General features: G+C 47.2%; 1 protein-coding gene and 2 pseudogenes across 1 annotated transcript; all 3 read left to right on the top strand.

Moving 5' to 3' along the window:
- Positions 1-22,577: 22,577 nt before the first annotated feature.
- LOC139256457 (zinc finger protein 850-like) lies at positions 22,578-103,350 on the top strand (annotated as a pseudogene).
- LOC139260508 (U2 spliceosomal RNA) lies at positions 84,026-84,226 on the top strand (annotated as a pseudogene).
- A 31,309-nt stretch (positions 103,351-134,659) lies between the features above and the next one.
- On the top strand, positions 134,660-135,329 carry LOC139256446 (zinc finger protein 239-like). Its single transcript, XM_070874229.1, has 2 exons — positions 134,660-134,980; positions 135,126-135,329. The coding sequence occupies exons 1-2, from the start codon at positions 134,660-134,662 to the stop codon at positions 135,327-135,329; spliced, it is 525 nt and encodes a 174-aa protein (XP_070730330.1).
- The last annotated feature ends 8,727 nt before the right edge of the window (positions 135,330-144,056 follow it).

The following is a 144,056-nucleotide window of genomic DNA, read 5'->3' as shown; positions in this document are numbered from 1 at the left end:
AAAAGGACAGCACAAGAAAAGGGAGAAAAGAAAAGCAGATAAAAAACGGGAAAAGAAAAGAAGATACAAAAAGGAAACAGAAAAGAAGGAGAAAAAAAAGCAAGCGCAGAACAGAAAAGAAGAAAAAAGGAAAAAGAAAGAAGATAAAAAAAAGGAAAAGAAAAGAAGATAAAAAAGGAAAGAAAAAAAAGACAGAAGATAAAAAAGGACCAGACAGAAGCTAAAAGAAAAGAAAGAAGATAAACAGGCACAAGCAGCAGCTACAAGACCGCACACCCCGGCCACCCCCCTCCCCCCCTCCCCCCCCTTCCCCTCCTCCCCTCCCCTCCCCCTTCCCCCCCCTTCCCCCCCTTCCCCCTCCCTCCCCCTTCCCTCCCCTCCCTCCCCTCCCCTCCCCCTCCTTCCCCTCCCCTCCCCTCCCTCCCCTCCCTCTCCCCTCCCTCCCCTCCCTCCCCCTCCCTCCCCTTCCCCTCCCCTCCCTCCCCTCTCCCTCCCCTTCCCCCTCCCCTCCTCACCCCCCCTTCCCCCTCCCCTCCTCACCTCCCCTTCCCCCTCCCCTCCTCACCTCCCCTTCCCCCTCCCCTCCTCACCTCCCCTTCCCCCTCACCTCCCCTTCCCCCTCCCCTCCCTCCTCACCCCCCCTTCCCCCTCCCCTCCTCACCCCCCCCTTCCCCTCCCCTCCTCACCCCCCCTTCCCCCTCCCCTCCTCACCCCCCCTTCCCTCCTCACCCCCCCTTCCCTCCTCACCCCCCCTTCCCTCCTCACCCCCCCTTCCCTCCTCACCCCCCTTCCCTCCTCACCCCCCCTTCCCTCCTCACCCCCCCTTCCCTCCTCACCCCCCCTTCCCCCTCCCCTCCTCATCCCCCCTTCCCCCCCCTCCTCACCCCCCCCTTCCCCTCCCCTCCTCACCCCCCCCTTCCCCCTCCCCTCCTCACCCCCCCCTTCTCCCTCCCCTCCTCCCTCCTCACCCCCCTTCCCTCCTCACCCCCCCTTCCCCCTCCCCTCCTCACCCCCCCTTCTCCCTCCCCTCCTTCCTCCCCTCCTCCCTCCCCTCCTCACCCCCCCTTCCCCCTCCCCTCCTCACCCCCCCCTTCCCCCTCCCCTCCTCACCCCCCCCTTCCCCCTCCCCTCCTCACCCCCCCTTCCCCCCCCACCCCCCCACCCCCCCTTCGAGTTAGGACATGGGCAGTTGAGTTTTGGATCACCTCTGATTTACGGAGGGTAGAATGTGGGTGGCCAGCCAGGAGTGCTTTATAAGAACATAAGAAATAGGAGCAGGAGTCGGCCATTTGACCCCTCGAGCCTGCTCCGCCATTCAATAACATCATGGCTGGTCTGATCATGGACTCAACTCCACTTCCTTGCCCACTCCTTAACCCTTGACTCTCTTATCGTTCAAAATTCTGTCCATCTCCACCATAAATATATTCAATGACCCAGCCTCCACAGCTCTCGGAGGCAGAGAATTGACAGGTTTACGAAACTCAAAAGAAATTCCTCCCCATCTCAGTTGTAAATGTGTGACCCCTTATTCTTAAACTCTGCCCCCTAGTTCTAGATTCCCCCAGGAATGGAACCATCTGCATCTACCCTGTCGAGCCCCCTCATTATCTAATATATTTCAATAAGATCATCTCTCATTCTTCTGAACTCCATTGAGTATAGGCCCAACCTGCTTAACCTTTCTTCATGTGACAACCCCCTCATCTCAGGAATCAACCTAGTAAACCTTCTCTGAACTGCCTCCAATGCAAGTATATCCTTCCTTAAATATGAAGAGCAGTCTGAATTTCCACGTTTTGGTCAAAATGGGCGATAGCAGGCCATTTTGGGCAATATATGGGCGATGTGAAGTGGAATGTCTAGCCCTCTGTGTGAAGAAGTTTCTTTTGATCACAGTTTTAAAATCAATCACTTAGATTTAATCTGGTATCTGTGGCTCCTTGTCTTGACACCTCAACCACTGGAAACAATCTGCTTCTATCTATCATATTCCCATCTTTCATCATTTTAAACATTTGTCATATGAATATGTCTGGAATATGTGTTGAATATGAGAAGGATGAGACAGAAAAGACACAGTCAGAATGGGCCGGAGACTGTGCCACCTACCATTCTGGTCAGGAATGCACCTGTCTTGTTTGACGTCTTGTGCTCCTGATTTGTTTACAATTATTTTAAAGTTTGAAAACAATAATCAAGTGCCCCCTTATTAAAAGGGGCACTAAAACTGACACATTAATCAAATTAAACTTTGGACGTAGAACAAATCAAATTAAAATTTGGTTGCCGGGGGTGATGATGCACTCCAGTCCCTCCGGTGCCCACCTCTCGCGGAAGGCCGCGAGCGTACCGGTGGACACCGCGTGCTCCATCTCCAGGGACATCCTGACTCGGATGTAACCACAGAAGAGAGGCAGGCAGTTGGGCTGAACGACCCCCTTGACTGCCCACTGCCTGAACCAGTTAATGGCCACCTTGGCCATGCCCAGGAGCAGTCCTACGAGGGGCCTTCCAACCTGCCCGCTCCCCTCCGCACAGGGTGTTGATGACATCACAATGACTATAGACACTGAACGATTTAGAGTTTGTGGTTTGGGTCTTGGGGTTCAGGACAGGTGTTACAATTAGGGGTCAGGACTAGGGGTTAGTAGTTACGATTAGAAGTTAGAGGTTATGCTTATGGGTTAGAATTAGGGGTTACTGGTTTAGGGTCAGGACTCAGGGTTATCATCATCATCATCATAGGCAGTCCCTCGGAAATGAAGAAGACTTGCTTCCACTCTTGAAGTGAGTTTTTTAATGGCTGAACAATATAATACGAGAGCCACAGACTCTGTCACAAGTGGGGCAGATATTTGCCAAGGGAAGGGGTGTGTGGGACTGGTTTGCCACACGCTTCTTCCGCTGCCTGTGCTTGACCTATTCACGCTCTCGGTGTTGAGATTCGAAGAGCTCAATGCCCTCCCGGATTTTTTTTTTTTATTTCAAAATATACTTTATTCATAAAAAGAATCTGTACAGTACATTCAATGGCATTTCATTACATTTCGCTGCGGTCAGCAATCCCATACAATACATCTGGGTGCTGACGGCAGTTCCGTTCGTTACATTTCTCGTTTTTCTGTTCAACTGCGATTCAGTACAATAAACAGGGTACATTGTGGTACATTTACACAAATTACATTTCATGTGTTACAATACAGAGCCCGGAATGGGTGATGGTACATTTACATTTTTTCTTTTCAAACATGCATTTCATAACACACCTTGCATTGTACATGGCACGATATTGGTGTTTACAGGTTTGGTGCTCTATGTACACAAAGTGTAAATTACAAATACAGCCCGAGGGAGTTTGGTGCTGATTTCTGCCCCCGGGTTTTCCGTGGCGGAAGGACTTTAAACTGTGGCCCTTCCCCACCGTGCCTTTGCGGCGACTGCACCAATTTTCAGTGCGTCCCTCAGCACGTATTCCTGGATCTTGGATTGCGCCAGTCTGCAACATGAGGACGTGGACATCTCCTTGTTCTGGAAGACCAGCAAGTTTCGGCAAGACCAAAGAGCGTCTTTGACCGAGTTGATGGCCCTCCAGCAGCAGGTGATGTCTGTCTCGGTGTGTGTCCCTGGGAACAGCCCGTAGAGCACAGAGTCCTGTGTTACGGAGCTGCTTGGGATGAACCTCGACAGCAACCACTGCATCTCATTCCAGACCTGCCTTGCGAAGGCGCAATCCTGAAGGAGATGGGTGACAGTCTCGTCCGCCCCGCAGCCGGCCCGGGGGCACCGTGCCGTGCTGCTGAGGCGTCGGCTGTGCATGAACGCTCTGACGGGTAGGGCCCTCCTCACCGCCAACCAAGCTACGTCTTGGTGCTTGTGTGACAGCTCTGGCGATGAGACGTTCTGCCAAACAAGTTCGACAGTCCGCTCAGGGAACCACCGACAGGGTCCACCATCTCTTTCTTTCGTAGGGCGTCCAGGACCTTACGTGCTGACCACTGTTTGATGGCCTTGTGGTCAAAGGGGTTTCTTTTGAAGAACTTTTCCACGAAGGACAGGTGGACAGGCATGGTCCAACTGGTGGGGGCGTTTCGCGGCAGCGTGGCCAGACCCATCCTTCTCAACAATGGAGAAAGGTAAAACCTCAGCACGTAGTGACACTTGGTGTTTGCGTACTGGGGGGGCTGTGCATAGCTTGATGCAGCCGCACACAAAGGTGGCCATCGGGATGAGGGCCACGTTCGGAACGTCCTTTCCTCCACTGTCCAGAGATTTGTACATCGTGTCTCTGCGGACACGGTCCATTTTGGATCTCCAGACAAAGTGGAAGACGGCCCGGGTGACTGCCGCGGCGCAGGAGCGTGAGATGGGCCAGACCTGCGCCACATACAACAACACCGAGAGCACCTCACTCCTGATGACCAGGTTCTTGCCTGTGATGGAAAGGGAGCGCTGCTCCCAAAATGCCAGTTTCTGTCTGACCTTGGCAATGCGCTCGTCCCAGTTTTTGGCGCACGCCCCGTCCGCTCCGAACCATATTCCCAGCACCTTCAGGAAATCTGGCTTGATGGTGAAGGGAATGGAGGCTCGGTCGGTCCAGTGACCAAAGAGCATGGCCTCGCTTTTGGTGCGGTTGACCTTTGCTCCCGAGGCCAGTTCAAACTGGTCGCAGATTGCAAGCAATCTGCGGACCGACTGCGGGTCCGAGCAAAAGACGGCGACGTCGTCCATGTACAGGGAGGTCTTGACCTGGGTGCCTCCGCTGCCTGGGATCGTCACCCCTCTGATGCCCGCATCCTTCCTGATGGACTCGGCAAAGGGCTCGATACAACACACAAACAAGACAGACGAGAGAGGACAGCCTTGCCTGACTCCAGATCTGATTGGAAAGCTTTGAGTTTCCCACCCATTGATTAGAACTGTGCTACTGATGTCTGTGTAGAGCAGTTTGACCCAATTTCGGATGCCCTCCCCGAACCCCATTTTGGAGAGCACGTCCATCAGGTACGTGTGCGATATCCTGTCAAAGGCTTTCTCCTGGTCTAAGCTGATTAAACAGGTGTTCACCCTCCTGTCCCGCACGTAGGCGATCGTATCTCTGAGTAGCGCGAGGCTATCAGAGATCTTCCTGCCGGGGACAGCGCAGGTCTGGTCCGGGTGAATCACCAGCTCAAGAGCAGACTTGACCCTGTTGGCGATGACCTTTGACAGGATCTTGTAGTCCACATTGAGCGGGGAAATAGGCCGCCAGTTTTTGATTTTCTCCCTCTCCCCCTTCTGCTTGTAGATGAGGGTGATGATGCCTTTCCTCATTGATTCTGACATGCTGCCGGCCAGAAGCATACCTCCGTACACTTCCAGCAGGTCCGGGCCTATCCAGTCCCACAGAGCCGAGTACAACTCGACCGGTAAGCCGTCGCTTCCGGGAGTTTTATTCGTCTCGAAGGACCGGACGGCCTTTGTCAGCTCGTCCAGAGTTAGCGGGTGGTCCAGACTCTCCCGCTCGCTGTCGTCTAAGACCTCCGAGATAGACGACAGGAAAGACTGGGAGGCCGCGCGGTCTGTGGGCTTGACGTCGTACAGCCCGGCATAGAAGGATTCGCTGATCCTCAGCATGTCAGGCTGCGAAGATGTCACAGAACCGTCTTCTTCCTTTAGGCTGGTGATCACAGAGCTCCCCCTGTGTACCTTTTGGAAGAAGAAACGCGAACACGTCTCATCCTGCTCGACGGAGCGGACTCTGGAGCGGAAGATGATCTTAGAGGACTCTGAGGCAAAGAGCGAGGCTTGCTGGCCCTTCACCTCTTCGAGTTCCTCCGCGACATCGACCCCCATCGACTGCAGCAGGAGCAGGTTTTGCATGCTCTTCTGGAGTTGGGACAATTCCCTCTGTCTCCCTCTCGCCTCCTGAACACCTTTGAGGATGAAGAACCTCTTGATGTTTGTCTTGATTGTTTCCCACCAGTGCATCGGGGAATCACAGAGGGGCTTTACGGTTCTCCAACCTTTGTAATCCCTCTTGAGCTCCTCAATGTTTTCCGGAGTCAACAGTTTCACGTTCAGCTTCCATATCCCTCTGCCAACTTTCTGGTTTTCCTGTGGGCGACAGTCAGCCAGTAGGAGGCAGTGGTCAGAGAAGACCATCAGCGTGACGTCGGTGGATCTGACCTTGAGCGTGTGGGACACAAACAGGAAGTCTATTCTGGAACGGACGGACCCGTCTGGTCTTGACCAGGTGTATCTGAGCGGTGCTCCGTCTGCAGGGTTGCTGAAGACGTCGCACAGCTTGGCATCTTTTACCGCATCCATCAGGAGTCTGGACGTGGCGTCCAGCTTGCTGTCGGCTCTGCTGGATCATCCAGCCACATCGACGATGCAGTTGAAGTCACCACCCAGAATGACCGGCCTGGACGTTGCCAGTAACAGTGGGAGCTGCTGGAAGAGGGCCAGCCTCTCGTTCTTCACAGCTGGAGCGTAAACATTAATTAACCTGAGAGGGGAGTTTTTGTACATTACGTCTGCTACGAGGAGGCGGCCGCCCACCACCTCCTTAACTTCGGTGATGGTGAAGTGGCCTCCCCGCAGCAGAATGCCCAGGCCGGAAGCTCGGCTGTCGTTGCCCCCTGACCAAATGGATGGTCCATGGGCCTACCATCGTGACCACTGCCGGTAACTGCTGGAGTGCGGCAGACCGCACTCCTGCAAGAACAGCAGGTCCGCTTTGACCTTGGCGAGGTTCCCCAAGGTGGAAACACATCGCGTCGTCGATTTCACGCTACGCACGTTAATACTAGCAATTTTTAAATCCATTTTTAAGCTATGTTTTACATTTACATACATTGCAGTTCAGATACATCGTTTTCAATTTCAGGTAAACCGTTTTCCATCACCCCATATTCCACAATGGCGATTTCCAGCATGTGTAAGTTATTACTATTTACATCAAATTCAACATTTACTGCACCTGGGGTGGCGTGGTCATCGTCGTCCTCTGCTGTGGGGATGTTTTGACCAGGGGACTGCGGCGGTTCTGTGATTAAGTCCTCAATGTTCTCTGCACAGTCCTCGCCTGGTGTTGGTGGTTCCCCCTTTCCCTCAGTCGCGGCGGTGTCGAGCTGGTGTGCGTCGACCGCTGCGTCGCTCCCGGTGTTCCGGAGGTGGGGTGTGCTGGGTATTTCGCTGCTCCTGTTATCCCGGGGCTGGTCTGCGTTGGTTACTCCTTCGCTCCCGGTGTCCCGGAGCTCGTGTGCGCTGGGCCCTTTGTTGCTCTCAGGTTCCTGGGGCAGGGCTGTGTTGGTCGCTTCCCTGCTCCCGGTTTTCCGTGGCCGTGGGATGGCGCATTGCCTCTTCTTCAGGCGGTGGCACTTTTCCTCATCAGACAAGCTGCCGTCGCTGGTTTCTGCTGAGCTTGGTGGTCGCCTCTTGGCCTTGCGCCTTTTCCCGACTGTCTGCCATTCCACTTCCTCGTCTGATGTCAGCTCGTCTCTGGGTTCGGTGCTTTGGGGGCGAGGTTCGCTGCTGGCTGCTGGTGGCTCGCAGCTCGCGGTAACAGTGTTCTCTTCCTCGCCGTCTTGTCCCGAGTTCATGGTCGGGGGGAGGGTGTGGCTCTCCTGGAGCGTTGTGTTTGTCAGCTTCCTCCTCCTCTGGTGCAATGTTCTTTGCTGCCTGCGCATAGCTGCGATTGCGTTTGGGGCAGTTTTTGTAAAGGTGCCCAGCCAGACCACAGAGGTTGCAGCACTTGGTCTCCTTGCAGTCTTTTGTCTGGTGGCCCTCGTTCTTGCAGTTTCGGCAGATGACCGTCTTGCAGCTTGCCGCCACATGGCCTGCCTTCCCGCAGGTGCGGCACACGTTGGGTTGGCCAGCATACACCATGTAGCCCCGGCTTCCTCCGATGGAAAAGCTGGAGGGTGGGTGCAGGATGGTTCCGCTGGCGTCCACCTTCAAGGTGGCCTGGATCTGGCGCTTGCTGGTCCATATTCCGTGCCCGTCTTTCAAGTCACTGCTGCTTCCTGCCCCATCGACAAACCTGTTGAGGAAAGTCAGCACATCGATGACGGGGATGTGGGGGTCGTACATTTGCACTGTGATAGTGCGTCTTCTCTGCGACGGGAGGGTGCACTTTCTCCACTTAGGGCGGTCTTCGGCCAAGGACTGCTAGGTGTCATTGTCGCACTTGATCAGGGGTTAGTAGTTACACTTACGGGTTAGAATTAGGGGTCACTGGTTTGGGGTTAGGATTAGGGGTTGGGGATAGAATCCACTTTTGACAATGTCAGCATCACTAGACGCATCCTTTTTCATTTCATGTTTTTTAACTTCACACAGACAATTCACAAAACAGCCTCATGAATTGTTCATTCAAGGAACCTTATTTCTGACCTGAGCCTGATTTCATCCCTTCTTTCACATCTCGACATTTCCCACAGAAAACGACATCAAGGACATTAGACTTTGGGATTTTGGGACAAGAGCAGGTGGATCCAGGTGTCACACTGGTTACATCCAATCATCAGCCTGTCTGTAAAGGGCTTCTGATTATAACCTGTCACCAGGCCCCACCAGTCACCATCTTATGCCACCGTCATATCTTCATCCATTACCCGCCTTTCTCCCTCACTTGAGCTGGTTTCACCAACATGACCATTCCCCATACTGAGGCTCTCTGATTCCCTTTTATAGTCTCAGTGCAAGTGGTCCCTGGGCATGGTGCCACAGTGTAAGTGGTCCCTGGATTTGGTGTCTCAGTGTAAGTGGTCCCTGGATTTGGTGGCTCAGTGCAAGTGGTCCCTGGAATTGGTGTAACACTGTAAGTGGTCCCTGGATTTGGTGGACCAATGTAAGTTGTCCCTGGATTTGGTGTCTCAGTGTAAGTGGTCCCTGGATTTGGTGGACCAATGTAAGTTGTCCCTGGATTTGGTGTCTCAGTGTTATTGATGCCTGGATTTGGTGGGCCAGTGTAAGTTGTCCCCACATAGAGTGGGTTCCCAAGATCATAAGGTTCCCGATGTCCCACTCCCACATAGAGCAGGTTCTCATGCGTGGTCCACAGGGTCAGGATATAAAGAGACCAAGCACTGTTCCTCCTCCCACTGCCAGGGGGAATGGGGCAGATATTTAAAAGGACAGTGACACCCCTTTTTCTGCACATTTATATTTAAATGATAGTCTCATTTATCTTGGAATGTGGAGGTGTTGATTTCTGGATTCTTTTCCTTCAATCTGTTTCAGTGAATACACTGAGGCGAACACCAAAGGAGCTTGTAACAAAGCAGTCTTTATTAATTTATCTTACCGGCCGAGACTTATCAGACAGAAGGAATACTCTCTTAATAGAGCATACCCACTTCCTACGGACAAGTGTTGTTACAACATAGAGGCGCAATATTTATACAATTTCAGTACAGAATACAATTGAAAGACATTTAGTTCACCCTATCCTTTGTGACCCCTCCTTCCCTTTGTCCACTCATTAGCCGATACCTGGCCTTCTTTGCCCAATTAAATACGGGCAAGTGATTACAGCATCTGTTTCTTACAAGTAGCTTTCTTACACATTGCTTGTAAATGTTACAATTATGTTACAATTATACTGGCATGATTAGTAACAAAAACCTTGAGAAAGTCTGTTAATTGTGCTGATGTTGTATTATTTGCAATCTGACATTCTCTTAGTTATTTTTCCATGGCTTATACATTTTCATATATCCAGTTCACTTCACTGTCTTTATTTTCATATATCCAGTTCACATATCCACATTCCCCCCTTTTATCATTCCATGATAACATTTAGGAGTATTGCATTCATCCGTTCACACTCTATTTCCTGAATCATATTGTTGTTATTGTCGAGTAGTTCTTTAGTTCGTTGGATCATAACCCGGGAGCCCTTGACCACAAGAGGGTTTGCTAACCTTGCCATCATTACTTTACAGCAGAGGTTAAGGCAACCAACAATCAGACAACAGGTAATTATTACTACAATTTGAATAATTGCCCCATGCATTAGATAGGATCTCCAAGATCCACCTAACAGCCAATCAGACCTGCTAGATCCTCTTGCTGATGTGGATAACTTCTTTACCTCTCTTCTTATGTGATCAGCGAGATTGGTTATGTTTTCTGAACTATCAGGAATGTAAGTGCAACATTCAGATCCTATCAGGGCACACGTTCCCCTTTCTCAGCTAACAGGTAATCGAGGGCCATTCGGTTTTGTAATGCTACGGTCCTTATTGCTACCATTTCAGCTGTGATGTCCTCCTGAGCTTCAGCAGTATTGTTAGCTATCTGTTCCAATATCGTCTCTAGGTTCTGTACTTCATCCATGAGACGTCCTATCCTGATTGGGAACATCATGACCCCAAAGAACTTGTCGACGGGGGTGATGGCTCGCTTGTATCAGCTGGAGGCATGTGCTTCCGCCAGGGTACGTACTTGCCGCACAAATGGCACCACATATCCCAGATAGCAGGACCCTGTCCATCGCCTAGGCAACCAAGGATATGCCTTATGACCGCACACGAAATATGTTAAAAGCTGCTTTCTGATATATTGTCTCCAGGTCCCAGGACTGGGCCCACAAACTTCCACCTGTGTTATTCGGATCGTGAGAGAGGATGGTGACTCATGCACCTGTGGTGATGTTGAGACTGTGGGCAATTGCTGTACCCTATGATATGTCCTTTGTTACTGGTGTCATTTCGGGTTAGACATATGTCCCCGGTTGGCCTCCCAATCCCTGAGGTATTGGTCAGGGCTAAGAATGGGGGTTCCTTTTCACGGTTGTAGGTTGGTTGGTACCATCCCTGGGACATCTGACTAATGGGGTCTCCAGCACTCCCCCACTTGGTGACCTCCCCGTGGTCATTCACGTGGTAACGGTATAATACTCCTCCTGATCTCCGTGATCCCTCTTTTGACCTGCCTTTCATCACTCGTACTTGTATTGGCCCCCCTCCTCTCATGATAGTCTGGCTCTGAATCCATCTGACAGTCTCAGTTAGGGTCAGTGGAACAGGGCGCAAAGGAATTCCCCCTTTGGAATGTATAGGGATATGTGAACACACCCAGCATCTAGAAAAGTGCCCATTTTGTGCATAAACATAAGGCATATACAAAAAGGTGTTTACATTGAGCTCTCGCCTCTGTCTCCCCTCCCATGTGCCGAAACTGTCATATATCAACACTATTATACAGACTGTGGCAAACAGACATGGTTTCATCTTACGGCTCAAAATTCAATTAAATAGTCCAATTTTGCTGATTAATAGAGTTCAGTTTTCTCGTCTCTCTTCTCAGATCACTGTGGTGTAGCTGTCGGTGTAGCTGGCTGTCTATTAGGATGTCGATGGCCTTGTTCAGCTATGGAGAAGAGGAAATCTGGAACAGAAACAGGAGTTAGAATAACCAGTAAAAGAGGTTTGTTAGGGGGTGGTGAGCTTGCAGTGGTGCAGGTGAACCCAGGCACTTCTCCCCTCAACCTTGGCTGCGGTGGGGGTAGTGAGTAACACCTGAAAAGGCCCCTCCCATTGTGGCTCTAATCCCTTTCGAATCCATTTCTTAATCAGGACATACTTCCCTGGTGCCACGAGGGATGATTTGGGTAAAACTGGGAGGTCGAGGTGAGCATCTCGAACCTGGTTGTGGGCTATTCGCAGAGCCTGAGTCAGGGAAAGAACATAGGTGGTCATTTCCTCAGTCATGTGGTGGAACTGGACAGTGGAGGGGACATTCTGATTCCAGGGGGTCCTAAGGGGTCTACCATAAATGACCTCAGCGGGGGTCAGTCTAGCCTTACCAGTTGGAGTAGTGCGAATCTGGAATAGGGCTATGGGAAGGAGTTTAAGCCAATTGAGTCCGGTTGATGCTACCAGTTTTGCAAGCTTGGTTTTAAGAGTTTGATTAGCACGTTCAACTAATCCCACAGCTTGGGGTCGGTAGGCGCGATGCAGCTGCTGGTTAATGCGCATCTGGGAACAGAATTCTTTGTTAACTTGGCCAATAAAGTGAGGGTCATTATCGGAACTCAGTCGAGCTGGGATACCATATCTCGGAACAATTTCCCTCATTAACACCTTAACAACAGTTTGAGCCTTATTGTCCAGGGTAGGGTAAGCTTCGATCCATTTGCTGAACACATCCACTATTACTAACACATATTTGTAACACTGAACCCTTTGCAACTCAATGTAGTCCAACTGCAAGGTCTCAAAGGGACCTTCTGGTAGGAGCGTCTTACCCCAATCACAGGGGACTCCCTTCCCTGGATTATGCTGTTGGCAACCAAGGCAACGACTACTGATGTTCTGGGCCAACGCCTGGAGTCTAGGGTGCCACCAAGTGGCCAAAAGTGTGTCACTCGTGGTCCTTGCTCCACAATGAGTAGCAAAATGCATACATTCAATAACCCATAAGGCCAACTCGTCAGACATGCAAGTCTGTTCCGCGGGAGTGGTCCAGAGTTTAGAAACATTGTCATAAGTACATCCATAATCTTTCCACAACAGTTTATCTTTTTCAGGAGCGTCCTCCTGTGCTTTAATGACATCTTGGATGGTTGGCATTGGTTTTTCCGAGGCTAACTTATCCTTTGCAGGATTTTTAGTTTGACTCATCATTCTAGGCACCACCATTTGTTGTCCACAAGAGGCCTGTTTAGCCTCTCTGTCAGCACAGTGGTTCCCTATATCAACCGGAGACTTTCCGATGGTGTGGGCGGTACATTTGACAATGGCAATTCGCTTGGGGAGCATGAGGGCTTGCAACAAGTCAGATACTAGCTGCTTATGGGATATCTCATTCCCATTTGAAGTTAGGAATCCCCTATTTTTCCATAATTGTCCGAAATCATGGGCTACTCCAAAGGCATACCCAGAGTCGGTATAGATATTGACCTTGAGGTCTTTGGTCAAGATACAGGCTCGGGTGAGGGCGAATAGTTCAGCTTGTTGGGCAGAATAGGCGGTTTCAAAGGCGGCAGATTCCACGACCTGATTCTCCTGGTCTACTATGGCGTATCCCGAATTTTGTCCGCCTTCTAGGTCAATGGAAGAGCTTCCGTCAACATACATAATACAGCCAGGGTCCTCCATTGGTACATCAACTAAATCCTCCCTGACCGAGGTGGCCTCTTGAATTAAAGATAAACAATCATGACTGGGTTCTTCCTCATCTTGGGGTGGCTCAGTAAGAAAACAGGCCGGATTAATGGCAGTACAGTGCCGAAAGGTCAAGCTTGGATTATTTAGTCAGTAGATCTCATATCTACTTTGCCTGGCCATGGTAAAATGTTGAGTCTGCAGTTGACCCAGGAGGGCAGCTACGGAGTGAGAGGTATATACAACAATATCCTGCTGGAGGGTGAGGTTGGCGGCAGATTGAAGGCTATTGTAGATGGCGGTTAATATTTGAGTACATACAGGGTGCCCCAAGGCAACGGGGTCTATTTTAGAAGAGTAGTAAGCAACAGGCCTATGCTTATCCCCGTGTTTCTGAGTTAAGACAGCGGTAGCACAATCTTTCAAGATCGTACAATACAGTTGAAAGGGCCGGTCATAGAGGGGCCGGCCCAAAGCCAGAGCTTGCAGCAGGACTGTCTTTAGTTCCTTAAAGGCTTGGACATCTGCGGTTTCTATTTCAAAGCTGCCTTCCTTGGTAATGTATGGTGTGAGGTGCTTAGTCATCAGGGCAGCATTAGGGATCCAGGATCTACAGTAATTGATCATCCCCAACCACTGCCGCATTTGTCTAGCCGTGCTAGGGACTGGAAACTGGCAGATGGGTTCGGCTCGGTTAGCCTCCAAGGCTCGGTGGGTGCCTGATAAAATGATCCCAAGAAATTTGACTTGAGACTGGCCAATTTTGACCTTTGACGGGGTAACTATGTATCCCAGGGAGGTCAAGTAATTCAGTAACTGATTAGCATCCTCCTGATTACTTGGTTCATCTGCGCTGGCTACCAGTAAATCGTCCACATACTGAATCAAAGTGGATCCCTTAGTCAGCGTGAGGGACTGTTACTGTTTCTGCAGGCACCTTGAGAATAAGGTCAGGGAGTGGATGAACCCTTGGGGAAGTCTAGTCCAGGTATATTGCTGTCCCTGGTAAGTGAAGGCGAATAGGTACTGACTTGCCTGGGCTAGCGGCAAAGTGAAGAAGGCATGTTGAAGGTCTATTATAGCGAAGATCTTGGCGTTTGCTGGGATTATCTGTGCTGGGTTGGGAACCAGAGCGTGCAGGGGCTGGACGATAGCATTGATAGCTCGAAGGTCTTGAACTAAACGGTATTCGTTTGGTCTGCCTGGCTTAGGGACTGCCAGTATAGGAGTATTACATGGGGACTGGCATTGGACCAAAATCCTCTGTTCCACTAGCCCCTTAATCAGTCGGTGGATACTCGGTATTGCCTGTGATTTCAGTGGGTACTGTCGGATAGAGGGCCAGTCCACATTGCCCTGCACTGGGATCTCAATCGGATCAATGGGAGTATAACCCACTTGGAAGGGGTCCTCTGCCCACACGTGAGGATCCACATAGTCAGGTATGTCAGACCAGTATGATGCTGCAGAGTCGTTAAGACCTTCTCGGGGTCCCCGTGGAATTGGACTGTTCGGCCATGTTTTACAATTTGCACATCCCGGCTGGTAGGGTCAGCCTCGTCTATAGCCTGGCGCACCATAACTCCCAAATCTTTAGCGTGGTGGGGAGGTAATACTTCACGAGTAATATGTGGTGCTACCTTCGGGGGCTGTCTCCACAGATTCTTATCCATTTCCACAAAATCTGCCTTCCCTTCCGGTCCAGTCACTCGAGCCCTTAATAGAATTTCCTTCTCTTCCCCTTCGTGATCCTGATAAAAGTTCTGCAGGTCCTGATTCTTCCCACTGAGATCGTATGCTAGGGTCACGTGATAGGGTGCCTGCGGCAGGTCCAGAGACCACCACTGAGGGGTTCTAGTGGTATAATACTGCCGCTTAAGGGTTTCCTGTTTTACAATAATCCCATCATCCCCGCACTCCAAATGCAACTGGAATTTGCAGAGAAGGTCTCTGGCAAACAAGTTACAGTCCAGATTGGTAGTGATAACAAATCGATGTTCCACCGATTCTTCCTGGTAACCCACTTTAACCGGTTCTGACACCGGGAATGTAGAGACTTGTCCCAGGAATCCTGACAGTTCCTGTGTTTCAGTGGAGGTGGGGAGTTTAAGCTTTGATTGTACAGAAGAAATGAAGGCTCCCGTATCTATCAAGAAGGGTTGCCACTCATTCAGAACTTTTAACAATATCATCGGTTCGTCATCCGGGGAGGGTCCCTGCACAATCAAGCTACGTAGACAATACGAATAATCGGGGGACGGTTGGCCAAAGGGGTTGTTCTGGGAGAAGTTAGTGTAAGATCCCCGTCCTCTCCCCCCTTGCCCCCCTCCTCTTCCTCCTCTTCCTTTTTCGTGCTGACGGTAGGGACACTCTCTACTCCAATGTCCTTCTTGCCCACAAATAAAGCATCCATCTCGTCTTTCCCAGCCCCGACCTCTTCCCATACCAGGCCGGGGACAGTAGGGCGGTCTGTAATTAGCAGGGCCCGGGCCGTTTGGGTGTTTGGTATAACTGTATCCCTGTTTATCCACCCAACCCTGCACGCAACACTGCGGTTCCATCTGGTATCCCCTTGGGTTGGGTTTTGGTCCTTCCACCCGAGACGGCTCTTCCTTTCTAGTCACGTATTCAGCCTTGACCCGGGTTGGGGGCGCACCTCCCCCCTCTCCTTTCTTTTCCTGCCAATAATATTTAACCGCCCTTTCCATCTGGGCTTTACTGTTATCTGCCCAATTCATATTATTTGTCCGGATAGCGTGAGCAATCGAATAGGGCAGGCACTGAAGTAGGATAGCGCAGAATTGAGGAGAATCCTCTCCTTCCCTGAAGGCATTATCTCCTGATTGACTCCCGTATATTTCAATAAATCTTTCCATGAATTTATCGGCAGTTTCTTCTCGTTTGGGTTTAGTTTCTAATACTGCTGCCATACTGATGGGCTTCTGAAGGGTCGAGGTGAGAGCATTAAAGATAGCGTCTAGGCGATCCTGGGCATTGTTAGGGTGTGCAACCAACAATGCATCATGAGTAGCACGTCCTAGGTGAGTTAGAAATCGGGTATGCTCAGTTGGGCTCAGGGTTTGTTTTACCAAGGCCCTCAGGTCCCTTGATTCTGCATTATAAACTGAAATAGTAATTCGAAGATGATCTATAAATTTGATAGGTTCTTTTTTCCGATCTGGTATGCTGGCCATAAGGGCCATAATTTCGTTCGGTTTCCAGGGCACATAGACATCTATAGAGGGGTGGTTTGCAGCTTGTTGTGCATCAGGGTTTGGCATTGGTCTGACAGGGAATTGGTGTCGGGGCTTTGGGATCTTGGAAATCATTTCTAGGTCGGAGGATGTTGACTGCTCGACACCTCCGCGTCTCAATCGGCGGGAGTGTTTGCTATGCTTTTCACAACTGGGACTGGTAGTTTGACTAGAGGATTTACGGGACTGTCTGTGATGTCGAGATATAGTTCTGCCCTTCCGAGTGTGAGATCTGGTCCTCTCAGCTATATTGCCTGTGAACTGGAGATCCGAATCACTATCAGAGGATGAGGAGTCCGTTTGGGCTTGTTGCTTCGTTGGTGTGGGGTTACATTTATCTTTAACTCCTCTCGCCGGAGTGTACGGTGGAGGGGGATGGGAAGAGGACTGGGACAAGGGGCTAGGGGCTGCGGGAAGCGCCTTTGGGCGCCGAGTCAGTGACCATTCATCAATTTCACCATCAGCCTCGGTCAACGCAAAGCCAGCCATTTGACTACGTAGTCGGTCAATACCTTTCTCAGAGGTCCCAGCGGATTTCTTAGTACGTTTTTCGTGCGCGCATTCTTTTTTTAAGACGTCTACGGTTTTAACATGTCCTCCTTCTGTCAATGAGAGTCCAAATTTAGTGCCGTTTATTTGCCAACTTGACAGAAGTGATGCATCTTTTAATTTTTGACAATAGTGTCGCCATGTTGCAATTAAATTTTTGTCCCTTTTCCCTCGTCCCCTTCTCCAAATCAATCCCTGTGCCTTTTTTGCTACCTCTACGCTTCTAGTGCCACCTAGGGGCCATTGGTCATCTCCTAATAATTTGTTCAGGGCTCCTGATAATTTTCTAAATTGTTCAGCTCTTTCAGGGAATTCCTTACATAACTTTTGTAGCGGACTACCCGCATCCGTGGTTTTATCCAACTGATTACCCATTTTCATGTTGCCCCTCGTATTTTAACTGTTTCTAATTAGTCCTGATGTCCCCCTGTGGTGGTTTTGGTTAACTTATCGAGAGCCTAGGCGGACCAAGTGATATACAAGATCGACACCACACCTGGCATAAGTACAATTTTAATTTTAATTTTACACAGTCCCGCGGTTTAATATTTCTCTAACCTCCACGTTGCTGCACGGTTTCTTTTTCTCCGTGTCGCCCCGCGGTTCGCATCGCCGCGCAATTTAAACTCACCCTATCTCCTGCGTCACCCCGCGGTTCAAGTCGCCGCACAAGTTAAACTAACCCTATCTCCCGCGTCGCCCTGCAGTTCGCGTCGCCGTGCGATTTAAACTAACCCTATCTCCCACGTTGCCCCGCGGTTCACGTCGCCACGCGATCCTGCGTTACCCCGCGGTTCGCGTCGCTGCGCGATCTTGCGTTACCCCGCGGTTCGCATCGCTGCGTGATCTTGCGTTACCCCACGGTTCGCGTCGCTGCGCGATCTTGCGTTACCCCATCTAGCCCTATCTAACCCTACCTTTCACGTCGCCACGCGGATCGCGTCGCCCCGCGGATCGCGTCGCCCCGCGATTGGATCTAACCTTATCCAGCCCTATCGAGTCCTACCTTCCGCGTTGCCGCGCAATTCGAATCCAATCAGTGCCTAGACGGGCTAAGTGATATACAAGGTCGATGTCACACCTGACTTGGACACTTATTTCCTAAGTTTAGAAGGTATTCGCCAGATTGACCTGGCTCTCGTTCAGACACTACCTGAGAACCAGCGAGTGGCCAAACTTTTCTTAGACTTTTGAAACTGAAGGAAACTGCAGTGGTATTTTAAAATATACTCACTCCAGTGGCCATTTTCCTCCCGTCCCGTCCAAGGCTAGTCATGTTCTTAATTTGCAAGTTTTCGTCAGTCGTCCATTGAGATCCCACTTCTGACACCAAATGTTGATTTCTGGATTCTTTTCCTTCAATCTGTTTCAGTGAATACACTGAGGCGAACACCAAAGGAGCTTGTAACAAAGCAGTCTTTATTAATTTATCTTACCGGCCGAGACTTATCAGACAGAAGAAATACTCTCTTAATAGAGCATACCCACTTCCTACGGACAAGTGTTGTTACAACATAGAGGCGCAATATTTATACAATTTCAGTACAGAATACAATTGAAAGACATTTAGTTCACCCTATCCTTTGTGACCCCTCCTTCCCTTTGTCCACTCATTAGCCGATACCTGGCCTTCTTTGCCCAATTAAATACGGGCAAGTGATTACAGCATCTGTTTCTTACAAGTAGCTTTCTTACACATTGCTTGTGAATGTTACAATTATGTTACAATTATACTGGCATGATTAGTAACAAAAACCTTGAGAAAGTCTGTTAATTGTGCTGATGTTGTATTATTTGCAATCTGACATTCTCTGTTATTTTTTCATGGCTTATACATTTTCATATATCCAGTTCACTTCACTGTCTTTATTTTCATATATCCAGTTCACTTCACTGTCTTTATTTTCATATATCCAGTTCACATATCCACAGAGGTATTTACTATTAACAGTCACTCTCTTCTGCACTGTGCTGTGATTGGAAACCTGTCTCTTTCGTTGACTTGCGCCTTTCTGAAATATCTCACTATTTTTGAAGATCCATTTGAATTTGATTGTACAATTTTCAAAGACTTAAGATGGGAAACTCAAACCAAACATCATGTCAAGATTTCACAGATTCACCAGAGTGATCAGGACCTGAATATCGTCGGGCTTTGGATATAGAAGATAAAAGCAGCAATCACAGCTGGGAGAAACAGGACACGTGTTCTGTATGTGGATCGACCTTCAACCAATCGTCTAGCCTATCAGACTCGTGCGCTGACCTGCATCAACAGTGTAAATGTGGGGACTGTGGGAATGGATTCAGTTGCTTGTCTGAGGTGAAAACTCGTGGATACAGTCACACCGGGAAGAGGCCATTCACCTGCTGAATGTGGAAAGAGATTCACTCGCTCATCTCACCTTCCACCACACTAGCATGTTATTAATGTGGAGAATCCATCCACTGTTCTGTATGTGGAAAGGGATTCAATCGATTATCCCATTTGCTAATACAAGAGCATAGTTGTAAGAACATAAGAAATAGGAGCAGGAGAAGGCCATACAGCCCCTCGAGCATGTTCTGCCATTTAATACGATCTTGGCTGATTCGATCATGGACTCAGGTCCACTTCCCTGCCCACTCTCCATAACCCCTTATTCCTTTATCGTTTAAGAAACTGTCTATTTCTGTTTTAAATGTATTCAATGTCCCAGCTGCCACAGCTCTCTGAGGCAGCGAATTCGACAGATTCACAACCCTCTGAGAGAAGATATTTCTCCTCATCTCAGTTTTAAATGGGCGGCCCCTTATTCTAAGATGATGTCCCCTAGTTCTAGTCTCCCCTATCAGTGGAAACATCCTCTCTGCATCCACTTTGTCAACCCCCCTCATAATTTTATATGTTTTAATAAGATCACCTCTTATTCTTTTGACTTCCAATGAGTAGAGGCCCAACCTACTCAACCTTTCCTCGTAAATCTCTGGAATCAGCCTTGTGAACCTTTTCTGAACTACCTCCAAAGCAAGTATATCCTTTTGTAAGTATGGAAACCAAAACTGCACGCAATATTCCAGGTGTGGCCTCACCAATATCCGTTTTTTTTTTATAACTGTAGCAAGACTTCCTGCTTTTATACTCCATCCCCTTTGCAATAAAAGCCAATATTCCATTGGCCTTCCTGATCACTTGCTGTACCTGCATATTAACCTTTTGTGTTTCATGCACAAGTACCCCCAGATCCCACTCTACTGCAGCCCTTTGCAATCTTTCTCCATTTAAATACTAACTTGCTCTTTTATTTTTTTTCTGCCAAAGTGCATGACCTCACACTTTCTAACTTTATACTCCATCTACCAAATTTTTGCCCACTCACTTAGCCTGTCTATATCCTTTTGCAGATTTTGTGTGTCCTCCTCACATATTGCTTTTCCTCCCATCTTTGTATCATCAGCAAACTTGGCTAAGTTACATTCAGTCCCTTCATCCAAGTCGTTAATATACATTGTAAATAGTTGGGGTCACAGCACTGATCCCTGCGGTATTCCACTGCTTACTGATTGGTTCATTCTCAGATTGGCATTTAAACCAAACTGGAGAGAGACTGTTTAGATACTTCATGTGTGGGGATTCACTCCATTGTCCCAACTGTTGACACAGATAAGGGAATAAAGGGTTATGGGGAGCGGGCAGGGAAGTGAACCCGAGTCCATGATTGGATCAGCCCCGATCGTATTAAATGGCAGAGCAGATTGGAAAACTGCAAATGTAACACCCCTATTTAAAAAAGGAGGCAGACAAAAAGCAGGAAACTATAGATGTTAGTCTAACATCTGTGGTTGGGAAAATGTTGGAGGCCATTATTAAAGAAGCAGTAGCAGGACATTTTGAAAAGCATAATTCGGTCAGACAGAGTCAGCATGGATTTATGAAGGGGAAGTCACATTTTACAAATTTGCTGGAATTCTTTGAGGATGTAACGAAGAGGGTTGATAAAGGGGAATCAGTGGATGTGGTGTATTTGGCATTTGACAAGGTGCCACATAAAAGGTTACTGCTCAAGATAAAAGTTCATGGGGTTGGGGGTAATATATTAGCATGGATAGAGGATTGGCTAAAGAACAGAAAACAGAGAATCGGGGTAAATGATTCATTGTCAGGTTGTCAATCAGTAACAAGTGGGGTGCTGCAGGGATCAGTACTGGAACCCCAACTATTTACAATCTATATTAACGACTTGGAAGAAGGGACCGAGTGTAATGTAGCCAAGTTTGCTGACGATACACAGATGGGAGGAAAAGCAATGAGTGAGGAGAACACAAAAAATCTGCAAAAGGACATAGACAGGCTAAGTGAGTGGGGAAAGATGGGGTATAATGTTGGAAAGTATGAGGTCATGCACTTTGGCAGAAAAAAAAATCAAAGAACAAGTTATTTAAATGGAGAAAGATTACAAAGTTCTGTCGTACAGCAGGAGCTGGGGGTACTTGTACATGAAACACAAAAGGTTAGTATGCAGGTACAGCAAGTGATCAGGAAGGCCAATGGAATCAGCCTCTATTACAAAGGGGATGGAGTATAAAAGCAGGGAAGCTGCTACAGTTATACAGGGTATTGGTGAGGCCACGGAATACTGCGTGCAGTTTTGATTTCCATATTTACGAAAGGATATACTTGCTTTGGAGGCAGTTCAGAGAAAGTTCACTAGATTGATTCCAGAGATGAGGGGATTGACTTATGAGGAAAGGTTGAGTAGGTTGGGCCTCTACTCTTTGGAATTCAGAAGATTGAGAAGTGATCTTAACGAAATGTATAAAATTATGAGGGAGCTTGACAAGGTGGATACAGAGAGAATGTTTCCGTTGATAGGGGAGACTAGAACTAGAGGGCATCATCTTAGAATAAGGGGCCGCCCATTTAAAACTGAGATGAGGAGAAATGTCTTCTCTCAGAGGGTTGTGGATCTGTGGAATTCGCTGCCTCAGAGAGCTGTGGAAGCTGGGACATCGAATAAATTTAAAACAGAAATAGACAGTTTCTTAAACGTTAAGGGGTTATGGGGAGCAGGCAGGAAAGTGGACCTGCGTCCATGATCCGATCAGCCAAGATCGTATTACATGCTGGTGCAGGCTCGAAGGGCTGTATGGCCTTCTTCTGCTCCTATTTCTTATGTTCTTATGGCCTACTCCTGCTACTATTTCTTATGTTCTTATAATTCAGAGTGCCCATATTGGGAACTGTTGCTTTAAATACTCTTGCTGTGAGTAAAGGTTTCACATTTCGAAGCGGCTGATGCATAATCAGCACATTCATACCAGAGAGGCAGTTTTAAGTATCCTGCGTGCGGGAAGAAATTCAACCCACCTGCTGAAACTCTACCGAATTCACATGTGACTGCTGGGCTTGGATTCTGCTGTTATCCAAGACCAAACCATATCAGAATGCCCGTCCACTTTGGTTTCTGTATGGACTATTGATTAATTTGATTTCAATCGGATCACAGAACATCATCCTCTATTCCCTAATTGCTAGTTTCAATGGCGGTAATTTTACCTAGCATGCTCCGCGGGCCATAGCGTGCCCTATTCAAAGTGGAGAAGCCCAGTGCGCGGCCGCAGTGCCGGGCGTTATTGGGAACATGCTCAGTATGACCATGGCCGGAGCGATGCGGTATTTGGAGCATGCGCAGTGTGATTGTGGCCGGAGCGCTGTGGGTCCGGAGGCAGAGGGCCGGAGACCGAGTGTTGCCGGATGAGAGGCGGCGGGACGCGGGGGAGGAACGGATCCGGCGGGTGGGCCTCATCAGCGCCCGGTGTAGGCCGGTGTAGGCCGCAAGCCCCGAACAGCAGCCGGTCAGTTCCGCGTTTACAAATCCCGGGCTTCTTCCCGGGAACAGGATCACGGCCGCCATTTTGTGAAGGAAAAATCTGGAAGTTTCGGTGAGAGGGAATTTACCGCGTGGCCGGAGCGTCCCTGGTCAGTGAGGGAGGGGGACTGTCCCTGGTCAGTGAGGGGGGGGGGGACTGTCCCTGGTCAGTGAGGGGGGGGGGACTGTCCCTGGTCAGTGAGGGGGGGGGGGGGACTGTCCCTGGTCAGTGAGGGGGGGGGACCGTCCCTGGTCAGTGAGGGAGGGGGACTGTCCCTGGTCAGTGAGGGGGGGGGGGACTGTCCCTGGTCAGTGAGGGGGGGGGGACTGTCCCTGGTCAGTGAGGGGGGGGGGGGACTGTCCCTGGTCAGTGAGGGGGGGGGGGGGACTGTCCCTGGTCAGTGAGGGGGGGGGGGACTGTCCCTGGTCAGTGAGGGGGGGGGGACTGTCCCTGGTCAGTGAGGGGGGGGGGGGACTGTCCCTGGTCAGTGAGGGGGGGGGGACTGTCCCTGGTCAGTGAGGGGGGGGGGGACTGTCCCTGGTCAGTGAGGGGGGGGGGGGACTGTCCCTGGTCAGTGAGGGGGGGGGACTGTCCCTGGTCAGTGAGGGGGGGGGGGGGGGGACTGTCCCTGGTCAGTGAGGGGGGGGGGGACTGTCCCTGGTCAGTGAGGGGGGGGGGACTGTCCCTGGTCAGTGAGGGGGGGGGGGGACTGTCCCTGGTCAGTGAGGGGGGGGGGACTGTCCCTGGTCAGTGAGGGGGGGGGGGGGGGGGACTGTCCCTGGTCAGTGAGGGGGGGGGGGGACTGTCCCTGGTCAGTGAGGGGGGGGGGGACTGTCCCTGGTCAGTGAGGGGGGGGGACTGTCCCTGGTCAGTGAGGGGGGGGGGGGACTGTCCCTGGTCAGTGAGGGGGGGGGGAACTGTCCCTGGTCAGTGAGGGGGGGGGGGGACTGTCCCTGGTCAGTGAGGGGGGGGGGGGACCGTCCCTGGTCAGTGAGGGGGGGGGGGACTGTCCCTGGTCAGTGAGGGGGGGGGGGGGACTGTCCCTGGTCAGTGAGGGGGGGGGGACCGTCCCTGGTCAGTGAGGGGGGGGGGGACTGTCCCTGGTCAGTGAGGGGGGGGGGACTGTCCCTGGTCAGTGAGGGGGGGGGACTGTCCCTGGTCAGTGAGGGGGGGGGGACTGTCCCTGGTCAGTGAGGGGGGGGGACTGTCCCTGGTCAGTGAGGGGGGGGGGGGGGACTGTCCCTGGTCAGTGAGGGGGGGGGGGGACTGTCCCTGGTCAGTGAGGGGGGGGGACTGTCCCTGGTCAGTGAGGGGGGGGGGACTGTCCCTGGTCAGTGAGGGGGGGGGGGACTGTCCCTGGTCAGTGAGGGGGGGGGGGGACTGTCCCTGGTCAGTGAGGGGGGGGGGGGACTGTCCCTGGTCAGTGAGGGGGGGGGGACTGTCCCTGGTCAGTGAGGGGGGGGGGACTGTCCCTGGTCAGTGAGGGGGGGGGGACTGTCCCTGGTCAGTGAGGGGGGGGGGACTGTCCCTGGTCAGTGAGAGGGGGGGGGACTGTCCCTGGTCAGTGAGGGGGGGGGGGGACTGTCCCTGGTCAGTGAGGGGGGGGGGGGGACCGTCCCTGGTCAGTGAGGGGGGGGGGGGACCGTCCCTGGTCAGTGAGGGGGGGGGGGACCGTCCCTGGTCAGTGAGGGGGGGGGACCGTCCCTGGTCAGTGAGGGGGGGGGGGACTGTCCCTGGTCAGTGAGGGGGGGGGGGGGGGGACTGTCCCTGGTCAGTGAGGGGGGGGGACTGTCCCTGGTCAGTGAGGGGGGGGGGGGGGACTGTCCCTGGTCAGTGAGGGGGGGGGGGACTGTCCCTGGTCAGTGAGGGGGGGGACCCGGACTGTCCCTGGTCAGTGAGGGGGGGGGGGGACTGTCCCTGGTCAGTGAGGGGGGGGGACCCGGACTGTCCCTGGTCAGTGAGGGGGGGGCGGACTGTCCCTGGTCAGTGAGGGGGGGGGGACCGTCCCTGGTCAGTGAGGGGGGGGGGACCGTCCCTGGTCAGTGAGGGGGGGGACTGTCCCTGGTCAGTGAGGGGGGGGGGGACTGTCCCTGGTCAGTGAGGGGGGGGGGGGACCGTCCCTGGTCAGTGAGGGGGGGGGGACCGTCCCTGGTCAGTGAGGGGGGGGGGGACCGTCCCTGGTCAGTGAGGGGGGGGGGACCGTCCCTGGTCAGTGAGGGGGGGGGGACTGTCCCTGGTCAGTGAGGGGGGGGGACTGTCCCTGGTCAGTGAGGGGGGGGACCCGGACTGTCCCTGTCCTGGGTCAGTGAGAGGGGCGGGGGACCCGGACCATCCCTGTCCTGGGTCAGTGAGGGGGGGGGACCGGACCGTCCCTGTCCTGGGTCAGTGAGGGGGGGGACCCGGACTGTCCCTGTCCTGGGTCAGTGAGGGGGGGGGACCCGGACCATCCCTGTCCTGGGTCAGTGAGGGGGGGGACCCGGACTGTCCCTGTCCTGGGTCAGTGAGGGGGGGGACCCGGACTGTCCCTGTCCTGGGTCAGTGAGGGGGGGGGACCCGGACTGTCCCTGTCCTGGGTCAGTGAGGGGGGGGGACCCGGACCGTCCCTGTCCTGGGTCAGTGAGGGGGGGACCCAGACTGTCCCTGTCCTGGGTCAGTGAGAGGGGCGGGGGACCCGGACTGTCCCTGTCCTGGGTCAGTGAGAGGGGCGGGGGACCCGGACTGTCCCTGGTCAGTGAGGGGGGGGTACCCGGACTGTCCCTGGTCAGTGAGGGGGGGGTACCCGGACTGTCCCTGGTCAGTGAGGGGGGCGGGGGACCCGGACTGTCCCTGTCCTGGGTCAGTGAGAGGGGCGGGGGACCCGGACTGTCCCTGGTCAGTGAGGGGGGGGTACCCGGACTGTCCCTGGTCAGTGAGGGGGGGGTACCCGGACTGTCCCTGGTCAGTGAGGGGGGCGGGAGACCCGGACTGTCCCTGTCCTGGGTCAGTGAGAGGGAATTTACTGTGTGACCGGACTGTACCTGTCCTGGGTCAGTGATAGGGAATTTACTGTGTGTGACCCGGGCTGTATCTGTCCTGGGTCATTGAGTGGGAATTTACTGTGTGACCGGACTGTACCTGTCCTGGGTCAGTGAGAGGGAATTTACTGTGTGACCGGACTGTACCTGTCCTGGGTCAGTGAGAGGGAATTTACTGTGTGACCGGACTGTCCCTGTCCTGGGTCAGTGAGAGGGAATTTACTGTGTGACCGGACTGTACCTGTCCTGGGTCAGTGACAGGGAATTTACTGTGTGACCGGACTGTCCCTGTCCTGGGTCAGTGACAGGGAATTTACTGTGTGTGACCCGGGCTGTATCTGTCCTGGGTCATTGAGTGGGAATTTACTGTGTGACCGGACTGTACCTGTCCTGGGTCAGTGAGAGGGAATTTACTGTGTGACCGGACTGTACCTGTCCTGGGTCAGTGAGAGGGAATTTACTGTGTGACCGGACTGTCCCTGTCCTGGGTCAGTGAGAGGGGCGGGGGACCCGGGCTGTCCCTGTCCTGGGTCAGTGAGAGGGGCGGGGGACCCGGACTGTACCTGTCCTGGGTCAGTGAGAGGGAATTTACTGTGTGACCGGACTGTCCCTGTCCTGGGTCAGTGAGAGGGAATTTACTGTGTGACCGGGCTGTATCTGTCCTGGGTCAGTGAGAGGGGCGGGGGACCCGGACTGTACCTGTCCTGGGTCAGTGAGAGGGAATTTACTGTGTGACCGGGCTGTATCTGTCTTGGGTCAGTGAGGGGGGCGGGGGACCCGGGCTGTACCTGTCCTGGGTCAGTGAAAGGGAATTTACTGTGTGACTGGACTTTCCCTGTCCTGGGTCAGTGAGGGGTGGGGGACCCGGACTGTACCTGTCCTGGGTCAGTGAGAGGGAATTTACTGTGTGACCGGACTGTATCTGTCCTGGGTCAGTGAGGGAATTTACTGTGTGACCAGACCGTACCTGTCCTGGGTCAGTGAGAGGGAATTTACTGTGTGACCCAGGCTGTACCTGTCCTGGGTCAGTGAGAGGAAATTTACTGTGTGTGACCGGACTGTACCTGTCCTGGGTCAGTGACATGGAATTTACTGTGTGACCCGGGCTGTATCTGTCCTGGGTCAGTGAGAGGGAATTTACTGTGTGTGACCCGGGCTGTATCTGTCCTGGGTCAGTGAGAGGGAATTTACTGTGTGACCGGACTGTACCTGTCCTGGGTCAGTGAGAGGGAATTTACTGTGTGACCCGGGCTGTACCTGTCCTGGGTCAGTGAGAGGTAATTTACTGTGTGTGACCGGACTGTACCTGTCCTGGGTCAGTGAGAGGGAATTTACTGGGTGACCAGACTGTACCTGTCCTGGGTCAGTGAGAGGGAATTTACTGTGTGACCCGGGCTGTATCTGTCCTGCGTCAGTGAGAGGGAATTTACTGTGTGTGACCCGGGCTGTTTCTGTCCTGGGTCAGTGAGAGGGAATTTACCGTGTGATCGGACTGTACCTGTCCTGGGTCAGTGAGAGGGAATTTACTGTGTGACCGGGCTGTTTCTGTCCTGGGTCAGTGAGAGGGAATTTACCGTGTGACCGGACTGTACCTGTCCTGGGTCAGTGACAGGGAATTTACTGTGTGACCGGACTGTACCTGTCCTGGGTCAGTGAGAGGGAATTTACTGTGTGACCCGGGCTGTATCTGTCCTGGGTCAGTTCGAGGTAATTTACTGTGTGACCCGGGCTGTACCTGTCCTGGGTCAGTGAGAGGGAATTTATTGTGTGTGACCTGGGCTGTATCTGTCCTGGGTGTGTTTGAAGGCTCAGTGTAGAGGAAGCTTTACTCTCTAGCTAACCTGTGCTGCACTACACATGTTATTTATAATATACATTCATGATTTTGGATGAAGAAATTGAATGTAATATTTCCAAGTTTGCAGATGACACTCAGCTGGGTGGCAGTGTGAGCTGTGAGGAGGATGCTAAGAGGCTGCAGGGGGACTTGGACACGTTAGGTGAATATACTGCATTTGCCATGCATTTGCCCAATGTGGATAAATGTGAGGTTATCCACTTTGGTGGTAAAAACAGGAAGGCAGATTGTTATCTGAATGCACCTCCCCATTTACTAATCTGTCACCAATGAGACCTGGGTGTCAAGGTACATCAGTCATTGAAGGTTGGCATGCAGGTACAGCAGGCAGTAAAGAAAGCAAATGGCATGCTGGCCTTCATAGCGAGAGGATTTGAGTACAGGGGCAGGGAGGTCTTGCTACAGTTGTACAGGGCCTTAGTGAGGCCACACCTGGAATATTGTGTGCAGTTTTGGTCTCCTAATCTGAGGAAGGATGTGCTTGCTATTGAGCGAGTGCAGCGAAGGTTCACCAGACTGATTCCCAGGATGGCAGGACTGACATGAGGAAAGACTGGATTGGCTAGGCTTACACTCACTGGAATTTAGAAGAATGAGAGGGGATCTCATAGAAACGTATAAGATTCTGATGGGACTGGACAGGTTAGATGCAGGAAGAATGTTCCCGATGTTGGGGAAGTCCAGAACCAGGGGTCACAGTCTAAAGATAAGGGGTAAGCCATTTAGGACTGAGACGAGAAACTTTTTCACTGAGAGTTGTGAACCTGTGGAATTCTCTGCCACAGAAAGTTGTTGAGTCCAGTTCGTTTGATATATTCAAAAGGGAGTTAGATGTAGCTCTTACGGCTAAAGGGATCCGAGGGTATGGAGAGAAAGCTGAGGTGGGGTACTGGGGTTGATGATCAGCCATGATATTGAATGGTGGTGTGGGCTCGAAGGGCTGAATGGCCTGCTCGTGAACCTATTTTCTATGTTTCTATTACATTAATATCTTAGGCAATCTCCCGGTGTCAAGGATGACTTGTTTCCACAGTAAAATGAGTTCTAAGGTGACGGAGACCAATGCGGGATCTTCAGTCTCTGTTATAGATGGGACAGGTGGTGGTTGAAGGGACGGGTGGGTGGGGTACTTGGTTTGTCGTATGCTCCTTCCGTTGTTTGTGCTTGGCTTCGGCGTGCTCCTGACGAAGAGACACGAGGTGTGCAGCTCCTTCTCGGATGATTCTCCTCCACTTTGAGCGGTCTTGGGTCAGGGATTTCCAAGAGTTGGTGGGGATGTACCATTTTTTCAAGGAGGCATTGAGGGTGTCCTTGAAGCGTTTTCTCTGCCCTCCTGGAACTCTCCTTTCATGTCGGAGTTCTGAGCCGAGCGCTTGTTTTGGGAGTCTATTATTGGCCATGTGGACAATGTGGCCTGTCCATCGGAGCTGATCGAGCGTGGTCAGTGCTTCGATGCTGGGGATGTTGGCCTGAGAGACTTGCAGAATGGACATATAATTGGCAAATTAATTTCAACACCAAAAAAAAGAGGTTTTACATTTTAGTAACAAATTAGGTCACATATATATTAGTTGGAAAACAATAATCTAAATGAGGCAGAAGAGCAAAGTGATATCTGAATACAAATCACTAAAAGTAGCGACAGGTTAATAAGGCTGTAAAACCAAGCACTAGGGTTTATTTCTCTGGGGATTGAATTGAAAAGTAGTGAAGTTATGCTGAACATGTATCGAACCTTGGTTAGACCATCCTTGGAGTACTGCATTACAGTTCTGGTCTCCATATTATAAAAGGGATATAGACGTACTGGTGAGGGTGGAAATTAGATTTACAATCATACCTGAAATGTGAGTTTATGCCTGAGGAAAGAATGAACAGGCTGGGTCTCGTTTCTCTTGAAAAGAGAAGGTGCAGGGGTAACCCAATGGAGGTCTTTAAAATTATGAAAGGTTTTGATAGAGTGGATACAGAGAGAATGTTTCCACTTGTGGGGAAGAGCATAACTAGAGGCCATCAACACCACCATCTCAGAATTCCTCTCCCAGTCACACACACACCATCCTGACTTGGGAGTTTATCACCGTTCCTTCATCGTCGCTGCGTCAAAATCCTCAAACTCCTTCCCTAACAGCACTGGGAGAACCTTCACCACATGGACTGCAGCGGTTCAAGAAGGAGGCTCACCACCACCTTCTCCAGGGCAGTTAGAGATGGGCAATAAATGCTGGCCTTGCCAGTGACGCCCACATCCTAGGAACAAATTTAACCCATTGTGTATATACCCTGGGAATGTGTGATGCGACAGTGTAGAGGGAGCTTTACTCTGTATCTACCCCCCTGTACCTGCCCCAGGAGTGTTTGATGGGACAGTGCAGAGGGAGCTTCTCTCTGTATCTAACCCGTGCTGTACCTCCCATCACAGGAGGTCCCTCGAACGAGGATGACTTGCTTCCACGAGAGTTCACAGATGTTTCAATGAAGGACCCGATGTTCCAGTCCTGAACTCCAGTTGAGGGGGTGGAAGATGCCTGTGCGTGAATTTTTTTAACGTATGGTGACCGTTGCACATCAGCCACCACACAGGCTTGACAGAGCTAGGCCTTTATCCAGTGTAAAGGATTAACCAGGACGACTGGAGACCTGCTCTGCTGCACGGACCCAGTGCGCGCACACATTGCAGTGTGCGCAGGTCCATGCTGCCCCTGGGCTTTGGGCTCTCTACCATCATTCGCCACACCTCCCGCCATGATGTTTCAGGGCCCGGCGCTCCAGCTCGATTTATAGCCCCGACCTGCAGTGGTCTCTCACAGGTCGGGGTGGCCCATGATGTGTCAAGTTACATGGATGTCATGACATCTGCACTTTTCCCTGTCCTGTGATTGTGTAGGGGGAGCTTTACGCTGAAAGGGCAGGGAAAAGTGCAGACGTCATGACGTCCATGTAATCAGTGTCCTGTTCTGCTGGTGTTCAGTGGGACACTGCAGAGGGAGCTTTTTGCTGTATCTAACCACTGTTCTACTTGCCCTGGGAGTGTTTGATTGGACAGTGTAGAGGAAGCTTAACTCTGTATTTAACCCATGCTGTACCTGCATTGGGAGTGTTTGGGATGGTATAGAAGGAGCTTTACTCTGTATCTAACCTGTGCTGTATTTGCCCTGGGAGTATTTGATGGGTCAGTATAGAGGGAGATTTATTCGGAATCTATGTCGTGCTGCACCTAACCTTGGATTGTTTTGTGTGATAGAATAGAGGGAGCTTTACTCTGAATCTAATCAGTGCTGTACCTGCCCTCGGACTGTTCAATAGGACGGTATAAAGGGAGCTTTTTGCTTTATCGAACCGTGCTGTACCGGCTCTGGGTGTGTTTGATGAGACAGTGTAGGGAGCTTTATTCTATATTTAACCCACGCTGTACCTGCCCTGGGATTATATGGGATGGTACAGAAGTAGATTTACTCTGTATTTTACCTACACTGTACCTGCCCTGGATGTATTCAGGTGGGACAGTGTAGTGGGAGCTTGATTCTGTTTGTAACCCATGCTGTACCTGCCCTGGGAGTTTTTGGAATAGTGTGGAGGAAGTTTTACTCTAAAATTTAACCCGTTGTGTACCTGCCCAGGGCCAGGCGTGCTTGAAGGAATAGTTTAGTGGCAGTTTTAATCTGTATCTAATCAGTGTTGTACCTGCCCTGGGAGTGTTTGGGACAGGGTAGAGGGAGCATAAGAACATAAGACGAAATAGGAGCAGGAGTAGGCCATTTGGCCCCTCGAGCCTGCTCGACCATTCAATAAGGTCATAGCTGATCTGATCCTGGGCTCAACTCCACTTCCCCGCCTGCTCCCCGTAACCCTTGACTCTCTTATCTGTCTATCGGCACCTTAAATATATTCAATGACCCAGCCTCCACAGTGCTCTGGGGGAGAGAATTCTACAGATTTACAACCCTCAGAAGAAATTCCTCCGCATCTCAGTTTTAAATGGTCAACTCCTTATTCTGAAACTATACCCCCAAGTTATAGATTCCCCCACGAAGGGAAACATCCTCTCAGCATCTACCCTGTAAGCCCCCTCAGAATCTTACACGTTTCAATAAGATCACACCTCATTCTTCTAAACTCCAATGAGTAGAGGCCCAACCTGCTCAACCTTTCTTCATATAACAACCCCTTCATCTCAGGAAGCAACCTCGTGAACGAACTTTGAACTGCCTCCAATGCAAGTATATCCTTCCTTAAATAAGGGAACCAAAACTGTGCGCAGTACTCTAGGTGTGGTCTTACCAATACCCTGTACAGTTATAGCAGAACGTCCCTACTTTTATACTCCATCCCCCTTTGCAATAAAGGTCAACATTCTATTTGCCTTTCGAATTACTGGCTGTACCTGCATGCTAACTTTTTGTGCTTCATATACAAGGGCACCCAGATCCCCCTATACTGCAGCATTTTATAATTTCTAAAGAGGCAAAGTGTGTGAAAAAGACAAGCCTGAAGGCTCTGTGCCTCAATGAGAGGAGTATTCGAAATAAGGTGGACAAATTAACTGCGCAGGCAACAATTAACGAATATGATATAATTGGCATCATGGAGACATGGCTCCAGGGTGACCAAAGCTGGGGGGGAACTCAACATCCAGGGGTATTCAACATTCAGGAAGGATAGACAGAAAGGAAAAGGAGGTGGGGTGGTATTGCTGGTTAAAGAGGAAATTAACGCAATAGTAAGGAAGGACATTAGCTTGGATGATGTGGAATCGGTATGGGTGGAGCTGCGGAATACCAAAGGGCAGAAAACGCTAGTGGGTGTTGTGTACAGACCACCAAAAAGTAGTAGTGAGGTTGGGGACAGCATCAAACAAGAAATTAGGGATGCGGCAATAAAGATACAGCAGTTATCATAAGCGACTTTAATCTACATATAGATTGGGCTAACCAAACAGGTAGCAATATGGTGGAGGAGGATTTCCTGGAGTGTATTAGGGATGGTTTTCTAGACCAATATGTCGAGGAACCAACTAGAGAGCTGGCCATCCTAGACTGGGTGATGTGTAATGAGAAAGGACTAATTAGCAATCTCGTTGTGCGAGGCCCCTTGGGGAAGAGTGACCATAATATGGTAAAATTCTTTATTAAGGTGGGGAATGACAGTTAATTCAGAGATTAGTATCCTTGACTTAAGGAAAGGTAACTTCGATGGTATGAGACGTGAATTGACTAGAATAGACTGGCAAATGATACTTAAAGGGTTGACGATGGATAGGCAATGGCAAACATTTAAAGATCACATGGATGAACTTCAACAATTGTACATCCCTGACTGGAGTGAAAATAAAACGGGGAAGGTGGCTCAACCGTGGCAAACAAGGGAAATTAAGGATAGTGTTAAATCCAAGGAAGAGACATATAAATTGGCCAGAAAAAGCAGCAAACCTGAGGACTGGGAGAAATTTAGAATCCAGCAGAGGAGGACAAAGGGTTTAATTATGAGGGGGAAAATAGAGTATGAGAGAAAGCTTGCTGGGACCATAAAAACTGACTGCAAAAGCTTCTATAGATATGTGAAGAGAAAAAGATTAGTGAAGACAAATGTAGGTGCCTTGCAGTCAGATTCAGGTGAATTTATAATGGGGAACAAAGAAATGGCAGACTGGTTGAACAAATACTTTGGTTCTGTCTTCACGAAGGAAGACACAAATAACCTTCTGGAAATACTAGGGGACCGAGGGTCTAGTGAGAAGGAGGAACTGAAGGAAATCCTTATTAGGCGGGAAACTGTGTTAGGGAAATTGATCGGATCGAAGGCCGATAAATCCCCAGGGCCTGATAGTCTGCATCCCAGAGTACTTAAGGAAGTGGCCCTAGAAATAGTGGATGCATTGGTGATCATTTTCCAACATTCTATTGACTCTGGATCAGTTCCTATGGACTGGAGGGTAGCTAATGTAACACTACTTTTTAAAAAAGGAGGGAGAGAGAAAATGGGTAACTATAGACCGTTTAGCCTGACATCAGTAGTGGGGGAAAATATTGAAATCAATTATTAAAGATGAAATAGCAGTGCATTTGGAAAGCAGTGACAGGATTGGTCCAAGTCAGCATGGATTTATTGAAGGGAAATCATGCTTGACAAATCTTCTAGAATTTTTTGAGGATGTAACTAGTAGAGTGGACAGGGGCGAACCAGTGGATGTGTGTATTTGGACTTTCAAAAGGCTTTTGACAAAGTCCCACACAAGAGATTAGTGTGCAAAATTAAAGCACATAGTATTGGGGGTAATGTACTGACGTGGATAGAGAACTGGTTGGCAGACAGGAAACAGAGAGTCGGGATTAACGGGTCCTTTTCAGAATGGCAGGCAGTGACTAGTGGGGTGCCGCACGGCTCAGTGCTGGGACCTATCAAAATCTCGACTCTCAATTTAACTATAAAAATGAAACTCAGACATAAACAGCCAGGTAGATGTCCCTTTAATAGATTTTACTTGCTACAAGGCAAAACCTTGCTGAGGCAAAGGCTCCGCGAATTTTTCTAACAGTAATACAAAAACACACTAGCTTTACACAGAAAACAGACAAAGAAGTTATGGTTCCATCACGTATCAGTTCTGCCCTTGCGGTCAGCAAATGCAGATAAGGAGTTCTTCAATCACTTAATTAACATGGTTCCTTGTTTCAGTTTCCTACTTATCTATACAGCCTTTATCTGGAACTTCTAAGATTCATCGTTGCGACAGTTACTATTTAGGCGTATAATCCTAAAACAAAAGGGGCGCTCTTTCTGTTAGGGAGGGTACGCTCAAGGTTCCCTTGCTCACAGATAGCTCCCAAGCTTCTAAATTAACTGGCTATCAATCAACGTTAATATGTTTATACAGAGACATGCTATCTGCTGCAGGGGTTTCTGGGAGAACTGAGACTCCATTTTGTTTTAATACAAAAGGATATATTTAACAGAAAATGTAACTTTAAAAGTAAATTTCCATATTCCCTCCTTTTGTCCTTTTTATAAGGACAACTTAATCCATTCTAATCTTGCACAGTCTTTCCATTTCCTTTTCCACACAGGAACCTTCAGTAGTTGTTGCTACCATAATCTTAGCAGTGGTTTTGGTTGGTAATATTGTTTCTCCCAACGTGGCGCAGCAGCACTTAACTTATACAAACAAAAGGTATAGGGCAAAGATTATCAGCAAGAACATGATCAAACCCGGTACCAAGGATTTTCCCAGGGATCCCAGCCATCCGGATACCCAATTCCACAAGGTGGTACCTCCCTGGCCAATAGTTTGTTTGTACTCTCTCACCCTCTTCCTAATATATTCAGCTAGATTGCTGATCTCTTCTGAATTATCTGGGATGTACGTACAGCATTCTTCACCAATTAACGCACATGTCCCTCCCTCCTTGGCTAGGAGATAATCTAGGGCCATACAATTTTGGAGAGCCACTGTTCGAATGGCTACCATTTCGTCATTTACCCTTTCGAAGGCCTGGGAAGTTGTGTTGGCTTCTGATTCTACTAAATTAGCCAGTTCCCGTAATTGCCATTCATCGATGCTACTCCGTAGGATGGTATCATTACCTCGACTATTTCATTTAACCATGTCAAATCCCGTTTAGGTCTATGACTTCCATAGGCATCCCTTAGAGTCTTTGTTGTTCTAATAAAGGGTATCACATATCCTAAATAACAGGACCCTGTCCAGTTGGCTGGTAACAATGGGTAGGCTTTATGGCCACAAATAAAGTAGGTGCAATTATAGGACGTCAGTCTTTGGTCCTTCCGTGCCATCCATACTCGAGTGGTCTCCCCGCCCCACCCTTTACCTGAGGTTTTATTAAGGACCATAGTCCAGTTAAAGGTTGCTACTTTTCTCCCGTCACTGTGATTTGTCGTGGCTTGCCATTTAGTCATTTGGGGACACTTGCTGCGTCCAACTTCTGGTCCTTTAGTCTCATTACTCACTAAGCATATTATACCTTCAGGATTTCTTATACCTTCAGGATTTCCTTTTCCGGGAGTAATACTTAGGAAGGGTGGCTGACGGCTATTACTATAGTTTGGCTGGTACCATCCCTGGAAGGCTGTAAGATTATATCCCGCTGACCTCCATTCTGTTAGATCCCTTGTTTCTGACACCTTAGTTAGGTTTGTCCTATTTTGCACTATTAACCATTCTGCCATTTCTGATTCATTAAAGGGGATTGATCTTAGGGGGATACCCCCTTCGGAGTGGACAGGTCTATGGGAACATATCCACCATTCAGACAAGTTCCTTTCTTGAGCATACTTGTGACTCAGTGCCATAAATACATTTCCCTGTAGTTCCCTTTGTTCGTGTTTCCGTACCCCTGGTACTATTGATGACACAAGGCACAACCCTGTTGAGCACAGCACTATCAGTCCCCATAGTCCATACAGTTCCTTATTCATTCCTCATCGGGTGCCCCCTTGCAATGGGACTCATGGATCCATGTTGGTCTTTTATCTTTATCGCAGTATTAGTTGTCAGCAAGGCCTGTATGGTCCTTCAAACCTTGCTTGTAGGCTGCTTTTTCTTTTCAAAGTTTTGATGTCAACGAAATGTCCAGGCTCCAGATTATAACACTTCCCTTCTGCTGGTCCGACCTGGACTTCTTTTACCTGTGAATGAAAGCTGGGAATACATTTGGTTAAGCAATACAATAATTCAACATATTTTCTTCCATTTTATGAATGTCCATTTGTTTTGCAGTAAACGGTGCAGTAAAAGGTAGTTGTTGGGGACGTCCCATAACTATCTCATTCGGTGATGGGCCTATTGTTCTGTTCGTTGCAGATCGCATTATCATCAAGGCTAAGGGCAGCAGTTCTATCCATTTCAGTCCAGTGTCATTACACAGTTTTGCCAGCTTATTTTTAAGCATTCCATTATATCTTTCAACAAGTCTGGCTGATTGTGGATGATTACTGCAATGAAAATGTTGGTCGATCTGTAAGGATTTACACATTTCCTTTATAACAGTTCCCGTGAAATGTGACCCATTGTCACTGGAAAGCTTAGCTGGAATTCCGAAGTGCAGTATGATTTCTTTTAACAAAAATTTAGCAACAGTAGTGGCATCGGCCTTTTTACAAGGAAAGGCTTCAATCCATCTAGAGAACACATCTACAATAACTAATACATACTTAAATCCCATACACATAGGTAATTCAATAAAATCCATTTGTAAATGTACAAAAGGCCCCATTGGACTTGGGTGGGAGGCAGATTCTACTTTTCCCGTTTTACCTGGATTCACAATTTCCACAGATTTGTTTTGCAATTGCCAAAATACCTGGTGCATACCAAGTTGCCAAAATATAATCTGCCATCCCCCTTCTGTAGTATTTGTATTTATGGTTGGATTACAAAATGTCAAATATGGTAATAGTTTTTTTTTTAAATCGGACTTCTCATTTATGCCTATAGTGATTCATAGATCACAGAATGCAAAGTACTTGTTTTATAATTGTGTGCCCAACTTCTGGTTTAGAAGCTAAACATCCAAAACGCCAATCTTTTGCTCTGTAACTTCAATTTATGATACTGTCTCATAAATTAAAAAATTTTAAGCTTCAGCTCCTGACTCAGTAGTTGCATAATTTTATTAAAAAGGCTTCCAAACCCAAGATTTTTCTAATACAACCAAAATGTTTATCAAGGAGAATCACTTGAAATACCTCAAATTCCAATTCAAATATTTTACTGCCAATTTTTTAAATTTAAAAATCTCTTTACTGAGCTTAGAAGCTTTCTCGTTAAGGTTTTCCACAAAGGGCAATGGGAGCGTACTCCCCCAGCCTGCAGCCTCGAGAGACCACGCAGGCTTTTTAAAAAAAAATGCATCACAACTTCCCTTCTCTGTTCTTTATCTCATTCCTAGACTAAATTTATGTCTTTCAACCCAATGTAACCAATGATTGCGTGTTTTCTTTTTTTTTTGACAAGTGAGCGTGTCGAAATTTGAAAAAAAAAAATATGTATTTTTAAACCAACAGGATCACACTTTAAAAAATCTTTTGCTCAACAAACCTATCCTTTGTGCATTTCCTTGCTCCGTAACTTATCATCCGAATAAATCCACACCTGCGTTTCTAACTTAAAATGTAATACAATAAGGTTCACATTCTTAAACTTCCCACATACAGGACAACACTACGAAGGGTTTTTAAAAAAAACTTTACTCTGTTTGAAAAAGTGGGTGGAGCTAAAACAAACAGACAACTCCACATTTTCCCATGCAGGCTTTCATTCATTCCGCAGTCAAAATCACACATATACTCTCATTCAAAAACAGACATTCACAAAAGTCTCTCTTCATTCAATAAAGCTTATGTCTGGCCAGCTCTATTTTTGGATCCATATACATGATTGATTTACTTTCTCTGTTATTTTTACGTGGGCTCGAAGAATCAGAACCCAGGCCCTTTTTATTACTTACCTTCCCCTGGGTCTCTGTTTATAAGACACCCCTCTACATGTTGTTCTCTCTAAATTAAATGAACCATCGGGTGGAAATGGCCCATTTTCACCCTTAGTCCACTTTACCCAATTTTTTAGATGATCAATTGAAGACTGACCACAATTAAGATTTTTCACAGTTTCTGATTTCTCAATCCTTTCGGTCAACGCGTTCAATACGCCCACTTCTCCTGGCCGTCACTTGGCCTGAAAAGGCTCTTAATTCGGGCTCAGTCTGGGTGTGTGAGATATTTTGACACGAACCAACCGTAGTTGATCAATCAGTTACTGTTTCTTTTCTCAATCAATTTTTGTTTTTCCGAATCACAATTTTCCCATTTTGTTAATTACAATATCGCACAAAAGTACTGAACACAACAGTATAACAAGGACAATTAAGACAAACAACATCCACGCGGGTATACAAATCATAACCTTAAACTCTATCTAAACATATCGTCAATTCTCAGTCTGCGTTTTACGCCACTACAGACTGAGTCCTTAACTTATCTAAAATGGTCCTATCGCACAAGGTCCCTCAGGGACCTGTATTATCCTATTGCACAAGGATAATTCCTTTCTAGTCCTATCACACAAGGACTCTGATCCTATCGCACAAGGGTCATCGATTGACAGCGCTCTTTTACCTTAAACTATTGGCGATCTCCCTGGGCTGTTTTCACATCGGATATTTCAGGATCAGATCCCTTCTGCTTTCAAGCTGAGAAGGAAATGATTAAAAAATAACTTTGGCTCTTAAATGTTGAGTCTCGTAGATCGCAGTACCTTCACTGTGGACGACAGATTACATATGTGGTTCAACAGTAAAGAGACCCTTTGCGAGCAAAAGGCTCACCTTATTCTGGCCAGTTAAGCCCTTCACTGAAGAGGCACTATGTCTGCATCTGTTTACTCACAGAATAGAGGGTAAGTGATCTCTGTGGAACCTTCACGAAACTGTCGAAATCGCGACTCTCAATTTAACTATAAAAATGAAACTCCGACATAAGCAGCCAGGTAGATGTCCCTTTAATAGATTTTACTTGCTACAAGGAAAAACCTTGCTGAGACAAAGGCTCCGCAAAGGTTTCTAACAGTAATACAGAAACACGCTAGCTTTATACAGAAAACAGACAAAGAAGTATGGTTCCATCACGTATCAGTTCTGCCCTTGCGGTCAGCAAATACAGATAAGGAGTTCTTCAATCACTTAATTAACATGGTTCCTTGTTTCAGTTTCCTACTTATCTATACAGCCTTTATCTGGAACTTCTAAGCTTCATCATTGCAACAGTTACTACTTGGGAGTATAATCCTAAAACAAAAGGGGCGCTCTTTCTGTTAGGGAGGGTACGCTCAAGGTTCCCTTGCTCACACAGATGGCTCCCAAGCTTCTAAATTAATTGGCTATCAATCAAGGTTAATCGCTTCTCGGCCCAAAACATGCGTAGCTGACCTGACAGGGGAGTAGCCACCATGACCTCCGGGTGGTTCTCCCTGGATCAGGAAGGTATATGCTTGCTTTTTTGGAAACAGGAGGTGGGTGGGGTGCCTTGACCCATCCACCTCCATGGCACGAACCTGGTATTGCAGTACTTCCAGGAACGGTGCAGTGGCTCTAGGCCTTTTGGCTAAGAGCATTGGTGCAGAGTGATCCTTGAATGGGCCCAAGGTGACCTCTGGCGTTTGTGATTTGACAAAGAATTGGAACGATTGGCTATGAATTTCAAAAAAAAAAATCAATCAAGGTTAACATGTTTATGCAGAAACAGGCTGTTCTGCAGGGGCTTCTGGGAGAACTAAGACTCCATTTTGTTTTATTGCAAAAGAGTACATTTAACAGAAAATGTAACTTTAAAAGTAAATTTCCACAGACCCCAGCTATTTACAATATACATCAATGAATTAGATGAAGGAATTGAGTGTAATATCTCCAAGTTTGCAGATGACACTAAGCTGGGTGGCGGTGTGAGCTGTGAGGAGGATGCTAAGAGGCTGCAGGGTGACTTGGACAGGTTAGGTGAGTGGGCAAATGCATAGCAGATGCAGTATAATGTGGATTAATGTGAGGTTATCCACTTTGGTGGCAAAAACACGAAGGCAGAATATTATCTGAATGGCAGCAGATTAGGAAAAGGGGAGGTGCCATGGTACATCAGTCATTGAAAGTTGGCATGCAGGTACAGCAGGTGGTGAAGAAGGCAAATGGTATGTTGGCCTTCATAGCTAGGGGATTTGAGTATAGGAGTAGGGAGGTCTTACTGCAGTTGTACAGGGCCTTGGTGAGGCCTCACCTGGAATATTGTGTACAGTTTTGGTCTCCTAATCTGAGAAAGGACGTTCTTGCTATTGAGGGAGTGCAGCGAAGGTTCACCAGACTGATTCCTGGGATGGCAGGACTGACATGAGGAGAGACTGGATCGACTGGCCCTGGATTCAATTGAGTTTAGAAGGATGAGAGGGCATCTCATAGAAACATATAAAATTCTGACGGGACTGGACAGGTTAGATGCAGGAAGAATGTTCCCGATGTTGGGGAAGTCCAGAACCAAGGGACTCAGTCTAAGGATAAGGGGTAGGCCATTTAGGACCGAGATGAGGAGAAACTTCTTCACTCAGAGTTGTTAACCTGTGGCATTCTCTACCGCAGAGAGTAGTTGATGCCAGTTCATTGGATATATTCAAGAGGGAGTTCGATATGGCCCTTGCAGCTGAAGGGATCAAGGGGTATGGAGAGAACGCAAGAAAGGGGTACTGAGGTGAATGATCAGCCATGATCTCATTGAATGGTGGTGCAGACTCGAAGGGCTGAATGGCCTACTCCAGCACCTATTTTCTATGTTTCCCCCCATCAAAATAATAATTTGCTTATTTATTTTTCATACCAAAGTGGATAACCTCACATTTTCCCACATTATACTCCATCTGCCAAATGTTTGCCCACTCACTTAGCCTGTCTATATCCCTTTGCAGATTCATTGCGTCCTCGTCACAATGCTTTTCCATTTATCTTTGTATCATCAGCAAATTTGGCTACATTCCACTCAGTCCCTTCATCTAAGTCATTAATATAAATTGTAAATTGTTGAGGCCCCAGCACTGATCCTTGTGGCAACCCCCTTGTTAGTTTGCTAACCTGAAAATGACCCATTTATCCCGACTCTGTTTTCTGTTAGTTAGCCAATCCTCTACCCATGCTCGTATATTATCCCCAGCCGGTGAGCTCTGATCTTGAGCAGTATCCTTTTATGTGGCACCTTATCGAATGCCTTCTGGCAATCCAAATATACGACTTCTATTGGTTCCCCTTTATCCACCCTGTTCATTACATCTTCAAACAACTCTAGCAAATTCGTCAAACGTGACTCATAAAACCATACTGACTCTGCCTGACTAATAAGATTTTCTAAATGTCCTGCTACTACTTCCTGAATAATGAACTCCAGCATTTTACAATGACAGATGTTAGGCTAACTGTCTCTAGTTTCCTGCTTTCTGTCTGCCTCATTTCCTAAATAGGGATGTTACATTTGCGGTTTTCTAATTCGCTGGGACCTCTCCAGAATCCAGGAAATTTTGGTAAATTACAACCAATGGATCCACTTTCTCTGCAGCCACTTCTTTTAAGACCCTAGGATGCATGTCATCAGGTCCCGGGGACTTGTCCGCCTTTAGTCCCATTAGTTTGCCAGTACTTTTTTTTTTCTTGTGATTGTTTTTCAGTTTCACACGCACGCACGCACGCACACACACACCCCTTGGTTATCAGTTTTTGGGATGCTTTTAGTGTCTTCTACTGAGAAGACCGATACAAAATATTTGTTCAAAGTCTGCCATTTCCAAGTCTCATCCTTTAAGGGACCAATGTTTACTTTAGTTACACTCTTTTTACATCCCTGTAGAAGCTCTTGCTATCTGTTTTTATATTTCTTGCTAGTTTACTCTCAAACTATTTTCTTTCTCTTTAGTGTTTATACACATGTTCTGTGTGTGGACTAACCTGAGAGACACAAGGACACCCACACCATGGAGAAACCATGGGGATTTGGGGACTGTGGGGAGGGATTCAATTAACCGTCCCGGCTGGAAACTGGGGAAAGGCTGTTCACCTGCTCCCTCTGTTGGAAGGGATTCACTCAATTGTCCAGCATGCTGACATGCCAGCGAGCTCGCAATAGGGAGAGGCTGTTCATCTGCTCTGTGTGTGGGAAGGGATTCACCTGTTCATCCCAACTCACTGCACACCAGTTAGATCATGCTGATGAGAGACCATTTAAATACTCTGACTGTGGGAACAGCTTTACAACCTCTGAGGAACTGATTACACACCGGTGAGCTCACACTGACAAGACACCGTTCTGTTGCTTTCACTGCGGGAAAAGGTTCCGGCAGTCATTCTGCCTGGCTGAACACCAACGAGTTCACACCAAAGGCGAGTCCATTCAGATGCTCTCGTTGTGGGGAGAGGATTACCCAGTCATTGCAACTCGCTGAATACCAGTGAGTTCACACCAAGGAGAGACCATTCAACTGCTCCATGTATGAGAAGGGATTCACTCGTTCAGTCCACCTTTTGGCGCACAAACAAGTTCACACCGGGAAGAGGCCGTTCACCTGTTCCAGCTGTGGGAAGGGATTATTCATTCTTATTCATCCAACCTCACTGCACTAAATCACTCTCACTGGGGAGAGGCCGTTCACCTGCTGTGTGTGTGGGAAGAGATTCGCTCGATCATCTGACCTGCTGATACACCAGCGAGTTCACACTGACGAGAGACTGTTTAAATGTTCTGACTGTGGGAAGATCTTTTAAAAGAAGTGATGAGCTGTGGACACACCAGCGCACTCACACTGGGGAGAAACTGTTCACCTGCTCCGCGTGTGAGAGAGGATTTTCTGCTACATCCCAGCTACTTGAGACACCAGCGCGTTCACACCGGGGAGAGGCTGTTCACCTGCTCAGTGTGGGAAGGGATTCACTCGTTCATCCAGCCTGCTGAGACACCAGCGAGTTCACACAGTACTACCGAAGTTAGATTCTGCTGTTATTGCTGCTGATAATCACATCCAGGACTGAACCATGTTCACTCTGTTGAAGCATGTTTTTGTTGATAACTCCTATAACTGGGCTGGAGTTTAATATTCTGGATCAATGGGAAATAAATCATTTTTGCTTTCAACACATTGCTGTGGATTTTTGTCTTTCCCACCTGAGTGTTTAGCCTCACCTGGCTGGAGCTCAGAGAGGACAATCTGGGGGGAGGATCGTACAGCAGGAACAGAACTTCAGCCTGGACATGGTCCTTCAGGGCCACACTGAGAGGGCCAAACGGCACTTTGGTTTTTCTCATCTCTCTGCACTGACAGCAAAGTCGCCGTGCGGGTTAATCTTGAGGTGTGTAAGAAATGTGTGTCCCAGCCGCTCTTTTCCATGGTTCAGATCATGGATGGGCAATAAATGCTGGCCTTGCCAGCGACGCCTATATCTCATGAACAAATTTTTAAAAGTCAGCTTTGTTTCAAATACCGTGGAATATTTGTTTGCTCCAAGTTAAGAGGAGACTAATTGATGTCCTGTTACTGACAGTTCCATTTTTGGACCATTTCTCTAACTCTAGATTATTTCAGTTCTCGGACTTTTGGTTACTCTCATGGACGAGTCCCAGCTCCCCATACCTTCCAGATTGCCTCTCCTAGCCTTGGGAAGGTCTCGGTAATACATCCGGGATCACTAAACACACAACCCAGTCTGTTAATCAATTTCAGCTACTGTACTTAGCATGTGTCCCACAACATCTCTCTCCCTTTCGATGTGTGAATAGAGCATCACGCCTGCAAACCTGGTTTCAATTTAAATGCACTCAGCAAATGTATTGAACAGAAGATGAATAAGTAGACACACCAGCGAGTTCACGCTGGGGAGGGGCTGTTCACCTGCTCAGAGTGTGGGAGGAGATTCACTGCTTCATCCAGCCTGCTGAGACACCGGCGAGTTCACACATTTCGACCAAAGTTGGCTTCTGCTGTTCTTGCTGCTGATAATCACATCCAGGACTGAACCATGTTCATTCTGACAGTTGAGGTTTGTTTCTCAATGTTAATGACCCCTATAACTGTCTGGAGATTCATATTCTGGATCAATGCCAAATAAATCGGCTTTGTTTCAGACACTGTGTTGAGTATTTGATGTCTCCAAGATAAGAGGCGAGTAATTGATGTCCTGTTACCGACTGCCCCATTTTTGGGTCTTTTCTCCTTTCTCATTCTAAAATTATTTCAGCTCTCATGGACAAGTCCCAGCTCCCAATATCTTCCAGAGTGCCTGTCCTAGTCTTGGGATCAGGAATGTGTTGGTAACTCGTTCGGGATCACAAAACACAAAACCCAGTCTGTTATTCCCTTTCAGATGCTGGACTTGGTGTGTGCCCCACAACATCTCTCTCCCCTTCGTTCTGTGAATAGAGCATCACGCCTGCAAACCTGGGTTTCAATTTAAATGCACTCAGCAAATGTACTCAATGAAAGCCTGTAGGCCGATGAGATGCTGTTAAGCTAATGGTGAGCTGCTGTTCTGCATTTTGCCTGAATGGGAAATAACTGAAGATTTATCCCAGTGTAACCTTTGCTGTTATGAAATGTGTGTCTTTGAATGAGCCTTGTGTCCCTGCTCATGTCTGCTGCAATTGTGTAGAAAGGGGATGTGTCAAGAGATGGTGTTGTATGGAGATGTGAAACAAGGAAACGCTATCTGTGTATGGCAGTGACACAGCCCTGTGGTCACAATCAGAACAATGCACAGATAACCTTGTGGTTATGGTTTGAGCAGGGTCAGACCAGGAATGTAGCAAACAAGTTCAGTATAAATATCGCCAGTGTAGTCACAGCTTGTTAGACACACCTGGGGAGAGGAGAGCTCTGAATCCACTGCATTATCCCTGTTCTCCGGATCCGGTAACTATACTGTCTGTATTTTTGCAGTGCTGTTCATAATGTCAGTAAAAGACAATCTTGTGAGCTTGATTATCTGATGTCTGAAACCATAAGACTCCAATTCAAAGTCAACAAGTAAACACATCATAACCCAACAGCCCAGCTCTATACTCTGTCCACTTGTGGGGTTAGACAACCGACATTCTCCTGTGAATAAAAGAAAGATCACAACTCTAGGAACCTATAAACTTCATTTGGAAATACCTTTCAAATCCTGACAGGTACCAATTGTCAGTTTTCATTGCAGAGGCCATTTGAAGATGAGAGAGGGGGTGAGGGGATTGGAAAGTAGGGGTTGATTTAGGGGTTGGGTTGAGGGGTTGATTAGGGGTGGGGTTGAGGGGTTGATTAGGGGCGAAGGAGGGTTTGATTAGGGGTGAAGGAGGGGTTGGGGTGAGGGGTTGATTAGGGGTGAAGGAGGGGTTGGGGTGAGGGGTTGATTAGGGGTGAAGGAGGGTTTGATTAGGGGTGAAGGAGGGGTTGGGGTGAGGGGTTGATTAGGGGTGAAGGAGGGGTTGGGGTGAGGGGTTGATTAGGGGGGAGGGGTTAGGGTGAGGGGGTATTGGAGAGCAACAACAACTTGCATTTAGATAGCGCCTTTAACATATAAAACATCCCAAGGTGCTTCACCGTAACCTTATCAAACAAATTTGACTGAGCCACGAGGAAATATTGGGGAAGATGACCAAAACCTTATTCCAAAAGGTAGGTTTTCAGGAACATCTTAGAGGCGGACCGAATGGTAGAGAGGCGGAGAGGTTTAGGGAGGGAATTCCAGAGCTCGACAGCTGAAGGCACGGCCACCAATGGTGGAGCAATTAAAATCGGGGATATGCAAGAGCAGAATTGGAGGAGTGCAGATATCTGAGGGTGTAAGGTTGGAGGAATTTAGAGATAAGGAGAGGGGAGGCCATGGAAGATTTCTCTGGTGGGGGAAATCACACGGGGCCAAAATTTTTAAATTAGAGCTGGTCCATTCAGGAGTGAAATCAGGCAGCACTTCTTCACACATGGGTTGTAGAAATGTGGAACTCTCCCTCCAAAAGGCTGGGGGTCAATTGGAGCTTTCAAGACTGAGATGATAGATTTTTGTTGGGTTGAGGGGTTGTGGAATAAAGGCGGGTAAATGGAGTTAAGATACAGATTTGTCCGGACCGAATTGAATGGTGGAGCAGTCTTGAGGGGCTGAATGGCCACCTGCTGTTCCGAATGTTCTTGTGACACCCTGAGAAATGTCCCGGAGCAGTGAAAGCCCACTGGGCCCCAGCACATGCTCAGTGGAAAGCCCAGGTCAGGGGCAAAGCCACTCTGAAGCCGGTTTACTGCACCCTCTGTGCCCCTGGCACACGGAGATGGGATTTCAGCCTTGGTGTTACCCGTTTTATCGCTTACAGGCTGGAGAGAGGAATAGTTCAAGCTGACACAGCTGTGTGATGGGTTCAGTCTCGACTAGTATTGATGGCCAGAAATGTGCAAGAAGCAGTTTTTGACTAATATCGGTTCCCACAGAGTTGAGGAATTCATAGTTATAGTCTTTTAAAATTTGTTTACCGGATGCAGGCGTCACCGGCAAGGCCGGCATTTATTGCCCATCCCTAATTGCACTCGAGAAGGTGGTGAGCTGCCGCCTTGAACCGCTGCAGTCTGTGTGGTGAGGATACTCCCACAGTTCTGACTGTGTCGCAGCGGTTTGTTACAACTGAGTGACTTGTTTGGCCATTTCAGAGGGCAGTTAAGGGTCAACCACATTGCTGTGGGTCTGGAGTCACATATGGGCTGGACCAGATAAGCAGGGTAGGTTTCCTTCCCTAAAGGACATTAGTGAACCAGTTGGGTTTTTACGACAATCTGGTAGTTTCGTGCTCACCATTATTGATACTAGCTTTTTATTCCAGATTTTTTTTCCATGAACTGAATTTACCTGAATTTTAATTATTGGCAAGTAAAATCAAGGAAAACCCAAGGCTGTTTTATAAAAACATTAAGAGCAAGAGGATAACTAAAGAAAGAGTAGGGCTAATGGGGGACCTTAAAGGTAACCTGTGTGTGGAGGCGGAAGATGTGGATATGCTCTTAATGAATACTTTGTGTCTGCTTTCACAAAAGAGAGGGGCAATGCAGACATTGCAATCGGGGAGGAGGAGTGTGAAATATAGATGGCATAAACATAGTGAGAGGATGTATTAAGGGGTTTAGCAGCTTTGAAAGTGCATGCAACCCCAGGCCCGGATTAAATGTATCCCAGGCTGTAAAGATAAGCAAGACGGGAAATAGCAGAAGCTTTGACCATCATTTTCCAATGCTCTCTGACCACAGGTGTGGTGTTGGAGGATTGCTAACGTTGTACTATTGTTTAAAAAGGGAGAAAAGGATAGACCGAGTAATTACAGGCCAGTCAGCCTAACCTCTGTGGCGGAAAAATTCTGAGGGACAGGATAAATCTTCATTTAGAAAGACACAGATTAATCAAGGACAGTCAGCATGGATTTGTTAAGGAAAGGTCGGGTCTGGCCAACTTGATTGCCCTTTTTGAGGAGGTAACAAGGAAGGTTGGTGAGAGACGTGCGTTTTGTAGTGTATATGGATTTTAGCAAGGCTTTTGATAAGGTTCCAGATGGCAGACTGGTCATGAAAATAAAAGCCTGTGGGATCCAGGGCAAAGGGGCAAGTTGGATCCAAAATTGGCTGAGGCTGGAAGCAAAGGGTAATAGTCGATGGGTGTTTTATGACTGGAAGGCTGTTTCCAGTGAGGTTCCGCAAGGCTCCGTACTAGGTCCCTTGCTTTTTGTGGAATATATCAATGGTTTAGATTTGAATGTAGGGGTATGATTAAAAAGATTGCAGATGATACAAAAATTGGCTGTGTCGTTGATAATGAAGAAAGCTGCAGACTGCAGGAAGATATCAACGGTCTGGTCAGGTGGCAGAACAGTGGCAAATGGAACTGAATCTGGAGAAATGTGAGGAAATGCATTTGGGGAGTGCTAACAAGGCAAAGGGAATGCACAATAAATGGTAGGACACTGAGAATTGTAGAGGGACCTTGGAGTGCATGTCCACAGATCCCTGAAGGTAGCAGAACAGTAAATAAGGTGGTTAAGAAGGCATATGGGATACTTGCCTTTATTAGCTGAGCCACAGAATACAAGAGCAGGGAGTGTTATGCTTGAACTATATAAAACACGAGTTAGGTCATAGCTAGAGTACTGCGTGCCGTTCTGGTCACCACATTACAGGAAAGATGTGATTGCACTAGACGGTACAGAGGAGATTTATGAAGATGCTGCATGGACTGGAGAATTTTAGCTATGAAGAAAGATTGGATAGGCTGGGATTGTTTTCTTTGGAACAGATGAGGCTGAGGAGAGACCTAATTGAAGTGAATAAAATTATGAGGGACCTAGATAGGTACTTCCTATCCACTCTATTTCCCTTGGCAGATGAGTCAATAAGCAGGGGGCATAGATTTAAAGTGATTGGTAGAAGGTTCAGAGGGGATTTGAAGAGAAATGTTTTCACCCAGAGGGTGGTGGGGCTCTGGAACCCACTACCTGAAAGGCTGTTAGAGGCAGAAACCCTCATAGCATTTAAAAAGTACTTGGACATGCACCTACAAGCTGCGGACCAAGAGCTGGAGAGCTCTGTCGGCCAGCACAGACACGATGGGCTGAATGGCATCCTCCTGTGCTGTAAATTTCTATGGTTTTGATGAAATCCCCAAGCTGAACTCGGGTCTCTAGATTATGACACCAGGCCTCTGAATTACTGTCCAGTAACATATGCACTGTGCTACCATACCTGTCTGCAGGTCATGCATCCCAACTGGTCCATACCAGCGTTTATACTCCTCCTGCTCCTCTTCATCCAAACAGATCAGCATATCCTCCTATTCCTTTTTCCCTTGTGTACTTATCGAGCTTCCCCTAAAATGCAGCTATTCTATTCGTCTGAACCACGCCCTGTGGTAGTGAATTCCACATTCGAACCAGTCTTTGGGAAAATAATTCCTATTGGATTTACTGCTGACTCTTATATTTATGGCCTCTAGTTTTGGACCCCCCACAAGTGGAAATATCTTCTCCATGTCCAACCTATCGAACGCTTTCATAATTTTAAAGACCTCTATCAGGTCCAGGGAAAAGAGACCCAGCCTGTTCAGTCTTTCCTGATAAGTATATCTACTCAGTTCTGGCATCATCCTTGTGTATCTTTTTTGCACCCTATCCAGTGCCTCAATATCCTTTGATAACCTGGAGACCAGAACTGTTCACAGTGCTCTGTGTGGTCTAACCAAGGTTCACTAGAAGTTTAACATAACGTCTCTGCTTTTCAATTCTATCCCTCTAGAAATGAACCCCAGTGCTTGGATTGCTTTTTTATGGCTTTATTCACCTGCTCATCGGAAGTCTGAGTACACCCGGTGTGCCCACTCTGAATCTGGTTTGCTGCACTCCCGACGTACAGAAGTGGACTTTCAAAAGAAGGCAGGAATTTCCTCGCATTTGAAAGGCATTTAGAAATAATACCAATGTTCTCAGAGTTGGGACCTTTCTCTGTTCTCGGGGAGTTCGATATCAGACTTTGTCCTTTGATTAGTGCTGGGACCACAACTGTTTACAATATACATAGATGACCTGGAAGAGGGGACAGAGTGTAGTGCAACAAAATTTGCAGATGACACTAAGATTAGTGGGAAAGCGGGTTGTGTAGAGGACACAGGCTGCAAAGAGATTTAGATAGGTTAAGCAAATGGGTTAAGGTTTGGCAGATGGAATACAATGTCGGAAAGTGTGAGGTCATCCACCTTGGGGGAAAAAACAGTAAAAGGGAATATTATTTGAATGGGGAGAAATTACAACATGCTGCGGTGCAGAGGGACCTGGGGGTCCTTGTGCATGAATCCCAAAAAGTTAGTTTTCAGGTGCAGCAGGTAATCAGGAAGGTGAATGGAATGTTGGCCTTCATTGCGAGAGGGATGGAGTACAAAAGCAGGGAGGTCCTGCTGCAACTGTACAGGGTATTGGTGAGGCCGCATCTGGAGTACTGCGTACAGTTTTGGTCACCTTACTTAAGGAAGGATATACTAGCTTTGGAGGGGGTACAGAGACGATTCACTGGGCTGATTCCGGAGATGAGGGGGTTACCTTATGATGATAGATTGAGTAGACTGGGTCTTTACTCGTTGGAGTTCAGAAGGATGAGGGGTGATCTTATAGAAACATTTAAAATAATGAAAGGGATAGACAAGATAGAGGCAGAGAGGTTGTTTCCACTGGTCGGGGAGACTAGAACTAGGGGGCACAGCCTCAAAATACGGAGGAGCCAATTTAAACCCGAGTTGAGAAGGAATTTCTTCTCCCAGAGGGTTGTGAATTTGTGGAATTCTCTGCCCAAGGAAGCAGTTGAGGCTAGCTCATTGAATGTATTCAAGTCACAGATAGATCGATTTTTAACCAATAAGGGAATTAAGGGTTATGGAGAGCGGGCGGGTAAGTGGAGCTGAGTCCACGGCCAGATCAGCCATGATCTTATTGAATGGCGGAGCAGGCTCGAGGGGCTCGATGGCCTACTCCTGTTCCTAATTCTTATGTTCTTATGTTGATTATTGGGCCGTGATCATCTTTGAAAGAGCTGTCCCGCGCATGCTCAGCTCTCCTGTTCAAGATCAGCTTTAAAACTTTCAGCCAATCAGGGCGATCCGGGCTCAGCCTCGCCCACGGGGAGGGCGCAAGCCCCACCCCTCGCGCACTCCGATTGGTTGAAGGGCCTCCTGCCCCGCTCCTGCTCTTCCTATTGGCCCGGAGCCGCCGTCAATCACCCGGGCAGTGGCGAACTGCGGCAGGCAGTCAAGCGGCGGAGGTTTCCGCATCGATCATTCTGGAAGTTCCGCTCCGTCCGTCCTGCCTGCCTGGGTGGGTGAGTGAGGGAGGGGGGCCTCACCCCCTCTCCAGCCGCCCCCCAGATCCCGGGCCTCACCCCCTCTCTAGCCGCCCCCCCAGACCCCGGGCCTCACCCCCTCTCCAGCCGCCCCCCTGACCCCGGGCCTCACCCCCGTCCCCCAGCCGCCCCCCAGACCCCGGGCCTCACCCCCGCCCCCAGCCGCCCCCCTGACCCCGGGCCTCACCCCCTCTCCAGCCGCCCCCCAGACCCCGGGCCTCACCCCCGGACCCCGGGCCTCACCCCTGCCCCCAGCCGCCCCCCAGACCCCGGGCCTCACCCCCTCTCCAGCCGCCCCCCCAGACCCCGGGCCTCACCCCCGGACCCCGGGCCTCACCCCCAGCCGCCCCCCAGACCCCGGGCCTCACCCCCGCCCCCAGCTGCCCCCCAGACCCCGGGCCTCACCCCCGCTCCCAGCTCTCCCATCCCGCCGGAAACAATTCCGCTCTGCACTCGGGCCGGGGGACGATTCAAACTGCGGCACTTCCGCCTCCCCCGACAGCAGCGCCCGAGGCCGGAGCTGGAACTGCAGCAAATCCCACTGAGCCGCCAATCAGATGGTGTCTGACCACCTTTGGCCGAGGGAGGGTCGGTGGACGGTGTCTGACCACCTTTGGCCGAGGGAGGGTCGGTGGACGGTGTCTGACCACCTTTGGCCGAGGGAGGGTCGGTGGACGGTGTCTGGGCACCTTTGGCCGAGGGAGGGTTGGTGGACAGTGTCTGACCACCTTTGGCCGAGGGAGGGTTGGTGGACGATGTCTGAGCACCTTTGGTTTAGTAATTAGCCGAGTGCCTACTGTTGGTGCTTCTAATAAACACAACCACAAATATTTTGAAAGATTTTAATAAATCAATGCAAAGTTTTGGATGAATCTGATAATCTAACTAGTGGCAAACAGTGATACCAGCTGCAATTACAGAGCATCCATCACCACAGCTCAAATCTGAGCAAAAGATCATTTGTGAACTGAGTGAGGTTTACAGACCCCGCTCTGTGTGGGACTAACTGCATTGCTCGCCGAAAGAGCTGGCGCAGACTCGATGGGCCGAATGGCCTCCTACTGAGCTGTAATATTCTCGGATTCTTTACAGACGCTCCCTGCTCATCAACATTTCTCCATTTACAGAAGCTCCCGGGTTAATGGCCGCCGTCTTGGGAGGCTCAGGGGGCAGCCTTTCCCTGGGCCAGGAACCAGGAGCAGAGAATGTGTTGAATTTCTATCCTGGACTCTCAGTGAGGGCTTTTGTAAACTGCTGTTCCAGGCTGAGAGAGAAGTGGGGCAGCATTTACACCCAGCAAGCTCTCGCCCAACATCAGCGAGTTCACAAGTGACTGCAGGGGTTGGATTCTGCTGATACTAATAACCCCTGTAACTGGGCTGGAGTTTACAATTCTGCATGTATCACTGATTGACTTACCGGGTTTGAGAACCGCTGTCTGATCTTCCCCCTAATTGAGGGTTGTCAAAGGACAATTAGGGAGCCAGAAGGAAATATTCTTGTGGAGGCAGAGGGCATGATTGAGGTTCTAAACGAGTACCTTGTTTCTGTCTTCACTGGAGGAGAAGATGCTGCCAATGTAGCAGTAAAGGAGGAGATTGTCTCGCTATTGCTTAGAATAAAAGTAGATAAAGAGGAGGCACTTAAAAGGTTGGCAGGCCTCAAAGTAAAAGAGACAGCCAGATGGATGGGATGCATCCTCGGTTACTGAGGGAAGTAAGGGTTGAAATAGCAGGGACTCTGGCCACAATCTTCCAATCCTCCTTGGATATGGGGGTGATGCCAGTGGACTGGAGGATTGCAAGAATTATACCCGTTTTATTTTTTTTAAATGGATACGGATAAACTGGGCAACCACAGGCCAGTCAGATCAACGAGAGGTGGGTCAGGAGGCAGGAGGAGATTATGGACGCAGGGGATAGTTGTACCCCCGTGGGTGGGTTTAAGAGCTTTATAAACACCTGGTGTAGGTCTGAGGTCCCGAATAAGTTTTATAAACACCTGCCCCGCGTTACGGGCCCAGTCAGTGGCCACCATCTTAGGCAGGGAGGGGCTCACGGTGCATGCGCAGTACTGTGGGCAGGAACAAAGAGTGGGCGGGGCCTCGGGGTCTCTGTCAGTCTGATTGGACCACATGCTTCTCCCCATATTAGTGGTCCCTGAAAGGGAGCCTTGTGCTGATTCTTGTCTGGTGACCCTGGGCCAGCCCGGTACCTCACCCTATTGGTCCATCAAAAAAGTCCTAGTGACCAGGAGGGAACATCATCAGCTCACTGATTTTATTCTCACTGCACAGCGGGTACAGAACTGAACCCAACCATAGTCGAGAGGGAGAAGACTGGGAGTGGATGATAAAATGATGGAGATGGTGCAATGAGTTTGGATTTCAACACAGGGAGGAGAGAGAATGTGTGGGATGGGGATTTACAGCTTTGGGGGAACAAGAGAATGTTCCATGGAAAGTGGAGTTGAGGTCGAAGGTCAGCCATGATCTGATAGAATGGTGGAACAGGCTCGAAGGGCCGTATGGCCGACTCCTCCTCCTAATTCTTATGTTCTTATAGAAATTAGAATTGTATGTTCTGAATTAGTGATTTTGTAAATTATTTTTACAGGATATTAGAAGGGGAAAATATGTAAATGGAAAACTCAAACCAAACATCACATCAAGATCTGACAGAGCCACTTGATTCATGAGGACCTGAATATCGTCGGCCTTTGACTGGAAGGAGAAATATTTCCGTTTCTGTCTGTGGGGAAAAGATTTCAAACATCAGTGTGACTGGAAAAGCACCGAGATACACACACACCCAAGTGAGAGTGTTCCAGTGCACTAACTGTGGAACGAGCTTTAACCAGTTACACAGCTTGAAAAACATCGCACCATTCACAGCGCGGAGAAACCGTAAACGTGTTGTGTGTGTGGACAAGACTTCAACTGATCATCCAACCTGGAGAGTCACAAGGACACCGGCACCACTGGGAAATGTGGAGACTGTGGGAAGGGATTCAGTTAACTGTCCTGGCTGGGAACTGGGGAGAGGCTGTTCACCTCCTTCTGTTGGAAGGGATTCACTCAATTGTCCAGCATGCTGACGCGCCAGCGAGCTCGCAATAGGGAGAGGCCATTCACCTGCTCCGTGTGTGGGAAGGGATTCACCTGTTCATCCCACCTCACTGCACACCAGTTAGATCATGCTGATGAGAGACCATTTAAATGCTCTGACTGTGGGAACAGCTTTACAACCTCTGAGGAACTGATTACACACCGGCGAGCTCACACGGACGAGACACCGTTCTGTTGCTCTCACTGCGGGAAGAGGTTCCGACAGTCATTCGGCCTGGCTGAACACCAACGAGTTCACACCAAGGAGAGACCATTCAACTGCTCCGTGTGTGGGAAGGGATTCACTCGTTCAGTTCATCTTTTGACACACAAGCGAATTCACACAGGGGAGAGGCCGTACCTATGTTCTGTGTGTGGGAAGCGATTCAGTCGTCCAAGTGAACTTTGGAGACACAAACGAGTTCACACTGGAGAGAAGCCGTTCCTCTGCTCCTTCTGTGGGAAGAGATTCATTTGTTCATCCAGCCTCACTAAGCACCAGCGAGTTCATACTGGGGAGAGGCCGTTCACCTGCTCCATCTGTGGGAAGGGATTCATTTCTTCATCCAGCCTCACTAAGCACCAGCGAGTTCATACTGGGGAGAGGCCGTTCATCTGCTCAGTGTGTGGGAAGGGATTCATTTCTTCTTCCAGCCACACTAAGCACCAGCGAGTTCACACTGGTGAGAGGCCGTTCACCTGCTCTGTGTGTGGGAAGGGATACACTCAGTTATCCCACCTGTTAGTGCACCAGCGAGTTCACACTGGTGAAAGGCCGTTCATCTGCTCTGTGTGTGAGAAGGGATTCACTTGTTTATCCCACCTTTTGAGACACGGGCCTGTTCACACCGGGGAGAGGCTGTTCATCTGCTATGAGTGTGGGAAGAGATTCATTTGTTCATCCACCCTACTGACACACCAACTCACTCACACCGGGGAGAGGCCGTTCACCTGCTCAGTGTGTGGGAAGAGATTCACTCAGTCATCAACCCTGCTAAAACACCAGCAAGTTCACTCTGACAAGAGACCGTTTAAATGTTCTGATTGTGAGAAGGCCTTTAAAAGAATTACTGATCTGCAGACACACCAGCGAGTTCACACTGGGGACAAACCGTTCTCTTGCTGCGTGTGTCTTAAGCGATTTGCTGCATCATCCCAGCTACAGAAACACCAGCGAGTTCACACTGGGGAGAAACCGTTCATCTGCCCTGTGTGTCAGAAGGGATTTGCTGCATCATGCAACCTGCTGAGACACCGGCGAGTTCACACAGGGGAGAAGCCATACACCTGCTCCGTGTGTGGGAAGGGATTCACTGTTTCATGCAACCTGCGGACACATCAGCGAGTTCATACTGGGGAGAGACCGTTCACCTGCACTGAGTGTGGGAAGGGATTCACTACGTCATCTGGCTTGCGGACACACCAGCGAGTTCACAGGTTACGGCCGAAGGTGGATTCTGTTGTTGCTGCTGATAATAGTACATGTACGCTGATGACACCCAGCTCTACCCCACCAACACTTCCCTCGGCCCCTCCATACTCTCCAACTTGTCAGATTGCTTGTCCGACATCCAGTTCTCGATCAGTAAATATTTTCTCCAATTGAATATTGGGGAGACCAAAGCCATTGTTTTCGGTCCTCTCCAGAAACACCATTCCCGAGCAACTGACTCCATCCCTCTCCCAACTCCTGTCTGAGGCTGAATCAGATGGTTCGCAACCTTGTTGTCATATTTGACCCTGAAGTGAGTTTTAGACCATATATCCACTGCATAACTAAGACCACCTATTTCCACCTCCATAACATCGCCCATCTCCAGCTCATCGCCCCTAGATAAGAGGAGGATAAGAGGAGGATAAGAGGAAACTAATTAATGTCCAGTTACCGACTGTTCCATTTTTGGGCCTTTTCTCCTTTCTAACTCTAGATTCTTTCAGCTGCTCTCATGGACAATTCCCAGCTCCCCAAACCTTCCAGAGTGCCTCTCCTACCCTTGGTATCCAGGGAAGGTATGGGTATCATAGAATCATAGAAATTTACACTACGGAAGGAGGCCATTTAGGCCGGCCGGCAAAGAGCTATCCACTTTGCAGCTCATGGTCTGTAGCCCTGCAGGTTAAGGCACTTCAAGTGCATTTCCAGGTACTTTTTAAATGTGGTGAGGGTTTGTGCCTCTACCACCATTCAGGCAGTAAGTTCCAGACCCCCACAAATTTCCCCTCAAATCCCCTTTAAACCTACCAATTACTTTAAATCTATTCCCTCTGGTTGTAGGGAAATGGGTCCTTCCTATCCACTCTATCTAGGCCCCTCATAATTTTATACACCTTAATAAGGTCTCCTCTCAGCTTCCTCTGTTCCAAAGAAAACAGCCCCAGCTTATCCAATCTATTCTCATAGCTAAAATTCTCCAGTCCAGGCAACATCCTCATAAATTTCTTCTGTACCGTCTCTAGTGCAATCACATCTTTCCTGTAATGTGGTGACCAGAACTGTGTTTTATACAGCACAAGCATAACCTCACTGCTCTTGCATTCTATGCCTCGGCTAATAAAGGCAAGTATCCTGTTTGCCTTCTTGACCACCTGATCTACCTCTCCTGCTACCTTCAGGGATCTGTGGACCTGCACTCCAAGGTCCCTCTGTTCCTCTACACTTCTCAGTATCCTACCATTTAATGTGTATTCCCTTGTCTTGTTAGCCCTCCCCAAATGCATTACCTCACACTTCTCAGGATTGAATTCCATTTGCCACAGTTCTACCCATCTGAATTGTTCATTGATATCTTCCTGCAGTCTACAGCTTTCTTCGATATCAACCACACAGCCAATTTTTGTATCATCTGCAAACCTTTTAATCATACTCACTACATTCAAGTCTATATCATTGATTATATACCACAAAAAGCAAGGGATCGAGTCCTGAGCCCTGCAGAACCCCACTGGAAACAGCCTTCCAGTCACAAAAACACCCATCAACCATTACATAGAAACATAGAAACATAGAAAATAGGTGCAGGAGTAGGCCATTCGGCCCTTCTAGCCTGCACCGCCATTCAATGAGTTCATGGCTGAACATTCAACTTCAGTACCCCATTCCTGCTTTCTCGCCATACCCCTTGATCCCCCTAGCAGTAAGGACCTCATCTAACTCCTTTTTGAATATATTTAGTGAATTGGCCTCAACAACTTTCTGTGGTAGAGAATTCCACAGGTTCACCACTCTCTGGGTGAAGAAGTTCCTCCGCATCTCGGTCCTAAATGGCTTACCCCTTATCCTTAGACTGTGACCCCTGGTTCTGGACTTCCCCAACATTGGGAACATTCTTCCTGCATCTAACCTGTCTAACCCCGTCAGAATTTTATATGTTTCTATGAGGTCTCCTCTCATTCTTCTGAACTCCAGTGAATACAAGCCCAGTTGATCCAGTCTTTCTTGATAGGTCAGTCCCGCCATCCCGGGAATCAGTCTGCTTCCTGCCTCTGAGCCAATTTTGGATCCAACTTGCTACTTTTCCTTGAATCGCACGGGCTTTTACTTTCGTGACCAGTCTACCATATGGGACTTTATCGAAAGCCTTGCTAAAATTCATATACACTACAACAAATGCACTCCCCTCATCGACCCTCCTCGTTACCTCCTCAAAAAATTCAATCAGGTTAGTCAGACACGACCTTCCCTTAACAAATCCGTGCTGACTGTCCTTGATTAATCTGTGTCTTTCTAAAAGATTTATTCTGTCCCTCAGAATTTTTTCCAATAGTTTTCGCACCACTGAGGTTACACTGACTGTCCTGTAATTACTCAGTCTATCTCTTTCTCCATTTTTAAACAATTGTACAATGTTAGCAGTCCTCCAGCACATTACCTGTAGCCAGAGAGGATTGGAAAATGATGGTCAGAGCCTCTGCTATTTCCTCTCTTGCTTCTCTTAAAAGCCTGGGATACATTTTATCCGGGCATAGGGATTTATCCACTTTCAAAGATGCTAAACCCCTTAATACTTCCTCTTTCACTATGTTTATTTCATCTAATATTTCACATTCCTCCTCCCTGATTGCAGTGTCTGCACTGCCCCTCTTTTGTCAAAACAGACATTTAGTGATCCCGTATAATACACCCAGATCATTAACAGTCTGGGTTTTAATCATTTGTAGCTTGTTCCCCACAGCATATATCTCACTTTTGATTTGTGAATGGAGCATCATGCCTACAAACCTTGTTTTAATTGTAAATGCACTCAGCAAATGTATTGAACAACAGATGAACAAGTAGCCAGATCATGACCCAATAATCCAGCTCTATATGTAGGCTGAGGGGACTCTGTTAAGGTGCCAGTGAGCTGCTCTGCATTTTCCCTGAATGAAAATTGACTGAACATTTCTCCCAGTGTAACCTTTGCTGTTATGAAATGTGTGTCTTTTAATGAGCCTCACATCATTGCTGATGTCTGCTGGAAGGAGATGTGTAAAGAGATGGTGTTTGTATAGAAAAGTAAAACAAGCAAACGGTATCTGCGTGATAGTGACACAGTCTTGTGGTCACAGTCAGAACAATGCACAGATATTCTTGTGATTATGGTATGAGCAGGGTAAGTTCACGAATGTAGTAAACAAGTTAAATATAAATATCGCCGGTGCAGCTTGTTAGAACTCCTGGGGAGAAGAGAGCTCGCAATTCACTATGTACAAAGGAAAAGATTCGTGAAAATAAATGTGGGTCCCTTACAGGCTGAGACAGGAGAAATTATAATGGGGAATAAGGAAATGGCAGAGAAATTAAACAATTAATTTGTGTCTGTTTTCATGGAAGAAGGCGCAAGAAACCTCCCAGAAATAGTGGAGTACCAAGGGTGTAGCGGGAATGGGGAACTAAAAAAATACTGCAGAAATTAATAGGACTGAAAGCCAATAAATCCCCTGGACCTGATAGCCTACACCCGAGGGTTTTGAAAGAGGTGGCTGTAGAGATATTGGATGCATTGGCTGTCATCTTCCAAAATTCCATAGATTCCAGAAAGGTTCCCATGGAATGGAAGGTAGCAAATGTAACCCTGCTATTTAAGAAAGGAGGGAGACACAAAAGGGGATCTACAGACCAGTTAGTTAGCCTGATATCAGTCGTCGGGAAAATGCTAGAATCTATTATTAAGGACGTGGCAACAGGTCACTTAGAAAGTATTAATAGGATTGGGCAGAGTCAACACGGATTTATAAAAGGGAAATCATGTTTGAAAAATCAGTTAAGAGTTTTCTGCGGTAGTAACAAGCAGAATAGATAAGGGAGAACCAATGGATGTGGTGTATTTGGATTTTCAGAAGACATTCGATAAGGTGCCACAAAAGAGGTTATTCAACAAAATTAAGGCTTTTGGGATTGGGAGTAATATTCTAGCATGGATTGAGGATTGGTTAACGGTCAAAAACAAAGAGTAGAAATAAACGGGTCATTTTAAGGGTGGCACACTAACTAGTGGGGTACCTCAAGGATCAGTACTTGGGCCTCAGCTATTCACAATCTATATCAAAGACAAAGTTCCTCTACCAACCTGACCCTGCCATACACCACTGCCCCCCACGACAAAATCCACGACAAGCCTTGGACAATGTGGACCATTTTCCATGCCTCAGGAGCCTATTGTCAACAAGGGCAGACATCTACGACGCGGTCCAACACCGTCTTCAGTGTTCTATTGTAGCCTCAGTCGCTTAAGGAAGAGTGCTTGTAGACCAGGACCTCAAACTCTGCACTAAGCTTATTGTCGACAGGGCATGAATGATAGCCGCCCTCCTATGTGGCTCAGAGATGTGGACTATGTACAGCAGACACCTCAAAATGCTGGCGAAGTACCACCAGCGCTGCCTCTTCAAGATCCTACAAATCCATTGGCAGGATCGGCGCACCAACATCGGTGTTCTCGCTCAGGCCAACATTCCCAGCATTGACCACAGTCGATCAACTCCGTTGGGCGGGCCACATCGTCCGCATGCCTGACACGAGACTCCCAAAGTAAGCGCTCTACTCGGAGCTCCGACACAGCAAGCGAGCCCTAGGAGGGCAGAGGAAACACTTTAAGGACACCCTCAAAGCCGTCTTGAAAAAATGCAACATCCCCACCGACACCTGGGAGTTCCTGGCCCAAGACCACCCAAATTGGAGGAAGAGCATCCGGGCAGGCGCTGAGCACCTCGAATCTCAACGCCGAGAGCATGCAGAAACCAAGAGTAGACAGCAGAAGGAGCGTGTGGCAACCCAGGCCCCCCCCACCCATCCGTTCCTTCAACCACCGTCTGCCCCACCTGTGACAGACTGTGGGTCCCGCATCGGACTCATCAGTCACCTGAGAACTCATTTTTAGTGTGGAAGCAACTCCGAGGGACTGCCTAAGAAGGAGATGATATCAATGATTTGGATGAGGGGACCAAATGTTATATCCAACTTACTGATGATACAAAGCTAGGTAGGGATGTAAGTTGTGAGGAGGATACAAAGAGACTTCAAGGGTATATAGACAGGCTAAGTGAGTGGGAAAGAACATGGCAAGTTGGAATATAATGTGAAGTTATGCACTTTAAACTGTGAGAGATTGGGAAATGTTGGTGTTCAGAGGGACCTGGGTGTCATTATACAAGAATCACTGAAAGTTAACATGCAGGTACAGCAAGCAATTAAGAAAGCAAATGGTATGTTGCCCTGTATTACAAGAGAATTTGAGTAAAGTAAAAGTAAAGATGTCTTACTGCAATTATATAGGGCCGTGGTGAGATCATACCTGGTGTACTGTGTACAGTTTTGGTCTTCTTACCTAAGGAAGGATATACTTACAATAGAGCGAGAGATTCCTGGGATGGGAGGATTGTCCTATGAGGTGAAATCGAGTAGACTAGGCCGATATTCTCTAGAGTTTAGAAGAATGAGATCTCATTAAAACATACAAAATTCTTGCAGGGCTTGACAGGGTAGATGCAGGAAGGATGTTTCCCCTGGCTGCGGAGTCCAGAACCAGGGGTCACAGTCTCAAAATGACGGGTCGGCCATTTAGGACTGAGATGAGGACAAATTTCTTCACTCAGAGGATGGTGAATCTTTGGAATTCTCTACCCGAGGGCTGTGGAGGCTCAGTCATTGAGTATATTTGAGACAGAGATTGATAGATTTTTGAATATTAATGGCAGAGCAGGTTCGAGAGACGAATGGCCTACTCTTGCTCCTATTTCTTATGTTCTTGTGTGTTTATAATTATAGAATCGTACAGCACAGGAGGCCAATCGGTCCATGAAAGAGCTATTCACTTAGCCCCACTTTGTGGCTTATATTCAAGACAGAGATCAATAGATTTTTTGATATTAAGGGAATCAAGGGATATGGGGATCGGGCGGGAAAGTGGAGTTGAGGTTGAAGATTAGCCATGAACTCATTGAATGGCGGTGCAGGCTAGAAGGGCTGAATGGCCTGCTCATGCACCTATTTTCTATGATATTGAGTCTGTTCTGCCATTCAGTGGGCTGAATGGCCTACTCCTGCTCCTAATTCTTATGTTCTTATGTTTTGTCTGTTTTCTCCCGATCAGGTAACTATACTCTGTATTTTTGCAGTGCTGTTAATAAAGTCAGTAAAAGACAATCTGTTGTTCTGAGCTTGATTATCACAAGACCCAATATTTAGTCAACAAGATCAACAAGTAAACACATCACGGCTCAATACTCCAGCTCTATATTCACAGGAGAAAGTCTGTTAGATAACACCTTGAGTGGGCAGAAGAAGGAATGATCCCAACTCTCTTTAAGAGCCCCTTGAAGCATTTGTAAATATCTTCCAAATCATGGTTGCAGGACAAATAATGGAATCCCTACTAAAGGAGAAAATAGAACATCTAGAAACTAAAAATGTAATAACGAATACTTAGCAGGGATTTCAAAAGGGAAAGTCTTGCTTGACCAACCGCATTGAATTTTTTGAGGAGTTAACAGAGAGTAGACAAGGGTAATGCAGTAGATGTCATTTATCTAGATTTTCAAAAGGCCTTCGATAAGGTACCTCCTAATAGACTGATGAACAGAGAATGTGGAGTCAGAGGACAAGTAGCAGAATGGATCGCTGGCTGGCTTCAGGACAGAAAGCAGAGAGTGGGGTAAAGGGAGCTATTCACAGGGGCAGAAGGTGGGTTGTGGTGTTCCACAAGGATCAGTGCTGGGACCACTGTTGTTCACAATTTACATTAACAATTTAAACTTTGGAACCAAAAACACAATTTCTGAATTTGCAGACGGTACCAAATGGGGGATAGTCAATACTGAGGAGGATTACAACAAATTACAGGAGAACATTAATAAACTTGCAGCATGTGCTTATAATGGGCTATACAGATAAATGGAAGGTATTACAGTTTGTAGGAAGAATAGGGAGGTCACTTATTACTGGAAGAGTGTGAGTCTGGGTGGGGCAGAGGAACAAAGGGATCTCGGATACAAATACACAAATCACTAAACGTGCCACAGATTAGCAAGGCCGTAAAAAGCAAACCAAGCACTAGGGTTTATTTCTAGAGGTATAAAATTGAAAAGTAGGGAAGTTATGCTAAACCTGTATCGAACCTTCGTTAGATCACACTTGGAGTTTTGCGTATAGTTCTGGTTGCCACATTATAAAAAGGACATAAAGGCACTGGAGAGGGTGCAAAGATTTACAAGGATGATACCAGAAATGCGAGGGTATGCACCTTAGGAAAGGCATTTGATAAGGTGCCACATAAAAGGATACTGCACAAGATAAATGCTCATGGGGTTGGGAGTAATATATTAGCATGGATAGCATAAGAAGTAGGAACAGGAGTAGGCCATATGGCCCCTCGAGCCTGCTCCGCCATTCAATAAGATCATGGCTGATCTGATCATGGACTCAGCTCCACTTCCCTGCCCACTCCCCATAACCCCTTATCCCCTTATCGTTTAAGAAACTGTCTATTTCTGTTTAAATTTATTCAATGTCCCAGTTACCACAGCTCTCTGAGGCAGCGAATTCCACAGATTTACAACCCTCAGAGGAAATTTCTCCTCATCTCTGTTTTAAATGGGCGGCCCCTTATTCTAAGATTATGTCCTCTAGTTCTAGTCTCCCCCATCAGTGGAAACATCCTCTCTGCATCCACTTTGTCAAGCCCCCTCATAATCTTATACGTTTCGATAAGATCACCTCTCATTCTTCTGAATTCCAATGAGTAGAGGCCCAACCTCCTCAACCTTTCCTCATAAGTCAACCCCCTCATCCCTGGAATCAACCGAGTGAATCTTCTCTGAACTGCCTCCAAAGCAAGTATATCCTTTTGTAAATATGGAAACCAAAACTGCATGCAGTATTCCAGGTGTGGCCTCACCATACCTTATATAGCTGTAGCAAGACTTCCTTGCTTTTATACTCCATCCCCTTTGCGATACCATTGGCCTTCCTGATCACTTGCTGTACCTGCATACTATCCTTTTGTGTTTCATGCACCAAGTACAGGTGTCAGTGGGGATGTTGCATTTTATCAGGGAGGCTTTGAGGGTGTCCTTGTAACGTTTCCGCTGCCCACCTTTGGCTCGTTTGCCGTGAAGGAGTTAGAAACTTAGAAAATAGGTGCAGGAGTCGGCCATTCGGCCTTTCGAGCCTGCACCACCATTCAATATGATCATGGCTGATCATGCAACTTCAGTACCCCATTCCTGCTTTCTCTCCATACCCCTTGATCCCTTTAGCCATAAGGGCCACATCTAACTCCCTTTTGAATATATCTAATGCACTGGCCTCAACAACGTTCTGTGGTAGAGAATTCCACAGGTTCACAATTCTCTGAGTGAAGAAGTTTCTTCTCATCTTGGTCCTAAATGGCCTACCCCTTATCCTTAGACTGTGACCCCTGGTTCTGGACTTCCCCAACATCGGGAACATTCTTCCTGCAGCTAACCTGTCTAAACCCGTCAGAATTTTATATGTTTCTATGAGATCCCCTCTCATTCTTCTAAATTCCAGTGAATATAAGCCGAGTCGATTCAGTCTTTCTTCATATGTCAGTCCTGCCATCCCGGGAATCAGTCTGGTGAACCTTCGCTGCACTCCCTCAATAGCAATAATGTCCTTCCTCAGATTAGGAGACCAAAACTGTACAAAATATTCAAGGTGTGGCCTCACCAAAGCCCTGCCAACTTTCAATGACTGATACACCATGACACCCAGGTCTCGTTGCACCTCCCCTTTTCCTAATCTGTCACCATTCAGATAATATTCTGCCTCCCTGTTTTTGCTACCAAAGTGGATAACTTCACATTTATCTACATTATACTGCATCTGTCACACATTTGCCCACTCACCTAACCTGTCCAAGTCACCCTGCAGCTTCTTAGCATCCTCCTCACAGCTCACACTGCCACCCAGCTTAGTGTCATCTGCAAACTTGGAGATATTACATTTAATTCCTTCGTCTAAATCATTAATGTATATTGTAAATAGCTGGGGTCCCAGCACTGAACTTTGCGGTACCCCACTAATCACTGCCTGCCATTCTGAAAAGGACCCGTTAATCCCGACTCTCTGCTTCCTGTCTGCCAACCAGTTCTCTATCCACGTCAGTACATTACCCCCAATACCATGTGCTTTAATTTTGCACACTAGCGTTCCGAGTAGAGCGCTTGCTTTGGGAGTCTCGTGTCTGGCATGCGGACTATGTGGCCTGCCCAGCGGAGCTGATCAAGTGTGGTCAGTGCTTCAATGCTGGGGATGTTGGCCTGGTCGAGGACGCTAATGTTGGTGCGTCTGTCCTCCCAGGGGATTTGTAGGATTTTGCGGAGATATCGTTGGTGGTATTTCTCCAGCGACTTGAGGTGTCTACTGTACATAGTCCGTGTTTCTGAGCCATACAGGAGGCCGGGTATTACTGCAGCCCTGTAGACCATGAGCTTGGTGGCAGTTTGAGGAGGACTCTAGCGTTGACTTTCCCAGTGGCTGATAACAGGGAGATTCCTCTGTAGTTGCCACAGTCGGACTTGTCCCCTTTTTTAAAGATGGTCACGATCACTGCATTTCTGAGATCTCCCGGTATGCTCTCCACCCTCCAGATGTGAGAGATGTGGTCATGTATTTGCGCCAGTAGTGCCTCTCCGCCATACTTCAGTGCCTCAGCAGTGATTCCATCTGCTCCCGAAGCTTTGTAGTTCTTAAGCTGTCTTATGTATTTTTCTGCATTATGCAGTGTAGGGGTTTTACTGAGTTTTACAAACACTGGCACCTGCTCAACTATGTCATCGTCCGAGCCAGGGATCGCAAGGATGTGCGCATCACCCGCGCCATGAGAGGAGCTGACAACTGCTGGATGGACCACCGCCTAATCCGATGCGTCATTGCTATCAACGTAGCCCCAAAGTGGAGGGGGCAGCAGAAGCAGTGCCGCAAAAATATCAATGCGGGGCACTTAAAGACCCAGCTAAGAGAGCCCTATACAGCCAGCGCTTCACAGCTAACCTGGCGTGCCTCGATGACCCCGAGACACAGAATGCCCACAGCGCTTGGTCTGTCCTCCAGGCCTCCATAACCAGTGCCTGCGAAGAGATGCGCGGGCACTTGACCAGGAAACACCAGGGCTGGTTTGATGAGAATGATCAGGAGATCCAAGAGCTAATAGATCACAAACGCAGGGCATTTCTGAGCCTCAAGCAACAACCCAATGCGGGAGCAGCAAAGCAGCATTACAGACGGCTCAAGGCTGAGGTCCAACAAAAGACCCAGGATCTAAAGAACAGGTGGTGGATGGAGAAAGCACAGGAGATACAGCAGCTGGCCGACAGCCATGATGTGCGAGGATTCTTCATCACAGTCAAGGCCACCTACGGTCCAAACACCCAAGGCCCCATCCCACTGCTGGCCATGAACGGGGAAACACTAATCAAAGACACCGAAGCAGTCAGGGCCCGTTGGAAGGAGCACTTCGAAGATCTCCTCAACCGAGACTCTGCCTTTAACTCGAGTGTTCTCGACTCCATCCCGCAGCATGCTACTCACCACCAGTAAAACCCCAACATTAGCATGGATAGAGGATTGGTTAACTAACAGAAAACAGAGAGTCGGGATAAATGGATAATTTTCCGGTTGGCAAACGGTAACTAGTGAGGTGCCACAGGGATTGGTGCTGGGGCCTCAACTATTTACAATCTATAGAACGAAGAGACCGAGTGTAATGTAGCCAAGTTTGCTGATGATACAAAGATGAGTGGGAAAGCAAGTTGTGAGAAGGACATTAAAAAATCTTCAAAGGAATATAGACAGGCTAAATGATTGGGCAAACATTTGGCAGATGGAGTATAATGTGTGAGGTTATCCACTTCGGCAGGAAAATTTTTTTTTTAATTAATTAAATGGAGAGAAATTACAAAATGCTGCAGTGCAGAGGGACCTGGGGGTCCTTGTGCATGAAACACAAAAAGTTAGTATGGAATGTTGTCCTTTATTGCAAGGGGGATAGAGTATAAAAGCGAAGAAGTCCTGCTATAACTGTACAGGGTATTGGTGATGTCACACCTAAAGTACTGCGTACAGTTCTGGTCTTTGTATTTAAGGAAGGATATACTTGCATTGGAGGCAGTTCAGAGAAGGTTCACTAGGTTGATTCCTGAGATGAGGGAGTTCACTTATGAGGAAAGGTTGAGTTGGTTGGGCCTATACACATTGGAGTTCAGAAGAATGAGAGCTGATCTTATTGAAGCATATAAGGTAATGAGAGGACTTGACAGGGTAGATGCAGAGAGGATGTTTCCCTTGGTGGGGAAATCTAGAACTAGGGGGTATAGTCTTCATATAGTCCTCATATTTGGGACAGAAAGGGTGAAAAAAAAATATTGCAATGAATTTGTGAAATTATGTATCAATAAAAGGTAAGAGTCAATTGTTTACTGCATGCATGCCTATGATTTTGTCCTTATGTCTTACTATTAGGCTCATCTACTCAATCTTCCCACTGTGAAAAGTTGCTTATAAAATAGAGTGGGAGAGCCAAAATATTTTCTAAAGATAATTAGAAAACACATAATGCAAGTAAAATTTAATTCTTGCATAATACTGGAATAAATAATTGCAGATTTTCTGGTCAGAGCCTGCAGGAGTATATTAGGATAGGAAAGAAATCTTTCTTGATATTCCAGACACTTGAGATTTAATCATGCCACTTGATGTCTGGAGAAAAAGTGAAAACTGTTTAATCCATGGTACCAATCAACATTGCAGAACTATGGGACCAAACAGTGAATATAAATTCACCAAAACTTGCTTGAACACAATTTAATTAATTTGTGATTTATTTCTTACTGTATCTTTTCTCTCATCTTGCTATCCTATTTAAGCATTTTTTTAAAACATTCTGATTAGCAGTCCAGTGACAATGCACAAACTGTTACTCATTAAAATCTAAAGCCATTCAGGCATCAAAGCCTTATACTGTGAATTTCAGTACTTGAAACCTTAGATGAAGCACAGAATTAACACAACTTTAATATGATGCCAAGAGGTGTGAGTTGAGAAAACAGCATCAATTTTAATTGCCCTGTATTTCAGATATTGGCTCTGATGCTATGAGATTTTTCAGTACTCATGTTCAAAACTTGTGCTGCATTGCAAAGTACTTCAAATTACAGTCAAATGCCGCAAATTCTCAACAGATGCAGGATGTTGGTGCTTTGTAAATTGCACAGCACCAAAGACATAGGTCACAAGTTGCATTTCTAAACTGTGTGCCTTGGAACTCACCAAGTGGTGGCAAAGTATTACTCAGACGGAATTGAGTTAAACACAGCAGTCAAATCAACCAAGCTGTTCTTATAATGCGATCGATTTTGACTGCTTCAACTAAGGCTAAGACCTTGAGGCAAGCTCCTTATACATCCTCATACAATGGCTTGAAAAGGTTAAAAAGGAGGGGGAAAAAATGCCTTTAAAATAAGACAAAAAAGCAAATCCCTCACCGGACAGTAAAATATGGAATTGTAACATCCTCTGAATGTTACAATAAAATCCAGTTAAGAAATATTTTAAATCCTGATTCAATTCCTTACTATCTAACTGCTGAATTGATGCTGGTCCTTTTTATTTCACAATGCCTTGATTTGGAAGATAATGCAAAAGAGCATGGCTAAAATCCAGTACAAGTTGGACTATGGAATACTGCATTGATAACAGGTTGTGCAGCATGTATTTGGTTGTAAAAATTAAGATATACTAATTGATTTCATGTGGCGTTGAACATGGTGAATCAAGAGCAACTTGTGCGGACCTAATCGGGAAGTTAAACCCTAAATTATACCCATTCATGCACCCGTTTTCTGCCAGTCTCATTAGCATATGCTGGCACATACAATTCAGCATAAGCAATCAGAAAGCACAATAAACAGTCGCGGCCCGAGGAAAGCACGGAACTTACACTATATGTTCCTTCTTTAACTATGAAAATTCAAGTTTCAAGCAATCAAACCATCATTCAGCCACATTAGGCACAGCAGGTTTAAATATATGCAAATATGGAAGCTTTTCAATTTTTAATGTGACTCATACTGATGCCATAAAGATACTTTTAAAGAACCAGAAAAAAAACAGTACAGGTCTCAGTGGGGATAAATTAAAAGAATGAGAGGGGATCTCATAGAAACATATAAAATTCTGTGGAGATTGGACAGGTTAGATGCGGGAAGAATGATCTCGATGTTGGGGAAGTCCAGAACCAGGGGTCACAGTCTGAGGATAAGGGGTAAGCCATTTAGGACCGAGATGAGAAGAAACTTCTTCACCCAGAGAGTGGTGAACCTGTGGAATTCTCTACCGCAGAAAGTTGTTGAGGCCAGTTCGTTGGATATATTCAAAAGCGAATTAGATATGGCCCTTACAGCTGAAGGGATCAAGGGGAATGTAGAGAAAGCAGGAAAGGGGTACTGAGGTTGAATGATCAGCCATGATCTTATTGAATGGTGGTGCAGGCTCGAAGGGCCGAATGGCCTACTCCTGCACCTATTTTCTATGTTTCTATAGTTTCAGAATAAGTGGTCACCCATTTAAAACTGAGATGAGGAGGAATTTCTTCTCTGAGCATTGTAAATCTGTGGAATTCTTTTCCCCAGAGAGCTGTGGAGGCTGGGTCATTGAATATATTTAGGGCGCAGATAGACAGATTTCTGAGCGATAAGGGAGTAAAGGGTTATGGGGAGCGGGCAGGGAAGTGGAGCTGAGTCCATGATCAGATCAGCCATGATCTTATTGAATGGAGGAGCAGACTCGAGGGGCCAAAGGGCCGACTCCTGCTCCTATTTCTTACATTCTTATGAACAGGCTGAGTCTCTTTTCTCTTGAACAAAGGCTGAGGAGTGACCTAATGGGGGTCTTTAAAATGATGAAAGGTTTTGATAGAGCGGATACAGAGAGAATGTTTCCACTTGTGTGAGGAAGAGCATAACTAAAATCTGATATTCAGATCCTGATGAATGGAGTGACTGTCAGATCTTGGTGTGGTGTTTGGTTTGAGTTTGCCGTCTGTAAATGCTGCCCTTCTCATAGGCTGCTTTTATCCCCACTGGTCGGCTGGTCTCAAGTGATCCTTGGATTTAGTGTCACATTGTAATTGGACCTTGATTTGGTGTCAGTGTAAGTGATTTGTGGATTTGGTGTCAGTGGCAACTTACATATAAATATCACATTTAATATAGTAAACTGTCCCAAGGCAAACAACAAGAGCGATACCAAAAAAATATGTTTTGACACCGAGCCACAGGAGATAGCAGGAAATATGACCAATAATTTCAACAAAGAGGCAGGTTTTAAGGAGAATTTTAAAGGAGGAGAGAAAGGGGGAGAGGCGGAGAGTTTTAGGGAAGGAATTCCAGAGCTGAAGGCTTCCCAAACCCTCTCACCCCAACCCCTCCTTCAGCCCTACTCTCCAACTCCCCTCACCCCAACCCCTCCTCTCCAACCCCCTCATCCCAACCCCTCCTTCACCCCTACTCTCCAAACTCCTCACTCCAACCTCTCCAACCCCCCTCACCCCAATCCCTCCTTCATCCCTACTCTCCAACCCTCCTAACCCCAACCCCTCCTTCACCCCTACTCTCCAACCCCCCTCACCCCAACCCCTCCTTCACCCCTACTCTCCAAACTCCTCACCCCAACCTCTCCAACCCCCCTCATCCCAACCTCTCCAACCCCCCTCACCCTAACCCCTCCTTCACCCCTACTCTCCAAACTCCTCACCCCAACCTCTCCAACCCCCCTCACCCCAACCCCTCCTTCACCCCTACTCTCCAAACTCCTCACCCCAACCTCTCCAACCCCCCTCACCCCAATCCCTCCTTCATCCCTAATCTCCAACCCCCCTAACCCCAACCCCTCTCATCCCAACCCCTCCTTCACCCCTACTCTCCAACCGTTCTTGGCTTTCATTGAGTTCACTGTAATGGAAACTGACAGTTGGAACCTGTCAGAATTTGAAAGGGATTTACAAATGATTCTAGAAATTCTTAGAATTGTGATCTTTCTTTATTCTGTCCATCGAGGAGTTAGATAACATACTTTTCCTGTGAATATGGAGCTAGACTTTTGGGTCGTGATGTGTTTACTTGTTCATTTTGTTGACTCTGAAATTTGAGTCTTGTGATTTCAGACACCAGATAATCAAGTTCAGAACTACAGTGTGTCTTTTACTGATATTATGAACAGCACTGCAAAAATACAGACGGAGTATAGTTACCTGATCCGGAGAACAGGAATAATGCAGTGGATTCCGAGCTCTCCTTTCCCCAGGTGTGTCTAACAAGCTGCAGCTACACTGGTGATATTTATACTGAACTTGTTTACTGCATTCCTGATCTGACTCTGCTCCATAACCATAACCACAAGGATATCTGTGCATTGTTCTGACTGTGACCACAAGGCTGTGTCACTGTCATACAGGGATACCGTTTCCTTGTTTCACATCTCCACACACAGACCATCTCTTTACACATCCCCTTCCATCATCCAATCAACATCGGTAAAACAGATTATCTGATCATTGTTACAATACTGTTTGAGGGAGCTTGCTTTGCCCAATTTGGCTGCTGCTTTCCCTACATCAGAACAGTAACTACACGTCAAAAGTAGTTCCTTGTCTGTAAAGCACTTTGCGACGTCCTGAGGCAGTGGAAGGAGAATGAAATGCAAATTTTTTTCTTGGATAATAGTAATAGTTACATTGGGATAAATTTTCATCCATTTTCTATTACAGGCTCTCTGGAAGGTTTGGGGAGCTGGGACTTGAGAGTAACTGAAGGTATTAGAACTGAGATAATCTAGAGTTAGAAAGGAGAAATTGCTCAAAAATGGAAGATTCGGTAACAGGGCACAAATTTAGTCTCTTATCTTGGAGGAAAGAAATACTCAGTATACTGTGTGTTTAAAACAAAGTTGATTAATTTGACATATATGTAGAATATTAAACTCCAGCCCAGTTATAGGGGTCAGTAACATCAGCAGAAACAAATCCAACTCTCAGAATTAACATGGTTTGCTCCTGGAAATGATTAACAACAGCAATAACAGCAAGAATCCAACCGCTGTAGTCACTTGTCATTTTGTTTTTGGACATTAAAATCATATAATTTACAAGTGCCCCCTATAAAAGGGGAGGGGGACACTAAAACCGGCAATTAAAACAAATTAAACTTTAAAACATAAAATCAAATTAACATTTGGTTGCCGGGGGTGATGATGCACTCCAGTCCCTCCGGTGCCCATCTCTCGCGGAAGGCCGCGAGCGTACCGGTGGACACCGCGTGCTGCATCTCCAGGGACACCCTGGCCCAGATGTACGTGTGGAAGAGGCAGGCAGTCAGGTTGAACGACCCCCTCGACCGCCCGCTGCCTGGACCGGCTGATGGCACCCTTGGCCGTGCCCAGGAGCAGTCCTACGAGGAGGCCCTCGGACCTACCCGCTCCCCTCCGCACAGGGTGCCCAAAGATCAGGAGTGTGGGACTGAAGTGCAGCCAGAATTTCAGGAGCAGCCCCTTTAAATAATAAAACAGGGGCTGCAACCTCGTACATTCAATAAAAACATGGAACACGGACTCTTCCAGACCGCAGAAATTGCAGGCGGCCTGGGAGCCCGTGAACCGGCTTAAAAATTTATTGCACGGCACTGCTCCGTGCACCACCCTCCAGGCCAAGTCCCCGATAAATAGTGGGAGGACTCCCGCGTAGAGTGCCTCCTCCGGACGGCAAGATGGTGCGCCATGGTGTGTCTGCAGTCACTTGTGAACCCGCTGGTGTGTCAGCAGGTGGGATGACTGGCTGAATCCCTTCGCACACACGGGGCAGGTGAATGGCCTCCCCCCAGTGTGACTGTACCGATGAGTTTCCAGCCAGGATGGGAAGCTGAATCCTTTCGCACAGTCCCCACGGTTTCTCCGTGGTGCCGGTGTCCTTGTGTCTCTCCAGGTTGGACGATCAGTTGAAGCCTGGTCCACACACAACACGATTACGGTTTCTCCCCGCTGTGAATGGTGCGATGTTTTTCAGGCTGTGTAACTGGTTAAAGCTCTTTCCACAGGCAGTGCACTGGAACACTCACTCGGGTCTGTGTGTGTCTCGGGGGTTTTCCAGTCACACTGATATTTGAAATCTATTCCCACAGACAGAACAGGCAAACATTTCTCCTGTGACATTTTAAAGGTAAGTTGTGCTGGGTGGGGTTTGCTGCCCCACTTCTCCCACAGACAGAAGAGACATTTGTGTTTGCACATTGAAAGGCGGCTGATATTTGTCGCTGATGAATGCAGTGACTGTCAGAGCCGGGTGGGGTGCGGCCTGTCGGTGCTGCCCCACTTCTCTCACAGCCTGGAGCAGCACTTTACAAAATTCACAACATTCTCTGCTCCTGGTTCCTGGCCCAGGGAAAGGCCGCGCATGCGCCCTGCCGCCCCCTCAGCCTCCCAAGATGGCGGCGGTTGCCGGGGGCCTGTCCCCGGGAGAAAGACCCGGCAGCTGCCCCCCCGCCCGGGGAAAGGCCGGAGGCCCACAGCGGGTGTGTGTGAAGCGGGTAATGCGGAGTGTTGTCTCTCGGGCGGGGCCCGGGCCCGCACTCGGTGGGTGTGAAGCCCGCGTCCCCCCGGGGTTTATTAACCCGCTCCCTCCGCCCATCGCTCAGCCGCCCCACCGCGCATGCTCAGCTCACACTGCCCGGGTGATTGACGGCGGCTCCGGACCAATAGGAAGAGCGGGGGCGGGGCTGGAGGACCGGGCGGTTGGTCCTCCAACCAATGGAGTGTGCGAGGGGCGGGGCTTGCGCCCCCCCTGAGTGGGCGGGGCTGAGCCCGGATCTCCCGCACTGAGCATGCGCGGCCGGAGCAGGCGGACAGACGCTGTGGACCCGCGGGGAGGCCGGACAGGGAGCTCCACACCCCCCCGCTGTAGGCCTCAGGCTTACCCCGGGTTTGACCCGCGGTGACAGGCCCGGCTCAGCGGGGTCACTGGCCGCCATGTTGCACAGGAGAGAAAATGTATTTTGGAAGAAAATTGGGAGACATTCCAAAGCAAATGGTCCAATTTAAAGGTGACCCCAAAGCTGAGGGTCAGGGGCAGGGTCAGCTGATCAGTCTGTTCCAGCATTAACAGCAGTCTCGGGTACAACAACAAGCTGATGGTCAGTCACTAGTTACAGGATGCTCTTCAATACTGGCCACTGCTCTGGAAAGGACATCAGTGTTAACTTTCAAACACCAATCATTCAAAGGGAGCAATTTCTGGGGCTTTGGGGAAAGAGCGGAGCGGAGTCATTGAATGGCTCTCAGAGATTTGCACAGCTTGATGGGCCGAATGGCCTCCTGTGCTGTATGATTAGTGAGTATTTTTCTCTAATAAACCTTGGGCATTGGTGTAAGTTAGGAACTGCAATTAAATAGATCAGTGATCTTTATTCACTAAGTAGAAGTAATTAATTAAATCAGTTGATTGCTGAGTAGTTGCTGGGTGTGTTGTGCTAAGGTTTAGAGTTTAGTTCTATTTGATAGTTGCGAGTGTAACTAGAGGGATGGCAGGACAGCTCAGTCCCATGGATTGCACATCCTGTGGCATGTGGGAAATCCTGGATGCTTCACGTGGCCAGAACGACCAAGTGTGCAGGAGGTGTCTCCAGCTGCACCAACCCCAGCTCCATGTTTTGGAGCTTGAGCGGCGGCTGGAGTCACTGCGGTGCATCCGTGAGACTGAGAGCTACGTGGATAGCACCTTTCTAGAGGTGGTCACCCCGCAGTTTAAGAGTGTGCAGGCAGAGAGGGATTGGGTGACTGCCAGACAGAAGAGGAGGACTAGGCAGGTAGTGCAGGAGTCCCGAGTCCATCTCCCTCTCTAACCGGTACTCTGTACTGAGCACCGGTGAGGGCAATGGTGGCTCTGGGAAGTGCAGCCAGAGCCAAGTCCATGGCACCACGGGTGGCTCAGCTGCACAGAGGGGGAGGAAGAAGAATGGAAGAGCTATAGTGGTAGTGGTTTCGCTAGTCAGGAGAGCAGACAGGCGTTTCTGCGGCCGCAGACATGACTCCAGGATGGTATGTTGCCTCCCTGGTGCCAGGATCAAGGATGTTACTGAGCGGCTACAGGGCATTCTGGGGGGGGAGAAAGGGGGGAGCAGCCAGAGGTCGTGGTCCATATCGGGACCAATGACATCGGTAGGAAGAGGGATGAAGTCCTGCAGGCTAGGAGAGAGATTAAAAAGCAGGATCTCAAAGGTAGTAATCTCCGGATTACTCCCGGTGCCATGAGCTAGTGAGTACAGAAACAGGAGGATAGAGCAGAAGAATACATGGCTGGAGAGATGGTGCAGGCAGGAGGGCTTTAGTTTCCTGAGGCATTGGGACCACTTCTGGGGGAGGTGGGACCTGTACAAGCCGGACGGGTTGCACCTCAATAGAGCCGGGACCAATATCCTCGCTGGGGGGGGGTTTGTTCGTGCTGTTGGGGAGGGTTTAAACTAGCCTGGCAGGGGGATGGGAACCTGAGAATAGATTCAGTAGGGAGGGGAGTAAAGCTATAATTAGAAAGCAAAAATAAAGAAAGTGAGTTTGAAGGAGAAAGGAAACGAGCAGGAAAAAGGTAAAAAAAAAAAAATTTAAACGCTCTTGGTCTAAATGCACATCGCATTCATAACAAAATAGATGAGTTGACGGCACAAATAGATGCAAATGGGTATGGTGTGATAGCCATTACAGATACATGGTTGCAAGGTGACCAGGACTGGGAACTAAATATTATGGGGTACTTGACAATCCGGAAGGACAGACAGAAAGGACAAGGAGGTGGAGTAGCTCTGTTGATAAAGGATGGAATCACTGCAATAGTGAGAAATGATATTGGCTCAAATGATCAGGATGTTGAAATAGTTTGGGTGGAGATAAAGAATAATAAGGCAAAAAAGTCACTGGTGGGTGTAGTCTATAGGCTCCCTAACAGTAGCAACTCTGTTGGTCGGAGTATAAACCAGGAAATAGTGGGAGCTTGTAAAAAGGGAACAGCAATAATCATAGGTGATTTTAACCTCCATATTGATTGGAAAAATCAAATTGGTCAGGGTAGCCTTGAGGAGGAGTTCATAGAGTGCGTAAGGGACGGGTTCCTTGAGCAGTATGTAATGGAACCAACCAGGGGGCAGGCTATCTTAGATCTGGTCCTGTGTAATGAGACAGGATTAATAAACAATCTCCTAGTAAAGGATCCCCTCAGAATGAGTGATCATAGCATGGCTGAATTTCAAATTCAGATGGAGGATGAGAAAGTTAGATCTCAAACCAGCGAAATAAGCTTAAATAAAGGAGACTATGAAGGTATGAGGGCAGAGTTGGCTAAAGTGGGCTGGGAAAATAGATTAAAGTGTAGGACGGTTGATGAACAGTGGTGTACATTTAAGGAGATATTTCATAACTCAAGAAAAATATATTCCAGTGAGGAGGAAAGAGTGTAAGAAAAGATAGCCATCTGTGACTAATTAAAGAAATAAAGGACGGTATCCAATTAAAAACAAGGGCAAACAAAGTGGCTAAAATTAGTGGGAGGACAGAAGACTGGGAATCTTTTCAAAGCCAACAAAGAATGAGTAAAAATAAATGATTAAGAAAGGGAAGATAGACTATGAAAGTAAACTAACACAAAATATAAAAACAGATAGCAAGAGTTTCTATATGTATATAAAAAGGAAAAGAGTGGTTAAAGTAAATGTTGGTCCCTTAGAGGACAAGACTGGGGAATTAGTAATGGGGGAACATGGAGATGGCAGAAACTCTGAACAAATATTTTGTATCAGTCTTTACGGTAGAAGACACTAACAATGTCCCAATAGTCAAGGGGCTATAGTGGGGAAGGAACTTATCACAATCACTAAGGAGGTGGTACTCAGTAAGATAATGGGACTAAAGGCAGATAAATCCCCTGGACCTGATGGCTTGCATCCTCGGGTCTTAAGAGAAGTAGCGGCAGGGATAGTGGATGCATTGGTTGTAATTTACCAATATTCCCTGGATTCTGGAGAGGCCACAGCAGATTGGAAAACTAAATTTAAAAAAGGAGGCAGACAAAAAGCAGGAAACTATAGACCAGTTAGCCTAACATCTGTGGTTGGGAAAATGTTGGAGTCCATTATTAAAGAAGCAGTAGCAGGACATTTGGAGAAACAACATTTGGTCAGGCAGAGTCAGCATGGATTTATGAAGGGGAAGTCATGTTTGACAAATTTGCTGGAGTTCTTTGAGGATGTAACGGACAGGGTGGATAAGGGGGAACCAGTGGATGTGGTGTATTTGGACTTCCAGAAAGCATTTGACAAGGTGCCACATAAAAGGTTACTGCACAAGATAAAAGTTCACGGGGTAGGGGATAATAGCATGGATAGAGGATTGGCTAACGAACAGAAAACAGAGAGTCGGGATATGGTTCATTCGCGGGTTGGCAACCAGTAACTAGTGGGGTGCCGCAGGGATCAGTGCTGGGTCCCAATATTTACAATCTATATTAACAACTTGGAAGAATTGACCAAGTGTAACGTAGGCAAGTTTGCTGATACAAAGATGGGAGGAAAAGCAATGCGTGAGGAGGGCACAAAAAATCTGCAAAAGGACATAGACAGGCTAAGTGAGCGGGTAAACATTTGGCAGATGGAGTATAATGTTGGAAAGTGTGAGGTCATGCACTTTGGTAGAAAGAATCAAAGAGCAAGTTATTATTTAAATGGAGAAAAATTGCACAGTGCTGCAGTACAGCGGGACCTGGGGGTACTTGTGCATGAAACACAAAAGAATAGTATGCAGGTACAGCAAGTGATCAGGAAGGCCAATGGAATCTTGGCCTTTATTGCAAAGGGGATGGAGTATAAAAGCAGGGAAGTCTTGCTACAGTTACACAGGGTATTGGTGAGGCCACACCTGGAATACTGCGTGCAGTTTTGGTTTCCATATTTACAAAAGGATATACTTGCTTTGGAGGCAGTTCAGAGAAGATTCACTCGGTTGATTCCGGAGATGAGGGGGTTGACTTATGAGGAAAGGTTGAGGAGGTTGGGTCACTACTCATTGGAATTCAGAAGAATGAGAGGTGATCTTATCGAAACGTATAAGATTATGAGGGGGCTCGACAGGGTGGATGCAGAGAGGATGTTTCCACTGATGGGGGAGACTAGAACTAGGGGGCATGATCTTAGAATAAGGGGCCGCCCATTTACAACTGAGCTGAGGAGGAATTTCTTTCGGAGGGTTGCAAATCTGTGGAATTCTCTGCCTCAGAGAGTTGTGGAAGCTGGTTCATTGAATAAATTTAAGACAGAAATAGACAGTTTCTTAACCGATAAGGGAATGAGGGATTATCGAGAGCGGGCAGGGAAGTGGGCCTGAGTCCATGATCGGATCAGCCATGATTGCATTAAATGGCGGAGCAGGCTCGAGAGGTCATATGGCCTACTCCTGCTCCTGTTTCTTATGTTCTTATGTAGTGAGTATAGAACTGAACCTAGCCAGAGTCAGCACCTTCAGGGAGAGGGAGGGGAACCAGTGAGTGTTTTCTGATCCCAGCCAGAATTGGTGGTGAAAACTGGGAGGGGAGGTGAAACAGTCTAGCGACATGCGATGCGTTTGGATTTCAGCACAGCAGGAGGGACAATGTGTGGGACAGGGATTTACAGATTTGGAAGAACAAGAGAGGAAAGAATGTTCCATGAAACTAGATGTGTGTATTCTGAATTTTTGTCTTGTACTGACAGTGATGAGTTTTGTTATCTCCTTTTACAGCGTATTAGAAGGGGAGATTTTCAGACAGGAAACACAAACCAAACATCACGTCAAGATCTGACAGAGTCACTCGATGCATCAGGACCTGAATATCATCGGCCTTTGAAAGTGGAAGGAGAAATGTTTGTGCTGTCTGTGGGAATAGATTTCAAATATCAGTGTGACTGGAAAGGCACCGAGACACACACAGACCCGAGTGAGTGTTCCAGTGCACTGCCTGTGGAAAGAGCTTTAACCAGTTACACAGCCTGAAAAAACATCGCACCATTCACAGCAGGGAGAAACTGTAAACGTGTTGTGTGTGTGGACCAGGCTTCAACTGATCATCCAAACTGGAGAGTCACAAGGATACCCGCACCATGGAGAAACCGTGGGAATGTGGTGACTGTGGGAAGGGATTCAGAAAACCATGTGAGCTGGAAATGCATCGACGCAGTCACACTGGGGAGAGGCCGTTCACCTGCACCGTGTGTGGGAAGGGATTCACTCGGTCATCGCACCTTGTAACTCACCAGCGAGTTCACACTGGGGAGAGACCGTTCACCTGCTCTGAGTGTGGGAAGCGATTCACTCGGTCATCCCACCTGCTGACACACCAGCGAGTTCACACTGGGGAGAGGCCATTTACCTGCCCCGTGTGTGGGAAGGGATTCACTGGGTCATCCCAACTTGTAACTCACCAGCGAGTTCACACTGGGGAGAGGCCGTTCACCTGCTCTGAGTGTGGGAAGGGATTCACTTTATCATCCCACCTGCTGAGACACCAGCGAGTTCACACTGGGGAGAGGCCATTCACCTGCTCTGAGTGTGGGAAGGGATTTACTGTGTCATCCAGCCTGCTGACACACCAGCGAGTTCACACTGGGGAGAGGCCGTTCTCCTGCTCTGAATGCGGGAAGGCATTCACTCAGTCGTCCAACCTGCAGACACACCAGCGAGTTCACACTGGGGAGAGGCCGTTCACCTGCTCTGAGTGTGGGAAAGGATTCACTGATTCATCCAGCCTTCTGACACACCAGCGAGTTCACACCGGGGAGAGGCCGTTCACCTGCTCTGAGTGTGGGAAGGGATTCACTACGTCATCCCACCTGCTGAGACACCAGCGAGTTCACAAGTGACTGCAGGGGTTGGAATCTGCTGTTATTGCTGCTGTTAATCACATCCCGACTGAACCATGTTCATTCGGACAGTTGGGGTTTGTTTCTGCTGATGTTAATAACCCTATAACTGGGCTGGACTTTAATATTCTGGATATATTGCTGATTGTGTTCTTGGGGCTGCAGTGTCCATTTAAGAAACGCTGTGTGTTATCTTTCCCCTTCAGTTTGCAATAAAATTATGAACTTTTACTTTAATCCTAAATTGATCTTTGGTACAAAATCTACAATAGTGTGTGAAAGTTTCCACTGAATAAAATCTCCAATTAGAAAGAGTTTGCTGACCATTCTTACTGACTTGCACATTACACACAGTGGCCCCTCCATTATCCACCGGAAAGAAGGGGAATGGGAATTGGTGGGGAATCAGTGTCCCCAAATGTTGCCCCTCCCATCTGGTGTAGCAATCCCTCGGCACGGGAATGGAGACAAGTCCAGACCAAAACTCTGCAGTACTCCAGGTGTGGTCTTACCAACGCCCTGTACAGTTGTAGCAGGACTTCCCGACTTTTATACTCCATCCCCCTTGCAATAAAGGCCAGCATTCCACTTGCCTTCCTGATTACTTGCTGTACCTGCATGCTAACTTTTTGAGTTTCATGTACAAGAACCCCCAGATCCCTCTGTACTACAGCATTTTGTAATCGTTCCCATTTAAATAATTTGCTTTTTTTATTTTTTCTACCAAGGGGGATAACCTGACATTTTACCATATTATAGTCCATCTGCCAGATTTTTACCCACTCACTGCGCCTATCTATATCACTTTGTAGATTCTTTGCATCCTCCTCACAACTTACTTTCCCACCTATCTTTGTATCACCAGCAAATTTGGCTGTGTTACTCTCGGTCCCTTCATTAATATAAATTGTAAATAGTTGAGGCCCCAGCACTGATTCCTGCAGCACCCCACTAGTTACAATTGGCCAACCTGAAAATGATCCATTTATCCCAACTCTCTTTTCTGTTAGTTAGCCAATCTTCTATCCATGCTGATATATTGCCCCCAACACCGTGAGCTCTTGGTTTGTGCAGTAACCTTTTGTGTGGTACCTTATCGAATGCTTTCTGGAAATCCAAATATACGACATCAAGTGGTTCTCCTTCAACCACTCTGCTTATTACATTTTGAAACAATTCCCTTTCATAAAACCAAGCTGACTCTGCTTGACTGCAATATGATTTTTTAAATGTCCTGCTACTACTTCCTTGATGATGGTCTCCAGTATTTTCTCAATGACAAATGGTAGGCTAACTGGTCTATAGTTTCCTGCTCTCCGTCTCCCTCCTTTCTTAAATACAAATGTAACGATTGTGGTTTTCCAGTCCGCTGGGACCTCTGCAGAATTCAGGGAATTTTGGTAGATTACAACCAATGCATCCACTATCTCTGCAGTCACTTTTAAAACCCAAGGATGCATGTCGTCAGGTCCAGGAGACTTGTCCACCTTTAGTCCCATTAGTTTGCTTAATACTTTATCTCTAGTGATAGTAACTGTTTTAAGTCCCCCCGCCGGCTCCTTGATTATCAACTGTTGGGATGTTTTTAGTGTCCTCTACCATGAAGACCCATATTTGTTCAAAGTCTCTGCCATTTCCATGTTCCCCATTATTAATTCTCCAGTCTCATCCTCTAAGGGACCAAAACTTACTTTAGCTACTTGTTTCTTTTATATATACCTGTAGAAGCTCTTACTGTGTTTTTATATTTCTTGTTAGTTTGTTCTCATCTGCTATCTTCTCTGTCTTTATCATTTTTTTTAGTCATCCTTTGCTGGTTTTTAAAAATTTCCCAATCCTCTGGCCTTCCACTGTCCTTCACAACATTATATGTCTTTTTTTTTCAATTTGATACCATCCTTTACTTCCTTAGTTAGCCAGGGATGGTTCATCCTTCTCTTAGCATCTTTATTTCTCACTTGAATAAATCTTTGCTGAGAGTTATGGAATATCTCCTTAAATGTTTGCCACTGCGTTTCTAGTCTTACCCTTTAACATATTTACCCAGTGCACTTGGTGTCAGAGACAAGGGTTGGTTTATATCACATGGGAGGAGATTGGTGTCAGTGACTGTGGGGTTGGTTCAACCTTCATTGACCTGACAAAGGCCTTTGACACTGTCAACCGTGAGGGATTATGGAGTGTACTCTTCAAATTCGGCTGTCCTCAAAAATTTGTCAGCATTCTCTGCTTGCTTCGTGATAACATGCAAGCTGTGATCCTGACCATTGGATCACCACAGACCCAGTTCATGTACGAACCGGGGAGAAGCAAGGCTGTGTCATTGCACCAACGCTCTTCTCGATCTTCCTTGCTGCAATGCTACATCTCACCGTCAGTAAGCTTCCCGCTGGAGTGGAGATAATCTACAGAACAAACGGGAAACTGTTCAACCTCCATCGCCTTCAGACCAGATCCAAGGTGGTGCCATCCTCTGTCAGCGAGTTACAATATGTAGATGATGCTTGTGTCTGTGCTCACTCGGAGGTCGCACTCCAAACCAGCGTCAACACGTTCACCGTAGCGTCTGAGAGTATAGGCCTTGCACTAAACATCTGTAAAACAAAGGTGCTCTATCAACCTGCCCCCGCCCCACAGCACTGCTCCCCCATGCTGCCCCCGCCCCCCCCTCCCCGATTAACAAAATCCAAGATGAGGCCTTGGATAACGTGGACCATTTTTCATACCTCGGGAGCCTACTGTCGGCCAGGGCAGATTTTGATCATGAGGTCCAACACTGCCTTCAGTGTGTCAGCACAGCCTTTGGTCGCCTAAGGAACAGAGTGTTTGAAGACCAGAACTTTAAAACAGGCACAAAGCTCATGGTCGACAGAGCAGTAGTGATACCTGTCCTCAGACACGCTTCTCAGACATGGACTATGTACAGCAGGCACATCACAGCACTGGAGAAGTTCCATCAACACTGCCTCCGGAAGATCCTGCAAATCCATTGGTAGGATAGACGCACCAACATCTGTTCTCACGCAGGCCAACATCCTCAGCATTGAAGCATTGACCACACTCGATCAGCAATGATGGATGGACCACATTGTCCATATGCCCGATACAAGACCCCCAAAGTAAGCGCTATGCTCGGAACCTCAACACGGCAAGCGAGCTCCAGGGGGCAGAGGAAACACTTCAAGGCCACCCTCAAGATCTCCTTGAAGAAGTTCAGCATCCCCACCGACTCCTGGGAATCCCTGGTGCAAGATCGCTGAAAGTGGAAGAGAATAATCCGTGAGGGCGTCGAACACTTCGAGTCTCTCCACCTGGAGCAAGTGGAGAGCAAGCACATACAGCGGGAGGAGCGCACGACAACCCAAGCACTTCAACAAACCGGCACTTCAACCAACGTACTTTCAACCACCGTCTGTCCAACCTGCGACAGAGACTGGAGCTCCCGCATTGGACTTAACAGACATCTGAGACCTCATTTTTAATGTGGAAGCAAGTCATCCTCGACTCCGAGGGACTGTCTAGGATGATAATCGTTTTATATCAGACAGAAGGAGATTGGTGTCAGTGACTGTGGGGTGGGTTTATATCAGACAGGAGGAGATTGGTGTCAGTGACTGTGGGGTGGGTTTATATCAGACAGGAGGAGATTGGTGTCAGTGACTGTGGGGTGGGTTTATATCAGACAGGAGGAGATTGGTGTCAGTGACTGTGGGGTGGGTTTATATCAGACAGGAGGAGATTGGTGTCAGTGACTGTGGGGTGGGTTTATATCAGACAGGAGGAGATTGGTGTCAGTGACTGTGGGGTGGGTTTATATCAGACAGGAGGAGATTGGTGTCAGTGACTGTGGGGTGGGTTTATATCAGACAGGAGGAGATTGGTGTCAGTGACTGTGGGGTGGGTTTATATCAGACAGGAGGAGATTGGTGTTAGTGACTGTGGGGTGGGTTTATATCAGACAGGAGGAGATTGCTGTCAGTGACTGTGGGGTGGGTTTATATCAGACAGGAGATTGGTGTCAGTGACTGTGGGGAGGGTTTATATCAGACAGGAGATTGGTGTCAGTGACTGTGGGGTGGGTTTATATCAGACAGGAGATTGGTGTCAGTGACTGTGGGGAGGGTTTATATCAGACAGGAGATTGGTGTCAGTGACTGTGGGGTGGGTTTATATCAGACAGGAGATTGGTGTCAGTGACTGTGGGGTGGGTTTATATCAGACAGGAGGGGATTGGTGTCAGTGACTGTGGGGTGGGTTTATATCAGACAGGAGGAGATTGGTGTCAGTGACTGTGGGGTGGGTTTATATCAGACAGGAGATTGGTGTCAGTGACTGTGGGGTGGGTTTATATCAGACAGGAGATTGGTGTCAGTGACTGTGGGGTGGGTTTATATCAGACAGGAGGGGATTGGTGTCAGTGACTGTGGGGCGGGTTTATATCAGACAGGAGGAGATTGGTGTCTGTGGGGTCGCTTCTCGGCCTTTTGGCTAAGATCATGCGGAACTGACCTGACAGGGCAGTAACCACCATAACCCCAGGGTGGTTCTCCCTGGATCAGGAAGGTATATGCTTGCTTTTTGGAAATAGGAGGTGTGTGGGGGACCTGACCCATCCACCTCCATGGCACGAACCTGGTATTGCAGTACTTCCAGGAACGGTGCAGTGGCTCTAGGCCTTTTGGCTAAGAGCATTGGCGCAGAGTGATCCTTGAATGGGCCCAAGGTGACCTCTGGCGTTTGTGATTTGACAAAGAATTGGAACGATTGGCTACGAATTTAAAAAAAAAAGACTGTGGGGTGGGTTTATATCAGACAGGAGGGGATTGGTGTCAGTGACTGTGGGGTGTGTTTATATCAGACAGGAGGGGATTGGTGTCAGTGACTGTGGGGTGGGTTTATATCAGACAGGAGGGGATTGGTGTCAGTGACTGTGGGGTGGGTTTATATCAGACAGGAGGAGATTGGTGTCAGTGACTGTGAGGTGGGTTTATATCAGACAGGAGGAGATTGGTGTCAGTGACTGTGGGGAGGGTTTATATCAGACAGGAGGAGATTGGTGTCAGTGACTGTGGGGTGGGTTTATATCAGACAGGAGGGGATTGGTGTCAGTGACTGTGAGGTGGGTTTATATCAGACAGGAGGAGATTGGTGTCAGTGACTGTGGGGAGGGTTTATATCAGACAGGAGGAGATTGGTGTCAGTGACTGTGGGGTGGGTTTATATCAGACAGGAGGGGATTGGTGTCAGTGACTGTGAGGTGGGTTTATATCAGACAGGAGGAGATTGGTGTCAGTGACTGTGGGGTGGGTTTATATCAGACAGGAGGGGATTGGTGTCAGTGACTGGGGTGGGTTTATATCAGACAGGAGGGGATTGGTGTCAGTGACTGTGGGGTGGGTTTATATCAGACAGGAGGAGATTGGTGTCAGTGACTGGGGTGGGTTTATATCAGACAGGAGGGGATTGGTGTCAGTGACTGTGGGGTCGGTTTATATCAGACAGGAGGGGATTGGTGTCAGTGACTGTGGGGTGGGTTTATATCAGACAGGAGGAGATTGGTGTCAGTGACTGTGGGGTGGGTTTATATCAGACAGGAGGAGATTGGTGTCAGTGACTGTGGGGTGGGTTTATATCAGACAGGAGGGGATTGGTGTCAGTGACTGTGGGGTGGGTTTATATCAGACAGGGGATTGGTGTCAGTGACTGTGGGGTGGGTTTATATCAGACAGGAGGGGATTGGTGTCAGTGACTGTGGGGTTGGTTTATGTCAGACAGGAGGAGATTGGTGTCAGTGACTGTGGGGTGGGTTTATATCAGACAGGAGGAGATTGGTGTCAGTGACTGTGGGGTGGGTTTATATCAGACAGGAGGGGATTGGTGTCTGTGACTGTGGAGTGGGTTTATATCAGACAGGAGGAGATTGGTGTCAGTGACTGTGGGTTCGGTTTATATCAGACAGGAGGAGATTAGTGTCAGTGACTGTGGGGTGGGTTTATATCAGACAGGAGATTGGTGTCAGTGACTGTGGGGTGGGTTTATATCAGACAGGAGGGGATTGGTGTCAGTGACTGTGGGGTTGGTTTATGTCAGACAGGAGGAGATTGGTGTCAGTGACTGTGGGGTGGGTTTATATCAGACAGGAGGAGATTGGTGTCAGTGACTGTGGAGTGGGTTTATATCAGACAGGAGGAGATTGGTGTCAGTGACTGTGGGGTTGGTTTATGTCAGACAGGAGGAGATTGGTGTCAGTGACTGTGGAGTGGGTTTATATCAGACAGGAGGAGATTGGTGTCAGTGACTGTGGGGAGGGTTTATATCAGACAGGAGGGGATTGGTGTCAGTGACTGTGGGGTGGGTTTATATCAGACAGGAGGGGATTGGTGTCAGTGACTGTGGGGTGGGTTTATATCAGACAGGAGGAGATTGGTGTCAGTGACTGTGGGGTGGGTTTATATCAGACAGGAGGAGATTGGTGTCAGTGACTGTCGGGTTGGTTTATATCAGACAGGAGAGGATTGGTGTCAGTGACTGTGGGGTGGGTTTATATCAGACAGGAGGAGATTGGTGTCAGTGACTGTGGGGTTGGTTTATATCAGACAGGAGAGGATTGGTGTCACTGACTGTGGGGTGGGTTTATATCAGACAGGAGGAGATTGGTGTCAGTGACTGTGGGGTGGGTTTATATCAGACAGGAGGAGATTGGTGTCAGTGACTGTGGGGTGGGTTTATATCAGACAGGAGGGGATTGGTGTCAGTGACTGTGAGGTGGGTTTATATCAGACAGGAGGAGATTGGTGTCAGTGACTGTGGGGTGGGTTTATATCAGACAGGAGGAGATTGGTGTCAGTGACTGTGGGGTGGGTTTATATCAGACAGGAGGGGATTGGTGTCAGTGACTGTGGGGTTGGTTTATGTCAGACAGGAGGAGATTGGTGTCAGTGACTGTGGGGTGGGTTTATGTCAGACAGGAGGAGATTGGTGTCAGTGACTGTGGGGTGGGTTTATATCAGACAGGAGGAGATTGGTGTCAGTGACTGTGGAGTGGGTTTATATCAGACAGGAGGAGATTGGTGTCAGTGACTGTGGGGTTGGTTTATGTCAGACAGGAGGAGATTGGTGTCAGTGACTGTGGAGTGGGTTTATATCAGACAGGAGGAGATTGGTGTCAGTGACTGTGGGGAGGGTTTATATCAGACAGGAGGGGATTGGTGTCAGTGACTGTGGGGTGGGTTTATATCAGACAGGAGGGGATTGGTGTCAGTGACTGTGGGGTGGGTTTATATCAGACAGGAGATTGGTGTCAGTGACTGTGGGGTGGGTTTATATCAGACAGGAGGGGATTGGTGTCAGTGACTGTGGGGTGGGTTTATATCAGACAGGAGGGGATTGGTGTCAGTGACTGTGGGGTGGGTTTATATCAGACAGGAGGGGATTGGTGTCAGTGACTGTGAGGTGGGTTTATATCAGACAGGAGGGGATTGGTGTCAGTGACTGTGGGGTGGGTTTATATCAGACAGGAGGGGATTGGTGTCAGTGACTGTGGGGTTGGTTTATGTCAGACAGGAGGAGATTGGTGTCAGTGATTGTGGGGTGGGTTTATATCAGACAGGAGGAGATTGGTGTCAGTGACTGTGGAGTGGGTTTATATCAGACAGGAGGAGATTGGTGTCAGTGACTGTCGGGTTGGTTTATATCAGACAGGAGAGGATTGGTGTCAGTGACTGTGGGGTGGGTTTATATCATACAGGAGGAGATTGGTGTCAGTGACTGTGGGGTGGGTTTATATCAGACAGGAGGGGATTGGTGTCAGTGACTGTGGGGTGGGTTCATATCAGACAGGAGGAGATTGGTGTCAGTGACTGGGGTGGGTTTAAATCAGACTGGCGGGGATTGGTGTCAGTGACTGTGGGGTGGGTTTATATCAGACAGGAGGGGATTGGTGTCAGTGACTGTGGGGTGGGTTTATATCAGACAGGAGATTGGTGTCAGTGACTGTGGGGTGGGTTTATATCAGACAGGAGGAGATTGGTGTCAGTGACTGTGGGGTGGGTTTATATCAGACAGGAGGAGATTGGTGTCAGTGACTGTGGGGTGGGTTTATATCAGACAGGAGGAGATTGGTGTCAGTGACTGTGGGGTGGGTTTATATCAGACAGGAGGAGATTGGTGTCAGTGAATGTGGGGTGGGTTTATATCAGACAGGAGGAGATTGGTGTCAGTGACTGTGAGGTGGGTTTATATCAGACAGGAGGAGATTGGTGTCAGTGACTGTGGGGTGGGTTTATATCAGACAGGAGGAGATTGGTGTCAGTGACTGTGGGGTGGGTTTATATCAGACAGGAGGAGATTGGTGTCAGTGACTGTGGGGTGGGTTTATATCAGACAGGAGGGGATTGGTGTCAGTGACTGTGGGGTGGGTTTATATCAGACAGGAGGGGATTGGTGTCAGTGACTGTGGGGTGGGTTTATATCAGACAGGAGGAGATTGGTGTCAGTGACTGTGGGGTGGGTTTATATCAGACAGGAGGGGATTGGTGTCAGTGACTGTGGGGTGGGTTTATATCAGACAGGAGGGGATTGGTGTCAGTGACTGTGGGGTGGGTTTATATCAGACAGGAGGAGATTGGTGTCAGTGACTGTGGGGTGGGTTTATATCAGACAGGAGGAGATTGGTGTCAGTGACTGTGGGGTGGGTTTATATCAGACAGGAGATTGGTGTCAGTGACTGTGGGGTGGGTTTATATCAGACAGGAGGGGATTGGTGTCAGTGACTGTGGGGTGGGTTTATATCAGACAGGAGGAGATTGGTGTCAGTGACTGTGGGGTGGGTTTATATCAGACAGGAGGGGATTGGTGTCAGTGACTGTGGGGTGGGTTTATATCAGACAGGAGGGGATTGGTGTCAGTGACTGTGGGGTCGGTTTATATCAGACAGGAGATTGGTGTCAGTGACTGTGGGGTGGGTTTATATCAGACAGGAGGGGATTGGTGTCAGTGACTGTGGGGTGGGTTTATATCAGACAGGAGGGGATTGGTGTCAGTGACTGTGGGGTGGGTTTATATCAGACAGGAGGAGATTGGTGTCGGTGACTGTGGGGTGGGTTTGTATCAGACAGGAGGGGATTGGTGTCAGTGACTGTGGGGTGGGTTTATATCAGACAGGAGGAGATTGGTGTCAGTGACTGTGGGGTGGGTTTATATCAGACAGGAGGGGATTGGTGTCAGTGACTGTGGGGTGGGTTTATATCAGACAGGAGAGGATTGGTGTCAGTGACTGTGGGGTGGGTTTATATCAGACAGGAGGGGATTGGTGTCAGTGACTGTGGGGTGGGTTTATATCAGACAGGAGGGGATTGGTGTCAGTGACTGTGGGGTCGGTTTATATCAGACAGGAGATTGGTGTCAGTGACTGTGGGGTGGGTTTATATCAGTCAGGAGGGGATTGGTGTCAGTGACTGTGGGGTTGGTTTATATCAGACAGGAGGGGATTGGTGTCAGTGACTGTGGGGTCGGTTTATATCAGACAGGAGGAGATTGGTGTCAGTGACTGTGGGGTTGGTTTATATCAGACAGGAGGAGATTCGTGTCAGTGACTGTGGGGTGGGTTTATATCAGACAGGAGGAGATTGGTGTCAGTGACTGTGGGGTGGGTTTATATCAGACAGGAGGAGATTGGTGTCAGTGACTGTGGGGTTGGTTTATATCAGACAGGAGGAGATTGGTGTCAGTGACTGTGCGGTGGGTTTATATCAGACAGGAGGAGATTGGTGTCAGTGACTGTGGGGTGGGTTTATATCAGACAGGAGGGGATTGGTGTCAGTGACTGTGGGGTTGGTTTAAATCAGACAGGAGGAGATTCGTGTCAGTGACTGTGGGGTTGGTTTCTATCAGACAGGAGGAGATTGGTGTCAGTGACTGTGGAGTGGGTTTGTATCAGACAGGAGGGGATTGGTGTCAGTGACTGTGGGGTGGGTTTATATCAGACAGGAGGGGATTGGTGTCAGTGACTGTGGGGTGGGTTTATATCAGACAGGAGGAGATTGGTGTCAGTGACTGTGGGGTGGGTTTATATCAGACAGGAGGGGATTGGTGTCAGTGACTGTGGGGTGGGTTTATATCAGACAGGAGGAGATTGGTGTGAGTGACTGTGGGGTGGGTTTATGTCAGACAGGAGGAGATTGGTGTCAGTGACTGTGGAGTGTGTTTATATCAGACAGAAGGGGATTGGTGTCAGTGACGGGTGGGTTTATATCAGACAGGAGGAGATTGGTGTCAGTGACTGTGGGGTGGGTTTATATCAGACATGAGGAGATTGGTGTCAGTGACTGTGGGGTGGGTTTATATCAGACAGAAGGGGATTGGTGTCTGACGGGTGGGTATATATCAGACAGGAGGAGATTGGTGTCAGTGACTGTGGGGTGGGTTTATATCAGACAGGAGGAGATTGGTAACATGGAATCATAGCAGTTTACAACAGAGAAGGAGGCCATTTGGCCCATCATGTCTGTACGGCCGATAAAGAGCTATCCAGCCTAATCCCACTTTCCAGCTCTTGGTCCGTCGCCCTGCTAAGCTGTATGGCCACTCAGCGGTCTGGAGGTTCCGCACAGGCCGCTCACTGGCTTTTACATTGAAGAAACTGCACAAGCACGGAAATTTGAATGGGTTATGCAGCCAGTTAAAGGGAGCGCGCACCTAAAATATAAATTAGAGGGAAGATTGGTGTGGACCTTTTGTCAACTTGCGTAAACTCCTGTGTTCTCTCTCTGAGCGTTTACAGCATTTTCTGTGTTGTCTGAATTTTGATGCAGACAATTTGTTCTTTACTTGTTCCTGGAATAGCTGGTGGTTCATGGAGTAATGTGGATGGGTTGTAGGTTCCCCATGGTTCTCGGTCTTGGCTTGGTCATCATTGAGCAAAGCTGTCTCTTTGTATGCAGTCATGGATGTTATCAGCACAGGAAGAGGTCATTTGGCCCATTATGCCTGTGCAGACTCTCCAAGAGTCCTTTCCCTATATTGTTTCCAATTATTCCTTCTACCAACATTTTCCCACTCGGCTTTTTAAAAGCTATTGTGAATCTCGTTTCCGGTAGAGAATTCTGTATCCTAACAATCCAGTGTGTGAAACGAAAAGCACATTTTCTGCTCTCTTCCTTCATTCGTTTGGACAATAATCTGAAGTTTATGCCCTTCCGTTACTGGCTCACCAACCAGTTTCACTCTCAGAATGTTGAGCACGCACCAGAATGATGAGCAGTCCCAGTTTCTGGAATCTGTCATCATAAGTGAAGCCTCTCATGTCTGGTACCACCAGATCTTTGATATCTTTCCAAAGATGCCCAAACCTGGACACAATATTCGAATGAGTTTCTCATTTTAACATTATATCTTGTGCTTTGTACTCCATAGTTCCATTTGCAAAACCTAGGATAGCACATATTTTCTCAGTTTGAGCAACTTTTCCAGCCCTTAGACTGACCTTGCACCTCCTGGCAGTGAGTTCCAGAGCAGCGCTGTCATAGGTCCTGGGGCAGATTGTCTACCAACCCTCAGCAAAAGAGCTGGGTAACCTGAAGGCCCAGGAGAATCAGGGGGGATGGGAATCACTTCATCAGAAGTGACGGGCTAATCAAACTGGCAAGATCATCGAGAATGTAACGTACCATAGCGAATCAACTGCATTACCCTGTCTACACTTTCTATCCCTTCTTCAAAGAATTCAATAAGGTTCGTCAAGCACCTGAGGACTGGGAGAAATTTAGAATTCAGCAGAAGACAAAGGGTTTAATTAGGAGGGGGAAAATAGAGTATGAGAGGAAACTTGCCGGGAACATAAAAACTGACTGCAAAAGCTTCTATAGATATGCGAAGAGAAAATGATCAGTGAAGACAAATGTAGGTGCCTTGCAGTCAGATGTATGTGAATTTATAATGGGGAACAAAGAAATGCCAGACCAGTTGAACAAATACTTTGGTTCTGTCTTCACGAAGGAAGACACAAATAACCTTCCGGAAATACTTGGGGACCGAGAGTCTGGTGAGAAGGAGGAACTGAAGGAAATCCTTATTAGGCGGGAAATTGTGTTAGAGAAATTGATGGGATTGAAGTCCGATAAATCCCCAGGGCCTGATAGTCTGCATCCCAGAGTACTTAAGGCCCTAGAAAATGGATGCATTGGTGATCATTTTCCAAGTCTATCGACTCTGGATCAGCTCCTATGGACTGGAGGGTAGCTAATATAACCACTTTTTAAAAAAGGAGGGAGAGAGAAAATGGGTAATTATAGACCGGTTAGCCTGACATCAATAGTGGGGAAAATGCTGGAATCAATTATTAAAGATGAAATAGCAGCGCATTTGGAAAGCAGAGACAGGATTGGTCCAAGTCAGCATGGATTTATGAAAGGGAAATCATGCTTGACAAATTTTCTGGAATTTTTTGAGGATGTAACTAGTAGAGTGGACAAGGGAGAACCAGTAGATGTGGTGTATTTGGACTTTCAAAAGGCTTTTGACAAGGTCCCACATAAGAGATTGATGTGTAAAATTAAAGCACATGATATTGGGGATAATGTACTGACATGGATAGAGAATTGGTTGGCAGACAGGAAGCAGAGAGTCGGGATAAACGGGTCCTTTTCAGAATGGCAGGCAGTGATTAATGAGGTGCCGCAGGGTTCAGTGCTGGGACCCCAGCTATTTACAATATACATTAATGATTTAGATGAAGGAATTGAGTGTAATATCTCCAAGTTTGCAGATGACACTAAGCTGGGTGGCAGTGTGAGCTGTGAGGAGGATGCTAAGAGGCTGCAGGGTGACTTGGACAGGTTAGGTGAGTGGCCAAATGTATGGACGATGCAGTATAATGTGGATAAATGTGAGGTTATCCACTTTGGTGGCAAAAACACAAAGGCAGAATATTATCTGAATGGCAGCAGATTTGGAAAAAAGGAGGTGCAATGAGACCTAGCTGTCATGGTACATCAGTCATTGAAAGTTGGCATGCAGGTATAGCAGGCGGTGAAGAAGGCATTTGATATGTTGGCCTTCGTAGCTAGGGAGGTCTTACTACAGTTGTACAAAGCCTTGGTGAGGCCTCATCTGGAATATTGTGTTCAGTTTTGGTCTCCTAATCTGAGGAAGGACATTCTTGCTATTGAGGGAGTGCAGTGAAGGTTCACCAGACTGATTCCCGGGATGGCAGGACTGACACATGAGGAGAGACTGGATTGACTGGGCCTGAATTCACTGGAATTTAGAAGCATGAATTTATGAAGTATAATGTAGATAAATGTGAGGTTATCCACTTTGGTGGTAAAAACAGAGAGACAGACTATTATCTGAATGGTGACAGATTAGGAAAAGGGGAGGTGCAACGAGACCTGGGTGTCATGGTACATCAGTCATTGAAGGTTGGCATGCAGGTACAGCAGGCGGTTAAGAAAGCAAATGGCATGTTGGCCTTCATAGCGAGGGGATTTGAGTACAGGGGCAGGGAGGTGTTGCTACAGTTGTACAGGGCCTTGGTGAGGCCACACCTGGAGTATTGTGTACAGTTTTGGTCTCCTAACTTGAGGAAGGACATTCTTGCTATTGAGGGAGTGCAGCAAAGGTTCACCAGACTGATTCCCGGGATGGCGGGACTGACCTATCAAGAAAGACTGGATCAACTGGGCTTGTATTCACTGGAGTTCAGAAGAATGAGAGGGGACCTCATAGAAACGTTTAAAATTCTGATGGGTTTAGACAGGTTAGATGCAGGAAGAATGTTCCCAATGTTGGGGAAGTCCAGAACCAGGGGTCACAGTCTAAGGATAAGGGGTAAGCCATTTAGGACCGAGATGAGGAGAAACTTCTTCACCCAGAGAGTGGTGAACCTGTGGAATTCTCTACCACAGAAAGTTGTTGAGGCCAATTCACTAAATATATTCAAAAAGGAGTTAGATGTCGTCCTTACTATTAGGGGAATCAAGGGGTATGGCGAGAAAGCAGGAATGGGATACTGAAGTTGCATGTTCAGCCATGAACTCATTGAATGGTGGTGCAGGCTAGAAGGGCCGAATGGCCTACTCCTGTACCTATTTTCTATGTTTCTATGTTTCTAATATTCTCGCCACTTTTCTTATTTCTCTTATGGCAAATGCTACTCCAAGAGGGGGAACAAGGATAGAAAAGAATCGTTGTGTTTCTATAATGGCTCGTCTGGATCGATAATGCGGGTGGTTTGCGAGAGAGGATAAGTGACAAATGTATGGTACCACATATGCCAGGTAACATGATCCTGTCCAGCCCCTTGGCAACCAGGGGTAGGCCTTGTGGCCACAAACAAAGTATGTTCCATTGTACGAGGTGGTTTTATCCACATCAAACCCTGCGGATGCCAGGGAATAGTTGAAAGTACCTATCTGGTTGGTGTGTGGGACATTCAATGTACAACCATAAAACTGAGAGGACGTATAAAGGGGAAACTCGTCAGGAGTACCCATCACTGTAAAATTATATTCGCACCGACTTGTGCCTACGAATATTCCCCCGGTCAAGTTCCTTACTAAACATATTGTCCCCGGTGGCCTTCCCATACCTGTGGCCCTGGTAAGGGTGAGGAAGGGAGGCTGTTGGGAGTGGTCATACCTCGGTTGGTACCACCCTTCAAAGGTATTCAGGCGATATCTTCTGCAGATATAGGGTAAAATGATAAACTAGAGGATTCCCGTTGCCCGATGGTGGGTATACTACCACAGACGCAACTCTTATCATCCTAGGGAATTGGCGTGTGCCGTTCTGGTGGATATACCATTCCACTACTTCTGACAGGTGAAGTGGGATAGGTCTAAGAGGAATCCCTCCCTTAGAGTGGAGAGGGGTTTGGGTACATATCCAACAACCTCCTGCTTTGTTATTTTCTGTAGCGTATTTGTGGGACATATACAAGAAGGTGTTTACATGCAATTCTTGCATTACAGGTATTGTAAGTGTCACAAGGAAACATAGTCCTAATGTCCATTTCCCTTTACTGATGGAGTTGGTGATTCCTTTTCCTCGTGTCCTGGAGCTCTTTTGCAGTGTGAGGCGTGGATCCATGTTGGTCTCTCCTTTATCTTCACGCCAGTATTGGTGGTCAACAGGATCTGGAATGGACCTTCAAACCTTGGGTGAAGACTATTTTTCCTCTTGAATACCTTCACATACACGAACTGGCCAGGCTCCAAGCTATGGCATCTTCCTTCAGCACGATCAATTTGGGCTTCCTTTACCTGGAAATGAAAGCTAGAAATATATTTTGTTAAAGCAATGCAATAGTTTAGCATATTTTCTTCCATTTTGTGGACATCCATTTGTTTAGCAGTAAACGGTGCAGAAAAAGGCAAACGTTGGGGACGTCCCATGACGATTTCATGTGGTGATAATCCTGTCGTTCTATTTGTTGCTGATCGCATTACCATTACTGCCAAAGGTAATAGTTTGACCCATTTGAGTCCAGTCTCATCACATAACGTTGCTAGTTTATTCTTCAACATTCTGTTGTATCTCTCCACCAATACAGCTGACTGTGGGTGATAACTGCAGTGGAAATGTTGGTCGATTTGTAATGTTCGACACATTTCTTTCACAACTGTCCCAGTAAAATGTGACCCATTGTCACTTGAGAGTTGTACAGGTATGCCAAATCGTGGCACAATTTCTTTTAACAAATGCTTAGCGACAGTAGTTGTGTCATTCTTTTTACATGGAAAAGCTTCAACCCATTTAGAAAACACATCTATAATTACTAATACATACTTAAATCCCATGCATGGGGGTAATTCAATAAAATCCATTTGCAAATTTACAAAAAGCCCCATTGGACTTGGGTGGGAGGTAGATTCTACTTTTTCCGTTTTACCCGGATTCATTGTCTGACAGGTAACACAATTTTCACAGATTTGTTTTGCAATTGCTGAATTACTTGGTGCATACCAAGTTGCCAAAATATAATCTGCCAATCCCTCTTCTGTAGTATTTGTATTTATTGTTGAATTACAAAATGTCAAATATGGTAATACTGTTTTTTTTTAAATCGGACTTCTCATTTATGCCTATAGTGATTCACAGATCACAGAATGCAAAGTACTTGTTTTATAATTGTGTGCCCAACTCCTGGTTTAGAAGCTGAACATCAAAAACTCCAATATTTTGCTCTGTAACTTCAATTTTATGATAGTGTCTCATAAATTACAACCTTTTAAGCTTCAGCTCCTGACTCAGTAGTTGTGTAATTTTATTAAAAAGGCTTCCAAACCCAAGATTTTTCCAATACAACCAAAATGTTTATCAAGGAGAATCACCTGAAATATTTCAAAATCCCAATTCAGATATTGTACTGCCAACCTTTTATTTAAAATCTCTTTGCTGAGCTAGAAGCTTTCGCGTCAAGGTTTTCCACAAAGGGCAATGGGAGCGTACTCCCCCAGCCTGCAGCCTCGAGAGACCACACAGGCTTTAAAAAAAAATGCATCACAACTTCCCTTCTCTGTTATTTATCTCATTCCTAGACTAAATTTATGTCATTCAACCCATTTCCTTGACCCCCTGTTCACTCTGTCTGGTTTTTGGTTATCACATCCTTATTGTGATTATAATTAGACAGAGAAGACAGATGACCTTAACTGCTGTGAGATATTGCAACCCGTGGTTTCAACTGCTGACAGCTTGTTTGCTGAAGTAAGCTCTAATTCCTAGGTTGACCAAATATAATGTCCCAGCAAGCCTTGCAATCTATGGTTGCTCTTTTTCTACCTTTCCACACCAGAGGACACCGATTTAAGGTGATTGGCAAATGAACCAGATGCTACTCGAGGGAAAAAAATTAAGCAGTGAGTTGTTCTGGCCTGGCACGCACTGACTGTAAGGATGGTGGAAACAGATTCACTAGTAACTTTTAAGAGATAAATACTTGTGTTGAAAACATTAGCAGGGTAATGAGGCAAGAGCAGGGGAGTGGGTCTAATTCTACAGCTGAGGAGGGGCAAGAGAGGAAATAATGTTCCAGAGAAACTAGAACTGTCTGTTCAGAATTTCTATCCTGGGCAGGGTAGGTCAGTCCATGGAATGTACACCCTGGGCAGGGTAGGTCAGTCCATGGAATGTACATCCTGGGCAGGGTAGGTCAGTCCATGGAATGTACACCCTGGGCAGGGTAGGTCAGTCCATGGAATGTACACCCTGGGCAGGGTAGGTCAGTCCATGGAATGTACACCCTGGGCAGGGTAGGTCAGTCCATGGAATGTACACCCTGGGCCATGTGGGCAGTCCTGGACGACTACATTGTGGGAAGCGTTGCCAGCTGGAACAGCTCGAGCTCCGGGTTTCGGAGCTTGAGCAGCTTCTGGCATCACTGCAGTGCTTCCACGAGGCTGAGAGCTTTGTGCATAGCATGTTTCAGGAGGTGTTCACCTGTCAGCTTAAGAGGCAGAGAGGGAATGGGTGACCGCCAGACAGAAGAGGAGGACAAGGCAAGCAGTGCAAGAGTCCCCTGAGTGCATCTCGCTCTCCAACCAGTATTCTGTTCTGAGTACTGATGGGGGCAATGGTTCCTCTGGGGGATTACAGCCAGAGCCAAGTCCGCAGCACCACGGGTGGCTTAGCTGCGCGGCAGGGGAGAAAGTAGAGTGGAAGAGCAGCAGGGGTAGGGGATTCGATAGTTAGGGGAGCAGGCAGGCGTTTTCAGCCACTGCAGACGTGACTCCAGGTTGGGACGTTGCCTCCCTCGTCCCAAGGCCAAGGATGTCAGTGAGTGGCTGCAGGACATTCTGGGGAGTGGGGGGGGGGGAGCTGGAGGGAGGATGAACAGCCAGAGGTCGTGGTCCATATTGGCACCAATGACATCAGTAGAAAGAGGGATGAGGTCCTACAGGCAGAGTTTAGGCAGCTAGGAGAGAGATTAAAAAGCAGGACCTCAAAGGTAGTAATCTCCGGATTACTCCCGGTGCCACGTATTAGTGCATACAGAAATAGGAGGATAGAACAGATGACTGCGTGGCTGGAGCGATGGTGCAGGAGGGTTGGGTTTAGATCCCTGAGGCATTGGGACCATTTCTGGGGGAGGTGGGACCTGTACAAGCCAGACAGGTTGCACCTCAACAGGGCCGGGACCAATATGCTCACGGGGGTGTTTGCTCATGCTAGAGGGTTTAAACTAGCTTGGCAGGGGGATGGGAAACTGAAGTAGATTCGGAAAGGTGAGAACAAAAGCTGGAATGGGAGGCAGAAAATTAGTAAGCGAGATTGGAAGGCAGAGGTAACAAAGGCTAGAAAATAGACAACAAGGGAGTTTGGCAGTGTAAATGGTATATACTTCAATACAAGGAGTCTAGGGAATAAGGCAGCTGAGCTGAGAGCACAGATAGACACGTGGCAGTATAATATTATAGCTATGACTGAGACATGGCTAAAAGGGCAGGGAATGGCAGCTCAACATTCCTGGTTACAGGTTTTTAGACGAGATAGAGGGGGCAATAAAAAAGGATGGAGGGTCGCAGTATTAATTAAAGTAATAATTATAGCAGTGAGAGGGATGATGTGTTTAAAGGATCATCAAATGAGGCTATACGGGTTGAACCGAAGAACAAAAAAGGGGCAGTCACATTGCTGGGAGTGTACTATAGACCCCCAAACAGTCAGAGGGAGATAGATGAGCAAGTGTGTTGGCACATTTCTGAGAGCTGCAAAAACAATAGAAATAGAAATTTACAGCGCAGGAGGAGGCCATTTCGGCCCATCGTATCCGCGCCAGTCGACAAAGAGCCACACGGCCCTCGGTCAGCAGCCCTGAAGGTTACATATAAACCTATGAACAATGAACAGTGATAGGGCAGTAATAGTCAGGATTTCAACTATCAATAATAACTGGGATAGATTTAGTGTGAAAAGTATAGAGGGAGCAGAATTCTTGAAATGCATTCAGGTGAAGGTTTTTAGCCAGTATGTAGCAAGCCCAACAAGAGAGGGTGCGGTTCTGGACTTTGTTTTAAGGAATGAAGCTGGGCAGGTGGGAGGGGTATCAGTGGGAGAGCGTTTTGGTGGTAGGGGTCATAATTCAGTTAGATTTAGGGTCGTTATGGCAAAGGACAAACGTAGACCAGGAATAAAGGTTCGCAATTGGGGAAAAACTGATGTTACGTACCCGAGATGTGATTTAGCCAAAGTGGACTGGAAACAGCTACTTGAAGGTAAATCAGTGTCAGAGCAGTGAGAGACATTCAAGGAGGAGATAGTGAGGGTTCAGAGCAAGTATGTTCCCTTAAAGAAAAAGGGTTGGACGAACAAATCTAAAGCCCCCCGGATATCAAGGGGCATACAGGGTAGGATAATGAAAAATGCGAACGCTTATGACAGATACCGAGGGCTAAATACAGGCAACTCTCGATTATCTGGGTCCCTCGGGGATTGGGCTATGCAGGGTAAATGATTTCTTCGTTAGAGCGAGTTGACATTACAGTTAATGCTTACAATACTGCTGGTGTACTCTAACCAATAGCTGTAGAGTATCTTCTAATCCTTGAATTCTTGTCCTCTAGATCTAAAGACCATTAGGCTTGTTGATTACTTCCTGTAACTGTTCATGGCATGTTAATGAATTATGAGAGGCAGTGGACCTGTGTGCGAGCAACAGCAGGAGCTGAGGCAAGGCAGAGCACTTAAAAGCAAGGCTCAACAGGCAACATTCGAAAGGAACATCAGAGTTTCAAAGTGACATCACACACACGGAATTTTAAATGCTGTTACAACGGTTTCCCGTTGTATCCGTGTGCAGATAATCGAGAGTTGCCTGTACTGCAGAATCTCTCAGAGTATAGAAAGTGTAGGGTTGAAATTATAAAATAAATTAGGAAAGCAAAGAGAGAACATGAACAAATATTGGCAAGTAAAATCAAGAAAAACCCAAAGCTGTTTTATAAATACATTCAGAGCAAGAGGATAACTAAAGGAAGAGTAGGGCCTATTAGGGACCATAAAGGTAACCTGTGTGTGCAGGCAGAAGACGTGGGTATGGTTCTTAATAAATACTTTGCATCTGCTTTCACAAAAGACAGGGGTGATGCAGACATTGAAATTAGGGAGGAGGAGTGAAACATAGAAAATAGGTGCAGGAGTAGGCCATTCGGCCCTTCAAGCCTGCACTGCCATTCAATATGATCATGGCTGATCATTCACCTCAGTACCCCTTTCCTGCTTTTCTCCATATCCCTCGATCCCTTTAGCCGTAAGGGCCACATCTAACTCCCTCTTGAATATATTTAACGAACTGGCCTCAACAACTTTCTGTGGTAGAGAATTCCACAGGTTCACCACTCTCTGGGTGAAGAAGTTTCTCCTCATCTTGGTCCTAAATGGCTTACCCCTTATCCTTCGACTGTGACCCCTGGTTCTGGACTTCCCCAACATTGGGAACATTCTTCCTGCATCTAACCTGTCCAATCCTGTCAGAATTTTATATGTTTCTATGAGATCTCCTCTCATTCTTCTAAATTCCAGTGAATATAAGCCGAGTCGATCCAGTCTTTCTTCATATGTCAGTCCTGCCATCCCGGGAATCAGTCTGGTGAACCTTCGCTGCACTCCCTCAATAGCAAGAATGTCCTTCCTCAGATTAGGAGACCAAAACTGTACACAATATTCCAGGTGTGGCCTCACTAAGGCCCTGTACAACTGCAGTAAGGCCTCCCTGCTCCGATACTCAAATCCTCTCGCTATGAAGGCCAACATGCCATTCGCTGCCTTCACTGCCTGCTGTACCTGCATGCCAACTTTCAATGACTGATGTACCTTGACACCCAGGTCTCGTTGCACCTCCCCTTTTCCTAATCTGTCACCATTCAGATAATATTCTGCCTTCCTGTTTTTGCCACCAAAGTGGATAACCTCACATTTACCTACATTATACTGCATCTGCCATGCATTTGTCCACTCACCTAACCTGTCCAAGTCACCCTGCAGCCTCTTAGCATCCTCCTCACAGCTTACACTGCTACCCAGCTTAGTGTCATCTGAAAACTTGGAGATATTACATTCAATCCCTTCATCTAAATCATTAATGTATATTGTAAATAGCTGAGGTCCCAGCATTGAACATTGCGGTATCCCACTTGTCACTGCCTGCCATTCTGAAAAGGACCCGTTTATTCCTACTCTTTGCTTCCTGTCTGCCAACCAGTTCTCTATCCACGTCAGTACATTACCCCCAATATCATGTGTTTAAGTTTGCACACCAATCTCTTGTGTGGCACCTTGTCAAAAGCCTTTTGAAAGTCCAAATACACCATATCCACTGGTTCTCCCTTGTCCACTCTACTAGTTACATCCTCAAAAAGTTCTAGAGGATTTGTCAAGCATGATTTCCCTTTCACAAATCCATGCTGACTTGGACCGATCCCGTCACTGCTTTCCAAATGCGCTGTTATTACATCTTTAATAATTGATTCCAACATTTTCCCCACTACCGATGTCAGGCTAACCGGTCTATAATTCCCTGTTTTCTCTCTCCCTCCTTTTTTAAAAAGTGGTGTTACATTAGCTACCCTCCAATCCATAAGAACTGATCCAGAGTCTATAGAATGTTGGAAAATGATCACCAATGCATCCACTATTTCTAGGGCCACTTCCTTAAGTACTCTGGGATGCAGACTATCAGGCCCTGGGGATTTATCAGCCTTCAATCCCATCAATTTCCCTAACACAATTTCCTGACTAATAAGGATTTCCTTCAGTTCCTCCTTCTCACTAGACCCTCGGTCCCCTAGTATTTCTGGAAGGTTATTTGTGTCTTCCTTCGTGAAGACAGAACCGAAGTATTTGTTCAATTGGTCTGCCATTTCTTTGTTCCCCATTATAAATTCACTTGATTCTGACTGCAAGGGACCTACATTTATCTTCACAAATCTTTTTCTCTTCACATATCTATAGAAGCTTTTGCAATCAGTTTTTATGTTCACTGCAAGCTTACGCTCATACTCTATTTTCCCCCTCCTAATTAAACCCTTTGTCCTCCTCTGCTGAATTCTAAATTTCTCCCAGTCCTCAGGTTTGCTGCTTTTTCTGGCCCATTTCTTTGCCTCTTCCTTGGATTTAACACTATTCCTAATTTTCCTTGTTAGCCACGGTTGAGCCACCTTCCCCGTTTTATTTTTATTCCAGACAGGGATGTACAATTGTTGAAGTTCATCCATGTGATCTTTAAATGTCTGCCATTGCCTATCCACCGTCAACCCTTTAAGTATCATTCTCCAGTCTATCCTAGCCAATTCACATCTCATACCATCGAAGTTACCTTTTTTAAAGTTCAGGACCCTTGTCTCTGAATTAACTGTGTCACCCTCCATATTAATGAAGAATTCTACCATATTATGGTCACTCTTCCCCAAGGGGCCTCACACAACAAGATTGCTAATTAATCCTCTCTCGTTACACATCACCCAGTCTAGGATGGCCAGCCCTCTAGTTGGTTCCTCGACAATTGGTCTAGAAAACCATCCCTTATACACTCCAGGAAATCCTCTTCCACTGCATTGCTACCAGTTTGGTTAGTCCAATATATGCAGATTAAACATGATAACTGCTGTACCTTTATTGCACGCATCCCTAATTTCTTGTTTGATGCTGTCCCCAACCTCACTTCTACTGTTTGGTGGTCTGTGCACAACTCCCACTAGCATTTTCTGTCCTTTGGTGTTCCGCAGCTCCACCCATACAGATTCCAAGTTAATGTCTTTCCTTACTATTGCGTTAATCTCTTCTTCAACCAGCAATGCTACCCCACCTTCTTTTCCTTCCTGTCTATCCTTCCTGAATATTGAATACGCCTGGATGTTGCATTTCCACCCTTGGTCACCCTGCAGCCATGTCTCCGTAATCCCAATTACATCATATCCGTTAACAGCAGTTAATTAATCCACCTTATTACGAATGCTCCTCGCGTTGAGACACAGAGCCTTCAGGCTTGTTTTTTTTTAACACTCTTTGTCCTTTTTCGAATTATGTTGTAATGTGGCCCTTTTTGATTTTTGCCTTAGACATCGTGTCAAGATCTGAGAGTCAATCGATTCATCAGGATCTGAATATCATCGGTCTTTGAAAGTGGAAGGAGAAATGTTTATCTGTTCTGCCTGTGGGAAAGGATTTCAAATACCAGTGTGACTGAAAAAGCACCGAGACACACACACACCCGAGTGAGTGTTCCAGTGCACTGCCTGTGGAAAGAGCTTTAACCAGTTACACAGCCTGAAAAAACATCGCACCGTTCAAACACGGACAAACTGTACACGTGTTGTGTGTGTGGAAAGGCTTCAACTGATCATCCAACCTGGAGAGTCACAAGGATACCCGCACCATGGAGAAACCGTGGGAATGTGGTGACTGTGGGAAGGGATTCAGATCACCATCTGAGCTGGAAATTCATCGCACAATTACACTGGGGAGAGGCCGTTCACCTGCACTGAGTGTGGGAAGGGATTCACTCAGTCATTCCACCTGAAGACACACCAGCGAGTTCACACTGGGGAGAGACCTTTTAAATGTTCGGACTGCGGGAAATGCTTTAAAAGTTCTGGGCACCTGAGGCGCCATAAACTTGTTCACTCTGAGGAGAGGCTGTTCACCAGCTCTGTGTGTGGGAAGGGATTCGCTTGGTCATCCAGCCTCACTGCACACCAACTTGTTCACACCAGGAAGAGGCCTTTTAAATGTTCTGACTGTGAGAAGAGCTTTAAATCCAAAACGGACCTGCTGATATACCAGCGAGTTCACAAGTGACTGCAGGGTTGTATTCTGTTGTTAATCACATCGGAACTGAACTGTGTTCATTCTGACAATTGGGCTGTGTTTCCCCTGTAACTGGGCTGGAGTTTAATTTTCTGGATATCTGACAAATAAATCAGCTTTGGTTCCAATACACAGTGATTCGATTCCTTGATTTCTCCAATATAAGAGGAGACTTATTGTTGTCCTGTTACCAACTATTCCTGCTGTACCTGCCCTGGGAGTGTTTGATGGGACAGTGTAGAGGGAGCTTTACTCTGTATCTAACCCATGCTGTACCTGACTGCAGAGTGCTTTAGGCAGACACTCGGTGCTCAGAATGACCCATTCCCCGGCACTGACGTCCATCACCTCGATGAGAACATCATTTAACCCAAAGATAGAAACCCATCAGTTCCTCCCCTGGACACAGATGCGGAGTGTCGAAATCTCGACCTCCGAAAAGAATGACTCCGACACTTACAGCTCCGGCAGAAGTTTCTTTCATTCGCTTGCTAGCAAGGGGCAGGTTACACTCAGTCAAGGGCTAAGTGAACACCTCCGAAATGGTTCAGTTTAACAAGATATTTATACAGTAAAACCCAAGTTCTGGCCTCTCCCTGTGTATTGCTCTGTCTCACAGTCAGTGAATACAGATAAAGAGTTAATTACTAGATCCTGGTCCTGACATGGTTTACAGATATTTCCTTTTGTCAGGGTTATCAGTTGGCCAGCCGGCCATTACTCCATGAGTCATAGGTAATGGGCTATCACCTGTCTTGTATTGTGTCAGGATAGTTCAATTTCCTGGTCAGTTTATTTGTTTGCATCAAATGGATGAGGTCTCGGAAAGAGATAATGGCTGGTGGTTTGAGTCTAGAAGATAAGGGTGGGGTGACATGGAACTCCTGTAGTGTCGACAATAGGAGAGCACCATGGGGGGGTACTTGTCTCAGCATGACTTGTCTCCTAGCTGTCTGATGGCCATCAGCCATCTAACAGCAGGTTTAGCTGTTTATGCAAGCTGACTGCTAAAATGCAGAAAGTTCTGGAAGGGCCAGGACTCCATTTTGATATATATATATTGCAAAGGGCACACAAATACCGTATGGTATCAGCTTAGATAAAAATACTTTCCACATTTCCCCATTTTGTCCTTCACAAGGACAACTCAATCCATTCTGATCTTGTACAGTCTCTCCATTTCCATTTCCACACAAGAGCCTTCAGCAGTTGTTGCTACCATAACTCTAGCCGTGGTCTCGGTAGGTAACATAGTTTCTCCCACCCTGGCACAGCAACACTTAATGACGACAAATAATAGATACAGGGCGAAGACTATCAGCAGGAATATGATCAAACCCTGTACCACAGATTTCCCCAGGGCTCCCAACCATCCTGATGCCCAACCCCACAAGGTGATACCGTCCTGGCCAACTGTCTGTTTATACTCTATTACCTTTTTCCTGATGTTTTCAGCTAGACTGCCGATATCTTCTGATTTATCCGGGATATACGTACAGCATTCTTCACCTATTAATGCGCATGTCCCTCCCTCCTTGGCTAGGAGATAATCTAAGGCCATACGATTTTGGAGAGCCACTGTTCGAATAGCTACCATTTCGTCATTTATCCCTTCAAAGGCTTGGGAAGTTGCGTTGGCTACTGATTCGACTAAGTTAGCCAGTTCCCGTAACTGCCATTCGGTCGATGCTATTCCATAGGGTGGCACCATTACCTTGAATATTCCGTTTAGCCACGTCAAATCCCGTTTAAATCTGTGACTTCCATAGGCCTCCCTTAGAGTCCTTACTGATCTGATAAGGGGTACCACATATCCTAAGTAACAGGACCCTGTCCAGTTGGCTGGTAACCATGGGTAGGCTTTATGGCCACAAATAAAGTAGGTGCAATTATAGGGCGTCAGCTCCTGGTCCTTTTGCACTATCCCTACTCGAGTGGTCTCACCTTCCCACCCTTCACCTGGGGCTTTGTTATGGACCATTGTCCAACCAACGGTTGCTATCTTTCTCTCAGTGGGATTAGTTGTGGCTTGCCATTTAATCATTTGGGAACACTTGCTGCGTCCCATTTCTGGTCCTTTAGTCTCATTACTCACTAGGCATATTATACCTTCAGGATTTCCTATTCTGGGAGTAATGCTTAGGAAGGGAGGCTGACGGTTATTATCATAATTGGGCTGGTACCATCCCTGGAAGGCTGTAAGTTTATACCCTGCCGACCTCCATTCTGTTTGCTCCTTCGTTTCTGGCCCCTTAGTTAGTTTTGTCCTGTTTTGCACTGTCAACCATTCTACCATTTCTGATTCGTTAAAGGGGACAGATCTCAGGGGAATACCCCCCCTGGAGTGGACAGGTACATGGGAACATATCCAACAACTCGACAAGTTTCTTTCTTGAGCATACCTATGACTCAGTGCCATAAATACGTTTACGTGCAATTCCCTTCGGTGGCGGGTCTGTACCCCTGGTGTAGTCAATAATGCGAAGTAAAACCCTGTCAAGCACAGCACCATCAGTCCCCATAGTCCATACAGTTCTTTATTCAGTCTTCCTTTTTCTGTTCCTCTGATTCCTTCTTCCCTTCCTCCTGGTCGGGTGCCCGTTTGCAATGGGATGCGTGGATCCATGTTGGTCTTTCCTTTACCTTGATTGCAGTATTGGTCGCCAGCAGGACCTGGTATGATCCTTCGAATCTTGGCTGTAGACTGCTTTTCCTTTTAAAAATCTTGATGTAAACGAATTCCCCTGGCTCCAGGTTATGACACTTCCCTTCCGCTGGCTTGACTTGGGCTTCCTTTACCTATGAATGAAAGCTGGAAATACATTTGGTTAGTGCAATACAATAATTCAATATATTTTCCTCCATTTTGTGGATGTCCATCTGTTTTGCAGTAAATGGTGCTGTAAAAGGTAGTCGTTGGGGACGTCCCATAACTATCTCATGCGGTGACAGGCCTGTTGTTCTGTTGGTTGCAGATCGCATTACCATCAAAGCTAAGGGCAGCAGTTCTGTCCATTTCAGTCCAGTGTCATTGCATAGTTTTGCCAGCTTATTTTTAAGCATTCCATTATATCTTTCAACAAGTCCAGCAGATTGTGGATGATAACTGCAATGAAAACGTTGATTAATCTGCAAAGCTTTACACATTTCTCTTATAACAGTTCCCGTGAAATGTGACCCGTTATCACTGGAAAGCTTAGCAGGGATTCCGAAGCGCGGTACGATTTCTTTTAACAAACATTTAGCAACAGTAGTGGCATCGGCCTTTTTACAAGGAAAGGCTTCAATCCATCTAGAGAACACATCTACAATAACTAATACATACTTGAATCCCATACACATAGGTAATTCAATAAAATCCATTTGTAAATGTACAAAAGGCCCGACTGGATTTGGGTGGGTGGCAGATTCTACTTTTTCCGTCTTACCCGGATTCATTGTCTGACAGGTAACACAATTTTCACAGATTAGTTTTGCAATTGCCGAAATACCTGGTGCATACCAAGTTGCCAAAATATAATCTGCCAATCCCCCTTTGCCCGCATGTGTGAATGTATGAACACATCGGGCAATCCATGGAAGTAAGGATCTGGGGGCCAACACGCGGCCGTCATGGTGAACCCATATTCCTTCTGGATTTTTATAACATTGATCCTTCGTCCAGGTCACCACCTCCTCCGTACTGGCCCAGGTCACCACCTCCTCCGTACTGGCCCAGGTCACCACCTCCTCCGTACTGGCCCAGGTCACCACCTCCTCCGTACTGGCCTGTGTCTGAAAGGCCAGCACGTCATTAATAGTGGGTGGCGGGTCTGAGCAATTATTTTTCCTTAGTGGGAACAATGACACCTGCATCCCCCCTTTCGACAGAGCTGCTGACTTAGCTGCATTATCAGCTCTGGCATTCCCAAGTGCCACCTCATTCAACTGTCCTGTATGTGCTTGGCATTTGATAATGGCAAGTTTCAAGGGGCATTGAATGGCTCGCAGGAGATTTTCCATTTGTTCTGCATTTTTGATAGGGGTTCCTGAAGAAGTCAGGTACCCGCGAATCTTCCAAATTTGTCCATAGTCATGTGATACCCCAAAAGCATACCTGGAGTCAGTGTAGATATTAACTGTGTGTCCTTCAGCCAGAATACAGGCTCGAGTTAACGCAAACAATTCGGCTTGTTGGGCTGAAAAGGAGTCTGGAAGAGAGGCTGTTTCGACAACATTAAACTGAGTTACAATTGCATAAGCCGCTCTCGGTTGGCCCCTATCATTTCGTAAGGCTGATCCGTCAACATAGTACATTAGATCAGGGTTACACATTTACATCTGTTAGATTGACACGTGGTTTAGTCACTAATTCGGTTACCATTTCACATGAATGGAGTTCGCCGTCGTCTTCCGTGGGGAGTAGAGTGGCTGGATTTAAGGTAGTACATCTTTTGATGACAAGGTTCAGATTTGATAACAGTTCGACCTCGTATTTAGTGGTTCTTGCGGAGGTTAGGTGTTGGGTGGCACATTTAGTAAGTAAAATCTCGACAGAGTGTGGGATATACAAAATGGTCTGATGATTTAGAGTTATTGTCTGAGCCTGTTGCATAGCATAATAAGCTGCTGCCAACGAAGGAAGACATCCTGGTAGTCCGCGTGCCACTGGGTCTAGTTTGGTACTGAAATATGGTACCAGTCGCTGCCTGTCCCCATGTAACTGAGTCAAAACAGATTGTGCAAAACCCGACTTGTGATGCACAAATAAGTTGAATAGCTTAGTGTAATCTGGTAATCCCAAGACAGGTGCTGAAGTGAGGGGCTGCTTAAGACTCTGGAAAGCATTCCGGGATACTTCATTCCACATCCTTTAAGCATTGTGAGAATATAGTAGATTCATTCACAGCTCGTAGGTCATGGACAAACCTCCATTTGTCACTATTGGGCTTCTGAACTGGAAGAATCGGTGTGTTACACGGACTTCTCATTTATGCTTGTAGTGATTCACAGATCACAGAATGTAAAGTACTTGTTTTCTAATCTTATTAAAAGGCTTCCAAACCCAAGATTTTTCCAATACACCCAAAATGTTGATCAAGGAGATCACCTGAAATATCTAAAATCCCAATTCAAATATTGTACTGTCACTCTTTATCCAAAAAAAATCCTCTTACTGAGCTAGAAGCTTTTGTACCAAGATTTTACACCAAGGACAATGAGAGTGTACTCCCCCAGCCTGCACCTCGAGAGACCCACAAAGGCTTTTTAAAAAAAAAGTCATTACAACTTTTAACCACCGGGACCATGTCTCAACAAACCCATCCTTTGTGCATTTCCTAGCTCCGTAACTTCTCATCCGAATAAATCCACACCTGCGCTTCTAACTTAAAATGTCTTAAACTTCCCACATACAGGACAACACTATGAAGGGTTAAAAAACTTCACTTTGTTTGAAAAAGTGGGTGGAGCTAAAACAAACAGGCAGCTCCACAACTTTTCCAAACAGGTTTCCAGACACAAGGAAAAAACACAGAAGCACTCTCATTCAAAGACAAGACATTCACAAAAGTCTCTCTCCATTCAATAAAGCTTTTTTTTTTGCTAGCTTTATTTTTTTTTAATCCATAAGTCACTATCAGGTTCTCTTTTTTTTACATTTGATTTACTTCCTCTGTTAATTTTACATGGGCTTGAAGAATCGGAACCCAGGCCTTTTCTATTACTTTCCTTTTTTTTTCTTCTACCTGGATCTCTGTTTATAAGACGCTCCTCGAGACATGTTGTTCTCTCTAAATTAAATGAACCATCGGATGGAAATGGCCTGTTTTCACCCTTAGTCCACTTTACCGGTTTTTGTTTCTTTGGTCAATTGAAGACTGACCACAATTCTGGAGCATGACATCGGCTGGTGTGCCTTTTGTGGTATTTTAACTTGCTCCGGCACCCATTCTGGATGATTAAGATTTTCCACAGTTTCTGATCTCACAATCCTTTCGGCCAACCGAGTTCTCTACGCCCACTTCTCCTGGCCGTTACGTGGCCTGAAAAGGCTCTTAATTCGGGCTCAGTCAGGGTGTGTGAGATATGTTGGCACGAACCAACCGTAGTTGATCAATCAGTTACTGTTTCTTTTCTTAATCAATCCTTGTGTTTTTTTTTCCCGAATCACAATTTTCCCGAGTGACTTTTCCCGTTTCTCTAATGGCAATCTCTCACAAAGGTATTGCACACAACAGTAATACAAGGACAACAAACAATATTCCCGCGAGTACATAAATCATAACCTTACACCTTATCTAAACAAATTCTCAGTCTGCGTTGTACGCCACTACAGACCGAGTCCTTAACTTATCCTAATAAAAACTGATAAAACTTATGGTTCCGTACCCAAACTCTTATCACATAAGAACCTTCGATCGATTGCGCTTTTTTTTTCTTTTCTACTCTTATCACATAAGAACCTGGAACCCTTTTCGATCGACTAGCGCTCCCTTACCTACTGAAACCTTCCCCGGGCTGTTTCGAGATTTTTCCAGAACCTGTTCTCTTCTGCTGGCGAGCTGAGAAAGAAATGGTTATAAAAAATACCTTTAGCTTTTAAATGCCGAGTCTTGTAGATTGCAGTACCTCCGCTGTGGACAACAGATTACATATGCGATTCAACAGTGAAGAAACCTCTTGTGAGCAAAAGGCTCACCTTGTTTGGCCACTGAAGCCTTTCACTGGAGAGGCACTATGCCCGTATCCGTTTTACTCACAGGACAGAGAGTATGCATCTCGGTGGAACCTCCAAGTTATAACTGTCGAAATCTCGACCTCCGAAAAGAATGACTCCGACACTTACAGCTCCGGTAGAAGGTTCTTTAATTTACTTGCTAGCAAGGGGTAGGTCACACTCAGTCAAGGGCTAAGTGAACACCTCCGAAATGGTTCAGTTTAACAAGATATCTATACAGTAAAACCCAAGTTCTGGCCTCTCCCTGTGTATTGCTCTGTCCCACAGTCAGTGAATACAGATAAAGAGTTAATTACTATATCCTGGTCCTGACATGGTTTACAGATATTTCCTTTTGTCAGGGTTATCAGTTGGCCAGCCGGCCATTACTCCATGAGTCATAGGTAATGGGCTATCACCTGTCTTGTATTGTGTCAGGAAAGTTCAATTTCCTGGTCAGTTTATCGTTTACATCAAATGGATGAGGTCTCAGAAAGAGATAATGGCTAGAAGATAAGGGTGGGGTGACATGGAACTCCTGTAGTGTAGACAATAGGAGAGCACCATGGGGGGGTACTTGTCTCAGCATGACTTGTCTCCTAGCTGTCTGATGGCCATCAGCCATCTCACAGCAGGTTTAGCTGTTTATGCAAGCTGACTGCTAAAATGCAGAAAGTTCTGGAAGGGCCAGGACTCCATTTTAATCAAAAGGCACACAAATACCGTATGGTATCAGCTTAGATAAAAATACATTTCCACAGGAGGGACAGTGAGTGTCCCGAACATTGTTGTACAGTGTGCTCGATAGTTCATCCCTGGGTCTGAGCCTTTTGGTGATGATTTGAATTTGATGCCCTCGAGTTACTGACTCACCCACTGGTGGAAATAGTTTTTCCTCATTTACCGATCAAATTTTGAACAGCTCCCTCAGATCTCCAATTACCCTTTGTTCTAATGAAAAGAGCCCCAGTTTCTCCAATCACCCCTGATAACTAAAGCCTCTCTTCCCTGGTATTGTCTCAGTGAATCTCTCTGCACCCTCTCCATGGCCTTCCTGGTGCAAGATCCCCAAAACCTGACACAATATTGGAATTGCAGCCTAACCAATGATTTGTGCAGGTTTACATGACCTCTGCCCTTTTGTACTCCACAATCCTATTTATAAACCGAGGACCCCATGTGCTTTTTAACCACTTTATTAACATAACATGGCTACAATACATTGACTTTGAATTAAACGTGCATCATGGGAAAGAGAAGTTTAGTCTGAGTTAGAAACTCAAACAATCGATTTACTGCAGACAGGTCACCATGGTAACACTGAGACATTCCATTCACTGAACCCACTGTTGGAATCTGTAATCAGATCAGGGGAAAGAACAGGGTTTGTCTGTTGGTAACCACAATATAAGCTTAAACCAGAGTGAGTAACACAATAGATTAGATTATAATGTGTGATGTTTATACCTATAATTGTGAAACTATAAGAAATAACAACTAACAGCAGGCAGGGGAGTTTAGGGATATTGAGAAAATTACTGAAGAAAAGTAAGTGCTGGGAACCAGGGAAAGTGACCTTGTAAATCACAGATTAGAGAAGTTCCAGCTGTCTTTTCCTCATTTCCTGCCCAAACCCAGCAGAGAAGACAAAGCAGAGTCCGGTGCCAGAGGTGGATCAGTGCAGGGTATAAAAGTGAGGGGAGACTGATGTAAGGGGGCAGTGGGGACTGGAGACACCGGAGATCAAGCTCAGGGCCCCCGAGGTTCCATCCAGCGGGCTGACCTGGTGTCAGTTACTGTGGACACGTGGGACTTGCATCTTTACTCTGACGTGGTAGAGCACAGGGAATCTGGTCAAATTATATTTAAGATATTAAAGTTGCTAATAATCATTGAATATATTTAAGGTGGAGATAGACAGAGTTTTGAGTGATAAGGGAGTGAAGGATTATGGGGAGCGGGCAGGGAAGTGAGTTGAGTCCAGGATCTGATCGGCCAGGATCTTATTGAATGGTGGAGCGGGCTCGAGGAGCCAGATGGCCTACTCCTGCTCCTATTTCTTATGTTCTTGTGTTCTAACACTAGACTCTAGATCCTCAATATGACAAGGAATTAGCTAGAATCATACAACCCTAAATTTCTCTGCTCCTCTACTCCATTGAAAGTTTTACCATTTAATGTACATTTCCTCCTTTTTTCTTCCTCCCAAAATCTAACACAACACATTTCTCTGCATTAAATTTCATTTCACATCTACCTGCCCCAATTACTAACCTGTGTATTGACAATGAAGGCACTTAAAGACTGCATCATAGTTGGCTATGGGCCATTTTTGGCGTTCCCTGGAGATTTTGATCGTGTGCCCCATATACCCAAGCCCAGATCATTTCTCTATATTGAGCAGAGCAATGGTCCCAACACTGACCCTGGGGACACCACTGTTTACATCTGAAGAACCTCCATTAACCGCTACTCTCTGTTTTCTGCCCTTTACCCAACTTCCTCTCCACACTGCCCCACTCCCTTTAACACCGTGAGACTTAATTTGATCAACAAGCCTCCTGTCTGGCACCTTATCAAACACCTTTTGACAATCCATCTGCACAACATCCCCTGCATTTCCTTTCTCACTGCATGGTGTTACTTCCTGAAATAATTCCTGCTGTGTGTCCTGAATGAATCCATTTCACTACCAAACCTTGCAATGTTTGCTCCCCCCCACAGGGTTCATCTGTTTAAAGCCACAACACAAAGCTCCAGTTTCCTCCTGGAGTTTGAGAGAAATCAGCTTCAACAATGGGGCAGAGTGTCAGCCAATGAGGGAGATCCGGGCTCAGCCCCGCCCACGGTGCCGCAAGCCCCGCCCCTCACACACACTGATTGGTTGGAGGACCATCCGACGACTAGCTCCGGCCCCGCCCCGCTCTTCCTAACCCCTGAGGGGTCTTCACACACACCGAGTGTGGGCCCAGGCCCGAGAGACAACACTCCGCATTATCCGCCTCCCCACAATTACCCGCCAGTTTCAGACACAAACTCCGGGACAACCCGGAAATGCCGGGAAATCTCCAGCAAGTCAGGGAGCGTCTGTAAATGGAGGAGAAATGGGGACTGGTCAGGGAGCGTCTGTAAATACAGGAGAAATGGGGACTGGTCAGGGAGCGTCTGTAAATACAGGAGAAATGGGGACTGGTCAGGGAGCGTCTGTAAATGGAGGAGAAATGGGGACTGGTCAGGGAGCGTCTGTAAATACAGGAGAAATGGGGACTGATCAGGGAGTGTCTATAAATACAGGAGAAATGGGGACTGGTCAGGGAGTGTCTGTAAATACAGGAGAAATGGGGACCGGTCAGGGAGTGTCTATAAATATAGGAGAAATGGGGACCGGTCAGGGAGTGTCTATAAATATAGGAGAAATGGGGACTGGTCAGGGAGCGTCTGTAAATGGAGGAGAAATGGGGACTGGTCAGGGAGTGTCTGTAAATACAGGAGAACTGGGGACCGGTCAGGGAGTGTCTGTAAATACAGGAGAAATGGGGACCGGTCAGGGAGTGTCTGTAAATACAGGAGAACTGGGGACTGGTCAGGGAGTGTCTGTAAATACAGGAGAAATGGGGACTGGTCAGGGAGTGTCTGTAAATACAGGAGAAATGGGGACTGGTCAGGGAGTGTCTGTAAATGGAGGAGAAATGGGGACTGGTCAGGGAGCGTCTGTAAATACAGGAGAAATGGGGACCGGTCAGGGAGTGTCTGTAAATACAGGAGAAATGGGGACCGGTCAGGGAGTGTCTGTAAATACAGGAGAAATGGGGACCGGTCAGGGAGTGTCTGTAAATGGAGGAGAAATGGGGACTGGTCAGGGAGTGTCTGTAAATACAGGAGAAATGGGGACCAGTCAGGGAGTGTCTGTAAATGGAGGAGAAATGGGGACTGGTCACTGAGTGTCTGTAAATACAGGAGAAATGGGGACCGGTCAGGGAGTGTCTGTAAATGGAGGAGAAATGGGGACTGGTCAGGGAGCGTCTGTAAATACAGGAGAAATGGGGACTGGTCAGGGAGCGTCTGTAAATGGAGGAGAAATGGGGACCGGTCAGGGAGCGTCTGTAAATACAGGAGAAATGGGGACCAGTCAGGGAGTGTCTGTAAATACAGGAGAAATGGGGACCAGTCAGGTAGTGTCTGTAAATACAGGAGAAATGGGGACCGGTCAGGGAGTGTCTGTAAATACAGGAGAAATGGGGACTGGTCAGGGAGTGTCTGTAAATACAGGAGAAATGGGGACCGGTCAGGGAGTGTCTATAAATATAGGAGAAATGGGGACTGGTCAGGGAGCGTCTGTAAATGGAGGAGAAATGGGGACTGGTCAGGGAGCGTCTGTAAATACAGGAGAAATGGGGACTGATCAGGGAGTGTCTATAAATACAGGAGAAATGGGGACTGGTCAGGGAGCGTCTGTAAATGGAGGAGAAATGGGGACTGGTCAGGGAGTGTCTGTAAATACAGGAGAACTGGGGACCGGTCAGGGAGTGTCTGTAAATACAGGAGAAATGGGGACCGGTCAGGGAGTGTCTGTAAATACAGGAGAACTGGGGACTGGTCAGGGAGTGTCTGTAAATACAGGAGAAATGGGGACCGGTCAGGGAGTGTCTGTAAATGGAGGAGAAATGGGGACTGGTCAGGGAGTGTCTGTAAATACAGGAGAAATGGGGACCGGTCAGGGAGTGTCTATAAATACAGGAGAAATGGGGACTGGTCAGGGAGCGTCTGTAAATGGAGGAGAAATGGGGACTGGTCAGGGAGTGTCTGTAAATACAGGAGAAATGGGGACCGGTCAGGGAGTGTCTGTAAATACAGGAGAAATGGGGACTGGTCAGGGAGTGTCTGTAAATGGAGGAGAAATGACTATTTTTACTAACAAATGTATCAGTGATTTTAATGGGACACGGCTCCTGCAAATACTGGCTGTAAAGGGACCGGGAAAGGGCACTTGAAACTTTTTTGGAGTGTGCCCCCCCTTTAATTAGGGGGCACTTGGACTAAGTGTTTATTTATTTGCAACAAAAGAGTTGTAAAGAGACCGGATTCTCAGGAGGCTCCACACTGCTGGTTGCTCATCAGTCAGTGATCTCCCATCACATTAATGTGCTTCTGCTGTGTGTGTTTAATAAAGTGCCAGGAGCACTTCACAAACAGTGGGGAACCAGTGAGTGTAGAACTGAACCCAGCCAGAGTCAGTACCTTCAGGGGAGGGGAACCAAAAATTGAGGAGCACCCCCTTCAGGTAACTATACGGGGATTACAACCTCTCCCATCGAATATATACATGGCCCATGGACTCCTCTAGGCTGCAAAACAAAAAACCGTCCTTGGAGTCTGGAAGGGTGTTAAGGACGGCTCTCTTGCTGCTGAAACCCTCATCCATGCCTTTGTTACCTCGAGACTTGACTACTCCAACTCACTCCTGGCCGGCCTCCCACATTCTACTCTACGTAAACTGGACGTCATCCAAAACTCAGCAGCCCGTGTCCTAACTCACACCAAGTCACAATCACCCACCACCCCTGTGCTCACTGACCTACATTGGCTCCCAGTTAAACACCGCCTCGATTTCAAAATTCTCCTCCTTGTTTACAAACCACTCCATGGCCTGGCCCCTCCCTGTCTTCTTCAGCCTCACAACCCCACGAGATATCTGCGCTCCTCAAACTCTGCCCTCTTGAACATCCCTCATTATATCTGCTCAACCATCGGTGGCCGTGCCTTCAGCTGTTTGGACCCCAAGCTCTGGAACTCCCTCCCTAAACCTCTCCGCCTCTCTATCTGTCTTTTCTCCTTTAAGACGCTCCTTAAAACCTACCTCTTCAACCAAGTTTTTGGTCATCTGCCTTAACTTCTTCTTTTGTGGCCAAGTGTCAAATTTATTTGTTTTGTCTTAACACCGCTGTGAAGTGACTTGGGATGTTTTACTCCGTTAAAGGTGCTATATAAATAAAAGTTATTATAAAAACTGTTCCACATGACTGCTCCGTGTGACACTGTCCACCCCAGATCCCCAATGGTGCAGGGAAGGACCCTGCGTAGAGAGCCCTCCAATGGGGACCCCCGCCTCACTGGACAGCAAGGTGACCCACCATTGCGACTGAGACTGGGCAATGAATAAAATCCATCAATCAATGTCACAGAAACCCGAGAGCTCGGGTTCTCAGCCCTGGGGCCAAGTACACTGGCCGCCAGTGTTCCATCACTAACTCACACCTGAGGCCCGGCCCAGTCTGGCTCAGTCACTAAATACTTTCTAACTGTGATTCTAACTCTGATGGAAAGCTATGAGGCCTCAGTTTATTGTGCGACCCGAGAGGCTTTTAATGGCTTTTATAAACTGGCAATAAGATTTTTATTTTAAAAACTGGAATGTGGTGAAAAACGCCACTAGCACTGCCTCAAAACTCAGAGAAATCCACTTCATCAGCGCCCCTGCCACAGGACTCAATATCCACCCCCTCCACCTCTGGTGCACTGTGTCTGCAGTATGTACTGTCACACAGAATGACCATGGTCAGGTCGTGTGGAGTCAAAGGTCAGGTAACAGAATGGATAGAAATATGACAACAAACTTCCTTCAACTCCAACAAATGATTTCTGTTTTGCAGCCATCTCTCCATCCATTCTGCTGCCTGGCCCTTCATTCCACAGGCCTGACCTTGGTCATCCTCTAGATCTTACATACTGTTGTGGGTAGCAAGCTGGTTACAAAACAGGAAACAGAGAGTAGGGGTTAAGAGTAGCTACTCAGACTGGCAATAGGTGGGAGGTGGCGATCCACAGGGATCGGTGCTGGGACCACTGTTCTGGCAATAGGTGGGAGATGGTGTTCCCCAGGGATCAGTGCTGGGACCGCTGTTCTGGCAATAGGTGGGAGGTGGTGTTCCCCAGGGATCGGTGCTGGGACCACTGTTCTGGCAATAGGTGGGCAGTGGTATCCCACAGGGATCGGTGTTGGGACCACTGTTCTGGCAATAGGTGGGCAGTGGTATTCCCCAGGGATCGGTGTTGGGACCACTGTTCTGGCAATAGGTGGGCAGTGGTATCCCACAGGGATCGGTGTTGGGACCACTGTTCTGGCAATAGGTGGGCAGTGGTATCCCACAGGGATCGGTGTTGGGACCACTGTTCTGGCAATAGGTGGGAGGTGGTGTTCCCCAGGCATCGGTGTTGGGACCACTGTTCTGGCAATAGGTGGGAGATGGTGTTCCCCAGGGATCAGTGCTGGGACCGCTGTTCTGGCAATAGGTGGGAGGTGGTGTTCCCCAGGGATCGGTGTTGGGACCACTGTTCTGGCAATAGGTGGGAGGTGGTGTTCCCCAGGGATCGGTGCTGGGACCACTGTTCTGGCAATAGGTGGGAGATGGTGTTCCCCAGGGATCGGTGCTGGGACCGCTGTTCTGGCAATAGGTGGGAGGTGGTGTTCCCCAGGGATCGGTGTTGGGACCACTGTTCTGGCAATAGGTGGGAGGTGGTGTTCCCCAGGGATCGGTGCTGGGACCGCTGTTCTGGCAATAGGTGGGAGGTGGTGTTCCCCAGGGATCAGTGCTGGGACCACTGTTCTGGCAATAGGTGGGAGGTGGTGTTCCCCCGGGGATCAGTGCTGGGACCGCTGTTGTTCACCATTTACATAAAGGATTGGACTCGGGAATCAGAAGTACAATTTCCACATTTTTAGATGACACAAATTGGGAGGTAGAGTTAATACTGAGGAAGACTGTGACACAGTGCAAGGCATTAATACGTTGCAGAATGCGTGTGTAATTGGGAGATGAATTTCAGTATAGATCAGTGAGAGGTGGTGTGTTTTGGTAGGAAGAATAAGGAGGCCACATTCTATTTGGAAAATAAGAGTCTAAATGGTGCAGAGGAGCGAAGGGATCGAGGGGTACAGATACACAAATCACTAAAAGTAGCGATGTGGGTTAATACGGCCATTTAAAAAAGCAAACAAAGCTCTGGGGATAATTTGTAAAGGAGCCTTCTGCTCCGTGCCCAGGAGCTCTGAACCATGGGGGAGAGCGACTGGGATACATTTCTTACATACCTCAAGATTAACCCACATGGCGAGTTTGCTGTCAGTGCAGAGAGACGAGAGAGACCAAAGTGCCGTTTGGCCCTCTCAGTGTGGCCCTGAAGGACCATGTCCAGGCTGAAGTTCTGTTCCCACCGTACGATACCCCCCAGATTGTCCTCTCTGAGCCCCAACTGTCAGAATTTGAAAAAAATTTCAAAATATAAACTTTATTCATATAAAAATTTACACAATACGTTGGAAAGCAGTTCAGTACATTTGGATGCTGACGGCAGATCCATTCAATACATTTGCTTGCTTTACATTTCGAGATACATTTCAGTACAATCCAGGATACATTGTAATACAGTCATCATATTACGTTACATGTGGCACTATACGGTACACGGAATGGGTGAGGGTACAGTTACATTTCTTTGCCACATACATTACCAAACACAACTTGCATTATACATGGCACTGCATAGGTGTTTTCAGATCATGGTGCTCTATGTATACAGAGAGTTTACAAGTACAGCCCGAGGGGAGTTTTATACTGATTCCAGCCCCTGGGTTTTCCGTGGCGGAAGGGCTTTAGACTGTGGCCCTTCCCCACCGTGCCTTTGCGGCGACTGCACCAATTTTAAGTGGGTCCCTCAGCACGTAATCCTGGATCTTGGATTGCGCCAGTCTGCAACACGCAGACGTGGACATCTCCTTGCTCTGGAAGACCAGCAAGTTTCGGCAAGACCAAAGTGCGTCTTTCACCGAGTTGATGGCCCTCCAGCAGCAGGTGATGTCTGTCTCGGTGTGTGTCCCTGGGAACAGCCCGTAGAGCACAGAGTCCTGTGTTACGGAGCTGCTCGGGACTATGGACATGGTTCAGTCCGAGATGTGATTAACAACAGAATCCATCCCCTGCACTCACTTGTGAAGCCGCTGGTGTGTCAGCAGCTGGGTGAAGCGGGTAATGCGGAGTGCTGTGTCTCGGGCGGGCGGGGCCTGGGCCCGCACTCGGTGTGTGTGAAGCCCGCGTCCCCCTGGGGTTTATTAACCCGCTCCCTCCGCCCATCGCTCAGCCGTCGCCTCAGACACAGCCGCCCCACCGCGCATGCTCAGCTCACACTGACGGTGATTGACGGCGGCTCTGGGCCAATAGGAAGAGCGGGGGCGGTCAGTCCTCCAACCAATCGGAATGTGCGGGGGGGGGGGGCCGAGCCCGGATCTCCCGCACTGAGCATGTGCGGGCGGCGGCAGCTGGTGGAGCCCGGATGATGGGGGACACAAGACGGTGGGTTGTCGGCGCGAGCCAGGAATTGGAGCGGCGAGTGGGGCTGGTGTAGGGCCCAGTACAGGCCCGAGGCTGAGCCCGGGGACAGGGCCGGGTCAGCGGGGTCACCTTGTTGCAGGAAAACATAGAAACATAGAAAATAGGTGCAGGAGTAGGCCATTCGGCCCTTCGAGCCTGCACCATTCAATATCATGGCTGATCATTCCCTCAGTACCCCTTTCCTGCTTTCTCTCCATACCCCTTGATCCCTTTAGCCGTAAGGGCCATATCTAACTCCCTCTTGAATATATCCAATGAACTGACATCAATAACTCTCTGCGGCAGGGAATTGCACAGGTTAACAACTCTCTGAGTGAAGAAGTTTCTCCTCATCTCAGTCCTAAATGGCCTACCCCTTATCCTTAGACTGTGTCCCCTGCTTCTGGACTTCCCCAACATCGGGAACATTCTACCCGCATCTAACCTGTCCAATCCTGTCAGAATCTTATACGTTTCTATGAGAACCCCTCTCATCCTTCTAAACTCCAATGTATAAAGGCCCAGTTGATCCAGTCTCTCCTCATATGACAGTCCAGCCATCCCGAGAATCAGTCTGGTGAACCTTCGCTGCACTCCCTCAATAGCAAGAATGTCCTTCCTCAGATTAGGAGACCAAAACTGAACACAATATTCCAGGTGAGGCCTCACCAAGGCCCTGTACAACTGCAGTAAGACCTCCCTGCTCCGATACTCAAATCCCCTAGCTATGAAGGCCAACATACCATTTGCCTTCTTCACCGCCTGCTGTATCTGCATGCCAACTTTCAATAACTGATGAACCATGACACCCAGGTCTCGTTGCACCTCCCCTTTTCCTAATCTGCCGCCATTCAGATAATATTCTGCCTTCGTGTTTTTACCTCCAAAATGGATAACCTCACATTTATCCACATTATACTGCATCTGCCATGCATTTGCCCACTCACCTAACCTGTCCAAGTCACACTGCAGTCTCTTAGCGTCCTCCTCACAGCTCACACCACCACCCAGTTTAGTGTCATCTGCAAACTTGGAGATATTACACTCAATTCCTTTATCTAAACTGTTAATGTATATTGTAAAGAGCTGGGGTCCCAGCACTGAGCCCTGCGGCACTCCACTAGTCACTGTCTGCCATTCTGAAAAGGACCCGTTTATCCCGACTCTCTGCTTTCTGTCTGCCAACCAGTTCTCTATCCACGTCAGTACATTACCCCCAATACCATGCGCTTTGATTTTGCACACCAATCTCTCGTGCGGGACCTTGTCAAAAGTCAATCTCTTGTGCGGGACCTTGTCAAAAGTCCCGCGTAGAAGTTTACAGCATAGAAGGAGGCCATTTCAGCCCATCGTGTCCATGCCAGCCAACAAGAGGTGATCCAGCCTAATCTCACTTTCCAGCTCTAGATCTGTATCCCTGCAGGTTATGGCACTTCAAGTGCACATCCAAGAACTTTTAAAATCTGGTGAGGGTTTCTGCCTATACCACCCTTTCAGGCAGTGAGTTCCAGACCACCATGACCCTCTGAGTGGGAGAAATTTCCCCTCAAATCCCCTCTAAACCTTCGACCAATTACTTTATATTTATGCCCACTGGTTGTTGACCCCTAGGCTAAGGGAAATAGGCCCTTTCTATCCACTATAGCTTGACCCCTCATAACTTTATACACCTCAATGAAGTCTCCCCTCAGCTTCCTCTGTTCCAATGAAAATAAATCCAGCCTATCTAATCTGTCCTCATAGCTTAGATTCTGCACTTCTGGCAACATCCTTGTCAATCTCCTCTGTACCCTCTCCTGTGCAATCATGTCCTTCCTGTAATGTGATGACCAGAACTGCATGCAGTACTCCAGCTGTGGCCTAACCAGTATTTATACAGTTCAAGTATAACCCCCCTGCCGTTGTATTCTGTGCCTCGGCTAATATAGGCAAGCATTCCATATGCTTTCTGAACCATCTTCTCGACCTGGCCTGTGACTTTCAGGGATCTGTGGACATACACTCCAAGGTCACTTTGTTCCTCTACACTTTAGTGTCCTACCATTTAATGTGTATTCCATTTCCTTGCTAGCCCTCCCCAAATGCATTACCTCACACTTCTCTGGATTAAATTCCATTTGCCACTGTTCTGCCCACCTGACCAGTTGATTAATATATTCCTGCAGTCTGCAGCTTTCTTCTTTATTATCAACCACACAGACTATTTTTTTTATCATCTGCAAACTTCTTAATCATATCTCCTATATCCAAGTCTAGATCATTGATATATATCACAAAAAGCAAGGGACTTAGTACTGAGCCCTTTGGAACCACACTGGAAAAATCGTTCCAGTCGCAAAAACACCCATCAACCATTACCCTTTGCTTCCTGCCTCTGAGCGAATTTTGGATCCAACTTAAGCTTTGCTAAAATCGGTATACACTATATCATACACTTTGCCTTCATCGACCCTCATGGTTACCACCTCAAAAAATTCAATCAAGTTAGTGAGACATGACCTACCCTTAACAAATCTGCGCTGACTGTACTTGATTAATCCGTGTCTTTCTAAGTGAAGATTTATCCTGTCCTTCAGGACTTTTTCCAATAATTTTCCCACCATTGAGTTTAGGCTGACTGGCCTGTAATTACTCAATCTATCCCTTTCTACCTTCTTAAACAAAGGTACCACTTTAATAGTCCCCCAGTCACTCTGGTACTACACCAGACGCCAGAGAGGGTTGGAAAATGATCATCAAAGCCTCTGCTTTTTCCTCTTTCGCTTCGCTTAACAGCCTGGGAAACATTTCATTCATTTATCCACTTTCAAAGCTGCTAAATCCCTTAATACCTCCTCTCTCACTGTTTATTTAATCTAATATTTCACCCTTCTCCTCGATAGTACTGCCTGCATCACCCCTCCCGTTTGTGAAAACAGATGCAAAGTGTTCATTAAGAACCATACCCACATCTTCGACCTTCTTTCACATCTCTATATTTCTCACAGAACATTTAATTAGGGACATTATTTGGCCATTTTGGAACAAGAACAGACAGATATATTTGTTGCGCTGGTTACATCGAATTATCAGCCTGTCTGAAAAGGGCTTCTGACAATTAGCTGTCACCAGGCCCCACCAGTCATCGCGTGATTCCATCATCATATCTTTATCCATTACCCACCTTTCATCATCACCAGTAGGACCATTCCCCACACTGAGGCTCTCTAATTCCTGAGTGAAGCATAAACACCAGCATGGACTGGTTCATCCAATTCTGTGCTGTATATCCTATGTAATTTTGTAGTCTCAGTTCAAGTGGTTCCTAGATTTGGAGTCTCAGTGTAAGTACTCCCTGGATTTGGTGTCACGGTGCAAGTGGTCCCTGGATTTGGTGTCATGGTGCAAGTGGTCCCTAGATTTGTTGTCAAAAGAATCTCATCACTGGGACTGAGGGCAAACCCGCAGCCCAACAACGCGTTCAGCACAGAATGATTCCATTCAAATCTATTCCCAATTAACACTGTCCACATTAATTCACCAGTAACAGCAGCCCCGCATCTAACTTCAGTGTATCACACAATTCAAAACATTTTAAAGGAAAAATAAAGCCCATCACAGCTCAACAGAGGTGATTAATGGGCAGTACATCCTCCTCACTCATACACCTCTTTCACTCCTATTCTCCAACTCCCTCTCTACAACACCTCCTTCACACCTACTCTCCAACTCCCTCTCTATATACATAAGGTAACATAAGAATTAGGAACAGGAGTAGGCCATCTAGCCCCTCGAGCCGCTCCGCCATTCAATAAGATCATGGCTGATCTGGCCGTGGACTCAGCTCCACTTACCCACCCTCTCCCCGTAATTCCCTTATTGGTTAAAAATCTATCTATCTGTGACTTGAATACATTCAATGAGCTAGCCTCAACTGCTTCCTTGGGCAGAGAATTCCACAGATTCACAACCCTCTGGGAGAAGAAATTCCTTCTCAACTCGGTTTTAAATTGGCTCTCCCGTATTTTGTGGCTGTGCCCCCTAGTTCTAGTCTCCCCGACCAGTGGAAACAACACCTCTGCCTCTATCTTGTCTATCCCTTTCATGATTTTAAATGTTTCTATAAGATCACCCCTCATCCTTCTGAACTCCGAGTAAGACCCAGACTACTCAATCTATCATCATAAGGTAACCCCCTCATCTCCGGAATCAGCCTAGTGAATCGTCTCTGTACCCCCTCCAAAGCCAGTATATCCTTCCTTAAGTAAGGTGACTAAAACTGCACGCAGTACTCCAGGTGCGGCCTCACCAATACCCTGTACAGTTGCAGCAGGACCTCCCTGCTTTTGTACTCCATCCCTCTCGCAATGAAGGCCAACATTCCATTCACCTTCCTGATTACCTGCTGCACCTGCAGACTAACTTTTTGGGATTCATGCACAAGGACCCCCAGATCCCTCTGCACCTCAGCATGTTGTAATTTCTCCCCATTCAAATAATATTCCCTTTTACTGTTTTTTTCCCCCAAGGTGGATGACCTCACACTTTCCGACATTGTATTCCATCTGTCAAACATTAGCCCATTCGCTTAACCTATCCAAATCTCTTTGCAGCCTCTCTGTGTCCTCTACACAACCCGCTTTCCCACTAATCTTAGTGTCATCTGCAAATTTTGTTACACTACACTCTGTCCCCTCTTCCAGGTCATCTGTGTATATTGTAAACAGTTGTGGTCCCAGCACCGATCCCTGTGGCACACCACTAACCACCGATTTCCAACCCGAAAAGGACCCATTTATCCCGACTCTCTGCTTTCTGTTCGCCAGCCAATTCTCTATCCATGCTAATACATTTCCTCTGACTCTGCGTACCTCTATCTTCTGCAGTAACCTTTTGTGTGGCACCTTATCGAATGCCTTTTGGAAATCTAAATACACCACATCCATCGGTACACCTCTATCCACCATGCTCATTATATCCTCAAAGAATTCCAGTAAATTAGTTAAACATGATTTCCCCTTCATGAATCCATGCTGCGTCTGCTTGATTGCACTATTCCTATCCAGATGTCCCTCTATTTCTTCCTTAATGATAGTTTCAAGCATTTTCCCCACTACAGATGTTAAACTAACCAGCCTATAGTTACCTGCCTTTTGTCTGCCCCCTTTTTTAAACAGAGGTGTTACATTAGCTGCTTTCCAATCCGCTGGCAACTCCCCAGAGTCCAGAGAATTTTGGTAGATTATAATGAATGCATCTGCTATAACTTCCGCCATCTCTTTTTAATTCCCTGGGATGCATTTCATCAGGACCAGGAGACTTGTCTACCTTGAGTCCCATTAGCCTGTCCAGCACTACGCGCCTAGTGATAGTGATTGTCTCAAGGTCCTCCCTTCCCACATTCCCATGACCAGCAATTTTTGGCATGGTTTTTGTGTCTTCCACTGTGAAGACCGAAACAAAATAATTGTTTAAGGTCTCAGCCATTTCCACATTTCCCATTATTAAATCCCCCTTCTCATCTTCTAAGGGACCAACATTTACTTTAGTCGCTCTTTTCCGTTTTATATATCTGTAAAAGCTTTTACTTTCTGTTTTTATGTTTTGCGCAAGTTTACCTTCGTAATCTATCTTTCTTTTCTTTATTGCTTTTTTAGTCATTCTTTGCTGTTGTTTAAAATTTTCCCAATCCTCTAGTTTCCCACTAACCTTGGCCGCCTTATACGCATTGGTCTTTGATTTGATACACTCTTTTATTTCCTTGGTTATCCACGGCTGGTTATCCCTTCTCTTACCGCCCTTCTTTTTCATTGGAATATATTTTTGTTGCGCACTATGAAAGAGCTCCTTAAAAGTCCTCCACTGTTCCTCATTTGTGCCACCGTTTAGTCTGTGTTTCCAGTCTACTTTAACCAACTCTGCCCTCATCCCACTGTAGTCCCCTTTGTTTAAGCATAGTACGCTCGTTTCTGACATGAAAGAGGACATTTAGCTCAACATGAAATGCTGATATTTGTGTGATGGGTTTAGACAGACGAGGTTTATCCAGTCAGTTGGATGTGAGCTGAAACATGTGCACTTGGAGCGGAGAGCCAGGGACACGCTGTGTAACCGGGCACACACACTCTGCACAGACCACACATCACTTGTTTCCCACTTGGCCCAGAAGGAATATATTAATTGCAACAATTTACTTGATTTGACTTTAAATAGTTTTGTTTATAAATTTAATCATGCTTCTCTAATTTTATTTTTTAACTCAAATTCACGGCCTCGTGTTATTTCTTCCTCTGAGCCCCTCAACTACATCTGGCAGCGTAATGTTGGTGAGTGGTGATTGATTGCCCTGGGAACCAACAGGAAGAAAGCTCAGAGGCGTGTTCTGCAACCAATCACGGTGCTTGAGGGGTGGATCCTGAGTCGGCCAGTCAGGTGAGTCTGTGTGAACCCCTGTTAAACAATTCATCTTTTAAAAGTTAAATCGAGATTCAGACACTTCAGTGCCAAGTGGACCAGGTGTTTGAAGGTCATTCATTTCCCTCATGTTGCTGTTAGTTAAAGGGACAGAGATTGATTTCCCCGCATTATGCATCTTTAGTAGTTAAACAAAAATCCTTCCTGTTAATAGTGAGTCACATTCCGCACTGGGGGAGAGGGCTGGTGGCTTCAGCCTTTAAAATACTCCTCCTCTTGTTCAAATCCCTCCAAGGCCTCGCTCCTCCCTATCTCTGTCACCTCCTCCAGCCCACCGACCCTCTTAATACGGAAGGTTTTCAGAGTCAGAAGGTTTGGTAACCAGAGGACGCCGATTTAAAGTGATTGGCAAATGAACCAGATGCTACATGAGGGGACAAATTAAGCAGTGAGTTGTTCTGGCCTGGAATGCACTGACTGTAAGGGTGGTGGAAACAGATTCACTCGTAACTTTCAAAAGAGAAAAATACTTGAGTTGAAAACATTAGCAGCGTTATGAGTCAAGAGCAGGGGAGTGGGTCTAATTCTACAGCTGAGGAGAGACAAGAGAGGAAAGAATGTTCCAGAGAAACTAGAACTGTCTGTTCAGAGTTTCTATCCTGGGCAGGGTAGGTCAGTCCATGGAATGCACATCCTGGGCAGGGTAGGTCAGTCCATGGAATGTACATCCTGGGCAGGGTAGGTCAGTCCCATGGAATGTACACCCTGGGCAGGGTAGGTCAGTCCATGGAATGTACACCCTGTGCAGGGTAGGTCAGTCCATGGAATGTACACCCTGTGCAGGGTAGGTCAGTCCATGGAATGTACACCCTGGGCAGGACAGGTCAGTCCATGGAATGTACACCCTGGGCAGGGTAGGTCAGTCCATGGATTGTACACCCTGTGCAGGGTAGGTCAGTCCCATGGAATGTACACCCTGGGCCATGTGGAAAGTCCTGGACGACCACATTGCGGGAAGTGTTGCCAGCTAGAGCAGCTCAAGCTCCGGGTTTTGGATCACTGCAGTGCTTCCGCGAGGCTGAGAACTTTGTGCATAGCATGTTTCAGGAGGTGGTCACCTGTCACCTGTCAGCTTAAGAGGCAGAGAATGATTGGGTGACCGCCAGACAGAAGAGGAGGACCAGGCAAGTAGTGCAAGAGTCCCCTGAGGGCATCTTGCTCTCCAACCAGTATTCTGTTCTGAGTACTGGTTGGGGCGATGGTTCCTCTGGGGGATTACAGCCAGAGGATGTGGTAGGGGATTCAATAGTTAGGGGAGCAGACAGGCCTTTTCAGTGGCTGCAGACGTGACTCCAGGTTGGTATGTTGCCTCCCTCATTCCAGGGCCAAGGATGTCAGTGAGTGGCTGCATTCTGGGGGGTGGGGGGGAAGCTGGAATGAGGATGAACAGCCAAAGGTCGTGGTCCATATTGGCACCAATGACATCGGTAGAAAGAGGGATGAGGTCCTACAGGCAGAGTTTAGGGAGCTCGGTAAAAGATTAAAAAGCAGGACCTCAAAGGTAGTAATCTCGGATTACTCCCGGTGCTACGTGCTGGTGCATACAGAAATAGGAGGATAGAGCAGATGAATGCGTGGCTGGAGAGATGGTGCAGGAGGGTTGGCTTTAGATTCCTGAGGCATTGGGACCATTTCTGGGGGAGGTGGGACCTGTACAAGCCGGACAGGTTGCACCTCAACAGGGCTGGGACCAATATCCTCACAGGGGTGTTTGCTAGTGCTAGAGGGTTTAAACTAGCTTGGCAGGGGGATGGGAAACTGAGATTAGTTTCAGAAGGGAGAGAAGAAAAGCTGGAATGGAAGGGAGGAAATTAGTAAGCGAGATTGGAAGGCAGAGGAAACAAAGGCTAGAAAATAGATAACAAGGGAGTTTGGCAGTGTAAATGGTATATACTTCAATACAAGGAGTCTAGGGAATAAGGCAGATGAGCTGAGAGCACAGATAGACATACGGCAGTATAATATTATAGCTATGACTGAGACATGGCTAAAAGGGCAGGAATGGCAGCTCAACATTTCTGGTTACGGGGTTTTCAGACGAGATAGAGGGGGGGATAAAAAAAGGAGGGCTGGTTGCAGTATTAATTAAAGTAATAATTATAGCAGTGAGGAGGGATGATATGTTTAAAGGATCATCAAATGAGGCTATACGGGTTGAACCGAAGAACAAAAAAGGGGCAGTCACATTGCTGGGTGTGTACTATAGACCCCCAAACAGTCAGAGGGAGATAGATGAGCAAGTGTGTAGGCACATTTCTGAGAGCTGCAAAAACAATAGCAATAGAAATCAACAGCGCAGAAGGAGACCATTTCGGCCCATCGTGTCCGCGCCGGTCGACAAAGAGCCACACGGCCCTCGGTCAGCAGCCCTGAAGGTTACATATAAACCTATGAACAATGAACAGTGATAGGGCAGTAATAGTCGGGATTTCAACTATCAATATTAACTGGGATAGATTTAGTGTGAAAAGTATAGAGGGAGCAGAATTCTTGAAATGCATTCAGGAGAACGTTTTTAGCCAGTATGTAGCAAGCCCAACAAGAGAGGGTGCGGTTCTGGACTTTGTTTTAAGGAATGAAGCTGGGCAGGTGGGAGGGGTATCAGTGGGAGAGCGTTTTGGTGGTAGGGGTCATAATTCAGTTAGATTTAGGGTCGTTATGGAAAAAGACAAAGCTAGACCAGGAATAAAGGTTCTCAATTGGGGAAAAACTGATGTTACGTACCCGAGATGTGATTTAGCCAAAGTGGACTGGAAACAGCTACTTGAAGGTAAATCAGTGTCCGAGCAGTGGGAGGCATTCAAGGAGGAGATAGTGAGGGTTCAGAGCAAGTATGTTCCCTTAAAGAAAAAGGGTTGGACGAACAAATCTAAAGCTCCCCGGATATCAAGGGGCATACAGGGTAGGATAATGAAAAAAAGGGAAGCTTATGACAGATACCGAGGGCTAAATACTGCAGAATCTCTCGGGGTATAGAAAGTGCAGGGTTGAAATTATAAAAGAAATTAGGAAAGCAAAGAGAGAGCATGAACAAATATTGGCAAGTAAAATCAAGAAAATCCCAAAGCTGTTTTATAAATACATTCAGAGCAAGAGGATAACTAAAGGAAGAGCAGGTCCTATTAGGGACCATAAAGGTAATCTGTGTGTGCAGGCGGAAGATGTGGGTATGGTTCTTAATGAATACTTTGCATCTGCTTTCAAAAAGAGAGGGGCAATGCAGACATTGCAATCAGGGAGGAGGAGTGTGAAATATTAGTTGAAATAAACATAGTGAGAGAGGAAGTATTAATGGGTTTAGCACCTTTCAAGGTGGATAAATCCCCAGGCCCGGATGAAATGTATCCCAGGCTGTTAAGAGAAGCAAAAGAGGAAATAGCAGAGGCTCTGACCATCACTTTCTAATCCTCTGGTTACAGGTGTGGTGCTGAAGGACTGTTAATGTTGTATCATTGTTTAAAAAGGGAGAAAGGGATAGACCGAGTAATTACACGCCAGCCAGCCTAACCTCGGTGGTGGGAAAATTATTGAAGGGACAGGATAAATCTTCATTTAGAAAGTCATGGTTTATTCAAGGACAGTCAGCATCGATTTGTTAAAGGAAGATCGTGTCTGACTAACTTGATTGAATTTTTTGAAGAGGTATCCAGGAGGGTCGATGAGGGTAGTGTGTCTGATGTAGTGTATATGGATTTTAGCAAAGCTTTTGATAAAGTCCCACATGGCAGACTGGTCACGAAAGTAAAAGCCCATGGGATCCAAGGCAAAGGGACAAGTTGGATCCAAAATTAGCTGAGAGGCAGGAAGCAAAGAGTAATGGTCGATGGGTGTTTTTGTGACTGGAAGGCTGTTTCCAGTGGGGTTCTGCAGGGCTCAGTACTAGGTCCCTTGCTTTTTGTGGTATATATCAATGATTTGGACTTGAATGTAGGGGTATGATTAAGAAGTTTGAAGATGATACAAAAGTTGACCGTGTGGTTGATAATGAAGAAGAAAGCTGCAGACTGCAGGAAGATATTAATGGACTGGTCAGGTGGACAGAGCAGGGGCAAATGGAATTCAATCGGGAGAAGTGTGAGGTAATGCATTTGGGGAGGGCTAACAAGGAAAGGGAATACACAATAAATGTTAGGACAATGAGAAGTGTAGAGGGACCTTGGAGGGCATGTCCACAGATCACTGAAGATAGCAGGACAGGTAGATAAGGTGGTTAAGAAGGCATACAGAATACTTGCCGAGGCATAGAATACAAGAGCGGGGGGGAGGGTAATGCTTGAACTGTATAAAACACTGGTTAGGCCACAGCTAGAATACTGCGTGCAGTTCTGGTCACCGCATTACAGGAAAGATGTGATTGCACTCGAGAGGGTGCAGAGGAGATTTAGGAGGATGTTGCCTGGACTGGAGAATTTTAGCTATGAGGAAAGATTGGATAGGCTGGGGTTTTTTTGGAACAGAGGAGGCTGAGGGGAGACCTAATTGAGGTGTATAAAATTATGAAGGGCCTAGATAGAGTGGATAGGAAGGACCTATTCCCCTTAGCAGAGGGTCAACAACCAGGGGGCGTAGATATAAAGTGGTAGGAGGTTTAGAGGGGAAATCTCTTCACCCAGAGAGTGGTGTGGGTCTGGAACCCATTGCCTGAAAGGGTAGTAGAGGCAGAAACCCTTGTAGCATTTAAAACAAACTTGGATATGCACTTGAAGTGCCGTGACCTACAAGGCCATGGACCAAGAGCTGAAAAGTGGGATTTGACTTGATAGCTCTTTGTCGGCCGGCACGGACACGATGGGCTGAATGGCCTCCTTCAATGCTGTAAACTTGTGTGATTCTATGATCCTGTACTTACAGTGATGATGTTTGTAAATCATGAGAAATATAGAAGATTAAGGGGTGATCTAATTGAGGTGTTTAAGATGATTAAAGGAGTTGATAGGATGGCTGGAGAGAAACCATTTCCTCTGGTGAGGGAGTCCACAACAAGGGGACACAACCTCAAAATCAGAGCCAGGCCGTTCAGGGTGATGTCAGGAAACACTTCCTCACACTAATGCTGATTGGCTGTTCTCTTGGTTGGAGAGTCGGGAACTAGGGGTCATAGTCTCAGGATAATGGATGGCCATTTAGGACTGAGATGGGGAGAAATGTCTTCACTCAAAGGTTTGTGAATCTTTGGAATTCTCTGCCCCAAAGAGCTGTGGATGCTCAGTCGTTGAGTGTATCCAGGGCTGAGATCGATAGATGTTTGGACACTAAAGAAATCCAGGGATACGGGGATAGTGCGGGAAAGTGGAGTTGAGGTAGAAGATCAGCTTTGAATTTATTGAATGGCGGAGCAGGCTCAAGGGACTGTTTAGCCTACTCCTGCTCCTATTTCTTATGTTCTTAAAGCGTAGTGGAAATCCGGAACTCTGTTCCCCATAAAACGGAGGCTGGGGACCAATTAAAAATCCCAAGATTGATAAATTCTTCTTAGGCAAGGGTATTAAGGGCGATGGAACCAAGGCCGGTAGACGGAGTTAAAATACTGATCAGCCACAATCTAATTGAATGTCGGAACAGGCTCAAGGGGCTGAATGGCCTTTTCCTGTTCCTATGTTCCTACTTCCAGTGATGACTTCTGTAAACAGCTTTTACAGGGGATTAGAAGGGTGGATATGCAGACAGGATTAAACCTGGGTCCTTCCTGTTCCTATGACTCAGTCACACTGGGCGTTATCTTTACCCACTGAGCCATTGGGAGGAGGGTCCAGTGACCCTGCTGGAAAATGCACGTGTGAGGCCTCAGGTGAGGACAGTGGAATAGCCTGTCGACACTCAGTGTCGAGGTTCACACGGAGATTGGGCACATGGGTCACATATTGGAGAGAAACTGGTGAGTATAGTACTGAACCCAGCCAGAGTCAGTACCTTCAGGGGAGGAGAGGGAGGGGAACCAGTGAGTGTAGAACTGGACCCAGCCAGAGTCAGCACCTTCAGGGGAGGGGAACCAGTGAGTGTAGAACTGAACCCAGCCAGAGTCAGCACCTTAAGGGGTGGAGAGGAGAGAAGGATAAAATAGTAGGAATTCGTGCCTTGCTCTCCCTGGATCGTAAAACTACTGAACTCGCTCTTCCCCATCTGAAGTCTACAGGCTCTAAAGCTGAAGCTTGGTGGCCCTCAGTCCCAACTCCTTCATTTACCTCCCCTTCTCTCTCCTCTTTCCCCCTGGGTTGGGTTGTGTTGCATACTCTGGGCCTTGGGCCTTCCCCGGGGATTCTCATTATGAACAGGGAGATGTGTGTTGAGACAGGATGTCCCAGCTCTCCTCCTTTAAAGGGACAAGGAGAGGACCAGCTGAGCTGAATGGCCCTGCTTTATGACATCACTACAGTGCCTAGCAACCAAGCTCCCTGAGGCCTGCTCATTATGGGCTGGGCTTAGCGTTTGATGGGACAGTGCAGAGAGAACTTTACTCTGTATCTAACCTGCTGTACCTGCCCTGGGAGTGTTTAAGAACATAAGAAATAGGAGCAGGAGTAGGCCATTTGGCCCCTTGAGCCTGCTCCGCCATTCAATAAGATCATGGCTGATCTGATGATGGACTCGGCTCCACTTCCCTGCCCTCTCCCCATAACCCTTTACTCCCTTATCGCTCAAAAATCTGTCGATCTCTGCTTTAAATATATTCAATGTCCCGGCCTCCACAGCTCTCTGGGGCAGCGAATTCCACAGATTTATAACCCTCTGAGAGAAGAAATTTCTCCTCATCTCAGGTTTAAATGGGCGGCCCCTTATTCTGAGACTATGTCCCCTATTTTTAGTTTCCCTTATGAGTGGCAATATCCTCTCTGCATCCACCTTGTCGAGCCCCCTCATTATCTTATAAGTTTCAATAAGATCACCTCTCATTCTTCTGGATTTCAATGTGTATAGGCCCAACCTACACAACCTTTCCTCATAAGTCAACCCCCTCATCTCCAGAATCAACCTAGTGAACTTTCTCTGAATTGCCTCCAATGCAAGTATATCCTTCCTTAAATACGGTGACCACAACATATGAAGGTTAAGATCACCTGATTATTGCCATTCCTTTTTTACAAGCCTCTATGATTTTTTGATTTATGCTTCGTCCAATCGTGTAGCTGTTGGTGGGCCCTACAAACTACGCCCACCAGCGACTTTTTCCCTTTATTATTCCTTATCACCACCCAAACTGATTCAAGCTCTTGATCCTCTGAGCCAATATCGTTTCTCACTAACGCACTGATCCCATCCTTTATTAACTGTGCTACCCCACCTCCTTTTCCTTTCTGTCTGCCCCTCTGAATTGTCAAATACCCTGAATATTGTGCTCCCAGTCATGGTCACCTTGCAACCATGTCTCTGTAATGGCTATCAGATCACACCCATTTGTATCTATTTGTGCCGTCAACTCATCTATTTTGTTACGAATGCTTCGTGCATTTTGACAAAGAGCTTTTAAATTTGTTTTTTTACCCTTTTTTCCTGCTTGTTTCCTCTGTCCTTCAAACTCACTTTCTACATGTTTGATGGGACAGTGTAGAGGGAGACTTGCTCTGTATCTAACCCCGTGCTGTACCTGCCCTGGGAGTGTTTGATGTGACAGTGTAGAGGGAGACTTGCTCTGTATCTAACCCCGTGCTTTACCTGCCCTGGGAGTGTTTGATGGGGCAGTGTAGAGGGAGCTTTACTCTGTATCTAACCCCCTGTACCTGCCCTGGGAGTGTTTGATGGGACAGTGTAGAGGAAGCTTTACTCTGTATCTAACCCCCTGTACCTGCCCTGGGAGTGTTTGATGGGACAGTGTAGAGTGAGCTTTACTCTGTATTTAATCCATGTTGTACCTGCCCTGGGAGTGTTTGATGGGACAGTGTAGAGTGGGCTTTACTCTGTATTTAACCCATGTTGTACCTGCCCTGGGAGTATTTGATGGGACAGTGTAGAGTGAGCTTTACTCTGTATTTAACCCATGTTGTGCCTGCCCTGGGAGTGTTTGATGGGACAGTGTAGAGGAAGCTTTACTGTGTACTTGACCGGAGCCTGTTTCACGCACACACTCGGTGCTCAGAATACTCGTAGAATACAGTGTAGACGTGAAACCAGCCAGAGTCAGCACCTCCTGGGGAGGGGAACCAGTGAGTGTAGAACTGAACCCAGCCAGAGTCAGCACCTTCAGGGGAGGGAGGGGAATCAGTGAGTGTAGAACTGAACGCAGCCAGAGGGGAGGAAGAAAACAGTGAGGAGGAAGAAATGATGGAGATGGTGCGATGGGTTTGGGTTTCAGCACAGGGAGGAGCGAGTGTGTGTGGGACGGGGATTTACAGTGTTGCTGGAACAAGACAGGAAAGAATGTTCCATAGAAACTAGAATTGTCTGTTCTGAATTTCTAACCAGTACTTGGTGATGAGTTTTATAAACTCCTTTCACAGGGTATTAGAAGGGGAGGATTTGCAGACAGGAAACTCGAACCATCGTGTCAAGATCTGACAGAGTCACTCGATGCATCAGGACCTGAATATCATCGGCCTTTGAATGTGGAAGGAGAAATGTTTGTCTGTGGGAATAGATTTCAAACATCAGTGTGACTGGAAAGGTACCGAGACACACACACACCCGAGTGAGAATGTTCCAGTGCACTGCCTGTGGAAAGAACTTTAACCAGTTACACAGCCTGAAAAAACGTCGCACTATTCATAGTGCGAAGAAACCGTACACGTGTTCTGTGTGTGGACCAGGCTTCAACTGATCGTCCAACCTGGAGAGAGACAAGGACACCGGCACCATGGAGAAACAGTGGGAATGTGGGGACTGTGGGAAGGGATTCAGCTACCTGTCTGATCTGGAAACTCATCGACGCATTCACACCGGAGAGAGGCCGTTCACCTGCCCCGTGTGTGGGAAGGGATTCACTGGGTCATCCCACCTGAAGACACACCAGCGAGTTCACACTGGGGAGAGACCTTTCAAATGTTTGGACTGCGGGAAATGCTTTAAAAGTTCCAGGCACCTGAGGCGCCATAAACTTGTTCACTCTGATGATAGAGCTTTTAAATGTTCTGACTGTGAGAAAAGTTTTAAAACCAAAATGGATCTGCTGACACCAGTGAGTTCACACTGGGGAGAGGCTGTTCACCTGCCCCGTGTGTGGGAAGGGATTCGCTCGTTCATCCACCCTGCTGAGACACCAGTGAGTTCACACTGGGGAGAGACCATTCACCTGTGCCGTGTGCGCGAATGGATTCACTCAGCTCTCCTGCCTCACTTCATACCTCCTTGTTCACACCAGTAAGAAGCCTTTTAAATGTTCTGACTGTGAGAAGAGCTTTAAAAGAAATAGTCTGATGATGCACCAACACACTCACACTGGGGAGAGACCATTCACCTGCTCCATGTGTGGGAAGGGATTCACTTGTTCATCCAACCTGCTGACACACCAGCGAGTTCACAAGTGACTGCAGGGGTTGGATTCTGCTGTGAATCATATCTGGACTGAACAGTGTTCATTCTGACAGTCGAGCTGTGTTTCCCCTGTAACTGGGCTGGAGTTTAATTTTCTGGATATCTGACAAGTAAATCAGCTTTGGTTCCAACACAGTGTGTCGATTCCTTGATTTCTCCAATGTAAGAGGAGTCTCATTGTTTTCCTGTTACCGACTATTCCTTTTTTGGAACTTTTCTCCTTCATTTAACAAAGACCTGTCATTATGTAGCGCCTCACATGACCTCAGGATGTCCCAAAGTGCTTTACAGCCAATGAAGTACAACATTAAAGTACATTTGAAGTGCATTCACTGTTGTAGTATAGCGTGCAGCAGATAATTTGCACACAGCAAGCTACCATGAACAGCAATGTCCAGATAATTTGTTTGAGTGATATTGGTTGAGAGCTGAAGGGGCCTCAGTTGAACGACTCATCTAAAAGATGGCAACGCTGTACCTGCCCTGGGAGTGTTTGATGGGACAGTGTAGAGGGAGCTTTACTCTGTATCTAACCCCGTGCTGTACCTGCCCTGGGAGTGTTTGATGGGACAGTGTAGAGGGAGCTCTCCTCTGTATCTAACCACCTGTACCTGCCCTGGGAGTGTTTGATGGGACAGTGTAGAGGGAGCTTTACTCTGTATCTAACCCCCTGTACCTGCCCTGGGAGTGTTTGATGGGACAGTGTAGAGGGAGCTTTACTCTGTATCTAACCCCGTGCTGTACCTGCTCTGGGAGTGTTTGATGGGACAGTGTAGAGGGAGCTTTACTCTGTATCTAACCCCCTGTACCTGCCCTGGGAGTGTTTGATGGGACAGTGTAGAGGGAGCTTTACTCTGTATCTAACCTCGTGCTGTACCTGCCCTGGGAGTGTTTGATGGGACAGTGTAGAGGGAGCTTTACTCTGTATCTAACCCCCTGTACCTGCCCTGGGAGTGTTTGATGGGACAGTGTAGAGGGAGCTTTACTCTGTATCTAACCCCCTGTACCTGCCCTGGGAGTGTTTGATGGGACAGTGTAGAGGGAGCTTTACTCTGTATCTAACCCCGTGCTGTACCTGCCCTGGGAGTGTTTGATGGGACAGTGTAGAGGGAGCTTTACTCTGTATCTAACCCCCTGTACCTGCCCTGGGAGTGTTTGATGGGACAGTGTAGAGGGAGCTTTACTCTGTATCTAACCTCGTGCTGTACCTGCCCTGGGAGTGTTTGATGGGACAGTGTAGAGGGAGCTTTACTCTGTATCTAACCCCCTGTACCTGCCCTGAGAGTGTTTGATGGGACAGTGTAGAGGGAGCTTTACTCTGTATCTAACCCGTGCTGTACCTGCCCTGGGAATGTTTGATGGGACAGTGTAGAGGGAGCTTTACTCTGTATCTAACCCCGTGCTGTACCTGCCCTGGGAGTGTTTGATGGGACAGTGTAGAGGGAGCTTTACTCTGTATCTAACCCCGTGCTGTACCTGCCCTGGGAGTGTTTGATGGGACAGTGTAGAGGGAGCTTTACTCTGTATCTAACCCATGCGGTACCTGACTGCAGAGTGCTTTAGACAGACACTAGGTGCTCAGAATGACCCATTCCCCAGCACGGACATCCATCACCTCGATGAGAACATCATTTAACCCAAAGATAAGAGAAACCCATCAGTTCCTCGCCTGGACACAGATGCGGAGGGACAGTGAGTGTCCCGAACCTTGTTGTACAGAGTGCTCGATAGTTCATCCCTGGGTCTGAGCCTTTTGGTGATTATTTGATGCCCTCGAGTTACTGACTCACCGACTGGTGGAAATAGTTTATCTTCAGTTACCTGATCAAATTTTGAACAGCTCCCACAAATCTCCCATTACCCTTTGTTCTAATGAAAAGAGCCCCAGTTTCTCCAATCTCCCCTGATAACTAAAGCCTCTCTTCCCTGGTATCATCTCAGTGAATCTCTCTGCACCCTCTCCATGGCCTCCACATCCTTCCTGGTGTAAGATCCCCAAAACTTGACACAATATTCGAACTGCAGCCTAACCAATGATTTGTGCAGGTTTACATGACCTCTGCCCTTTTGTGCTCCACAATCCTATTTATAAAACCTAGGACGCCATTTTCTTTATTACCACTTTATCAACTTGCCCTCCCACTTTTAAAGATTTGTTTACCTGAACCCCTGTTATGTTTGAGAGATATTAACATAACATGGCTAAAACACATTGACATAAACTGGCTGGTATAATGTGCATCATGGGAAAGAGAAGTTTAGTCTGAGTTAGAAACTCAAACAATCGATTCACTGCAGACAGGTCACCATGGTAACACTGAGACATTCCATTCACTGAACCCACTGTTGGAATCTGTAATCAGATCAGGGGAAAGAACAGGGTTTGTCTGTTAGTATCCACAATGTAAGCTCAAACCAGAGTAACACAATAGATTAGATTATAATGTGTGATGTGTATATCTATAATTGTGAAACTATAAGAAATAAGAATTAACAGCAGGCAGGGGAGTTTAGGAATAATGAGAAAATTACTGAAGAAAAGTAACTGCTGGGAACCAGGGAAAGTGACCGTGTAAATCACAGATTAGAGAAGTTCCAGCTGTCTTTTCCTCATTTCCTGCCCAAACCCAGCAGAGAAGACAAAGCAGAGTCCGGTGCCAGAGGTGGATCAGTGCAGGGTATAAAAGTGAGGGGAGACTGATGTAAGGGGGCAGTGGGGACTGGAGACACCGGAGATCAAGCTCAGGGCCCCCGAGGTTCCATCCAGCGGGCTGACCTGGTGTCAGTTACTGTGAACACGTGGGACTTGCTTCTTTACTCTGATTGATGGATCAGTATAAGGTACGGCAGTCGACTGAGAAACTGCTCATCTAAATTTCTTATTGAGGTATTAAAGTTGCTGACACTAGAATTTCGAACTTGCTAATTAATAAGACATAGTTTTAGCTCAAATCAAACCAAACTTCACATCAAGATGTGATAGTCACTCGATTCCTCAGGACCTGAATATCATCGGCCTTTGAATTTGGAAGGAGAAATGTTTGTCTGTGGGAAAAGATTTCAAACATCAGTGTGACTGGAAAAGTAGCGAGACACACACAGACCCGAGTGAGAGTGTTCCAGTGCACTGACTGTGGAAAGAGCTTCAACCAGTTACACAGCCTGAAAAAAAGGAGGCTTCAACTGATCGTCCAACCTGGAAAGACACAAGGATACCTGCACCACAGAGAAACCGTGGGAATGTGGGGACTGTGGGAAGGGATTCAATTACCCGTCCCAGCTGGAGATTCATTGATGCATTCACACTGGAGAGAGGCTGTTCACTTGCTCAGTGTGTGGGAAGGGATTCACTCAGTTATCCAAGCTCCAGACACACCAGTGAGTTCACACTGGGGAGAGACTGTTCACCTGCATTGAGTGTGGGTATCTTCTGACACACCGACTTGTTCATACTGTTAAAGAGATCATTTAAATGTTCTGACTGTGTGAAGAGCTTTAAAAGCACAAAGGATCTGCTGATGCACCAGGTCCTCACGCTGGGGAGAGGCTGTTCACCCGCGCCGTGTGGGAAGGGATTCGCTCAGTCATGCACGCTGCTCAGACACCAGCGAGTTCACAACTAACTACAGCGGTTGGATTCTGCTGTTAATTACGGCAGCGTGGAGGCTCCAACCTGCGAGAAACCACCAGCCGCAGGTCGGGGCCACAAAAGGAGTGGAGATGCGGCAGCCCGGGAGCAGCGCGAGCTGGTGCAGAGGAACGGTGAGAGATTGTAGAGCGACGTGATCGGGGCCCAGGAGAGGCGTGGGCCCAGGGGCAGCACGGGCCAGCCCACACTGCGATATGTGTGTGCACGAGGTCTGTGCAGAAGAGCTGGTCTCCAGTCGCCTTGGTTAATCCTCACCACTGGAACAAGACCTCGCTCTGTCAAGCCCGTGTGGTGGCTGGTGTGCAATGGTCACCACTCATTAAAAAAATCCACACACAGGAATCTTCCACCCTTCAAATGTAGTTCGGGATCTGGAATGTCAGGTCCGTCATTGAAACACCTGTGAACTCATCCCGTTTTGGCGTGGAAGCAAGTCATCCTCGATATGAGGGACCGCCTAAGAATCACATCCAGAACTGAATCATGTTCACTGGCAATTGTGCTTTATTTCCGCTGCGATTAATAACCCCTATAACTGGGCTTGAGTTTAATATTCTGGATAAATATGAAATAAATCAGCTTTTTTCAAACACACAGTGCGTCGAATATTTGATTTCTCCATGATAAGAGATTAATTGATGTTCTGTTACTGACTGTTCCATTTTTGGGCCTTTTTTTTTACACTAGATTATTTCAGATAGAGTTTGCATTCTATCATATCAAATCCTAAACTTGTTCTGTTTGTGTACATGGCTTGTGGGTGTGATAGACTGAACTGCAGTGTCTCACTTTACACTCATCTGACATTCTGTTCACCCACCCCTTTATAGAACTATCTTGCATAAGATTTTAAATCTGTTATTTTTTGTTAGTTATCCTTTATTGGATCTGATTTTTTAAACTCCTCCACACATGCTGAATGTGACAGTCTTTGAAATGTGCTGATCTTTGTAATTGTCACTGCTGATTTTGATGGTCTCGTTGATTTAATCTCTTGTTACTATCATATCTTGCACTATTTCTTTAATCGAGATCATTGTTTCAAATACTTCCTTTATCATGTCATTAGGTCCTCCATTGATCCCTTCAATAATGGGCTGGGGTTTGGGTGTAGGTTTAGGGGTTGGGGCTGGTGGTTATTGGTTAGGATTGGGGGTTAATGGTTGGGGTTGGTGGTTATTGGTTAGGATTGGGGCTCGTGGTTGGGGCCATTGGTTATTGGTTAGGATTGGGGATAATGGTTGGGGCCACTGGTTATCGGTTGGGGATAGTCGATACAATGTTCAGTTTACGAGTTAGTGATTAGGGTTAGAAACCACTATTGACAACACAGTGTCACTAGACCCATCGATTTTAATTTAATTTTTTTTATAAACCTCACAGACGAGTCAGAAAACAGCCTCATGAATTGTTCATTCCAGGAACCTTCTTTCTGACAGAGTCCGCTTCCCTCCCTCCTTTCACATCTTGAAATTTGTCAGAGAAAAAAACATCAGGGACATTAGACTTTGGGACAACAGCTGGATCCAGGTGTTGTGCTGGTTCCATCCAATTATCGGCCTGCCTGAAAAGGGCTTCTGACAATAACCTGTGACCAGGCCCCACCAGTCCCCATCGAATTCCACCGTCACAACTTCATCCATTACCCACCTTCTGCCCCCACTACAGCTGGATTCACAACCATAACCATTCCCCACACTGAGGCTCTCCCATTCCCATTTTATAGTCTCAGTGTAAGTGGTCCCAGGATTGTGTGTCTCAGTGTAAGTGGTCCCAGGATCGTGTGTCTCAGTGTAAGTGGTCCCAGGATTGTGTGTCTCAGTGCAAGTGGTCCCAGGATTGTGTGTCTCAGTGTAAGTGGTCCCAGGATTGTGTGTCTCAGTGTAAGTGGTCCCAGGATTGTGTGTCTCAGTGTAAGTGGTCCCAGGATTGTGTGTCATAGAAACATAGAAAATAGGGCAGGAGTAGGCCATTCGGCCCTTCTAGCCTGCACTGCCATTCAATGAGTTCATGGCTGAACATTCAACTTCAGTACCCCATTCCTGCTTTCTCGCCATTACCCCTTGATCCCCCTAGCAGTAAGGACTACATCTAACTCCTTTTTGAATATATTTAGTGAATTGGCCTCAACAACTTTCTGTGGTAGAGAATTCCACAGGTTCACCACTCTCTGGGTGAAGAAGTTCCTCCGCATCTCGGTCCTAAATGGCTTACCCCTTATCCTTAGACTGTGACCTCTGGTTCTGGACTTCCCCAACATTGGGAACATTCTTCCTGCATCTAACCTGTCTAACCCCGTCAGAATTTTAAATGTTTCTATGAGGTCCCCTCTCATTCTTCTGAACTCCAGTGAATACAAGCCCAGTTGATCCAGTCTTTCTTGATAGGTCAGTCCCGCCATCCCGGGAATCAGTCTGGTGAACCTTCGCTGCACTCCCTCAATAGCAAGAATGTCCTTCCTCAGGTTAGGAGACCAAAACTGTACACAATACTCCAGGTGTGGCCTCACCAATTCCCTGTACAACTGTAGCAACACCTCCCTGCCCCTGTACTCAAATCCCCTCGCTATGAAGGCCAACATGCCATTTGCTTTCTTAACCGCCTGCTGCACCTGCATGCCAACCTTCAATGACTGATGTACCATGACACCCAGGTCTCTTTGCACCTCCCCTTTTCCTAATCTGTCACCATTCAGATAATAGTCTGTCTCTCTGTTTTTACCACCAAAGTGGATAACCTCACATTTATCCACATTATACTTCATCGACCATGCATTTGCCCACTCACCTAACCTATCCAAGTCGCTCTGCAGCCTCACAGCATCCTCCTCGCAGCTCACACTGCCACCCAACTTAGTGTCATCCGCAAATTTGGAGATACTACATTTAATCCCCTCATCTAAATCATTAATGTACAGTGTAAACAGCTGGGACCCCAGCACAGAACCTTGCGGTACCCCACTAGTCACTGCCTGCCATTCTGAAAAGTACCCATTTACTCCTAATCTTTGCTTCCTGTCTGACAACCAGTTCTCAATCCATGTCAGTACACTACCCCCAATCCCATGTGCTCTAACTTTGCACATCAATCTCTTGTGTGGGACCTTGTCGAACGCCTTCTGAAAGTCCAAATATACCAAATCAGCTGGTTCTCCCTTATCCACTCTACTGGAAACATCCTCAAAAAATTCCAGAAGATTTGTCAAGCATGATTTTCCCTTCACAAATCCATGCTGACTTGGACCTATCATGTCACCTCTTTCCAAATGCACTGCTATGACATCCTTAATAATTGATTCCATCATTTTACCCACTACCGATGTCAGGCTGACCGGTCTATAATTCCCTGTTTTCTCTCTCCCTCCTTTTTTAAAAAGTGGGGTTACATTGGCTACCCTCCACTCCATAGGAACTGATCCAGAGTCAATGGAATGTTGGAAAATGACTGTCAACGCATCCACTATTTCCAAGGCCACCTCCTTAAGTACTCTGGGATGCAGTCCATCAGGCCCTGGGGATTTATCGGCCTTCAATCCCATCAATTTCCCCAACACAATTTCCCGTCTAATAAGGATTTCCCTCAGTTCCTCCTCCTTACTAGACCCCCCAACCCTTTTTTATAACCGGAAGGTTGTTCGTGTCCTCCTTCGTGAATACCGAACCAAAGTACTTGTTCAATTGGTCCGCCATTTCTTTGTTCCCCGTTATGACTTCCCCTGATTCTGACTGCAGGGGACCTACGTTTGTCTTTACTAACCTTTTTCTCTTTACATATCTATAGAAACTTTTGCAATCCGTCTTAATGTTCCCTGCAAGCTTCTTCTCATACTCCATTTTTCCTGCCCTAATCAAACCCTTTGTCCTCCTCTGCTGAGTTCTAAATTTCTCCCAGTCCCCAGGTTCGCTGCTATTTCTGGCCAATTTGTATGCCACTTCCTTGGCTTTAATACTATCCCTGATTTCCCTAGATAGCCACGGTTGAGCCACCTTCCCTTTTTTATTTTTATGCCAGACAGGAATGTACAATTGTTGTAGTTCATCCATGCGGTCTCTAAATGTCTGCCATTGCCCATCCACAGTCAACCCCTTAAGTATCATTCGCCAATCCATCCCAGCCAATTCACGCCTCATACCTTCAAAGTTAGCCTTCTTTAAGTTCTGGACCATGGTCTCTGAATTAACTGTTTCATTCTCCATCCCAATGCAGAATTCCACCATATTATGGTCACTCTTCCTCAAGGGGCCTCGCACAACGAGATTGCTAATTAATCCTCTCTCATTACATAACACCCAGTCTAAGATGGCCTCCCCCCTAGTTGGTTCCTCGACATATTGGTCTAAAAAACCATCCCTTATGCACTCCAGGAAATCCTCCTCCACCGTATTGCTTCCAGTTTGGTTAGCCCAATCTATGTGCATATTAAAGTCACCCATTATAACTGCTGCACCTTTATTGCATGCACCCCTAATTTCCTGTTTGATGCCCTCCCCAACATCACTACTACTGTTTGGAGGTCTGTACACAACTCCCACTAACGTTTTTTGCCCTTTGGTGTTCTGCAGCTCTACCCATATAGATTCCACATCATCCAAGCTAATGTCCTTCCTAACTATTGCCTTAATCTCCTCCTCAACCAGCAATGCTACCCCACCTCCTTTTCCTTTTATTCTATCCTTCCTGAATGTTGAATACCCCTGGATATTGAGTTTCCAGCCCTGATCATCCTGGAGCCACGTCTCCGTAATCCCAATCACATCATATTTGTTAACATCTATTTGCACAGTTAATTCATCCACCTTATTGCGGATACTCCTTGCATTAAGACACAAAGCCTTTAGGCTTGTTTTTTTTAACACCCTCTGTCCTTTTAGAATTTTGCTGTACAATGGCCCTTTTTGTTCTTTGCCTTGGGTTTCTCTGCCCTCCACTTTTCCTCATCTCCTTTCTGTCTTTTGTTTTTGCCTCCTTTTTGTTTCCCTCTATCTTCCTGCATTGGTTCCCATCCCCCTGCCATATTAGTTTAACTCCTCCCCAACAGCACTAGCAAACACTCCCCCGAGGACATTGGTTC

Source organism: Pristiophorus japonicus, chromosome 3 (assembly GCF_044704955.1).
Source record: "Pristiophorus japonicus isolate sPriJap1 chromosome 3, sPriJap1.hap1, whole genome shotgun sequence".
Classification (NCBI taxonomy): Eukaryota; Metazoa; Chordata; class Chondrichthyes; family Pristiophoridae; genus Pristiophorus; species Pristiophorus japonicus.
The sequence above is the reverse complement of the archived record's forward strand: the minus strand, read 5'-3'. Positions and strand labels throughout refer to the sequence as shown.

Bases quoted from the DNA above. Each gene is read 5' to 3' on its own strand.
- LOC139256446 (XM_070874229.1), top strand. From the start codon at position 134,660: ATGGAGAAACAGTGGGAATGTGGGGACTGTGGGAAGGGATTCAGCTAC. The intron at 134,981-135,125 runs GTGAGTTCACAC...GGATTCACTCAG, and splicing joins AAATGGATCTGCTGACACCA to CTCTCCTGCCTCACTTCATA.